Source organism: Prionailurus viverrinus, chromosome E2 (assembly GCF_022837055.1).
Source record: "Prionailurus viverrinus isolate Anna chromosome E2, UM_Priviv_1.0, whole genome shotgun sequence".
In the NCBI taxonomy this organism is placed as follows: domain Eukaryota; kingdom Metazoa; phylum Chordata; class Mammalia; order Carnivora; family Felidae; genus Prionailurus; species Prionailurus viverrinus.
Genome location: NC_062575.1, coordinates 50,171,481 through 50,287,944, shown reverse-complemented (window position 1 = coordinate 50,287,944; position 116,464 = coordinate 50,171,481). Strand labels below are relative to the sequence as shown.

Genomic DNA, 116,464 nt, shown 5'->3' with positions numbered 1-116,464 from the left:
ACCAGGTGGGATTTATTCCAGGGATGCAAGAATGGTTTAATATCCACAAATCAATTGATACGATACACCACGTTAACAAAATGAAAGAAAAAAATCATATGAACATCTCCATAGATACAGAAAAACCATGTGACAAAATTCAACATCCATTTATACTAAAAATTCTCAAAAAAAAGTGGGTTTAGAATAAACATACCTCACCATAATAAAGGCCATAGATGACAAACCCACAGCTAACATTATACTCAGTGGTGAAGAGCTGAAAGTTTTTTCTCTAAGAAAAACAAGATAAGGAAGACCCTCTCACCACTTTAATTCAACACAGTATTGGAAGTCCTAGCCACAATTAGGCAAGAAAAAGACATAAAAGGCATCCGGATTGGAAAGGAAGTAAAATTATCACTATTTGCAGATGACATGATACTATATATAGAAAACCCAAAAGACTCCACAAAATAAAACCCTATTACAAATAATAAATGAAGGGGTGTCTGAGTGGCTTAACCATCCAACTCTTGATTTCAGCTCAGGTCGTGATCTCATTGTTCATGAGATCAAACCCACTTCAGGCTCTGCATTGTCAGCTTGAGTTTCTCTCTCTCTCTCTCTCTCTCTCTCTCTCTCTCTGCCCCTCCTTCTCTCATGCTCTCTCTCCCTCTCTCTCTCAAAATAAATAACTAAACTTTAAAAAAAAGAAAAATCACAAATGAATTCAGTAAAGTTGCAGGATAAAAAATTAATATACAGAAATATGCTTCATTTCTGTATACTAATAATGAACTATCAAAATGGCATATATACAATGCCATTTACAATTGTATCAAAAAAAATACCTAGGAATAAATTTAACCAAGGAGGTGGAAGACCTGTACCTTGAAAATATAAGACATTGATGAAAGAAATTGAAAACAACACAAATAAATGAGAAGATATACCATGTTCATAGATGAGAAGAATTGATATTGTTAAAATGTCCATACTATTGAAAGCAACCTACAGATTCAATGCAATTTCTATCAAAATACCAATGGCATTTTTCACAGAACTAGAACAAATAATCCTAAAATCTGTATGGAACCACAAAAGACTCTGAACGGCCAAAGTGATCTTGAGAAAGAACAAAGATGGAGATATCCCATGCCCTGATTTCAAACTATACTACAAAGCTATAGTAATTCAAACAGTGTGGTGCTGGCACAAAAACAGACACATAGATCAATGGATCAGAATAGAGAGCCCAGAAATAAATCCACACTTATCTGGCCAATTAATCTATGACAAATTGAGCAAGAACATACAATGTGGGGGGTACAGGGGAATGGTCTCTTCAATAAATGGTGTTGGGGAAACCTGGACCACTACATCCAAAAAGAATGAAACCAGACCGCTGTCTAATACTATATACCAAAATAAATTGAAAATGGATTAAACACTTAAATTTAAGACCTGAAACCATAAAACTCGTAGAAGAAAACATACACAGTAAGCTCTTTAACATCAGTCTAAGCAATATTTTTTTGGATATGTTTCCTCATGGAAGCACAACAAAAGCAAAAATAAACAAATGGGACTGCATCAAACCAAAACGCTTTTGCATATGAAGGAAACCATCGACAAAATGAAAAAGCAACCTACGAAACGGGAGAAGATACTGGCAAATGACATACCCAATAAGGAGCTGATACTCAAAATATACAAATAACTTATATAACTCAATAACAAAAACCAAACAACCTGGTTAAAAATGGGTGAAGGACCTGAATAGACATTGTTCCAGAGAAGACATACAGATGGCCAACAGATACATCCAAAGATGCTCAACATCACTCACCATCAGGGAAATGCAAATCAAAACCACAATAAGATACGACCTCACCCCTGTCAGGATGGCTATTATCAAAAAGACAAGAAGTAGCAAGTGGTGGCAAGGATGTGGAAAAAAGGGAACCCTCGTGCACTATTGGTAGGGATAGCAAATTAATGTAAATGGGTGCAGCCACTATGGAAAACAGTATGAAGCTTCCTCAAAAAATTAAAAATAGAATTACCATACATACAATAAAAAAAAAAAAAAGAATTGCCACATAATCCAGCGATTCCATTTCTGGGTATTTTTAAAAAAAAATTTTTTTTTTCAACGTTTATTTATTTTTGGGACAGAGAGAGACAGAGCATGAACGGGGAAGGGGCAGAGAGAGAGGGAGACACAGAATCGGAAACAGGCTCCAGGCTCTGAGCCATCAGCCCAGAGCCTGACGCGGGGCTCGAACTCACGGACCGCGAGATCGTGACCTGGCTGAAGTCGGACGCTTAACCGACTGCGCCACCCAGGCACCCCCATTTCTGGGTATTTATCTGAAGAAAACAAAGACACTAAATTGCAACCCTAAGTTAACTGCAGCACTATTTACAGTAGTGAAGATATGGAAGCATTTAAGTGGCCATTTATAGATGAACAGATAAAGAAGATGTGGTGTGTATATACAATAGAATATTACTCAACTGTAAAAAAAAGTGAATGAAATCTTGCCATTTGCGACAACATGGATGGAACTAAAGGGTAGTAGGGTAAGTGAAATAAGTAAGACAGAGAAAGACAAATACCGTATGATTTCACTTACATGTGGAATCTAAAAACAAAACAGGGGCGCCTGGGTGGCGCAGTCGGTTAAGCGTCCGACTTCAGCCAGGTCACGATCTCACGGTCCGTCACGATCTCACGGTCCGTGAGTTCGAGCCCCGCGTCGGGCTCTAGGTTGATGGCTCGGAGCCTGGAGCCTGTTTCCGATTCTGTGTCTCCCTCTCTCTCTGCCCCTCCCCCGTTCATGCTCTGTCTCTCTCTGTCCCAAAAATAAATGAACGTTGAAAAAAAAATTTTTAAAAACAAAACAAACAAAACAGAAACAGATTCATAGATACAGAGAACAAATTGGGGGTTGCCAGAGGGCGGGGGAACAAGGGAAATACATAAAAGAGATGAAGAGGTAAAAACTCCCAGTTATAGGGACACCTGGGTGGCTCAATCAGTGGAGCATCTGACTTTGGCTCAGGTCTGTGAGTTCGAGCCCCATAGTGGGCTCTGTGCTGGCAGCTCAGAGCCTGGAGCCTGCTTCAGATTCTGTGTCTCCTTCCCTCTCTCTCTCTCTCTCTCTCTTCCCCTCCCCTGCTCATGCTCTGTCTCTCTCTCTCTCTCTCTCAAAAACAAACATTAAAAAAATTTTTTTTAAACTTCCAGTTACAAAATAAATAAGGGGAATGTAATATATGGCACAGAAAATACAGTTGATAATAATAAATTTGGTGACAGAGGGTAAGTTGAAATATCGCTGACTTGCACACCTGAAACTAATATAATATTGTATGTCAATTATAATCCAATTGAAAAACATTAAAACTAAATTATCTAGAAATAAATATAAAGGGAGATAGGCAAGGCCTACAGTAAATGCTATAAAATGCTGGCTTTGAAAAATTGAAGACAAATACATAGAGAGATATATCATACTCATGGACTGGAGACTCTGCACTGTTAGCCCATCAACTCTCTCCAAAGGAATCTATAGATTCAACACAATTCCAATAAAAATCCCAGCTAGCTTTTAAAAATAAAAGTTGATAATTCTAAAATATATATGGAAAGTCTCAGAATAACTCTGACAGTCTTTGTTGTTGGTTTTTTTTTTAGTGTTTATTTATTTTTGAGAGAGAGAGAGAGAGGCACAGAGTGTGAGCAGGGGCGGGGGAGAGAGAGAGGGAGACACAGACTCCAAAGCAGGCTCCAGGCTCTGAGTTGTCAGCACAGAGACTGACGAGGGGCTCAGACACATGAACCGTGAGATCGTGACCTGGGCTGAAGTGGAACTCTCAACCAACTGTTGAGGCACCCCAGCCCTGACAGTCTTGAAGAAAAAGGAGAACTTATACCGCTTTATTTCAAGACTTATTCTAAAGCTACGCTAATTAAGTCAGTATGGTAAAGACCTAACGATAAACAAACGTATCAGTGGAATAAACCACATAACAATGAATATGCCCTAGTACAACCAAACAGAACCAATACCGGCCACAGAGCTGTGCAATGTCCTGCAGGTCCCCTGCATTGTCTGGTGATAACCCTTTCGTTGCTGGGTTGTGAGGACGCCCAGAGTGGCTGGTGAGGAGCTAATAAGCTGGATGGAGTTGGGGGCTTTGGGGAGGAGCACTGGACTGCCTGCCTGAGAGCTGCAGGGTCTTCAAGGAGACCAGTCTGGGTGGCGTGAACATGGCCACGGAAGTTGGGGACAGAGAGACAAGAGTAGATTTGTGAGATAGAGCAAATAAAAATACAGGACACCTAATAAAATTTGAGTTTCAGATAAATGGTATAAGTATGCACCGTAAAATATTTGGGACATACTTATACTATAAATTATCTGCTGTTTACCAGAAACTCAGATTTAAATTAGCATCCTGTATTTCATCTGGCAACCTCAGGTAGGGGCAGTGGAATGGACCCAGGAAAGAAGGGCCAGGAAATGACAGGCAGGGGAAGAGGGGGGCTGGAAGGTCAGCTTGGAGAGAGTGGGAAGTTTGGGAAAAGCAAAAAGAAAGAGGTGGAAAAAAAGGGGTGGGAGTGGAAGCAAGGCTGGGGCAATAGTTCTAGAACTGAGACAGACACGATCTCACGGTCCGTGAGTTCGAGCCCCGCGTCAGGCTCTGGGCGGATGGCTCGGCGCCTGGAGCCTGTTTCCGATTCTGTGTCTCCCTCTCTCTCTGCCCCTCCCCCGTTCATGCTCTGTCTCTCTCTGTCCCAAAAATAAATAAACGTTGAAAAAAAATTTAAAAAAAAAGAACTGAGACAGAGGTAGGGGGAAGAAAGCTGTGGTAGGGGGAAGGGGCACAAGGGGAGTAAGGGAATCTCTGATGGGGGAGAGGTGGAAGGGCCGAGAAAGGGTAAGCAATGGAGATCCTTGGAAAAGGCAGAGAAGTTTGGAATATAGAGGGAGCTTGGCATATCCAGAAGGTTGTGGATACAAACGGAGGAATCCAGGGGTAAAGGAGACTCTTCTGAGGGTTCCTCCTAGCATTCACCTGAGATCCTCTGGTCCCTCCACACACCAGTGCAGACTGGGGGTGGGTGTATACACTGGTGTGGCCAGAACATGGCCAAGTCCCCCCTAAAGTTCAGCCATCTCTGCTCCTGCAAGGAGAACCTGTGACTCCACCCCTCATCCTGACCCATTCCTGGAGATCCTGGAGGGTCAAAGAGGGCAGGGCTCCTAGAATGCAGCAACTCCTGCCCTCTCCCACATCCAAAGGGAGAAAAAGAACTCAGGGAAGAGGAAGGATTCTCTTAAGGACACAATAAATGCAGAGTAGAGCCTGCATCTCTTGTCACACACCTGATCACCTTCCAATAATTCCTTCCACTTTGATTGCCTACCCCTAACCCCAAACACACCTTTAGATGGTCCTAAAATTCACTCTTATCTAATTTCCAAGTCCTGCTACTCCTGGCTATGGATCTCTTCCTAGAAGCCTTCTGACTGTCTTCCACTTTGTTATCAGTCGATTCTCCCCCAACACCTGTCCCACTTGTGTGTGGCTTTCCACAGTCACCATGTACAGTTGTTCATGTTGGACACTGTACAAGAGCCTTATACTTCAAGAAGTGCCATTCACATCACAGACATCTTAATTATTTTGAAACCATTTTTTGGTAAATATTTGTGTATTTTGTTATTCGTTTGCTGACTGCAAAGTAAATTATAATTTATTGCAATCATACTCCAGCAGATGGCAGCAAAGTGTCTTGGTCCAACATGGTTGGTAGCTACCACTTAGGAGAAATCAGCTTGAAAATGGAAGGACCTTGGAGCACCTGGGTGGCTCAGGTCATGATCTCAGGGTCATGAAATCAAGCCCTGTGTCAGGCTCCACAATGGGCATGGAGCCTGCTTAAGATTCTCTCTTCCTCTCCCTCCGCCCCTTTCCCCAATTCGTTCTCTCTCTCTGTCTCGCTCTCTCTCAAAAAAAAAAAAAAAAAAAAAAAAAAGGAAAGACCTTGTATGGTGACACATGTAAACTGGATTTCTGGTGATCATTTTGCAATACATACAAATATTTTTTAAGTTTATTTACTTATTTTGAGAGAGACAGCAGGGGCGGGGCAAAGAAAGAGGGAGAGAGAGAATCCCAAGCAGGCTCCAAGTTGTCAGTGCGGAGCCTGATGTGGGGCTTGAACTCAAGAACCATGAGATCATGACCTGAGCCGAAGTCAAGAGTCAGATGCTTAACCATACAACCCACCCAGGTGCCCCGCAATATATAAAAATATTGAATCATTATGTTTTACACCTGCAACTAATATAATGTATGTCAATTACACCTCAAAAAAGAATAAAAATTAATTAATAAAAACAAAATTTTTCTAAATACTCACAAAAAAAGAAAGAAAATGGAAAGACATTGTTGATCTCATATAATCTAAAATAGCCTGTGCTTCTGAACAAGGATTTGCTTTTCACCTGACGTGCAGAGCATTTTTTTTTAATCCCCTTTTTTCCATAGTGGTTTTGCCACCAGAACGCAGGTATGAAAACCACCACTAAACCTAAACCGAAACAGGAAAGGAAAAGGCTCATATCATGTCATTGGACACGTAGATTTGAGCAAGCCTACCACTACTGGGCATCTGATCTACAGATGTGATGGGACTGATAAAAGAACTATTGAAAATTTTGAGAAGGAGGCTGCTGAGATGGGAAAGGTTCCTTGACGTATGCCTGGGTCTTGGATAAACTGAAAGCTGAACACGAACGTGGTTATCACCATTGATAATTCCCTGTGGCAATTTGAGACCAGCAAGTATTATGTGATCATCACTGATGCCCCAGGACACAGAGACCTTATCAAAAACATAATTACAGGCACTTCTAGGGCTGGCTGTGCTGTCCTGATTGCTGCTGCTGGTGGCGAATTTGAAGCAGGCATCTCCAAGAATGGGCAGACCCATCCATGAGCATGCCCTTCCTCTGGCTTACACACTGGGCGTGAAACAACTAATTGTTGGTGTTGACAACATGGGTTCCACTGAGCCAGCCTACAGCCAGAAGAGATACGGGGAAATTGTTGAGGAAGTCAGCACCTATATTAAGAAAATTGGCTACAACCCCAGCACAGTTGCATGTTTGCCAATTTGGGGTTGGAATGGTGACAACGAGCTGGAGCCCAGTTGCTCACAGGCCTTGGTTCAAGAGATGGAAAGTCACCCGCAAAGATGGGAACCACACTGCTTGAGGCTCTGGATTGCATTCTGCCACCTACTCATCCAACTGACAAGCCCTGGCGTCTGCCCCTCAAGGATGTCCACATAACTGGTGGTATCGGTACTGTCCCTGTGGGCCGAGCGGAGACCGGTGCTCTTAAATCCAGCATGGTGGTCACCTTTGCTCCAGTCAAGGTTACAACTGAAGTAAAGTCTGTTGAAATGCACCATGAAGCTTTGAGCGAGGCTCTTCCTGAGGACAGCGTGGGCTTCAGGGTCAAGAACAAATCTGTTAAAGATGTTCGTCACGGCAGTGTGGCTGGTGACAGCAGACATGACCTATCGACGGCAGCAGCTGGCTTCACAGTTCAGGTGATTATCCTGAACCATCCGGACCACATCAGTGCCGGATATGCACCTGTGCTGAACGGTCACACGGCCCACGTTGCTCACAAGTTTGCTGAGCTGAAAGAGAAGATTGATCGTCATTCTGGAAAAAAGTTGGAAGATGGCCCCAAGTTCTTGAAATCTGGTGATGCTGCCTTCGTTGATATGGCTCCTGGCAAGCCTATGTGTGTTGAGAGTGTCTCTGACTATCCTCCCGGCGGGCGGTTTTTGCTGTTAGTGACGTGAGACAGATGGTTGCTGTGGAGGTCATCAAAGCAGTGGACAAGAAGGCAGCTGGGGCTGGCAAGGTCACCGAGCCTGGCCAGAAGGCTCAGAAGGCTAAATGAATGGAATCCCCAATAACTGCCGCTCCAGTCTTAATCAGTGGTGGAAAAATGGTCTCAAAACTGTTTGTGTCAGTTGGTCTTTTAAGCTTGATAGTAAGACGTTGGTTAATGAGGGGCACCTGGGTGGCTCAGGTGGGTAAGCGTCTAACTCTTGGTTTCAGCTCAGGTCATGATCTCAGTTTCTGAGTTCGAGCCCCGAATCAGGCCCTGTGCTGGCAGTGCAGAGCCTGTTTGGGACTCTCTCTCTCTCTCTCTCTCTCTCTCTCTCTCTCTCTCAAAATAAGTAAAGAAACTTAGGGAAAAAAGACTGGTTAATGATAACAATGCATCGTAAAACCTTCAGAAGAAAAGGAGAATGTTTTGTGGGTCATTTATGCGTGCGTGGGTTTGTGTGTGTGTGGCAGTTTTAAGGTATTAGGTTTTTTAAAATTTTTTTAACGTTTATTCATTTTTGAGAGACAGAGAGTGAACGGGGGAGGGGCAGAGAGACAGGGAGACACAGAATCCGAAGGAGGCTCCAGGCTCCAAGCTGTCAGCACAGAGCCCGATGCAGATCTTGAACCCATGAACTGTGAGATCATGACCTGAGCTGAGGTCAGATGCTTAACCCAACTGAGCCACCCAGTCTCCCCAAGTTATTTGTTTTTAAAATCAGTACTTTTTTTTTCAACTTTTTTTTTTTTAATTTATTTTTGGGACAGAGAGAGAGCATGAACGGGGGAGGGGCAGAGAGAGAGGGAGACACAGAATCGGAAACAGGCTCCAGGCTCCGAGCCATCAGCCCAGAGCCTGACGCGGGGCTCGAACTCACGGACTGCCAGATGGTGACCTGGCTGAAGTCGGACGCTTAACTGACTGCGCCACCCAGGCGCCCCTAAAATCAGTACTTTTTAGTGGAAGCAATTGAACCAAAAATCTGTCACAGAATTTTGAGAGCCATTAAAACAAAAGTTTAATGAGAAAAAAAAAATCCCCCTTGGTGGCTGAGCTTTGGCCGCGTTCAGCATTTCATACTGCAGTTCATGTTTTCTAATTATTTGCCATACCAGACTAGAATTATTGAGTTCCAAATTTAAGTCCACACATCCTTTCACTTGGCATGAATCACTATATAATAATTAATACCCAATTTACCCTTAGTAATCCACAAAGAATGTTTGTGGGTGGAAATTGAAGAGTATTGCTCAACAGTCTGTTAATTATATTATTATAGCAGTTGTTTATTATTGCTTTAACAATTTCATCAGTATAGAAATTAACTATTATTAACTTTACCGACTTGTCATCTACATATTATTTTAAGATGTTAAGATTCTATGGTAAAATATCAACCCTATTTGACATCTATCAAGAAGGAAAAAATAATCACGACTGGAAAATGGAAAGCTATCATAAAACTAATTGGATCACAGAACACATTTTTGCAAAAAAAAAAAAAAAATAAGGTGGCAGGGAGAAAAAAATTTTCCACAGCAGCTATTTCAGCAAAATGTAGCTAAATGCAAAGTTATTAATGATTGACATGAATTTATCTCCTACCCTTATACAAACCGTGAAGGAAAAATTTCAAGAAATGAATGGAAGGGGGAAAATGAAAAATCCTTTCATTAGTATGCTTTTTGCCAATCCAACCATCTAATTCAGATATTAGACTCCTAAGTTTAAGTTCTTAAAATGTCAATTTTAATATTGGTCTTAAAATATTAAATAAAATTTAATAATTTTAATATGTTTGAATATTAAACACTTAAGCTCTTAAAAATTATTCACCTTAAGGGGTGCCTGGGTGGCTCAGTCGGTTCAGCATCTGATTCTTGATCTCGGCTCAAGCTATGATCTCACGGTTTTTGAGTTTGAGCCCTGCATGGGGCTCTGCACTGACAGGGCAGAGCCTGCTTGGGACTTCCTCTTTCCCTCTCTCCACCTCTCCCTCTCTCTCTCTCTCTCTCTCTCTCTCTCTCTCTTAAAATAAATAAATAAGCATAAAAAATAAAAAAATTTAAATTATTCACTTTAAGTAAAAAATTTTAACTTTTGAAGGACATAGTGGTAGACAGAAACAGGATTTCTTTTTTTTTTTAATTTTTTTTTCAACGTTTATTTATTTTCGGGACAGAGAGAGACAGAGCATGAACGGGGGAGGGGCAGAAGAGAGGGAGACACAGAATCGGAAGCAGGCTCCAGGCTCCGAGCCATCAGCCCAGAGCCCGACACGGGGCTCGAACTCCCGGACCGCGAGATCGTGACCTGGCTGAAGTCGGACGCTTAACCGACTGCGCCACCCAGGCGCCCCAGAAACAGGATTTCTAAGACCTGTTCAGGAATGAAGGCCTTGCCTCTCTCAGTGGCTGTTCCCACGGGGATTACCTCAGCTACTGAGAGTTCCCCTGGGGTGGACCTAGACTTTGTTGAGAATGAATTACAGCTCAACTTCTCCCTCTGTCCAGTCCTGCTCCTTCACCTCCCTTCCACGATTGTTGGTCCCAAGGTCCTGAGCACTGACCTCTGTCTCGGTGTCTTGTCTCCCAAACAGCCATGCAAAGACTGGCAACATTGATCACATATTTGAAACTACGAAAGTGAGGGCACGATAGTGCGCATTACTCAAAGCCACGATCTGATTTATTATATACCCAACGGCGTTCAAAGCAGGGTCCCCAACAGATGTTTGTACGCCCGTGTTCGCGGCAGCATTATGCACAATGATAGCCAAGAGGCTGAAACAATCTGGGTGGACACGGACAGATGCATGCATGAACAGAACGTGGTATATACATACAATGGAAGGTTATTCGGGGAGCCTGGGTGGCTGAGTCGGTGAAACATCCAACTTCAGCTGAGGTCATGATCTCATGGTTTATGGGTTTGAGCCCCAGGTCGGGCTCTGTGCTGACAGCTCAGAGCCTGGAGCCTGTTTCGGATTCTGTGTCTCCCTCTCTCTCTCTGCCCCTCCCCCACTCACACCTGCATCTCTCTTTCAAAAATAAATCAACACTTAAATAAATAAATAAATAAATAAACAAACAAATAAATAAATAAGCATTAAAAAAGCAATAGAATGTTATTCAACCTTAAAAAGAAAGGAAATTCTGATACGTGCTACAACGTAGAGGAACCCTGAAAACAGGCTAAATGAAATAAGCCAGTCACAAAAAGACAAATATTAATGATTCCACTTAGATGAGGTATTGAATTTCCATTCAAATTAATTCATAGGAACAAAGTAGAATGGCGGTTGCCAGGGGCTGAGGGGAGGGGGCTGAGGGAGATGCTATTCAACAGGTATAGTTTCATCTCATCCCAATGGAAGACGAGTAAGTTCTAGAAATCTGCTGTAGGACATTGTGACAATACTGTATTGTACACTTAATGTGGCAATCCTCAGGCAACCCCTCCCCCCAATCTAGGGACATACTAATATGGCACATACTCATCAGGACCAAAGTGGCTCCAAAGACAAGGTCTAGAGTTTCGGTTTTGCAAGATACAAAAGCCCAGGAGATCGGTTGCACAACCACATGAATAACTATACTTAACACTGCTGAGCTGTAAAAAACAAAAAAATAAATAAATAAGATCGGATATGAGGAAACTATACATTGATGCTGCAGGCAGCATCTCTGTGAAAATAGAAGAAAATATAGGCACACAATGTACATGAGTCCATTTTTGGCAAAGCGGCGATGTGGGCTCCAGGGCAAAGCTCCACAATTCTGACAACTTATGGAAAAAACGTTTATGCAGAACATAAAGATTGGTCACATGTGGTATTGCACATTATCTAGGCGATGACATTTAAAAAAACATTATAATCATAGCATGTTTGACCAATGAAATCATTTTGAATAAGATAAGGAATACTGTTGCTCAATTATTTTGCTGACAAAGCCTGCTTGTAGTTAACAGATCAGTTAGTAATGGTTGCTAGATGAGCAGATTTCCAGACTGCACCAATTCCTAGATGTAGGAAAATTGGGGAATTTTGTCCACTTTGGGGAGATAGTTGATGGCACATTTACTAACCTGCTTAAGGAAACCAACTTTGGTGGAGGTGTGTCAGGGGGATCATTTGAGAGGCCAGATATTTGCATATGTACACAGAAATGGAAAGGTGCATGCAAGCTTACGGAATACAACAGAAGATCCTGGAAAACATTCTAAGACATTCAACAGGAACTGCGGACACGCAAACACCAGGTAGTTGAGGACATCCAGACAGTGCTCTAGTAGGCATCTAGAGGTGGGGCTGAGACTCGGGAACACCTCCTGACTTGCCTCCTTTCTCTCTCCTTAGAGGAATAAATCCAACTGGACAATAAATAATGCAGCAAAAATTTCTTTTTAAAAAACACTTTTTGAACGTTTATTTTTGAGAGAGAAGGAGAGAGCACAAACAGAGGAGGGGGAGAGAGGGAGGGAGGCACAGAATCCAAAGCAGCCTCCAGGCTCCGAAGCAGGCTCCAGGCTCTGAGCTGTCAATACAGACCCCGACTCAGGGCTTGAACTCACCAACCGAGAGATCATGACCTGAGCCGAAGTCAGACACTCAACCGACTGAGCCACCCAGGCACCCCAAAAATGTCTTCTATATTACGGAATTTTTAAAAGATTTTATTTATTTTTTTAAGCTTATTTATTTATTTTTTGAGAGAGAGAATGCGAGCAGAGGAGGAGTGGGGGGGGTGGTGGAGAGAATCCCAAGCAGGCTTGGTGCTGAGCCCACAGAGCCCAACGCGGGGCTCGATCTCGTGAACCGTGAGATCATAACCTGAGTCGAAATCAAAAGTAGACACACTCAACCAACTGAGGCACCTAGGTGCCCCTAAGGTTTCATCTTTTAAGTAATCTCTACACCCAACATGGGGCTCAGAGTTACAACCCCAAGATCAAAATCACGTGCTCTACCAACGAAGCCAGGCAGATGCCCCACTACTACTGAATTTTTAAATATCATTCAAGCACTCTACGACCACTTTTCAGCTTCTAATAAACGTGGGAATATACTGAAAATACGTGTATTGAAAATAAATTTGAAACTGTTCAGCATGCAAAGAGAAAGTTGATTTGGTGGCATCATAGCATTAGGAATTCAATTCTCAGTAGCAAGCAACAGCCTTTTAGAAATTGTTCATAACATTCGTGAAGACTTGCAACCTGGAACATAAGCCAAAGGTACACTTTGAAAATCATCTACTCTTGGGGCACCTGGGTGGCTCAGTAGGCTGGGTGGCCGACTTCAGCTCAGGTCATGATCCTGCAGTTTGCGGGTTCAAGCCCCACTTCGGGCTCTGTGCTGACAGCTTGGAGCCTGGAGCCTGCTTTGGATTCTGTGTCTTCCTCTCTCTCTGTCCCTCCCCTGCTTGTGCGCTCTCTCTCTCTCTCTCTCTCTCTCTCTCTCTCTCTCTCTCTCAAAATTAAATAAACATCTAAAAAACAGAAAATCATCTATTCTTAACTGGTGTTTTAAGTGAAATTAATATTTTGAGCAAAATAATGCAGGAATTCAACTCAATGCCTTAACCAGCACCAAAGGAAGAAAGGGTAACACAAGACCAGTGATATGTTAAAAATTGTTGAGGCTTGGGGGTGAGCATGGTACTCTCTGGAGGGTTGTGTGTGTTTAAAAATTTCTAACAGTAAAAGGTTTTTTTAAATAACACCTTCATGGCTACCACCGAACATCCTCAGTTTTCCCCCAATCTCTTAAATAATTAATTATTTGGTTACTTAAGTTTAATTACTTGGGGGGAAAAAGGATCTCTGAGTTCACAGGGAGCTCAGAGTTCATGATGGATAGCCCCCTGTGGACATAAGAGCCTTGCCCAAATCCCTAGACGTAGGTCACCAGTCTCCACTTGATTACCTCCCACAACGGAGAGGTACTTCCCACCTAATATCTCACAGCCTCCAAAGGTACCTAAATGTTACCAGAATCAAAATCACATATGCACCATCGCACACTCACACAGTCACTTACACACCCTCTCTCTCTCTCAATCTCTCTCTCTCACTCATACACACACACACACACACTCATACACACACACCACATACATATACTCACACACACGACATGGCCTGGTCTGATGATTCTTTAAGCCTCAAATCTCTGAAACTGTGAACCATGGTGAACACTTCCAAAGCCTCTGCCTTCCAAGGGGCTTCAGAAAACCCAGCCTCCGTCCTTGGCCAGCCTCTACACTCCAGGGGCCCTTAGCTCCACCTGTTCCTGTGTGGCCAGCACCCAAGAGAGAGCCTGGGGCAGGAACTGGAGCAGCAGGAAGAACAATTTGGAGGCAAAACAGGTTTGGGGAAGTGATGCCAATGGGAGAGGCAGTGGTTTGGCAAGAGGAGGGCAAGGATGACCAACCTGTGAGAGTCCAGGATCTGGAGAGTGTCCGAGTGCCTGGGTGTCAGCTGACTGTCACAGAAAAATTGCACCAAAGTTAAACAGGCACAGGAGACTTCACTCAAGACTATTGGCCATAGAAGAGAGAGACTGAACTTGACTCCACCAAAACAAAATGTGGGAAGGTTTTTAAGCACTGGGTGGGCTGGTGGGACAGGGCTGGAGGATGATGGGAGAGGGGCCTGTCCATGGGATGTGCCTGGCACACCGAGTGTTTCCGAGTCTACGAGTGTTTTTCTCTGTGTAAGGCCATCTGTATTTGCTAACTGTCGCTTATTCAAGTTTAGCTCCTACCCTCCCTCCCACAGAGCCTGGGAGACGGAGTGGTGTGTGTGTGTGTGTATGTGTGTGTGTGTGTGTGTGTGTGTGTATTTGCATGTGTGTGTGCACTATCTTCCTTGATGATGATGACTTTAAAAAAAATTTTTTTAACGTTTATTTATTTTTGAGACAGAGAGAGACAGAGCATGAACAGGGGAGGGTCAGAGAGAGGGAGACACGGAATCTGAAACAGGCTCCAGGCTCTGAGCTGTCAGCACAGAACCCGATGCGGGGCTGGAACTCACGAGCTGTGAGATCATGACCTGAGTCGAAGTCGGACACTTAACCGACCGAGCCACCCAGGCGCCCCAAAGATGACTTTCAAAAGCGATGGCTCCCCAGTCCCTGAGAAAGACATTCTGGGATCATAAAACTGCTAAGAGGCTGGGGGAAGATTTACCTACATTGCAAGGAGACGGAGGAAGAATTTGCAATGCCAGCTTTTCTCACGTAAGTATCCTAAGAAAAGGGAAGTCAGGGGCCTGTAGTCAGGAAGAAAGCTGTGTAAAATTTAATCAAGCTCAGGAAACTACTAAGGCCATCCTGGTCACTGCCATTATGTCAACTCTGTCCCATACATCTGTGGGTCTATGACTCTTGGTCTCTCTCTGCACCTGCCTGGTGTCCACCCTACATGCAACAGTGAGGGGTGTGATTTCAGAGGCAGCTCCATCAAGGGGGAGAAGCGGGCCAGGCCAGGAGATGCTGACCTGGGGTCACTGCCTCAGCCCCACTGCCTGCAGGGGCATCTGTCTGGATGTCCCCATCTGCCCCATGTCTGACTGTCCACACGGGTCTCTCCGTGTTCTCAAGGGATAATGTGTCCCTCTGATTGTCTGCCTGTGTCTCTATCTCCTGCAATTTTTTTATTTATTCATTTAATAATGTAACACACGTTTATTAAAGTCACGTTCTGTTCATCAGGGTGCCCCTCTTCATGTCTGGGTTTGTCTGCATGTCTACATTTATATCCGTCCGCCCTCGGTGTGACTGTCTTCCTGCATCCCATGTGTAACTGCCTGTCTGTCTGTCTGCCTCTCTGTTTGTACATTCATTGATTCATTCATTCATTCATACAACAATGCAAACATCCCTGAGGCTTCTGAGGAGTTCTCAGCCTGATAGGGGAGGCGACAGCAGTCCAACCCAGGATGATGATGGCTGGGAGACAAGGTGCCTGAGGCTGAGGGTGAGTGGATGAGTGGGGAAGCTCAGGGTCAGAAGAGGCTTCTAGGAGGAGGTGATGTTTGTGTCTCTGCATCTGGAGACACGGGCCCCAGCATTGGAGATTTTGTGTGTGTGTGTGTGTGTGTGTGTGTGTGTGTGTGTGTGTGTGTGAGTTTACAGGTAATGTGTGTTCTGGTAGAGAAAGAGAAGAGAAATCAAGAGACCATCTGTGCCAACCTCAGATTAGAACACAATGTGGGGAACAGGGTAGAAAAAGAGCCTGCAAAACACAAATCCCCCCAAATAAGGGTTATAGGCCCCTGGCTCCCTCTTCCCTCAGACCCAGGAATCCAGACCCCAATCCCTCTCCTTCCTCAGCACCAAGGATTTATGATGGCCTAGTCATGATTACCTAGGTGGAGACCAGCCCAAGCCAGGAAGGGCGGGGGTGGAGGAATCCCAAGCACGAGCAGGGGTTGAAGAGCCGGGATGCCTGGGGCTAAGCAGGGAGAACCAGCCAGACAGAAATCAGAGCAGGAGGAGCTGTCCTCGGTGTCTCAGCTCAGCTCAACTCTGCAAACTGGCAATGGGTGTCCCCAGAACCATCGTGCTCTTCCTCTTTGGGGCTGTGTTCTGCCTGACAGGTACCCAGACTTCTGAGCCCAGTGTTAGGAAGGTGTGGGGGGCTGGGGGCAGGACACCTGGGTCTGAGGGAGGAGGGTCTAGGGGCCTGGACTTGGGTCTGAGGGAGGAGGGGCTGGGGGCCTGGACTTCTGGGTCTGAGGGAGGAGGGGACTGGGGGCCTGAACCCCTGGGTCTGAGGGGGGTTGGGCTGCGGGGACTGGATCCCTGGGTCTGAAAGGGAAGGGGCTGGGGGTTTGGACTCCTGGGTCTGAGGGAGATGTGGCCTGGAGACTGCGTCCTCCTCCTGTGTCTTCCTCTCCTCTGTTCTCCCTCCCATCAGCCATTTTCTCTGGCATCTCTCTCTCTCTCTCCACTGCTGCAGCCTCCCATCCTCTCTGCCCATGTCCCCATTCAAGGGTACTTCTGGGGACCCCTGGAGGCTCTTTCTAGACCTGGCAGAGAACTTTGGCCTCATCCTCAGGCAAACCCTTCCCCCAGTTTGAGTAAGGACAGGGACATACTCCCATCAGGAGTGAAGTGGCTCCTAAGACGGGAGCTGAGCCGGGGAAGGAGGCTAAGCCTGCACCCCGGCCACTGTGTGTGTCTGCTCATCCACGGAACAGAGTGCCGTTTCTGTGTGTGCCCATGTGGGCGTGGCCAGTGGGTCTCCGGGCATGTGTGTGTGTGTCTGTACCAGATCTCACCTGTGAGCAAGTGCTTGAGCAAATGCTCTATGGATCTGTTTCCTCTGAGTTTCACTCTCTTTGCAAAGGAGGGGCGTGCATAATTTTGCACGTCTCTGCCACTCTGTGTTTGTGCGTCCCTAGGATTGGCAGACCCACATTTGTGTCTGTGCGCATATGTGCTCGGGTATCTTCACTCCCGTCTCTCTGTGTATCTACGCCTATGTGTCTCCTGTGTCTTGTACCTGTTTATGGCTTTAAACTGTATGTTTTCGTGGCCCTCTTTTTTGGATCTCTAACTTCGCGTAATTGTGGTCTCTCGTTTTATTTGTGTCTATGACGCTTGAGGCCGTTACTTGTCTCTCCCTCTGGGTATGACTTCCTCTGTCCCTGGGTCTCTCTGCGTGTTGTTCTTGGTTCCGCATCGTACATTTTCTGTCACGTGTCTTGGTTGGGGAAGTTTCCATTGGAGGGTCTGGGCAGTACTTGTCTTACGTGGGAACGTAGAACTCTGCACGGACGCTCAGGAGATTCTGGGTCTGTTTGTGAGCCGTGCATGAGCCTGTGCCAATTTCGTTATGTTGTGTTTATGTCAGTGTTTTAGTTTTGTGAGTGTATCCCCCGGGGCTGGCTGTGTGTGTATATTTGTAGTAAAGATGGCACGTCCCATTGCCTATGCTGAAGTCTATTTTCTATCCATGGCCTTTTAGTGCTAGGACATCCTGAGTTTAGCTGGGAGACGGACAGGCAGAGCAGGAGTGAATCATTTCCTCCTTTATTTAAATCTTAGAGGGCTTCTTGGAGGAGGGTGGAGATCCGGAACACCTGGGGGAGGGAACCAGGCCTGGCAGATGCACAGAGGCCAATACTGTGCCCGGAGGTAGACACAGTCATGACCAACCACAGTGGCAGACCCCGATTCTCTGACCGCAAGGAGGCCTGGCTCCCCTCAGAGCAGAGCAGCCTGGCTGGTGAGACTGTCACTCGCACCGGGAGTTCCTGGAACAGCCCAAACCCAGTCTGCTCCTCTCACCACCCCCCCCCACCCCCCACCCTGCTTCTCTCGGCAGAGTCCCAAGCCCAGCAATGCTACAGCTTTCAACACATCTACTTCGGGCCCTTTGACCTCAGTGCCGTGAAATTCCACAACATCTCCTGTCCCCACGGGTGCTCTGAGGCAGTCTTGTCCCTGGACACTGGTGAGGGATGGAGAAATGGCAGAAAAAGGAGAAGCGCGCGCAGAAGGTTAAGGGGTGGGGCGGGCAGAGACCGAGATCAGAGATTAGGGATGGAGGGGGGCAGAGGGCGAGAGCCAAGGGGTCGGAGGGACTGGGGAGAAGACGAGGGGACGGCTATGGACAGAGAGCGGAGGTGGAGGCAGGGAGGAGGAGGGAGGGGTGGGAGAAAAACTGGGGATGAGGGGCGCGAGTGGGGTAGGAGGAGACAGGACGAGCGAGGAGGAGGGGGGAGAGGGGCAGAAAGGGTTGCGGAAGGGAGGAGGTGTGGGGGAAATAGGAGTTTGAAGGGAGAGGAAGGAAAGGGAGAGGCGAGGTGAGTGCGAGAGAAGAGCGGAGGAGGAGGGAGAGATTGGAGGCTAGAGGGAGAGGTCGAGCCTGGAGAGGTGGGGGAGGAGGAAGAAGGCAGGGACGAGGCAGCGCTCCAGGCCCCGGTCCCCTCCCGCCCCCAGGGTACCGCGCCACGGTGACCGTGGTACAGAAGGGCTGCTGGACAGGCCCGCCTACGGGCCAGATGCTGTCCGACGGCCGCGCGCTGCCGCCCGACTACTCGGTGGTGCGCGGCTGCACGACCGACTTGTGCAACGCCGACCTCATGACCCACGACGCCATCCCCAATCTGAGCCCGGGTGAGCCGGAGGGCGGGGCTGGGAGCGGCTGGGAGGGGCCCCGGCCCCGGGCAGGGAGGGGCGTGGTCCCCACTAGCCCCGCCCCCCCCTCGTGCTAGGATTCAGGCCTTCACGTCTGACTAGGCTAAAGCCACGATGCAGTGCGCAACCCGCACGACCGTATCTCGAAACCATTCCCTGAGTGTGCGTCTACGCTCTCTTGCCAGCGCCCAACCCGCCGACCCTCAGCGGCATGGAGTGCTACGCCTGCCTGGGGATCCACCCGGAGGACTGCACCCCGGAGAAATCCCGACGGGTCCAGTGTCACCAGGACCAAAGCGTCTGCTTCCAGGGCAATGGCCAAATGACCGTCGGTGAGGGGCTGGGAGTGGGGGCAGAGCCTGGTCAAAGGGTGTGGAGGCAGGGCAGGCCTGAGGATAGAGGCACCAGACAGGCCTGACAGGGAGACATGGACCTGGTCTAAGGAAAGAGGCATGGGTCTGGTCTGAGGGAGGAGGCAGAGCTCTGGTCTGGAAGAAGAAGGCATGGCCCAGTCTGTAGGAAGAAGCCATGTCCCTGGTCTGAGGGAGGAGGCAGCGTCCTAGTCTGAGGAGAGATGGGAAGTCTGAGGACCTGTTTGTGGCCCTGGCCTCTGAGGTGAGTTCAGGTGCAGCTGCCTCCCTCAGTTCTCACCCCTCCTCACTACCCCCGTCCAGGCAATTTCTCAGTCCCAGTATACATCAGGACCTGCCACCGGCCGTCCTGCACCATCAAGGGCACCTCCAGTCCCTGGACAAACATTGACCTTCAGGGCTCCTGCTGTGAGGGGCAACTCTGCAACAGGGACTCCGTGACCCAGTCCTTCACCACCGCCTCGGCTGCTGCCACCCCTTCCCAGGCGCCCCACGGCATGGCCCTGCTCCTCATGGTCCCCCTGCTGGCTGGCACTCTTGGAGGCCCCCTCCTGCCCTCCTCCTAGAAGGCCCTCCAGCCTCTTCATGAGCAGGATGCTGGGGGCAGGCACGGACCCACTACTCCCAGCTTCACACAACTTCAGCCTCTGTAATGTGGCTCACTGGGAAATGATGTCAAACAACAGTTGCCCTCTTGTCTGTCTGTCTCTCTCCCTCCCTTCCCTACCCCTACCCTGCAGGCCTGATCTGATTATCAGGTCTGGAAGAAATTGGGAAAGGTCCCCATCATCCCATGGTGGGGAGAAACAGCCACATCCTGGTCCACATGAAGAGCAATCCTAATAATAGCTATTACTGAGCACCAGTCAGGCCCCGGCGCCCCACCACCCGGTTTCCTGTCCTGTCCCTCCAGAGCCAGCTTGGAGCTACGACAATGTCTTTGTTAGTATCGCCGTGAGAGGTTCAAGAGGCAGCATATCCTAGAAGCTAGGAGCCCAAACTCTGGAGCCAGCCTGCATGGGTTTGAGTCCCAGCTCTACCCTTTAGCCTGTGGGTGACCTTGGGCTTGTTACTTGACCTCTCTGCACCTTTCTCACCTATAAGACAGAGGTGAAAATAAAACCTCCAATAATGACAAGATCTACTTTGCAGTGGTTGTGGTCAAAATCTAAGGGGATGCCCATGGAATAATTGGGACATGACAGCCGCCCAACGTGAATGGGCCGTTGTCACAATCCCCATGAGCAAATGAGGGGTGAGGGCACCTGCTCAAGCTTATGTGTCTCGTGAATGGAGAGCCCAGAGCGTGACTCCCAACCCCATCAACCATGAGGCCATTCTACCTCCCAAACACACAGGTGTTGATGAATTTAACAGAAAAAAACACTCAAGGCAAAGCTGAACCAGGAAGAATTCTCCAAGCTGTGGAGATTGGGGAAGACTTCCTAGAAGAAGTGAATCTTAAGCAAACCCCTAAAGGAATAAAGAGGTCTTGGCCAAGAGAAGCAGGAGGAAGGGCATTTTAGGCAGAGAAGACAGGTTGGACACAGATCTAGAGGTAGGAAGGACCACGGGGTGTGCAGGAAACTTATGTCAACATGTGAACTTCACTCATACGGAATCCTACAGCATGTCCTCTTGTGCACGTGCTTTACAATGTCTTTCTTTTTTTTTAATTTTTTTTTAATGTTTATTTATTTTTGAGACAGAGAGAGACAGAGCATGAATGGGGGAGGGTCAGAGAGAGGGAGACACAGAATCTGAAACAGGCTCCAGGCTCTGAGCCGTCAGCACAGAGCCCGTCGCGGGGCTCGAACTCACGGACCGCGAGATCATGACCTGAGCCGAAGTCGGCTGCTTAACCGACTGAGCCACCCAGGTTCCCCTACAATGTCTTTCCACAACCTTTGCACCCAATCCTCCCAATGACCCCGAGAGGCACACAAGAAAGGGAGTTGCATCCCCATTTGGCAGACAAGTTGCCCAAGGGATGGTGAGAGATAGTGATTTTCAGAGTAAGTGTCAGAGCAAGGATGGATGCCCACATCTTCTAACTTCCTTAACAGGCAGCCTTATGAAGAGGAAAGCATCTCAGAGATGCCTCTACCTTCTGAAGAGGTCCAGGGGAGAAGGGTTCTAGATGTCTACACATCCTGACATCAAAGGGGAAGCTGGATGTCAATATCCATTCATTCATCATATTTATTGAGCACCTGCCATGTGCCAGACGCTGTTCAAATTTCTGAGCATACGACAATGAATGAAACAGGCAAGAAAGTCCCTGCCTAAGGCGCCTGGGTGGCTCAGTCAGTTGAGCATCTGATCTTGGCTCATGTCACGATCTCCCGGTTCGTGAGACTGAGCCCCGCGTTGGGCTCTGTGCAGACAACTCAGAGCCTGGAGCCTGCTTCAGATCTTCTGTCCCCCTCTCTCTCTGCTCCTCCCCTGTTCATTCACTCTCTCTCAAAAATGAAAAAAAAATTTTTTTTTAAAGTGTCCCTACCTTCAAGAAACTGACCTTTCTAGTGCAGGAAGTAGACTTTGGGTTTTATTGCAAATGTGGTTCGAAGATGGGATGGTCAGGCTGACGTGTCCACTTGGCTAGGCTGCAGTCTCCATTATTCATTCAAACACTAGTCTCAGTGTCATTGCGAAGGTGTTTTGTAGATGTGATTATAGTCCATGGTCAGTGGACTGTGAGTAAGGGAGATTATGCAAGATCATCTGGGTGGGCTTGATTCAGCCAGTTGAAAACTCCTTGAAAGCAGAGCTGAGGCTTGCCTGAAAAAGAAATCTGCCTGTAGACAGCATCTTCAGCCCATGCCCAAGAGTTCCAGCCTACCTCTCCTGACAGCCTACTTTATGGATTTTGAACTCGCCTGGCCAGCGTGCACAATCACACGAGCCAATTCCTTGCCATAAATCTCTTAATACATATCGCCGGCTGGTTCTGTTTTTCTGGCTGATTCCATACTGACACAGAATCCTTTGGAGAATTTACATCAGGGGGCTTCCCTGTTTTACATAAATATATATTATATAATATTATATGTATAGTATATTATTATATCTTGCATAATGTGTACATAATGTTATGTATTATAATATGCATATATAATTTTAAGCATGTATAATTCAATTTCATTGAAACATGAAATACATAAAGTAAAATGCATAAAGCCATTTTTCCATATGTATACCCCTGAGTGACCTCCACTAGATCAAGATACAGAACACTTCCCGTCCCTGTCCACAAATCCTCCCACATAGCCCTTCACAGACACTTCCTACCCTGGAGGTAGCCATTACTCTGACTTCTAGCACACATCAATTTTGCCTAATATTGAATGTCATATAAATGGAGTCAAAGAGCATGTCCTCTTGTGTACATGCTTTCCATTTAAAAAAGATCCCTGTGGCAAGAATGGAAACCAGGGCCTGTGAGGTGGCTACTGTACCAGTCCAGGCGAGTAATGATTGGGATAGCCACAGAGGTAGTGTAAGGGATTAGATGAGAGATGGGTTTTGTTGGTAGAGCTGACAAGACTTGATACATTGGCTGATGAGTATGAAGGGGGGAAAAAAAGCCTCAAGATGATTCCAAGGTTTTGACCTGAAGAATAGGGGAAATGGTGGTGCCATTTACCAAAGACAGGGACAGATGGATGGGAGTGAGAATCAACAGTTGGATGATTGGACATGTTGAGTTAGATTCTGCTTAAACTAAAAACATTTCTGTTTGCACAGAGCCCTTCCTCGGGACACAGAACATGTGAGTATACCTGGGTATATTTCCCCAACGGACATTAGTTCATATATTTCCTCCAAAAGACATGTCCTAGAATGTTCCTAGCGGAAGAGTTCATAATAACCACAAACTAGAAACAACCAAAATAACTATAAACAGCAGATAAATTGTGCCCTCATCACATAGTGGAGTGCTATACAGCAATGAGAATGAACAGTCTGCTCCTACATGCAACACCATGGATGAGTCTTGCAAATGATGTCAAGCAAAAGGATAAGACACACAAGAGACCATTCTGTACGATTCCATTTATAACAAGTTCCAAACTGGGCAACACTAAGGTATACAATTAGAAGTCAAGATTCTCAGTGGCTGAAAGAAGGGACAAGAGGATTTCTGGGGTCTGGCCCTTGTGTTTCTTGATCCAAGAATTCACTCAGCTATTTGCTGATGATTTGTGTTCTTTCTATATGTATATTATTTTCCATAAAATGTTTTAAATTTTTATAATAGTTTTTAATTTTTTTTTTATTTTAGGGAGAGAGAGAGAGCACGCGAGTGGGGGAGAGGGGCAAAGGGAGAGAGAGAGAGAAAGAGAGAGAGACACTTCCAAGCAGGCTCCACACTCAGTGCAGGGCCTGATGCAGGGCTCAATCCCACAGCTCTGAGATCAAGACCTGAGCAGAAACAAAAGTCGACACTCAACAGACTAAGCCACCCAGGTGCCCCTAAATTTTTTTTAAAAGCACTTTCTTGGTGCAGAAATGACAAAATGGGTGGAGTGGAGAAAACTAACACATACCCTTGTCTTAAAGTTATTTATTTGGTTACAACCAAAGAGCAAAGGGATAAAGAAGACTTCAGTTAACCATCTCAAGACATGAACCCCTTGCATGTTAGGTAACGTGTTAAATGTAAAGGAGTGACTAAGTGAATAGATCCAGGAAACATGGTCTCTATTGTGTTGACTGGCTGTGAATTATCCAAATGATGCTTAGTATCATTACTATCTGCATTCTGACCTAAACAGACTTAAACTTGCGCGTCATTCGTTTTGCCTATCTCTTCACACATGTCTCTTTCTCATCTTGATCTGTGGTCATTAACCCTTTTTTATTACTCACCCAACAACTAACCATTGCTATTTCCTAACTGCAGTGCATGAGAAATATTTGGTCTTGATGACAAGGAAAAGGCAGTGGAGAGGTAGGGTGGGTGCTATCAACAACATGTTCATTTATGAACATCGGAACTACCACCACTATGGATATAAAATAATGAAGGGAAATAAGAGGCAAGATTAAAAGCAGGATTGATAGGTAGATGAAAAGATAAAAAGGAAGAAAAAAGAGGAGAGGGAAAACAAGAGAAGAAGAAAATATGCATACCTGTTATAGTTCACATTTCTGTAATTGGTCACAAAGCCATAGTTGATATGAAATGTATGATTTCCTCCTTCCATTACTCATTGCAAGTTTCCTTTGCCCTCAGCTAGAGAGTGTCCTTTAACAAGTGGGGTGACCCAAACACTCATTCCTAAAAGGTCTAAATCCTTAGTGGTCTGTTTTTTTGTTTTGTTTGTTTGTTTTACCATTGGACATGGAGCCTCTGAGAAGTGCTCCAGGGAGTGTCTTCGGTTTCAGACATGCCTGTTGGCTCAGTGGCATGAGGAACCCCAAATGCCCACGTGGCAGTCTCACCTTCAATTCACTGGAAACACTGCTGTGCCCTCTAGTGGAAGCATTCTTTCCTTGGGAACCAAGACCTCCAAACAAGCAAAGCTCAAGGTGGTGGGAACAGGAAGCAAAAATTTTGCAAGAGGGTTGTAGGTGAGAGGACTCCCTGCCACCCCCTGATACCCAGACCCATGTCTTCAGGCTGTGGGGGAGACAGCACTGTATAATGGTCATCACCTCAAAGCTTATGCTGCGCCCTGTAAAACAGAGCCCCATCCTTTCAGGGTGTTGACTCTCAGTGGGCAACAGTAACTCAGTCCTCCCATTGTTTTATCGGGTGAGCTTCTTTTAGGTGAAGGGGTATGAGGTAAGACCACTGAAATCCATGAGCATGAGCCCTCTGCCCCCACTTCATTCACTGTATAGAGAGGCCCCTGGTCAGAAGGAACACTGTGTGGAACACTCAGTGGAGGAGAAGACATTCTGCAGCCCTGAGAGGGGATTTATGTAAGGTGGGAGAAGAAAGGAGAGCCCTTAATCCTCTAAGTGTCCATTTACACACAGACTACTGCTTCAGACACAGATCTTGGAAATGAAGCTGAAAGATGGTAAGGGAACAGCATTCAATTTACCAAACTTAGATTTATGCACACTGGTATCCATCATTCATTGCGATCCTCTGTTCCTGGCCATGCTCTGGGCACTGGGGCTACAGAGGTGACTCCCTGGCCCAGAGGAGCTCTTAGTCTGATGCAAGGGAGGCAGACCCACACTCAGACAGCCACAAGTTACGATGGAGGGACATGCACATACAAAAGAAGACAGAGTTGGAGAGGGTGTCAGAGGAAGGAGAACCTGGTGACAGGTCTTAAAGCATGCCATATGGACAGAGAAAGGAACAGCATTCCAGGCAGAGGGATTAGCCAATGCAAAGATAGAGGACACAGAAGAAGTAATCTCAGGAAAGGGTCCACAAACATTTGTAATTCGCTCTTCTGTGCTGGGTGACCCTGGTAAATCCTACACTTGAGAAGTTCTTGGTCTGATGGGGGACACAGGCTAGAGCCCAGGTGACCATAATCCCAGACAGATCAGAGTAGTATATAGGGGAGTGGTTGGGCTGGAAGGGCTAGCAGAAAAAGAAGAAACCTCTGATTGAGGGTTGAAGCTATGGAGCATCAGAGCAGCTTTATAAAGGACAGAAGGCGTGCTGGGTCCTGAAGGTGAGTAGAAGGTCATCGTATGGACAGAGTAGGGAACATTCCAGGCAGAGACCAGCCCATGCCAAGCCCTCAGGAAATATTTGTTAAATTGCAAGAAGACAGCAGGACAAACGCAGGAGCAAGTAAGACACAGAGGCAGCTGCAGGGAGGGAGAGTCAGCAAACATTTATAATCTATGCCGTGCTGGGTGATGCCAGGGACCCAGCAATGAGTCAGACCCAACCCTGCCCTCCTGGTCTGGAAGGAGACAGTGAAAAACCTGGAGGCTCACGATTGGTAAAGCATGAGGTGTGAGGGTGTAAGGGAGCTCCAAAGGGGAAGACCAGGGAAGGCCGATAGGAATTAGTCTCCTAGAAGACATCTAAATAACTAGTAGGGATTGTCAAAGCAGCAGGAGGAAAGGCATTCCAGGTAAGGACAGTATTCATAAAGGGTTGGTCCGTGTATACAGTGTGAGGAAGGGAGGTGAGGGTGAAGAGGGTGGCAGGGTCCCTGGAGGGCCTAAAATAGCAGGTGAGGATAAAGTTTCTGAACTTTTCCCTACAACCAGTGGGGATCCGTGGAAGGGCACAGATCAGGGGAATGGCATGGTGGAAGCCAGATGATGGGGAACTCTCCCTGTGACCATGCAGGGGGCAGACCAGGAGGGATGGGAGATGAGGAGGGAGGCTGGTCTCTGGTTCTTGGTCTCTAGGGCCAGGGTCCACTTAGTGTTGAAGGGCTGGAGGGAGAAGGAGAGACTAAGAAAGCACAGTGTGTGAGGGCTGTGGGTTAGGAGGAGCAAAGTTCCTTATAAGTGGGGAGGGTGGTTTCCTCTGGAAGCTGGGAAGAGAATGTTGTCATAAAGGAATGCACAGAAAGATTCTGGGGAGTAGCAATATTCTCCCTGAGAGTCCATGGTGATTTCATGGGGGTTCACAATATAATTATTTGTCCAAAATATACCTCTGAATGTTATGTACTTTCTGCACATATGGTATTTTCATACAAAAAAAAATTAATGCCAACAGCAAAGTTAAGGCTAGAGCCCAGGTGTTTGGACTTCCACATTGTGGCTTTTCGATCTTTGGTGTTGGAGGTCAGAATAGGGCTATCCCTGGTGTATCAGTTGGGACGGAGTACACAAGAACCCAGTGTGGCAATGGAGGTGCCCTATGGCTTGATCAAGGTGGTGGTCACACATGTCTATACACAGGTAGAGCTGCATCAATCTGTATACTTAAGATTTGCAAACCTTACCTGAATGAAAAGAAACAAAATTTAAAATACGACATATAATTAAATGATATCATGTCTGGGATTTGCATTAAAATAATAGAGGAAGTGAGGAAGTGGGCGGAGGCATAAGTGAAATGCAATTAGCCATGAGCTGGTAGTTAAGTGGGTGCACTGCAGTTTACTGTACCCTTCTTTTCACTTCTGTATGTTTGAAGTTTTCTAAAATAAAAAGTATATATATGAATGTATGTATACATGAATAGATAAGCAGATAAATAGTTAGGACAAATACCTAGTGAACTCGCAGTGACCCAGGCACTCCCTCCTTTGGGAACTCAGATGTCTCCCTTCTCTCAGTGATCCAGATGTCCCGGTGCCTAGATCCACCACACACACACATCATTCCTTTCCCAAGATTCCCCTGACCTCTTGCGCTTAATGGAAGGGAGAGCCCTAATCAGCACCAAGGACAGATCCAGAAGATTGGGTCTCAGAACCACAGACAGCAACTCAACTAATGGGGCAGGGGGAGGGACAGGGAAATGAAGAAATGACGTCCTTCCCATCTCCAAGATGGTGTGGCACAGGGTAAGAGGGTACAGTATAAGGAGAATCAATCAGAACATTCCTTTACAAATATCCATTAAGCATCTCCTATTGCCAGACACTGTTCTGAAACTGAGGATGGCAAGATCCCTGTCCTAAACAATTAGACAAATAAGAAAACAGGATTATTTAGATAGTCCTAAGTGCCATGAAGACATAGAAATTAAATAGGATACCGTATTCTTTATGGAGCAGGAGGGGACCATTTTTGAAGAGATGGTCAAGAAAGATGCTATATTTGAGCAAAGAACTGAATGAAGTGAAAGAATGATTCATGAGGAGACTGGAGGGCAAAACATTCAGGCAGAGGGATAAGCAAGTGTCAAGATCCTGAAGCAGGAAAGAGCTTGGCAGGTTTGAGGATCAGCAGGAAGGCCAACGTAGTAGAGCAAAGTAAATGGAGAGAAGGTGACAGGAAGAGCATTGGCAAGATAGTAATAGACATACAGAGAGAAAGAGAGAGGAAAAAAGTATTATAGATAGAGATTGAAAGAGTCAAGGAAGACCCAGAGGTGAAAAGAGAAGCAAAATGATACTATCTGCAATTTATAAAGTGCAATTTCCATTATCTACTCCATTATACACACACACACACACACACACACACACACACACACACAGTTGATCCTTAAATAACATGGGTTTGAACTGTGCAGACTTGCTTATACACAGATATTTTTTCAACAAATACAGTACAGTACTATAAATGTATCTTCTCTTCCTCATGATTTTCTTAACATTTTCTTTTCTCTAGCTTACTTTATTGTAAGAATACAGTACATACAAAATATGCGTTAATCAGCTGCTTATGTTATCAGTAAGGCTTCCAGTCAACAATAGGCTATTAGTAGTTAAGTTTGGGGGGAGTCAAAAGTTACACGTGTTTTTTTGGGGGGCAGCTGGGTGGCTCAGTCCGTTAAGCGTCTGACTCTTGGTTTCAGCTCAGGTCATGATCTCGCAGTTTCTTGAATTCAAGCCCCGTGGTGGGTTCTGCGCTGAAAGTGCAGAGACCGTTTGGGATTCTCTCTCTCTCCCTCTCTCCCTGCCCATCTCTCACTCGAGCTGTATAAATAAATAAACTTAAAAAAAGTTTACATGTGGATTTTTCAGCTGTGTGAGGGGTCCGCACCTCTAACCCCTCATTCTTCAAGGGTCGACTATATACATATTGATATGTATACATATTTTTTTTTATCATGGGAAACTTCAAACCTGAAACTGAACAAAAGAGTATGATATTTATTGTTATTATTGGGTAACAAATCACTACAAAATTTAGTGTTTTGAAACAAAAAGTATATTATTTCTCCCTGCCCTGAGGGTTGACTGCATTTCTGCTTGTCCCTCCAGAGGTCACTCATGCAGCTGCATTCACTTGGGGCTAGTCTGGGGCTTTTGGCCAGGCTGCCTTGATTCTCTCCTGCATGGCCTCTCCAGGGGCTTCCTCACAGCATGTTAGTCTTAGAGTTCGAAGAGAACAAAAGCAGAAGCTTCTTGTTCTCTAAACAACTGGACCTCAAGCTGGCCCACCATCATTTCTGCAACAAACAAGTCACAAGCCAGCCAGCTTGAGGCCACATGGCAGCACAGACGGGAGGAAACACTGACAGCCGGTTTAGAGACAATGTACCCCAGGTGCTTAACATATACCAGGTCCTGTGTTGAGGACTCTGGATATTCACCTAATTCTCAAGCAAGCCTGTGACATGGGTATCATCCCCCACTTTGCAGGACATAACAGCTAAGGATAGCAGAGCTAGACAGACGTGAACGCAGGTCTGTTGCTAACCCAGGCTATATGTGTGTTATATTCCACACAAAAATAGGGGCCATGGCAAGGTTTGAACCAAGGTCTGTGAACTCCCAGATGGTGGGACAGAATTATTTAATTATATAATATTTATAATTTGATATATATACATATAAATATATATAATTTAACATAGTTTTTAATTGGTCTGGAACAGAGATATATAAGGGACAAAATAAACACAAAAAGAGAAAGAAGAAGGAGAAAAGAAGAAGACATGCACTTGGAGACAAAGACCAGGAGATAGAAACTAAAAAGCAAGGCCAGTGAGATACAGAGAGAGAAGCAAAGAGTCAGAGACACAGTGAGGGAGATTAACGCAGCCACAAAACTTCCTTAATCTGGAAGCAACATGAGGGCAGTTGTGTCTGTTTTTCTTAACTGACTGAGCCACCCAGTGGGGGGGGGGGGGGGGGGGGAGGGGCAGAGAGAGAAGAGAGAGAATCCCGAGCAGATTTCCCCAAGTCACCTCAGAGCCCGAGGCAAGGAAGAGGGACTCGAACTCACAAACCGTGAGATCATGACTTGAACCAATATCAAGAGCAGGACGCTTAACCAACTGAACCACCCAGGCACCCCTTGTCTGCTTTGTTTTTACTTCACCCTCAACACTTAGAGGCACTCAGTAGGTGTTCAATATATGTTGACTGGAAACTAGTCTGGACAAGTAGATGCCTGCAGTTCCCAAAGACACCACTAGGTGGCGGTATCTCATGCCCTGAAGCCTGCAAACGCCTAGTTCAAAAAGAACAGCAGGGGAGGATTTGCCTCCGCAAGCCTCTGACTTTCTTGAAGGATGTCTTCCTCCCGGCCCGGCCCCGCCTTTCCCTGCACAAGCCCGGGGCGACGAGTGACCTTTCCGCCTGAGACACCCTCTTCTTCACTCCCCTCCACCACCCTGCCCAGTTAAACAACCCTTTGTCCTTAGCCCCTTCCGGCTAGGCCCCAAGGCACCTGGGTCCTTTCCAGGCCCGGAGATGGGGCTGGGACGAAGGTGGGGCAGCTGGGACAAGGCCAAGGAAAAGTCCCAGGGACTTTGGAATCAGTTCTAGCCTTCCTGGACCAGGAGTATATGATCCAACCCCTTCCTCCCTCACACCCCAGTCTAGGCCCCCAGCCCCTCCCCCCCAGCCCCAGAAGTCCAGCCCCCAGCCCCTCCTCCCTCAGACCCAGGAGTCCAGGCCCCCAGCCCCTCCTCCCTCAGACCCAGCCTCCAGCCCCGCACCCGCTCCTCCCTCAGACCCAGGAGTCCAGACCCCCAGACCCCGCCTCCTTCAGACCCAGACTCCAGGACTAGAGTCCAGGCCTCTAGTCCCCACCTCCCTCAGACCCAGACTCCAGCCCTGCACCCCCTCCTCCCTCAGACCCAGGGTCCCAGGCCCCAGCCCCTCCTCCCTCAGACCCAGGAGTCCAGACCCCCAGTCCCCGCCTCCTTCAGACCCAGGAGTCCAGGCCTCTAGTCCCCGCCTCCCTCAGACCCAGGAGTCCAGGCCCCCAGCCCCTCCTCCCTCAGACCCAGGAGTCCAGGCCCCCAGACCTCTCCTCCCCTCAAAGTCCCAATCAGCAGCCCCACCCCCTCCTCTGAGGTGGGCAACCTAGGCAGGGAGGTCCTCTGGTATTCCTCTTCCCTCTCTTTTACAGAGACCCCTCTCCCTCTCCACTCCCCCCTTCAGGGTTGGGACCAAGGGCTGAGTCACAGGAAGCTCTGGGGCCCTGAGTCACCCCCACCCCCCGGCTCAGCCCCTCCCTGGGCTGGAGGGAGCTGGCTCTGGAGCCGTGTGTCCTACCGACTGACCCCCACATCCCAGAACTTCCGTTCGGAGGCAAGTGCCTTTCCCACTGTGACCTCACTGTTGCCCACCCTGGCCTCTCCCGAGGCCAGCCTTTGCTCCGTTTTTCTGTCTGAGTTGGTCTCTTTGGAGACAAAACTTCTGTCTGCTCTAACTTCCACGTCTTGATCCCAGCTTCTGCTTTCCCCTCACCGCCACATCTCCTCTCTCCATCTCTTTGATTTTTTTTCAAATTCTGCCCTCTCCATCTGTCTCCCTCTCTTGGATTGTTCCCCCTACCCCATTAGTTTTCACTAAGGTCTGCACTGAGGCACGGCTGTGCAGGGGCCGGGGCTGGAGGTCTCGTTTCCATGGCCTCTGACCCGGGCAGCCGCGGCCTCTGCCTCTGGCCTCTTGGCCCTGAGTGGGCCTGGGTGGACCTAGAAAGGGCAAGGCTGTCCCCCAGCTGTGCTGGTGGATAGAGGAGACCAACCGAAGCAGAGACAAGCATGGAGAGGCCCAGAGAGAGAGGCAGGGCCAGAGACAGAGAGACAGAGAGAAAGCCAAAGGGAGGTCTGGAGGCAGGGAGACGGTGAGACAGAGAAACTGAGTCACAGACAGAGACAGAGAGACCTAGGGCCGGCAAGAGACAGGGACATGGAGAGAGAGCACAGACAGAGATGGAGACAGAGAGACAGTGACAGGAGACAGAATGAAAGAAACACCCAAGGGGCACGAAGAGGCCGAGAGACAGAGCCAGAGAGAGAGAAATGGAAACAGACAAATGAACAGAGAGTCAGAGACACTTAGACTTGAGACAGAGCCACAAGACACAGAGGTGAAGGCATAGAGGAGAGAACAACAGAGACAGGGAAAGGCAGAGACCAAGGCAAGGCAGGACCTGGAGGCTCCCAGAGCAGGAGAGGCTGAGGGAGGGGCCCGAGGTGAGGCCTAGGAACCAGAGAGGGAGGACAAGAGGCCAGAGAGACCCGGGCCGGGCCACAAGGGTGGCGGCTAGCGGGGGAGTGGGGGGGCGCCCAGGCTGCAGCCTCAGGAGTGCCCAGGGGCAGTGTTTTTTCCCCGCGGGCATGCGCGTGGTGTGTGGGTGTGCCCGGGGGTGTCCCCATCACTCTCCTGTCGCGTTGCACCCCGAGGGGGGAATCACAAGTGTGCCCTGGAGCAGGCATGGCACCTGCACGAGCTGTGCTGTTGCCACCCGGTGTGTCCGTGTGTGCCGTTTGGCATTGCTGCGTGTGTCGCCGGACGTGTTTGTGCATGAGTGTCTCGATTCCCTGTGGCTGGTGGGGCCGTGTCTCTTCGTGACATATGACATGGGAGGGAGAGGGGTTCCGTCTGCGAGATCCCTGCAGGTGCAGGCTGTGTCCCGGAGGTCAGCGTGTGCAAGGTGTGTGTCTCATGGTAGCGTGCCAGTGTCTCCTCGCGTGTGGCCGGAGGACGGTCCCGTCTGTGTCCAGATGCACACGTCCAGGTCCGTGTGTTATCTCCGTGCTGCTGCGTGTGGTGGCGTTCTGCATTGTGGGTCACGCTAGGAGTCACCGTGCGTCACTCCGCACGCATGGGCCGTTCTGTAACGTCGCTGTGCGTTGCGTCTCATCATGGGGCTTGCGTGTGTCGTGGTGAGCTGTCACTCAGAGATGCGACCCTGTGTGTCATGTCTAGGCGTGTCCATCGCGGGGGCCTCTCCTTTCCCCACCATGAACACAGCCTGGGTGCTCGCACGCAGAGCGTGCTGTTTGTGTGGCTGTGTATTCTGTTGCACTGGAGGGCGTCGCCCCGGTGTTGTGCGTGCTGTCGTTGCCCGCCCGGGTGTCGGCCGGGCCAGTGGATCACATCCGCTGTTTTATTGCGACGCACGGTGTTTTGTGAAAGACGGTGCCGGGAAATACCGTGTCGGTGTGCTTTGTGTCATTCTGTGTCCGTGTAGGACTCTGTGTATGTTGTGTTTGTGTGTTGGTGTGGCCATGCGTGTTGGAGTGCATCATGCACAGGGCCGTGTGGGGGTGTAGTTCGGATGTGGCTTGTCAGTCAGAGGAGATACTGTGTGCCCTACTCTGTGCGTGTTGCATTTAGGCGTCGTGGTCCGGGTAGACTGTGCCCCAGCTGCATGGGGCTCCCTCCCCCGTGGGGCACCGCTCTGGGTTCTGTCCTCCGTGATGCGCCAAAATAGAGCAGGATGTCTTACTCTGGGCACGTGCTGTTTGGGGCTTTTTCTATGTGTCGCTGTAATGCACATAGAGACTGTAGGTCTCTCGGTGGGTCCATTTATGTTGCTCTAACCACGCATCTGGATGGCATTGTGCCCCGGGGTATACTGTGTGGCACAGTCTGTCTGTGCTGCAAGTCATTCTGAGCCTGTGCGCCCGGGTCGCCAGGTGCTATGATGTGGATCGGTGTGCATTTCTCTCTGTGCTGGCGCTGGGGGACGGCCACAGGTGTGTCCCTAAACGTGGTGTGTCTGCACACGTCGGGTGTCATTCCGCGGGTGTAGAATGTTTGGGACACTTACTAGCGCATTGTTTACATAGATGTGTTGAGTGTGGCATCTGGCTGTCACTGAGTCAATACATACTGTGTGTCTGTGGGAAAACTGGTATGTGTTATGCTAATGTAGCTGTGGCCGTGCACCGTGTGCGGGGGTCTGGGTGTGGCTATTTGTGTCAGAGAATGTTGTGTCCGTTTTGATTGTCATGTTTGTGCCTGTGTGTGGACAGTATTTGGGTGGTCACGTGCGACCCGGGGCAGTGCCTGCCTCGCTGAGTGCCGGCGTGGGTCACACCGCATGTGTGGTGTCTGGGTGTGGCTGTGGGTTTCAGAGCTCATCGGGAGTTGTGAGTCACTCGGTGTAGGTTGTGTTGTGTGCCCATGTGTGTTAGGTTCCGTCTCCGGCCATGCCGTGTGTGAAGGTTCACCACCCCTCGTCTTGTGGTGTCTGGGTGTGGCTGAGTGAAGGTGTGCATTACAGGGCGCAGACTGTTGTGTGTGACAAAACCTATTGTGTCCCAGAAGCATGTGTCTTTATCCACGTGGATGCACGCCTCTTCCTTGCTCTGCCCCGAGACACACCCCAGTCCCTTCTTAGACCGAGAAGGGAGGTTGGGGAGCCTCCCCTCTGCCCAAGGGCCACGCCAGCCCCTCCCCGCCCTGCCCAACCGTCACCACCCCCAGAGGGCACAGACTCCCTCCGTGCCTCAAAGCAAGAGCCCCAGAGTGAGGAGCAGAGCAGGCTGAGGACCTGCAAGCCACAGTGGCTGCCCTTTGTGTGCTGCGAGGTGGGGGACCCTGGGCAGGAAGCTGGCTGAGCCCCAAGACCGCAGGGGCCATGGGCGGGGAGCTGGTGCCGGGCCTGGGGGCCCTACAGCGGCGAAAGCGGCTGCTGGAGCAGGAGAAGTGGCTGGCTGGCTGGGCACTGGCACTGGCGGGAACTGGCATCGGACTCATGGTGCTGCACGCGGAGATGCTATGGTTTGGAGGGTGCCCGGTGAGTGGAACTCTTATCCTGGGTCCTGGGAGGCTGGGGGCTGAGGGAGGAGGGGCTGGGGGGAGAGACTCCTGGGCCTGAAGGAGGAGGGGCTAGGAGACCTGGACCCCTGGGTCTGAGAGAGGAGCCGCTGAGGGTCTGGAGCCCGAAGTCTGAGGGAGGAGGGGTGAGGGGGTCTGTGCTTCTGGGTCTGAGGAGGAGGGGGAAGTCCCAGACTCCTGGGTGTGAGGGAGGAGGGGGCTGGGGGGCCGGACTCCTAGGGCCCAGGGGAGGTAAATGCTCAGGGCTCTCTCTGCAAAAGGAAGGAAGAGGGGTCACAGTGTCTCAGTATTTGAAGGTTTGCAATTGGACAGCTGGAGGTCCAGGATCCCTGGAGGCCAGGGGGTGGCTGACCAGATCCTCCAGTCTCCCAAGAGCCCATTAGAGGAGAGATAGCCAGCCTCAGGGTCAGTGAAGGGAGGGTGGGGAGAAAAACGAACTTCTTCCAGTAGGCGGCGGCTCCTTGGTCCTTATCTAAAGTCTAACCTTTACCTAGTGCCTTGGCTGCAAAGGGCTGAGAGCCCAAGAAAGTGGCTGGGGTGGGGGTGGGAAACGGAAAACCACCCCAGCCCCTCCGCATGTCCGTCATTCCCAACCTCCCCACAGTCTACCTGCTGTTTAGTCTGAGACATAGTGGAGAGGTAGGTGTGCAGAAGCCTGGACTCGTAGGTCCCAGGGGAGGAGGCTGGGAGCCCAAGCTTCTGGGTCTGAAGAACGAGGCTTAGAGCGCCTTTGTGGGAAGGGGGCCCGACTGAGGATAGTGTGAGTAGGAAGGAAAAGGACAGGTGGGGCCAGGACAGGTCTGAGCAGGCTCTGGGCGCATTCCAGCCCGGGTCTGGGCAGTGATGGGGCAGATGGAGGACAGGGGTCAGGATCCGTGGATTGAGGACAGAACAGAATTGCTTAACCGGAAAGGAGGGGTTGGAGAACTGTCTGGGGTAAGGGATGTGGAACTGGGCTGGCTTGGGGGGGACTGACTTGAGGACCGGGTTGGGGGATTCCTGGAGGAGGGGGGCTCAGGCTTGGATTTGGGGGCAGGGGAGGAGGGCAGTTCCGAAGGGATCAGGAGCCACATGCAGGGTCAGAGCAGGCTGGCTTCCTCTGGCCGGGCAGCTGAGGCCAGGGCAGCGGGGACAGAGGGGGTGGGGCCACCGAAGCCCATGCCAACAGGAAGCATGGCCAGAGCCTACCCGCCGCTCCCACGCTTCAGCACCCCGCCCAGCAGGGGAGGTGAGGACGTGAGCTCCACAGATGGGAAAGGACAGGGGGGTCTTTCCTACCCCACTCCCTCCCTCCACCTTCTCACCTCTCATTTCTTCCTTCCCTCTGCTGCCTGCCAGGCTGCTGCCTGTGGCAGTTGGACTCTGGAGAAGGTGCTGTGGCTTTCTGAGCCTCAGTCTCCCCATCTGTAAACTGGGGGTGAGGGTTCAGATACGTGGCCCTAAGGGTCCTCCTCAGCCCCCTTTCCACTTGTGCCTTGACAACATCCATCCCTGCTCCCCACCTCCATCTCAATCTTATGGGCTCATTTTGCAGGGCCCCGGACACCTGCGGCGGGGGGGGGGGGGGGGGGGGGCTGGAGGAGAACAGGTGCAGAGAACAAGATGGAGATATGAGCAGGGGGAGGGGCGGTGAGAGGCACAGAGAGGCTGCCACTGAGCGACAGAGACACAGAGAGACTGAGATACACAGAGAGACAAAGGCGGTAGGAGAGACAGAGATGCAGTGAGAGACAGAAGTACAGTCACACAGAGAGACAGCGAGAGCTCCCCAAGTGAGCTACACACAGGGAGATGGAAAGCCTGGCAGAAACAGAGGCCCTCAAACACAAATAGAGATAGAAGCAGAAGCATCCCCAGAGACTGAGTCAGGGATTTGGGGGAAGAGAAACCGGCAAAGTAGAGAGGGCCACCAGAGAAGTGGGGTGCTGTGTGGGCAGGGGGTGTGTCTAGTGGAGTCTGAGACACACTGAAGAAAGAGACAAGGGAATTAGGGAGACTTAGCAGGATGAAGGGGTAGGGGAGGGCTAGGAACAACAGCACCATTGTTCTGGGAGGGGTGGGGGGGCAGGCCCCCTGGGGCAGGAAACTGGCCCTCTTCCCCTGCACAGAAGGTGGGGCCCTGGCCCCAGGGGAGCCAGCAGCCATCTGAGAGGGGAAGTAGGTGCTAAGCTCAGCGTGGGAACCCCGGGTGGTCCCCTCCCCACTAACAACACTCCTCAGGTGGGGACCCCTCCCCACTCCTGCAATGGTATCCAGCAATCCCAGTCCTGCCTAAATCCCTCCTTCAAGAATTCTAGATCTCTCCAAGGTATTGCCACACAAAGAGAGGGGGGGGAAAGAAAATCTCTCCGTGGTTTCTGGAGGCCATGTGCTTCCGGCCAGATCTGCCCTGGGCTTAGAGCCAGGAGAGAGAGCAATGGGAAGGAGACACAGGGGACAGGACTCAGTGGCCTTCCTCAGAGCTGGGGCTGGGGTCTCAGGGACCCAGTGCCCTGGATGGAGGGGGGTGCCATTTACCCCTTGGGTATTGAGAAAGAATCTCTAGGCTCCTTGGGGGAACCGAGAAGACGGTAGAACCTTCTAGGGCAGGTTGCTTTCTAGGGCAGGACCAGCTGTGTGAGAAGGGAAGAGGGGGGGAACTTCCTAAAGGCCAGGTGTGTGTTTCTAGACCCACCCCCCACCCCACACTTGAGGAATAGTGTTTTGATGGGGAAGGGGTTGGGGGAATTTAAAAGGGATTGCAAGGTCCCCCCTCAGGTGTGGGTCCTAGGAGAGTGGTTGAAGAGGACGCTGTCAGGCTGGGAAGGAAAAGGACACTCTCCCTGGGGACCCTATGATGGTTTTGAGAGTTCCCCCAAACTGAGATATCAGGTAGAACCAGGTTTTGGTGGGGGGAGGGGGGGATGGGGTGGGGGAGACAGGCAGGGGGATGGGCAGAGGAGGCCAGGAAATTGGGAACTGAGAAGGGATGGCATTGGGGAGGAAGGTAGAGGGGGCCTGGAATCTTACCCCATTTTCTATCCCTCCCAACAGTGGGCGCTCTACCTGTTCCTGGTTAAATGCATGATCAGCATTTCCACCTTCTTGCTTCTTTGTCTTATCGTGGTATTTCACGCCAAAGAGGTCCAGGTAGGGCGGGCCCCACCCCGGGGGCCCCTTCCTTGCTCCCCCCCAGCCCCCACCACACCCTGTCGGCTCACACTTTCCACACTCCTCCTCCTGGTCTGAGTAATGAGGTTTCTCCACCCTAAGATTTGTCCACAGCCTCACCCACCGAGATGAGAATAACCACAGACAGACAGACAGAGCCTCCTGGAGCAACCCAGTCCCGTGCTCCATTTGCAGCCCTGGGGTGCTGAGAACTCTCACCCCCAGGCACCCCCACTCCAGGCCCAGCCCCCCCAGATCTCTGTCCTCCATCCTTGAGGCCCCACCATTCCAGGCTTTGTGCCTGAAGGTCCCTCCCTACTCCTGAGCTCCCCACCTCTCTGACAATTACCCTCTAGACCTGGTGGGGGGTGGGTGGGGTATCTTTCCACCCTTCGCCCCCCTCCCATCTCATATCTCATCCAGACACTCAACTCTCCACCCCTCTCCCCTCATCCCACCCCCCACATCCCAGGATCCTGTTGCCTCTATTCCTTCCCCCTTTACCCTATAAAATGGGGGTTATTGGCCATATGTAATAATTCCCCCTGTGATGCCCACTCAGTAAAAAGTACGTATTATCATTAACAGCAGTCATTCAAAAGGTGAAATGGCCTCGATTTATAGCTCAGTGTGCTGGGCCTCAGTTTCTGCATCTGTAAAATGGGCCTCATAATGCTTTCAATCTCACTGTGTTGTCAGCATTCCCTGAGTCATAACATGGAAAGGAGAGAGAGTAGTGCCTGGCACGTCCAAAGTACCCTATAAAATGTCACCTATAGCCATTGCTAATGGTGTGCGGTTTACAGTTAGTTACTACCCGTGTCCCCAGAAGCAGGAGGTGGAGAGGGCTCCGTGGATGTGAACTGGAAGCTCCAGGGAGGCAGGGGTTTCTGTTTTCCTCACCTCTATCTTCCATACATAGAACAATGTGGGGCACACAGAAAGTTCTGGAAGTGGCCTGAAACTGGGGGTGGGGGTGGGAAAAGGTGCAGAGACGCCCTCCTCAGATCCTGTCCCACTCCTTCCCCACCGTCCCCAGTCCCACCTGCCCGACCTGTGTTGCCTCCCTCCTCGCCTCCCCCACACCCAGGGCCCCGCCCCCGTGGGCGCGTCCCCCTTATCTTCGGACGCTGGCAGACGCAGACAGGCAGGCGGCCTCTTGACCTTCGTGTGACCCCCTGCCTCCCCACTCTGTCCCCTCCCCGCAGTTGTTCATGACCGACAACGGGCTCCGGGACTGGCGCGTGGCGCTGACCGGGCGGCAGGCGGCGCAGATCGTGCTGGAGCTGGCCGTGTGCGCTCTGCACCCAGCGCCGGTGCGGGGTCCGCGGTGCGCTCAGGGTTTAGGGTCCCGGTCCGCGGCGACGCAGTCCTGGCCGGGCTTCCTGGATGAGGGGGAGGCGCTGCTGTCGCTGGCCATGCTGCTGCGCCTCTACCTGGTGCCCCGCGCCGTCCTCCTGCGCAGCGGCGTCTTGCTCAACGCGTCCTACCGCAGCATCGGCGCCCTCAACCAGGTCCGCTTCCGCCACTGGTTCGTGGCCAAGCTGTACATGAACACGCACCCCGGTCGCCTGCTGCTCTGCCTCACGCTTGGCCTCTGGCTCACCACCGCCTGGGTGCTGTCGGTGGCCGAGAGGTGAGGGTACTGGTGGTGGAGGGTCGGGGTACCTGGAGCATCAGAGGGAGCCGCTTACAGCCACAGCTTCCCTGGATGGCGGTACAGCTTGGGCCCCTTGGGGGCAAAGCGGAGGAGAAAGCTGTTCGTCCACACTCATCCACTGGGGTGAGAGGAACCAACTGACCACCTCCAGTCTCCCCAGACACACACAGGCCCTAGCAAGCCCTTCCCTTCCCACTCCCACACCTGCCCTGTCTCAGGTTTCCAGGCATCTATTGAGTCTCTGGCGCCTGGCCAAGGGTTGCAACTGCCCGGTTGGAGGTCAGTGACACCTTTTCCGAATTAGCACAGAGATGCTCTGTGGGCACTCCCTGTGATCCTGGGACAGGGGGTGACTTGGGGCTGCTCTGGAAGGAAATTCCCTGCCGGGAATGGATACAGGATTCCAGGCTGCCTGCTGGACAGACTGGATGCTGGGCCTGTAGCCTTTCAGAGCCTCAGTTTCTCTCTCTGACAGATAAAGCAAGCGGAAGGTAATCTTAGTCGGTGTTTCTTAAAGTGTGGTTCCCGGACCAGCAGCATCACCTGGGAACTTGCTGCAAATCCAAATTCTCAAGCCCTACCCAGACCTACCAAATTAAAACTCTGGTGGGTGGGGCCAAGCAATCTGTTTTAACAGGTGATTCTGATCCCTGCTCAAGTTTGGGAACCTCTGGTTCAGTACCTCTGGCAAAGGATTCTTGAAAAGAGGCAGGGAATGACAAGCACTGGCTTTAGATCCTTCCTCTCTGACCCTCTGTTCCTTCATCTGTAAAATGGGTGTCAAATCCCACCATCGTTCAAGTCTCCCCAGCAATTCTAATCTTTCATGATTTTCAACTCCTTCATCTTGCAGAATCTGTTTTCCTCCCACCATGTTTCTCATTTGAAAAATGGGAGGGTGGGAGGGGGTCAAATTTCTAAATCCCAAGACAGAGGTCCTCAAACCTGAATGTCCTTCTGGATGAAGGGAGTGGGAATTAACAGTGTAAATTCAGTCCCTGCCTCCAGAGAGTAGTGGCTGTGATGGGTCTAGGGGCATCATGAATGAAGCTTTCCCTGCTGACCCCGATGCAAGTGGTCTGTGGGCTTGAGTTAGACAAATCAGGATCTTCAATCCCTTCCATGGCTGGAACTAAATGTCTCCTTCTGCGAAGTGAGGGGAAGGGAGGACAGGGTCCTGCCTTTTTAGTCTTGATGGGGCACCCATAGGCCATACAACATCTTTGTAGACATGAGAAAAAGGGGCCCCTGGGGTGCCTGGCTGGCTCTATAGGTGGAGCATGAGACACTTGATCTTGGGGTTGTTTGAGCCCCACATCGGTGTAGATTACCATAAATATATAGATAGATAGATATAGGTATGTAATTTTTTTTTTTTTTAATTATTAAGAAAAAGGCTCCCCTTCCTCCGGGTAGATGGGATCACTGTCAGGGTGGACAAGTGGACCTTGGGCTGGGTTTCTGCCCCCTCTCAACCCTCCAACAATACACTCTGAAAGCAGCAGTACTGGTAACCTAGCTAAAACCAAACAGGCTTTGGAATTGGTTGGATCCAGGTTCAAATTCCATAGCCCAGAGTGGCTGAGCCTCTCTTGCCCAGCTCACACAGCAGAGAGGAAGCCGGGCAGGCTCTCCAAAGCCCAGAACTTACTGACTTTTTCTCTGTTTCTGGGGACGGTAGGTGTGTTAGGAAGGAGAGTATCAGACATCATGGAAACCCCTGGGGTGAGGTTTCAGAACTAACTCCTCTTTCCCCACAGGCAGGCTGTTAATGCCACCGGACACCTTTCGGACACACTGTGGCTGATCCCCATCACATTCCTGACCATTGGCTATGGGGACGTGGTGCCAGGCACCATGTGGGGCAAGATTGTCTGCCTCTGCACTGGAGTCATGGTGAGTATAGCCTCCTCAGGGACCCTACCCCTGTCCCAAATTGCTCATCCTCTGGGCCCCAGGAAATCATGGAGCCAACAAAGGCATTCAAGGACACTCCTAAGAAACTTGGGTGTCTGGACACCCACTGCCCCATTTCCTTACAAAATGCAGGAATCCATCCCATAAGTCCTTGCTCTCTTTGGAACCTAGGACCCTAGGCTTCACCGTCCTCAAGAAAACAGGCCCCTGACTTCCCAGCCCTATTTCCTTCCGGAATCCAGGAATCCAGCCCTGAGCCTCATGAAGGCTCAGACACCCTGCCCCTCACACCCCTACCCTCTCAACTAACTGTCTAGGACACAGACACCTGATTTCCCAGTGCTAGGCTCCTCCAGGATTCAGGAACCCAGTCTCCAGCCTCCATTAAGGCTATAGATTCATCAAAAGCATGCCTGTAGGGTCAGGCTGCCTGGATTCAAATCCTGTTTCTGCCACTTCAAAGCAGGGATCAAGCCTTATAATCTCCTGGTTTCTTCATCTATAAAATGAACATGTTGATATTAGCATATTCCTCATGGGGTTCCCGAGATTAAATTAATTAAACCACATAAAGGGTGCCAGACAGCACCGAGCACATAGGAAACGTTCAGTATATGGGTTAGGGGGTGGGGGTGAGAGGGCTGTTATTTGTTAACTAGTCCTAAGCATCCAGCTGTCCCCACCCTAGCTCCTCTGTTCTCAAGGATGAGGCAAAGTGTCCCCAGAGCTAGCCTCCTCCTGAATCCTGACATCTACCAGCTTTCTTTCATAGACCCAGGCATCTAGTTCCCCCCACCTGGTCCCTAGCCCCATCCAGGACCCAACACTCAAGGCCTTGGCCTTCACCTCCTCATGAGATATGGCTCCTCCCACACTCAGGGACTCGGGCTGCCAGCCCCCAGCCCTGATGTTGTCCCAGAAAGGACATGCTGCATCTCCAAGCCCTGGGCCCACTGGTGATGGATGGGGTGATAGTTAAGTGTGATCCCCTCCCCAGGGGTGAGTCTTTGGGACCAGCAAAGAGGGGTAGAGGTTCAACCAAGGGAACACTCCCAAAAGGTCAGGAACCCTCAGGGCTGCCTGGGACCTCCTCCCTCATTCGACACAAGGAGAAACCTTCGTCAAGGAGAGACCTAGAAAGATCAGGCAATTTGCACTAGAGCTCACAGCCCAACTCCTGGCTGAGAGGTTCCCCAGCATAATGGAATAATCATAGCCAACTTTACTGAGCACATACTCTGTGCCAGTCTCTGCTCTGAACACTTCCCAGGTGTTAACTTAAGGAATCCACAGGGTCATACTGTGAGGGCGTGCCTATTTCACAGGAAGAAAGTGAGACACTGAGAGATCAAGGAACATGCTCAGAGCTGGGCTTTGAACACAAGCAGTCGGGGAACCGATGTTTGCAACAAGTAAATTGTTCAGAGGTTTTGTGAGCTGAGATACAGCTTGGGGAAGAGGAAGGCTCCAGAAGAAAATTTATTGTAAGGAAGCGCAGCAGGTGCCACTGAGCAGCTGATGGGTCAGAGGCCTTGGGAGAAGGGAGAAGCTTACGGACCAAAGCGGTCAGGCAGCTGAGGCACAATGAGGCCAGGCTGAGTTGTCTGGAGGCAAAGCCTAGAACTTGGAAGGCTCTGAAAGCCAGGCTAAGAAGTTTGGGGCAGGGGGAGCCTAGATTAGGGTAAGGGGGCAGGGTCATAATTGTTAGATCTCCCTGAGGTCAAGGTCAGGAGAGGGGAGGCTGGAGATGGTCCAGGAGGGAAGGGACGTGGCCAGGAGTGGGCAGGAGCTACAGGGGTGGGAGGAGGTTGAGGGATAACCTCAGTGATCTGATTGCCAACTGGGTGAGAGCAATGGGGAGGCAGTGGTGGGGACTGCCCCTCGCCCAGAATCTCTCCTTCTCCAATCACGCCCTTAACGAAAGAGGATGTTCTGGTGGTATGAATGCTACACATGAGTGGGACTCAGACATGTGACTTGCGATCCTAGCTCTATCCCTCACAGCTGTGGAACTGTGGTTCTCCCTGGGCCTGCTCGTCTGTCAACTAGGGGTGGCCTTGCCTGCCTTCTGTGGCTGTTGTGAGGGTTCAAGGAGAGAGTTTGGTGGCACAGGAGCCCCAGAGGCCTCCTGTCATCACGTCTGCTGTGCCCACAGGGGGTCTGCTGCACAGCCCTGCTGGTGGCCGTGGTGGCCCGGAAGCTGGAGTTTAATAAAGCAGAGAAGCACGTGCACAACTTCATGATGGACATCCAATATGCCAAAGAGGTGAGGATGGGCACATGGCACCCACAGCACACGCCTCCCTCAGACCCAGGAGTCCCCACCCATCCCCTCCTGCCCCAGCCTCCAACCCTCCCTTCCCTCAGACCAGGGAGTCCAGGCCCCAGCCCCTTTCCCAGAGCCCTAGGGGTGTCTCCGCTGACACTGTGCCCACCCTCAGATGAAGGAATCAGCTGCCCGAGTGCTGCAAGAGGCCTGGATGTTCTATAAACACACACGGAGGAAGGAGCGTGGAGCTGCCCGAAGGCACCAGCGCAGGCTGCTGGCTGCCATCAACAGGTGAGGGCCTCTCTGTGCACATCTCCTCCATTCTGCATAGTGTGTGTGAGCGAGCGTGAGTGCGTGCCCGGGTCAGGACACCCATGTGCGGTCTCACCGAACAGATGTCCACCTAGACCTCACAGTGACTCTGATGATTCATCTTGCACGTCTCAGTGTCTGTGGGTCCGTGCCACTCCACGTGTGGGGCAGGATACCTGGGTCTGTACCTGGAAGATGGGCTCACGGGCGCAGCTCTCTGGAAACCCTTCCCCACTGCTCCGTGTCTCTGTGAGTCTCTTCGCCCCTTATCCATCCCTGAGCAAGGGTCACTTCTAACCTCGCACCTCTTCCCACAGGTTCCGCCAGGTGCGGCTGAAACACAGAAAGCTCCGGGAGCAAGTGAACTCCATGGTGGACATCTCCAAGGTACCGGGGCCCGGTGGGAGGGGTCTGGAAGAAAAGGGAGTTCGGGGCCACGGCACTGGTAGGGAAATCTGGTCCCGGCATACAGAACACTGGCAGGGGTCTGGCACACACACGCACTTGACAAAGGTTTGTGGTTGAATGAATGATTCAGTAGTTTCTTAAACTCATGTAGGGGACAGATCCCTTTTAAACTTAAATCGTGTAAGAACTCCAGCATTTAGTTTTAAATCATTTTTATTGTCGTGTTACATGTGGACAGATAACATTCCTTCTAACTCTCTTAGACAACAATAAAACCAAAGCAAACATACGAGCCAAATTCAAACATAAATGGCAAAACCAATAAAATGCAAATTAACACGGACACAGACCGATGCCATCATTCCAAGGAAGTCAGTCTCTGCTGTGATTGTAAAGAGGGGCCCAGGGCCACGGGTGCTTCTGCCCTGGGCACGCTGGCCTGGCCAAGGCAGACTCCACTTGCCATTCTTCTGCTGGGGCCACTTGATTCGGCCAGTGATTGGGGTGGTGATGTCACATCCCTTGGCTTGGCTCACAGCGCCTTTTGCTTATCCGGTGGCCTTTGCTTTTTCTCATTAGCCCGAGACAATTCAAACAGTGACCCTTGGTGCCAATGCCATGGTAAACACAGTCACAGATGCAGGCCCCTAAACTGCATGGCAGGTCTCAGGGAGGAGGTGGTGGCCTAGATCTACCAGAATTGGCAGGTCATAATTTCTGAAGACTATCCGGCCAAAAAACATAGAATTCAAGAATTCTCATAGAAAGTTCACACACCCTCAAGGATGAAGCTGTGAATCCTCATCTGAGAAGGTAATGAAAGGGCTACGTGCATTCTGAAGCCATTCATCAATTCCACAAATGTTTAGTGAGCACCTACCTTCTACGTACTAAGCCTTATTCTAGGTGCTGCCTTGGGCATGTCATTTTAACTGCTCTAGGCCTGTTTACATAGCTGTAAAAATGGGAACAGAATTCACACTCCTCGCGTTTTTTGTTTTTTTTTTAAACGTTTATTTATTTTTGAGAAAGAGAGAGACAGAGCATGAACGGGGGAGGGTCACAGAGAGAGGGAGACACAGAATCTGAAACAGGCTCCAGGCTCTGAGCTGTCAGCACAGAGCCCGATGCGGGGCTCAAACTCACGGACTGCGAGATCATGACCTGAGCTGAAGTCGGATGCTTAACCGACCAAGCCACCCAGGCACCCCTCCTCGAGCTTTTAAGGAGTGTTTTAAACCATGTAGGGAAAGCACTGAGCCAAGCAGCTGGGATAAGGGGAAGTCTACCTCACCCACTGATACCTCTGACCTGCTCTGCCCAGATGCACATGATCCTGTGTGACCTGCAGCTGGGTCTGAGCAGCTCCCATCAGGCCCTGGAGAAGCGGATGGATGCACTGGCCCGGAAGCTGGACACCCTGACCGAGCTGCTTAGCAATGCCCTGGGGCCGCAGCAGCTTCCAGAACCAAGCCAGGAGGCCACGTAGCTGGTGAGAGGGCTGGACTCAGGCAGAACATCCTGGAGAAATGGTGCCTGTGGATAGCGCCCCATGGGGCTAAGGGGCAGGGGATGGTCTTGGGGACAAGGCTACCCTTTCTCTTCTGCTGTTTGGAAGACAGGACTCAAGTTTGGGGCTGGACTAGCAGGAAAGGAAGGAGATAGCCCTTCTCTTTGCTGACCCTCAATATCTTCTCCCTCTTTCTTTGCTTGGTCTGCCTGCCTGTCTCTGGGCATGCTCTCAGTCTCTGTGCAAATGCCCAGTCTCTTGGTGGCAGGTACACCCACCCTCTTCCTTCCTCCTCTGTCCACTGGTGTCTGTCTCCACCTCAGTGTCCCTGCTGTTGCTCTCCCTCTGGCTTCTGGCCTGCCTGTCTAGCCATGTCTCTATTTGTCTCCCCAGGACCCATGGAGGAAGAACCAAGCTACTTTCCCCAGGATTGAGGTCAAGGACATTGTCCCTGCTACTCCTGACCCAGCCCTACGAATAAAGCACCTCAAGTGCAAGGACCGAAGGGGGCTCCACCTTTGGATGGGCTCACTCACAGATGGCTGCTGGAGGAGACACTGGCTCAAGGAGAAGGGCCGTGGCCACACACACACACGCCCACTCCCTGCCCCCGACGGGAAAATGGTCACTACTACCCTACATACCCTCGATAAAACATCCTCACTATGCTGCTACGGGTGACCTCCAGCTTTCAGTTAGAAGGGGAGGTGCCTGGGGGGGTGAGACTTCTGGGTCCCAGAGGAGGAGGGGACCAGGGGTGGGGGGGGGCCCAGAGTCCAGGATCCTGGGATGCCTCAGTTACCGCTGGATAAGGGAGCTGAAGGAACCAGGCCTGAGGCTGAGAAGAAGCAGCGCCCTCTGGCGGGAGAGCAAGGAGAACACAGTTTTCCAGAGCTGCAGAGTATCTGGTGGGGAGAAGGCGGGTGGGGGGCACAACTCACCAGTCTCTGCTCTTAACTTTGTAATAAATGTTAAAGCCAGACGAAGTTGCTGTTTCTTTCTGAACATATGTACATTCCCAACAGGCAGATCATCCAGTGGAAGGCCCGTCTGGCCTGAACCTTAGTTTCCCTGTCTATACAACAGACCCCTCCTCTAAGTGCCCTCCCAGGTCTGTGGGTCCTCAATAACCCCCACCCCCACAGATCTGAGGCTAAGAGCAAAGGCTTCAATTCCAGGATTTGGTTCAGGGTCCAAAGCCTAGCTCTGCCATCCACTACCTGTGTGACTTTGGGCAAGTGGCTTCACCTCTCTGAACATTTTACCTCACTTCTAGAATGGGTCCACCTTCCCACGGAACTGCTGTGAAGATGAAAACAGGGACTGGCACAGACGGGCAGGCATTTAGTAAGAACCAGATACACGAGAGACAGTTCATCATTTTTATTTTCGCTATTGATTTTCAGATGTGGTGCATGGCTGCTCTTTTTCTTTCTCCTGCCGCCCTCCCTCCCCTACTCATCTCGCCAGGACCTAGATGACGACTCACCCGTCAGGAGACTAACAAGAACCCCAAACTATCCCAACATACTCATTTCATTATCTGCTTAAGACTCAGACAGGAAAGGGGGAGGGGCTAGCAGTTCTGGAGGCCCTACTGTGTGCTTCCCTCCTGTAAATCACCTCGACCAAACCCTTCCCACCCCGTTGTAGAGATACAGAAACTGAGGTTGCAGGAAGGGCCACGTCTAGAGGCTGGAGGTCTGGCCGCAGGGCCTAGATTCACACCCAGTTTGCCCTGCCCTGTGGCTGAGCCCTCCCTCTGCCCTGCCTGAGGTGAGTCAGAGGCCGAGTGGCCTTGGACCTCTTGGAGGTTTCACTTCCCATCACTTCCCTCAACGGCTCCATTCCACTTTGAGAGGCTGATTCACCCTCGCTTCCTTCACTCTGCGGGAAAGCCCGGCTGGGAGTCATACTTCTCTGTTGAGCTATCTTCGGATTTCCCTGCAAAGCCACGGTTAGCCTCATCCCTCGGCTCCGGGAGCTAAACTGGGGCTTGCACCACCCACTGCCACGAATTGCCCTTCCTCTGGACGCCAGCCCACTTGGCAGTATAGGAGACAGGAACTGGATGAAGACATCTCCAACACCCTCCCCCTGCAGGAAGCCCTCCTTGCAGTGTTACAGCCAGATCCCCTGCCAAACGACCGCACAAAATCTCTAAAAAGGAGGCAAAGTGGGTATTGTGTGGTCCTGTTTTACATAAAAAGTAACTGAGGCAGAGAGAGATTTAAGAAACCTGCCCAAAGCCACAGTAGAGAAGGGGGAGCTGGGCTCTGACCCAGGGAGCCTGGCTCCAGAGCCCCAGCACTTAGCCAACGGGCCCATTGAGAAGCCCAGGGATGATTAATACCGTATTTTCATTTCTGTTCTCTACTGTGTCTTCAATGTCAAGGGCTGGCACATGCAGGGCCTCAGTGAGTATCACTGAATGAAAACCCTGAATGCCTGGGGGGCCCAAATTCCTCACCTCCAGCTAAGGTGGTTTTCACTGTGACAAGGCAGGAACTGGTTAGAAGTGGCTTTTCACTAAGAAACCAAGAGGACACGTGAGCGATCCCGTTCTCAAGTATCTTGGATTTGCCCCGCTACTTTCACCCATTTCCCAATGTGGGGCATGGGTCCTGAGACCCCCCTTCCGGCAGCTTCTGCACTCCCCCTCACAAAATCTGCACTTCTATCAAGGGCTAGTAGGGCCGCAGGCACGAATCAGATGTCTGTCCCCAGGGAGCTCAGTCTCACATGCTCTGGACTTCTCTCCTGTTTTACCTCCACTCCCATGAGAGGGCTGGTTGGGGAAAAGAGGGCCCAGAGAGGGGTGGCAGTTAGAAAGCCAGTCAGGAGCTGAGGCTGAGGCAGATTCTGGCCTCTCTCCTTCCATGCATCCCGGGACCCTGAGGACTCTCCCAACATTCACACATCCCTGGACCTAGCCCTGGCTCAAACTTCTGTGGCTCCCACCTGCCCTTCTGTCAAAGTCTAGCTTTTTGGCTCGGCTCATTTCTTCTTTTATGGAAATCCATTTTACGTAAATCACACATATTTTATTTTATTTTTTTAAAACACACACATTTTAAATGCAGTCTCATTGAATTTTTACCAATTTATTCACCGGAGCAGCCACCACTCAGATCAAGCTAGAAGTTTCCAGCCCTCTAAAGGTTCTCATATTCCTCCCGGCCAATACCCAACTCCATCCCCAGTAACCACTGTCCTGACCTCTTTTGCCCAACTTTGAAAGCAGCCCTGCTCTACATGCTAGTGTGGACCGATTTCTTAGAGTCTGCACGGTGGCTATGAGATCCATCCATGCCGCTCACTCTTTTTCATTGCAGAATAGTGTTCCACTGTGTTAATACACCCACAGGCCTCACCTTGGGGGCTCTTCAGGCTCCACAACCCCCTTCAGCCTCCTCCCACCCCACCCTGGCTGCTAATGACCCCACACCCAATTCCAGTCTGTGGGTTCCCCCCCACCCCCACCAAGCAATTCTCAGACACCAGCTGGATGTCCTATATTTCAACTCAATTCTGACACTGTCTTCCTGGAGACAGCATCAGATTCCAGAGATTAAGAGCTCAGTCCTACAAGACCGCACCCCCCACCCCCGCACAACCTTCAGAAGCCAGTGGCAAGTCCAGGTTATCATCTGTGCTTCTGGACCAATCAGCTACAGAGCACAGGTTCCAACAAACACCCCCTTGAGTTCAAGTCATCTGCTATAGCAGCTCACAGAACTCCAAAAAAAACATTTTACTTACTGGATTCCCGGTTATTGTAAATCAGTAATTATTATAAACCAGAATAACACTCAGGAACAGGAAGATGGATGAGACACACAGGCAAGGTATGGGGAAGGGTGGGAGCTACCATGCCTTCTCCAGGAGCCCCACTCTCCCCAAATCTTCACATGCCCTAAAACCTGGAAGTTCTCTCAACCCTGTCCTTTTGGGTTTTGGTTTTTGGGGTTTTTTTTTTTTGGTCCTTTTGGGTTTTGATGGAGGCTTCATTACAAAGTCAGTACTGATTAAATCATTGGCCACTGGCGATTGATTCAAGCTCCAACCACCCCTTCTCCCTTTCCAGAAGGCCAAGGGTCAGACCGACTATTTCAACCTCTACAAGGTTGGGGCCCTGGCAACAAGCCCCCAGCTTTAGGTTACCTAGGTGTTTTCCAAAAGCCACCTCGTTAACATAACAAAAGACACCTCTGCTCTCACCGCACAAAATGCCAAGGGTTTTAGGTGCTATGAGCCAGAAAAGGAGCAAAGACCACATAGATTATTATAAATCGCAGTGTCACAGCTGCTCCTGCCAGGGGGCTCCCCATCCTTCCCCAGCATCCCTTGCTGTAACTGCCCACCACCGTCCTCTCCCTCTGGCCCCAGCCACTTAGAACAAACATCACGACCATCTGTCCAGTTCTTCATTATGGTTCGTAAAGGAAGCCCTACCATTTACATCAATGCCAGACTGCAGTCCAAAGACCTTGTTTGAGCTTTTATGCTGTGCACAGCAACTGCCAACACAGAAGGAACAAGAGCGGTTTTCACAATCCAGAGGGAATGTCAGATGGTATGACTTTCTTTTACCAGGAAGAGCTGGCCCCTCTTTGATTCAAGGCCAATCCGTCTCTCCCCTGTACACTGTCAGCACCACCCCCATTACCTGCTTGAGGACAGGTTCCTAAGTCTCCATGTCCATTTTCCCTCTAGCGCTCCTGATGGCAAACAAACCTGCCAGAGTTTCTCCCACCTTAAAAACGCCCGAGGGGCACCTGGGTGACTCAGGCAGTTAAGCGTTTGACTTCCGCTCAGGTCAGATCTCATGGTTCATGAGTTTGAGCCCCACAGAGTCAGGCTCTGTGCTGACAGCTCGGAGCCTCCTCCAGTTTCTGTGTCTCCCTCTCTCTCTGCCCACTCCCCCCACTCACTCTCTCTCTCTCTCTCAAATAATAAAACATTTTAAAAAATTGAAAATAAATAAAATAAAATTTCACAATGAAAAGTCAGGAAAAAATTTTCAGTCTACAACCCTGGCTTCTCTCCTAACTGCCGCCCCTGACTCGATGTCCAGCGAGCATCTCAGAGTCAGCAGGTTCAAAGCTTGTCGATTTCCCACGAAGAGGACTCCTCCACATCTTCGTGAAAAAGCATCACCCTTCATCCAGTTGGTCAAGCCCAAAACCTTTAGGGTAACTTTTTTTTTATAAATTTTTTTTTTTTAACCTTTATTTATTTTTGAGACAGAGAGAGACAGAGCATGAACGGGGGAGGGTCAGAGAGAGGGAGACACAGAATCTGAAACAGGCTCCAGGATCCGAGCTGTAAGCACAGAGCCCGACGCGGGGCTTGAACTCACGGACCGCTAGATCATGGCCTGAGCCGAAGTCGGCCGCTTAACCGACTGAGCCACCCAGGCGCCCCTAGGATAACTTTTAAGTCATCCCTGATTCATGGTTCCTCTCACACAACCCTCTTTCTGAGTCACCATCATCTCCCATCCAGGCAGGGACATGGGCTTCCTCATCACCTGTGTCCACGCCTGCCCAGCTGCAGGCCATTCTCTTCACAGCAACTGGCGCTGCTTTAATACTTTAACTTTTCTGTGCACAGACAACAGTCACATTGCTCAAAAAAGCAGAAGTCTTCAACACTCGTCCTCACAGCTCTGTTCTGTATCTGTCTAGAACCTTCACCCCCACAAGCAACCACAGTCATAAATTCAGGGTGTTCACCATAGAGATGTTTATAAAACACACATCTCAACATGCCGGTCCTTGCTCACAGCTCTCCAACGGCTTCCGGTTACACCCGGCAAGTAACTTCCAAAGCCCTTCCCATGGCCTACAAGACCCTACGTAACCTGGCCCCTCTCGATAGCTTCATTCCTAAATAATGCTTTCTCTCTTCCCCTCGCTCTGCTCCAGCCACTCTGGTCACCTTGACAGTCTTCGAACACCAGCTCCACTCCGGTTCTTCCTCAGGTCTTTCCACGGCTTTTCAGCATCTTCATACAGTTCAGTTCCTTAACTTTGTTCAGGCCTCTGCTCAAATGTCATCTCCTCAGAGAGCCTTCCCTGACCACCTCTGACCTCCGTCACTCAAAATCTCCTTATCTTGACTTATCCTTCCACTCATCTTTTACCTGACATCATCTGCTTCACTGGAATATCTGCTCCTAGAGGGCAAGTGCTCTGGCCTATTTCCCTGTAGGATCTCCAGCCTACAGCCATGCCTGGCAGCTGACTAGAGTTCCAGAATTCAGTCAACGTATGAATGGATACAATGAACCCCAAAGCCAAAGGAGAAATGAATACATCAAGTGGCCATGGCTCTCAACATTCCCAAGCGTGGACCCTTTGACCCTGCAATTCCACTTCAAACAAGATATCACTGATAATCCTATCACACACATGCAATCAGATGTACAAGGTTAGTAACCGCAGCAAATGCTTGTAAGAGCCAAAGTTCAGTAACAGCCTAAATGTTTATCAATACGGAAATGGTTAGGGCATGGCACATCCACACAATCATGCCACTAAGGAGAAAAGGCAGGTTTCTGGGTGCTTGTCTGCACCACTGACTCACCACCAGGCAGGCTGCCCGCCGCCAGAGGAAAAAAATGTGGGCTTGCTCTAGGGTGAGACAGGCTTGCGTTTCAATCCAGGCCCTGCTGCTTCCTGGCTAGGGGACTTCAGTAAGGACGTTCTCTTTCAGACTGTTATTTTCTGCATCTGTTAAATGGAGAAGGGGAAAAGTTATGGTGACATATATAAAACAGCCTGGTACACAGTGGGCCCAGTGTCAGTGCCAGGCCCCTTCTTTCCCCTTTTAAAGTCATTTCCACCTGATGGTTGCTCAGAGTTGTAAAACTGGAGCATGTAAAACATGGAGGGTGACCTGGGATTGAAAATTTTAGTTGAGAAAAATGGGTATGACCGGAGATGAAGCCGCTAAACAGGAACACGGACAGACACAAAGAGGCATGGTCTATCATGCGTGTCTCTGCTTAACACTCACAGCCTTTGGAGAATCCATCAACAGGACTCTCAACTGAGTCTGTGGACCGGTGTTTTCACTGCGCCTGTGGCAGTCTGTTGAAACAGTTCCACCTGGCACGGGTGCTGAGGAAATGGCAGCAGGGATGAGGCTTGCGGGGGGGGGGGGGGGGGGGGTGAGCGCAGCACAAAATAATGACAACACATAGTGCTACTACGCACCAAGCACTATTCTGGGTACGTTCATCCATTTAACTCTGCCAGGAACATTATAAGGTGCCGCCAATCTCCATTTTAGAAACGGGGGGGTAGAGAGGGTTGAGGAACGTGGCCAAGGTCAGCTGACATTTATGTGAACCCAGGCTCAAGCTCTTATCTTCAGTGCTTTGCTTAAACAGTCATTCCAGAAGGAAACTGGGAGCCAGTGCTTCAGGAATAGAATATGAGAACCAGAGTAGACTTTGTGCACCCTAGTGGCTGCCTGAATTTTGTCAGAAAGTACATGTATCCCCTGTTCAGTTATAAATTACAAAGGTTTTTTTTTAGTAATATTGCAAATGAAAAATGGTAAATTCCCCCATTGACCGATATACATATGAATGTACGTTTGTACACACGCCCCTTCTCCCTCCTCCCCGGAGTTATTTCCCTCCCAGTGGTAACCGCGGGCTCTAGCTAAACCGCTGCGCGCATGCGCTCTCCTCGGGCCGGGCATCCCGCCCCCCCCCCCCCCCCCCCCCCCCCCCCGGTGCGCACAAGGCTGCGCCACTGGCTTCTTGAATTTTCGACCCCTATCCCTGGGTTCCTCCCCCACCGCGGCGGGCGAGAGACTGAACAATCCTATCCCACCAGTCTCCGTCTCCCAGGCCTTCAGGATCTGACCAGCCCGTCTCTGCGGCCTCACCTCCCACCCAGAGGGAATTCTGAGTCCAAAACAGTCTGGACCTTTCCCTCCACCTGGAGTACCCTTTCCCGCCCTTCAAGGTCAAACCGGACCTGGGCCCTTTCCTTCAGTGATTTGCTCTAGTTGTCTCCCTCCACAGAGCGTTATGTCTTACAGCGCACACACTAGGTCTAATTCATTCCCGTGTTCTCAGCACTTACTCGGCCCAGGACCCTGAAATTCCTCCCTGCCGCGCCGCCCCACCCCACCCCACCGAATCCCGCCAACGCCACTGAAGAGGCGGGACTCGAACCTGCCATCTCCGGAGCCGCCCTCTCTCCCTCCTCGCTACACTCCCACATGGGCCTCAAAGCAGCGCGCGCACACTAAGGCGGAACCGTAGCGTCCGCCCTCCTCCCCTCCGTCATCCGCATGCGTGCTAAAGCCAACCACCTCCATCAACGCATGCTCAGCCCGGCTCTGACGCTCCGTTCTGGCGCGCCCAGCCCTCGGCGCATGCGCAAGGCCAGCACCCCACGGGTGCTGATCTCCGCTCCGCCCCGTGCTACCTTCTCCTCTTCCTCTTTCGGGCCGGCGTTCTTTGGGTGCCGCTTCCGGGGTGCCTAGACCGGTTCCGGAGTGACCGGTGCCTGCTTTCTCTCTCTCCCTCCCCAACGCTCCTCGTCCCCTAGACGCCATTTACAGGCCCGTGGCTTAGAGTGGAACCTCCCCCCACCAGCCCCGTCACGGAAAGCGCGCGTAGCGCTGCGCCCCAAGAACCAATCAGCAGCCGCCTTAGGTAAGGGGCCCGCAAGCCCGCGCGAGGCTCGTGCACCGGCAGGGGGCGGGGCGCTGGGCGCGTTTCGGGGCCCCGCCCCCTTCTCTACCGTTAAACGTTTGCTCGGACGTCCGGCAGGTGTGCGTAACAGACTAGGCGTTCAAGGGCGACCCTTAAAATACCGGGTTGGCGGGCGCGGGGTGGGGAGGAGATAAATAAGGTGTAGATAGGAACTTCAGTTCTGGGAGGGCCTAATAGGGCCTTTAGAACTGGCCGTCAAGTATTGCAAACGTCCTAACGACAGCGTGTAAAGAGAAGTCTTGGGAACACGCTCGCAGAGGGTCTACAGACAGACCCTGTATACCCGGGAGGTCCTCCGAATCCTATGTAAATAGAAACCTAAATCGTAGGGTTCCCCATAGGAGGCTTGTAAGCAGGTGTCTAATTATTGGGGATGTTACCTGAGTAATAGAGACTCATTGGTTTTAGGGGATGCCCCATATACAAACTTGTAAATGTATATTTACAAGTGTTAGAGAGTCCTTAAAAAAATAGTGTAAATAGACTGAAGTTCTTGGGGGTGGTGGTGTGTAAATACAGAGTTGGGAATTAGAGAAGTCTCCCCTCAGAGTTTGCAAATAGACACTTAGGTTCTGGAAGAGTCCCCAAAGGGGGCATATGAAGAGATGCTTAAGCACTGAGGAAACTCCCCCAAAGAATGACTAGTTAGATTCTTAACATCTGGGAGGTCACTGTAAGAGCCCTGTAAATAAACACAAATAGACTGGCTTTATACATTTTGGGAGACTCCCCAGAGGAGCCTGGAAACATGGGGGGGGGTCCCCAAACTGTATGTAGGTGGACTCATTCTGGGGAGCTCCCCCACAGAGCTGTTCAATAGACCCAAATACTGTGGAAGTTTCCAGAAAAAAAAAAAAAACATGCAAACGGACACTTGCTGCATGAGAAGGGGCTTCTCTTGGTGTGTAAACGGACTGGAGTGCTGGGGCAGAGTCCCTGTGGAGGAATGAAAAGAGACACTGAAGCACTGGGGGGTGGGGCTGTCTCGAGAATAATGTGCAAAGTGACCCTTAACTGCAAGGAAGGGAGGATTCCCAGTTTCTGAGGGGAATCTCTGCCAGAGACTGTAAACAGTCACTTAAGTGCTGAGTGGATCATTTTCCATGAGCATGTGTAAACAGGCCCTGCCCTCCTGTCTCAGAAGGCAGTCTTCAGCTGGGTTTGTGACGGGGTGGGGGTGGGGGGTGGGGGGAGAAGAGGTCACTTGTAGCAATGGGAGAGACGCTGGACAAGCCCCTACTCCTATATCCTGTTAACAGATACTGCTGTTTCTGGAGAGCGAATCTCTCACAGGGATCTGTGACTGTGTACTTGGGTAGGAGGTGGGGGATTCATAGAACCATTTCACAGGTGGGGGCACCTGGCTGTCTCCGTCGGTGGAGAGTGCAACTCTCGATCTTGGGGTTGTGAGTTCGAGCCCCATATTGGGCACAGAGCTTACCTAAAAATTTTTTAAAAATAAAAATGATTTCATAGGCACTTAAGAGCTAAGCAAGGATCAGCAAACTTTTTCTGTAAAGGGACAGAGAGGAATTGTTTGAGATCCTGCAGGTCGTACTGTCTCTGTCTCAACCACTCAACTCTGCCATTGGATCAAGAAGGCAGCCATAGACAACTTTTAAGTTGATGGAGGTGGTTGTATTCCTATAAAACTTCATTTACAAACACAGAAGGCAGCCCTGATTTGGTCCGTAGCCTACAGTTTGCCAACTTGACCTCTGAGCTATAAAGGAAATGGCCTCTCCTGCAAACAGACTGTTAAGTATTCAGAGATTTCTCTGGAATGAAGTGTAAACAGCTGGGGAAAGTCCCTAGAGGGACCTATAAAGCGAGTCAAATGGTAGGGAGTAGACCATATAGGTGGCAGTTCATTTTATAACATCTTAGATTGACCACGGGGGAGACTTGGGAGTGTGAGGGATGGCGGGCCACCAGAAACCTAAGGTAGACAGACTGAGATGTAGAGGGACACCAGATAAGATAGGGCCTTGAGTGCAGGAGCCCCACCCCCACACATGCCAGTATTAGGTAATCAAAGCAGTAGTTGTCGCACTGAGGATCATGTTACTGGTTTGTAAGGAAATGCTTTGCCACAGTTTGGGAAAGAATAGGTCCCATTTTTATGTGACCCCCTCCCCCTATGAGATACAGGTTGAGGCCAAGTGACTAATAGTTGGGAGTAGTTTTGGCTACGAGTAAGAGAAGTGTAGCTGTTTCCCACTGCATCTAGAAGGAAATAACGCCGGGTGAACAGGAGACCGCCGATTTTTTTTCTGCCACACCAGCCTTCCCTCGTTCCTTCCTTCCAGTCCAGGGTGGCTGCTTGAGCTCCAGCCTGCACACCATATTCCTCCCAGCCAGGAGGAGGAAAGGGCAAAAGGCATGTGCCAGCATCTGTGAAGGAAAGTTTCTGAAAGCTGCTAGAACACACTTCTGGTGTCATACCATTGGCCAGAAAGAACTTAGTCCCATGGCCACCTAACTGCAAATGGTGCTGAGAGGTGTGTTCTGGACAGCCATGTGCCCAGCTCAGAACTGAGGGGTTTTTTTGTTTTTGTTTTTGTTTTTAATTTTTTTTTCAACGTTTTTTATTTATTTTTGGGACAGAGAGAGACAGAGCATGAACGGGGGAGGGGCAGAGAGAGAGGGAGACACAGAATCGGAAACAGGCTCCAGGCTCCGAGCCATCAGCCCAGAGCCTGACGCGGGGCTCGAACTCACGGACCGCGAGATCGTGACCTGGCTGAAGTCGGACGCTTAACTGACTGCACCACCCAGGCGCCCCAGAACTGAGGGTTTTATTTTATTTTATTTTTTTTTGGAAGAAGAGAACAGATCTTGAGAGCCAGCTAGCAGTCACTGCCACAGCCACAGAGCTCTCTTGAAAGGAAGTGCCTTCTTACAGTCCAGAGTGAACCAAATAGATTGAAAAGAGTCTGTCCTCACTCTGAAATCCACCTCTCTCTCCCTCTCTCTCTCTATCTCTCTCTCTCTGTCTCTCTCTCTCTCTCTCTCTCTCTCTCTCTCTCTCTCTGTAGGCAACCATGTCTGAGTCTGGCCATAGTCAGCCTGGGCTCTATGGGATAGAGAGGCGGCGACGCTGGAAAGAGCCTGGCCCCGGTGGCCCCCAGAACCTCTCCGGGCCTGGTGGTCGGGAGAGGGACTACATTGCCCCATGGGAGAGAGAGAGACGGGTGAGTGAGCGGGCCCAAGGGCAGAATCCACATATCCACTCGCTCCACAAATGTTTGTAAGCACCTGCCATGTGCCAGGCACTAATCTAGATGCTGGGGATCAATCTGTGAACAAAAGCCTTATGAAGTAAGAGTAGAGAGTGGCAAAGGGGTCTGTCCTAGATGAAGTGGACAGAGAGGGCCTCCCTGAAGGGGTGGGTTTGGAGCAGAGACCTGAAGGAGGTGAGGGAATATGCCATGACAAAATCTGAGTGAAGAGCATTCTAGACAGATCAACAAATGGGAAGGCCCTGAGCCCTATATCTGGTGTATTCAAGGAGTAGCCAGGAGGCCAGTGTGGCTGCAGTGGCCAGAGAAGAAGGGAAGGTAATAGAAGATGATGTCGGAGAGGTAACTCAGGCCAGATCACGTAGGACCTGATAGGCCTGAGAAAGGACTTTGGATTTTGTTGAATGAAATTGGCACTGGAGGGTTTGAGCTGAGAGGCGCCATAAACTCATGTTTCAAAGAGTCCTGTAATAACCGCAGCTGTTCCTAGGTGTTGAGCAGCGTGCACGTGCAAGGTGCTTTAACGTCTTTCGGGTCTTTCTGCACTCTTCTAGCCACCTCATGAAGTAGAACCTAGGACAGATCTGATTTTCACTAATGAAGAGAGTGAGTCTCAGGGGAGAAAGGACTTAACCCAGAGTCACAAAATCAGTGAGCTTTGGGGCCAGAACCCAAACCCAAATCCAGCTGAGCCCAAGCACAGCACTGGTCTGCCGGCCGTAGTGTCCTGGACTGGAAACCAGGAGCCTCGGCGTGGGCCCCGGTCCTGCCTTGTCTTCTCTCCTGTGCTGAGGTGACTCGCTGTCAGAACCTGCCCCCTGCTCGTGTCCTTTCTCTAGGGCCCTGCCCACCTCTGAGAGAGCTCTGGGGGGGAAGAAGAAAGTAACAGCTGGAACTGTTTTCTGAGCCATAAAATGGTAGACATGAATAATAATTGATTTCACAGTGAGCTCGGCTCTTATTCCTTTCCTTGGGTTACAGCATAAGTGAGAACACAGGGTCTCTTTCTTCCTGCCACACGTACCCTGGACAATGTCGCCATCATCGTGCACTTTCAGCTTTAGTCCTGGATCAGCCTCTCCGAAGCCTCTTGTCTTTGCCTCTGACTTTGCCACTGATCCCTGGCAGCCTCCTAAGTGGCCAGTGGACTCCTCACGTCCTCCATGTCCCCTGCCGACTTCGGCATCTTCCTCCCATTTTTCCTAGTATCCATGACAGCCCACTGGGCCTCATCCTGGACACCCCCTTCCCCACGTCAGTCACCCTGTACGTTGTGCCTCCTGAATACATCTCCTGTCCTCTGTCTGTCCTCACAGCCTCGTCCCAGGTATCATCCTCTCCTCCCCCGACCTTCTCCCCGTCTCCCTCCCTGGCCTTCTGAAAGCCCGCAGTCTCTCCTGTGGTTCTGTCACAGCTCTTCTTCCCAAATACTTTCATGCCCTTTGTTTGTTCTTCACCATAGGCCAGTGAAGTGAGCAGAATTGAAGTAAGTATCCCCAGTGTATGGTGAAGAAATAGACCCACTGAAGGGTCATGGCTCTCCTGAGGTTCCTCGGGGAACAAGGCTCAAAAGAACAAGGCTCAAAAGCCGATCTCTCCCCTTTCTCGAGCAGATTGGGGGTGAGTCAAAATAAACATGAAGGCAAGGTGTGGGATCAGCCCCCTGGCTACTGGCAAGCGTGAGTGGAGCTGAGGAGTGATGAGGAACGATCAGGGTAGCAGGGCTCTCGGGATAGCAGCTGTCAGATAGTGAGCGCCTGCCATGCGTCAAAACGCCACATGGACAGTTTTCAAGTTCCAGCTGCGCTCAGCCTGTAGTAGTCCTGTGAAGAAACTCCTATCCCTGCTGGCCAGATGAGGAAACAGGCTGAAGCAAGGCCTTAGCCAAGTTCACACAGCCAACAAAAGGTGGGGCCGAGTTTGAACCCAGGGCTAGCTCCAGAGCCCTAGCTCCTTCCACCTGGGTTTGTCTTCTGGCAGAAGCAGCCGAATGCAGTTGTGGAGCCAGGCTGCCAGGGTTCAAAGCCTGGCTCCATTCTTTGTTGGCCACGTGACCTTGGGCAAGCCAGTTAACCTCAGTATCTTCATTTGTAAAATGGGAATGATAGTGTCTATCTCACGGGGTTGCTGGTGGAATTAATACGTGAAGGCATTTAGAATTGTACCTGGCACCCAAAGGCCCTGGGGAGTGTCTCTGAGAGGCGAGGGAGCCATGCCCGAGTAACTGCCCTCCCTCACCACAGGATGGCAGCGAAGAGACCAGCACGGCGGTCATGCAGAAAACCCCCATCATCCTCTCGAAACCTCCAGCAGAGCGGGTGAGCAGGGAAGAATCTTCTGAAGGGGAGGCTGGGAGCAGTTAGGGCAAAGATCTCTCCTGCTGACCGGAACCTTCTCACTCCCATAGTCTAAGCAGCCACCACCCCCAACAGCCCCGGCTGCCCCACCTGCCCCAGCCCCTCTCGAGAAGCCTATCGTCCTCATGAAACCACGCGAAGAGGGGAAAGGGCCTGCGACTGCGACAACCACCTCCACCCCCGAGGGCGCTGCCCCAGCACCCCCTGCAGCCCCCGCACCGCCCAAGGGAGAGAAGGAGGGACAGAGACCCACGCAGCCTGTGTACCAGATCCAGAACCGAGGCATGGGCACTGCCGCACCCGCAGCCATGGACCGTGAGTTGGGGCCTGGGCGGGAGCCTGTTGAGGACGGTTAGGAGCTGGACCGCCCTCACACAGACCCTCACCACATCCCATCTCCTGCTTTCTCCTGTCTCCAGCTGTCGTGGGCCAGGCCAAACTACTGCCCCCAGAACGCATGAAGCACAGCATCAAGTTGGTAGATGACCAGATGAATTGGTGTGACAGCGCCATTGAGGTACTGAGTGGGGAGCATGGGTCTCCCTGCTTGAGCTTCCCCAGGTCCCACGTCTCACTGCCTCCACCCCACCTCCCCACCGCCACCCTCTCGGCAGGTGATACTGGACTAGACAGCTTTCAGGCAACTGCAGCAATGAGAGAGAAGGAATCTGAAAGTTCTCACCTAGCCAGGGCTGAGTTGCAGTGGCTTGCAGTACGTGGGCTGTGCTGGTTGTTAAAATACTGAATAACCGTGATACCAGTTGGCAAAGAGGGACTCCCACTACCACCCAGATGCCCTGGGACCTCCTTTACCATCTCCTGCCCCCTCAGGTCAGCCTCCTAGACCCTGCTCCAGTTCCCCTTCTGATTGATCGAAACAACCCATGCAGTACCAGTGTTAACTGGTTTGAATGTCACTCCCAGAGGCTCCCTTTTCCATCTCAGTGGCCCCTACTGTAGTTCAGACCTCACATCCCTGGACTGGCATGCCTACCTCCAGATTCTCGGGCTTCATTTCTCCTCTCCTGCTGCTTTTTCCCCCTAGACCCGTCACATCAAGTTGCTGCCCAGATTCTCCCAGATGTGTCCCTTCTCCTTCTCCCACAGCTTGGACTTACTAGGACAGCATGCCGGGTCTGTATTTTACCCGGCCTCCTTCCTTTCTATGTCCGCTGTCCTACTGATATCAACTGGAGGGCCTTAAAACAAAACAAAAGCCAGTGTCCAGGCCTACCCTTCACTGTCAGATTAGAACGCCCTGCAGTGGTGACAATGTTCTGTATTTACACTATCTAGTATGGTAGCCACTATCCTTATAAGTGGCTATTGAGCACTTATCCACATATCCCCATATGTGGCTAATATAACTGAGGAACTGAAGATTTAGTTTTGTTTCATTTTAATGAACTTAAAAAATTTTGCTTTAATGTTTACTTTTGAGAGAGACAAAGCACGAGAATGGGGAAGGGCAGAGAGAGGGAGACACAGAATGTAAAGCAGGCTCCAGGTTCTGAGCTGTCAGCGCAGAGCCCGACATGGGGCTCGAGCTCCACGGACCACAAGATCTTAACCTGAGGCAGAGTTGGACACTTAACCAACTGAGCCACCCAGGCGCCCCTAATTTTAATGAACTTAAATTTAAATGGCCACATGTGGTCAGTGTCCAGCTTATTGAACAGGGCTAGCGCTAGGTGTTCTTTCTGCTTTAATGTGTCTAGGGTTAGAGCCAAGATTGGCTTCCTTTTTTAAAAAAAAAGGATTGATGTTTAAGGAGCCTGTTGAGGACGGCTCTCTTTTTTTTTAAAGCGTGTCTCTCGCACCCCCTAGTGGTGAAAGGCATCAGAGCTCGTGGCCCAGAGGTGAAGGTCTCAGGACTCTTAAATCCCAGACAGGATCCAGGACAGACTGACCCTCCCCTTCCTCACTCTTGTCCCTTTTTCATGCTGCTGCGTGTTTTCCTGACTTGCCAGAAGCCGAAAGTCCTCCAGGAGTCTGCCGCAGTAGCCCTCGGATACCACATCCTGTCCTTCCACCTGTTCTTCGTTCCTGCGCCTTTCTTCTACTCTTCCCCAAAGTCAGGTTTCCCTTTTTGCCCGCTGTGTTCCAGCGGCGCTGACTTTCCATTAGCTTCTTGACCATGCCAGGCTCTTCTCCACTTGGGAGCCCTCACAAATGTTCTTCTCTGTGCCACCGCATACGTACAGGGGCCCTTTGCCCAACTGAGGGGATCGGAGGCGTCAGAGTTTTGCTTCCACATCCGACAAGGCAGGCGGGCCAGTCTCTGCCCCCCCACCCCACCCCAGTCTCACTCCCACTCCAGCAGCTGACAGATTTACGAGGCTCACATTCCTTCATCTTCCCACAGTACCTGTTGGATCAGACCGATGTGTTGGTGGTTGGTGTCCTGGGCCTTCAGGGGACAGGCAAATCCATGGTCATGTCATTGTTGTCAGCGAACACTCCTGAGGAGGACCAGAGGTAAGGGGTGTGGAAGACCAGGAAGGAGGTGGACACCTACCTGGAGGACAGGGAAGGGTGGGCCTGGGTATTGCAAGTGGTATTACCAAAGGACTTTGGGAAAATGTTTCACCTCCCTTGGCCTCAATGTCTTTGTCAGATTAGGGTGATTAGGGCCTGGATTAAATCTTTGTGTGGCTCCAAGATAACCAGTCCTGTTTCTCCCTCCCTTCCTGCCTCGCCCCAGGGAATGGTACAGAGCCCGGCTTTGGATTTAGGTTGACTTCAGTCTCAGCCCTGCCATTCACCAGCTAGCTGACCTTGGGAATGTCACTTCACTTCCCAGTATCTCACCTTGTCACGTGTAAAGTGGGTTTTTGGAGGATAAGATCAGGAAGGCAAAGTTAACAAGAACCTGACACAGAGCAAATGCTCATAGGATACTGGTTGCTAAGACCTGGTAAATAGAACAGGGAAAGAGACTCGAATGTAGGGCATGGGTTCTAGACCAGCCTCGGTCCTGCATTCTTGAGTAAGGATGGGGATGATTGTGAAAATAAAAATATGAAGTCACAGGAGAGGATCTGGGGAAAGAGCGAGCTTAGGAACTAGGGACCAGAACTGAGGGCAGGGAAGGAAATGGAGAAAGGCAGGGACTAGGGAGGAGAGACATAACCGGTCTGATTAAGGAAGACTCAAACTGGAGAATGAGAAAGGGATTGTCTAGAAAATGTAGGGGTTTGGTTTTTGGGTTTTTTTTTTCCATAAAGCAGGTGATACTATCTTGCATTGCGTGGATGGATATCAGGGGGTCCATGAACCTCCTCCTAACAGTATATGAGGGATTTTACATCTATCTGCAGTTAGGCTTTCCTTCTAGGAAATGGGTCTGTAGTTTCCCCCAGATCTTAGAGGGTCCGATGGAGACCCAGAGCAGGTTAAGAACCACTATCGTGAGACTGTACATCCACTAGAACCAGAGCTGTGGGGCTGCCCTTCCTCCCAGGTCCGTCTCCTCTCTTGTCAACTTGTAACTTAAGCTCACCTTGGCTCCACTTGGGAACAGCTCCAGCTCTCTCAGCATTCGTTCCGTCTCAGCTTCCACCCCCAACTAGCAAATTTCTCCTCCCCTACCCCCGGCTTTGAGTTCAGATTCCTGAGCTAGAGAGAATTCTACTGGCCTGGCATATCTTTTGTGTTTTTTTATTGTTTAGTTTATTTTGAGAGATAATGTGAGTGGGGGAGGGGCAGAGAGAGAAGGAGACAGAGAATCCAAAGCAGGCTCCACACTGTTAGCGCAGAGCCAAACATGGGGCTCGAACTCCCAAACCATGAGATCACGACCTAAACTGAAGTCAGACACTTAACTGCCTGAACCACCGAGGTGCCCTCTGCTTATTTTTTTGAGCCACGTCAGCCCGTGGTGTGGCGGACTTTGGTGCCAACTCTTGCCATCAGGCCCCCTTTACGTTAAGAATTCATCTGCTTCTCCCTTCCTTCATTCCTGTCTCCTGGCCCAAGCCTCCGACATCTCCCCTACTGAATGTCAAGAATCTCCTCACTGATCTCCCTGCTTTAGTTCAATTCAGCTAACATCTATTGAGTGCTTACAGCGTGCCGGGCACTGTTCTGGGCACTGGGGATACAACAGTCAACAGAACTGGCAAGAACCTTTGTCCTGGTGAGCCTTCATTCTAATCAGGGTGAAGGCAAACAAACTACGTTATTTGACATGTGAGAAGGTGATACCCAAACGGGAAGGGATTATAGGGAAGCTGTGTTGGTGCTGGATTACAGTCCTAAACAGAGTGGTCAGGGAAGGCCTTGCAAAGAGGGACACTGAGCACAAGCAGACTGGGAGGAGGGAGAGCTTTCTAATCAGATGGAATGACAGGAGCCTATGTCTGAGGCAACAGAGCTTGCCTGGTGTGTGTGCAGAATGGCATGAAGGCCCTGGAGCTGGCGCGGAGTGAGCAAGAAGGGAAGGCCTAGGCGGTCAAAGAGGATCAGAGAGGTCAGAGAGGATAAGGGAGGCTACGGCTCACCACATAGCACAAGGGGAGCCTTTCAAAACCCACCTCCAGTCCTGTCACTTCCCTACTTAAATGTCTTCAGGGCTACTCCAGGCTCGTGGGCCAAAGCCCCAGCTCCTTACCAGGCCCCACAGAGGCCTGTGCTCCCTCTTGTTGCTCCCAGTCCCCCTGTTCTCCGCTTTCCCCTCTCCCCACACTGGTCTTTTGATTCCCCACACACGCCACCTGCCGTCCACCTGGGACAGTCTTTGCTTCCATCCTCTACCCCCTGTGCCTCCCCTTTAACTTAATTAAAGTTGCTCAATAAACTCTTCTCTCTCTCACTCTCAGTGTGGTCATCTGTCTCTTGTACGGCAACCCTTCCCAGCCCTCCCAACTGAGCTATCCCCATCCTGAGCGCCACACACCCCTTCTTCCTACCGCTCACAGTTACTGATCTCTGTTGATCTGTAAGCTAGAGCAGGAACTGCTTGGAAGCAGAGACGGTCCTTGTTCACTGTCGCATCCCGGTACCTGGTACATCAGAGGCCTTTAGTACGGTGTTGTTAAGTGGGTGTCGGACAGCGTAACACGCCTCTCAGGGAGGTGGGGATTACCTTTTGAGACAGAAATACCATTACCCTGATTTTACAGATTGAAAGAGAAAATCACTTTGTCCAGGTCGCAGAATGTGACCCAGTTGAGCTCCATGGTCTAGGGCAAGGCTCAGCTGTGCCTGCTTTGGCGTCATCTCCCGGTCCGACGCAGATAGAACCGAGGGAGACTCTCCTCCCAGGGGAAGAACTGGGAACGGAGTTCTACAACCACCCAGCCTCTCACTGTGAGGGTGGAGAGCATTCAGTGCTATATCTCCGGGGCCCGGCCCGTGGCAAGTGCACTGGGTAATTCACAGCTAACGATTACGTATCGCTGCCTAGCGGGCATTTTCCTAAGGGCTTTACGGCAGTTAGCCTCATAGCAGCCCTAAGAGTTTTGAGACTGCTGTTATCCCCATTTACAGACGAGGAGGCCAAGGAGAAAGAAATTAAGGACTTGCCCAAAGCCACAGAGCCAGGAAGAGGCAGAACTGGGATTTGAATCCCAGCGGTCCAACAAAGTCCTGACTCTTAAACACCTCACTCTACTGACTTCATTAGATGGGTTAATAGATCTCCTTATGGGTAAAGGTGAAGTCATGTGGAATAAAATGTGATTCTCCAGACAACAGGGGCCACAGGTGGAAGGCTTTGTAGGGGGCTTTGAGAGAAGGGAACCACGCTCACTTTACATGGTTACACTCTGGAGGCATCAGAGGCTGAGAAGCGCACCTCTAATGCACCCCACCCGCTTCTCTCCACAGGGCGTACGTTTTCCGGGCCCAGAGTGCCGAGATGAAGGAACGAGGGGGCAACCAGACCAGTGGCATTGACTTCTTTATTACCCAAGAGCGGATTGTTTTCCTGGACACACAGGTGCTGACCTCCACGAGCCCGCCCTCCTGCATGCCACCTTCACATCCATCCCTGAATGTTGTTAAGCCAGAACCCTGCTTGGATTCCATGTGGTCCCAGCCCACCCACGGGCACGCTAGGTGCTTATGGACAAGTTGTGTCTTTTCTTGGCCTTTAGCACGTTTTCAGATTTTGCCTCCCTCCCCTCCCATCCATCGTATACACAGTAGCCTAGAGAATCTTCTAGCGTAGTGGCTAAATGTGTGGGCCCTCGAGGCCGGTCTGTGTATGTCCAGGTTCTGCCTTTAATTCTTACCATTTGGGTGATGTGAAGCAAGTGTTTACCCCCCCCCTCAAACCTCAGTTTCTTCGTCTATAAGTGGGGACGATAATCGTACTCAGCCTCACAGGTTCATTGCAAGGCTTCAGTGGAACGGTCCGGGCAGAGCGGTTGGCACAGGACCTGGCATGTAGTTAGCGTTCAGGCCCATCGCTATCATCAGAACTGACCTGTGTGTTTCTGGCGGCTTTCCTCATCCTCTCTCTTGCCCCCAGGCAGAGTCCCCATTCTTCAGCGTGGTGTTCAGGGCTCGTGGGGCTCACCTCCTTCAGACTCCAGCCTCCCCTCTCTGGTGTAGTCTCTAGCTCCACCAGACGCACCACAGGGCCTCGCCTTGATCCCCCTCCCACCCTGGGCCGTCCACATCCTGTTCCCTTTATCCGAAACTACCCTTTATCTGAAACTGCCTGTTCCTCAGTTTTCCTAAGTGGGAAAAACATCATTGCCTACCTTGTAGGGTTGTTGTGAGGCTTCGGTGAGTTAATACAAGTAGAGCCCTAATGGCAGCGCCTGCCATGAAGTAGGTACTTCATACTTTGCTGTCAGTATCATGAGCATGAGAACACTCTCTCTCCCCTTGCCATTTTGCCTGGCTGATGCCTTCTCCTCCGAGAAGACTCTGCCGGGGCATCGCCTCCTCCCAGAAGCCTTCCCCTGCTCTGAGCCCCCACTGGTGCCGTGTGCGCCTTCCATCGTGGCACTGACGTATCACAGCCTCTTCCCACGGTGTACTGCTCCCACTCCCCACCTGCCTGGAGTGCTTTAGGGAGGAGCTCTGTTGGTCAGGGCCTGGCCCCTACGTGGTTCTCCCTGAATGTTGATGGAGCGGAGTTCTAGTCACCATAGGTGTGGATGGCACGGACAGTGAAAGCCCACAGATGTGATCTGTGAGTCAGGCCCTGTGCAGGGGCCCCTGGGGGACCTGGAGACAAGCTGAACTGCCATGAGCTGGGTCCAAGGCCCATGTGGAGCAGAACGGAAGTTAAAACAGGACAGAATAGAGCATGTAGCTCTATTGGGAGTTTTAGAAAGCCAGCAATTGGGAAACTGTCTTCTTTAAGGAATTCCACTCACTGCAGCAAGAAGGCAGTAAGACCACCAAACTGATTGCGCTCTTGTGGCTTTTAAATGGAATGTTCCTTGAAGAAAAGGTGATGAACTCACCATGGATTCTTTTACACCCACTGATGCAGTTTTTAAATCCTCACCAATTTTCACACTAAACATCGTTTTTTGACCAAAGTAATTATCTTAGCAAAGTTTTGAAAGCATTTGAAACAACTAAGAAAAGGAAAGTGTCTTGAAGGGACATGACTCATGCAAGCCAATATTACATTTATTAGCACTAGGAGAGTTCTCTTTGAGCACGAGGCACTTGAGAGGGGTGATAATTCATAAAGGAGCTGGGGGAAGTGTATCTGCTTTGAAACATTCTTCTTTCACCCCCTCTTGCTGACTAGCTCTTACTCATCAGAAACCGCCTGTGTTTATGACCTTATTTTGCCCCGAGAGAGGCAAGGTATTGGCCTTCAACTTGAGGAACTTGGGTGGCTGTGACACTTAGGGTTCCGGCCTCCAGCCCCCGTTCCCGACTCCCTCTCTTCCTTGCCGCAGCCCATCCTGAGCCCCTCCATCTTGGACCACCTTATCAACAATGACCGCAAGCTGCCTCCAGAGTACAACCTGCCCCACACCTACGTTGAGATGCAGGTGAGGGGACCAAGCCGGACCTAGGGGCGAGGTCTCCCCCTTCCCCCTCGAGATTCGCGATGGGGAGTTGGATATGGGTTGACCTCGTTTCTGCTTCATAAAGAGCCCTGGGTGCCCCAAGAGCTGTAGGAAAGAATAGCATTGAGAGTCCTGTCAGGCTCACCTCCTGGCTGTGCTCCTCAGAAAAGTCATTTCCTGCCCCCTCCCCCTTCAGGCCTCGTTATCTGCCTGTGTGAGATGGGAGTGATCATTCCCATCTTGCCCAATTTAGGGATGGCCTGTGAAGGAAGTGCCAGCGGAGTCTGGGCACACAGTAGGTGCTTAACGGCTCTGAGGCTCTCACCCTACTGCCCCTTCAGCTAGGTCCTGGGAGCAGGGACCCCAGTCTGGGTAGGGGGGGACCTCCAGCTCGGTCACCCCTTCCTGCCCTCTCTCAGTCGCTCCAGATCGCGGCCTTCCTCTTCACGGTCTGCCACGTGGTGATCGTTGTCCAAGACTGGTTCACAGACCTCAGTTTATACAGGTGAGCAGATGGCGGGGAGGGTTGGGGGGGTGGGGGCAGGGAGCGAAGGCAAGAGATGGGGATCAGAGACTCGGCCACTTGCCTGGGTCTCATATGTTCCACACAGTATCCATAGGGACCCCTTTAAAGTCTGAGTTGGGGACGCATGGGTGGCTCAGTCAGTTAAGTGTCCGACTCTTGATATGGGGTCAGGTCACGATCTTGCGGTTGGCGAGATGGAGCCTCGAGTAGGGCTCTGTGCTGACAGCGTGGATCCTGCTTGGGATTTTCTCACTCTTGTTCTTGCTCTCTCTCTTTCTCTCTCTCTGCCTCTCTGCCACTCCCCCAGTCGTGCATGCTCACACGTGCATGCATGTTCTCTCTCTCAAAAATAAACTTAAAATAAAACATGAGTCGGAGTGGGTCACCACCACCTAGCAGACATACACATGCTTACGACTCCCCACTGGCTTTATACATCACTCAGAACAAAATCCAAAGTCCTTCTCATGGCCTACAAGGTCCTCCACGGGACAGTCCTAGTCTCCTCATTGACCTTCTGTCCCACCACTTTCCCTCATTCCCCGATTAAAGCCCTAGTGGCCCCATGGCTACTCCTCGTGCAGCTTAGGACCTCTGTGCTGCATCCCTCAGCCAGAACACTCTTCCTACAGACCTCAGACTCCCTCCCTCACGTCATCCCACCCCAGGCCTTCCCCGATCTTATAACATAGAACCACCCCCCACCACCACCCCACTCTTACGCTACTGTGTTTTCCTTCATTGCATTTATCACTCCCTAACAGGACATTGCAGGTCTCTTTAGGGTCTGTCTCTCCCAGTCTGAGTCCCTGGCGCCTCACACAGTGCCTGGCACAAGGTGGTTAATACACGTTTGTAGAATGAATAGCATAATCAGGAGCGGGCTTGTCCCTCTTGTCCATCTCCAGGCACATGTACCGTACCCAGGCAGGCAGGAAGGGGGAAGGAGTCAGGATCTGGGGAAGGAGTCAGGATCTGGCCGGAGTCCTGCCTGAAGCAGCTGGAGCTTTTAGAAATGCCCCCTGGGCAGAACTGGCTCAGAACCTAAGGCGTAAGGGTTCCTCTTGGCCTCAGGCCCCAGGGGATAGCTGTGCGGAGGCCAGCCGCCTTGGGCACAGAGCCCAGCCAGAAGGAAGGAACAGGAGCTCATGGGGAGGGGAGAGCTGAGCCAAGGGAAGCAGATGTCTCCAAAGTAAGGCAGCCCAGGATTTGAACCCCAGCTCTTAGTAGGTGAGTGGCCTCTTTTTCCTTAGCTCCTCATAGGCAAATTGTTTTATGCGGATTAAATGAGTTTAAAGAACTTACAGCATTCGGTGGTAAATGGGAATGTAATGTTTATGTTAGTAACCCTGGGGGTTGGGGTGAACTGTGGGTCTGGTCTGGCCAGCAGTAAAAATGACTTTCTGGGAAAACCAGCCCTTGTGACCAGATCCAAATGTCTTTTTTTTTTTTTTTTTTTTTTTTTTAATGTATTTTTGAGAGTGAGAGTGAGGGAGGGGCAGAGAGACAGAGGATCTGAAGTGGGCTCTGCGCTGACAGAGAGCCCGATGTGGGGCTCCAGCTCACCAACTCACCAACTCTGATGACCTGAGCCCAACCAGACATTTCATCAGCTGAGCCGCTCAGGCGCCCCTAAGTGTCTTATTTCTGAAACACCCGCGCTGTTACCATCACCATAGTCTATTTGAATTCGTTCACGTGAGAGGAGTGTATTGACCATTTATGGATGCCATTCCCCGTTCGGGGCACTGGAGACACAGGTGTGAATTTACCAGACTGCCCTGTGGAGTTTGCATTCTGATTGGGGTATGGACTCGGCCCGGCACGTGGCAGAACCTTGCTTTTAATCCAGAGCCTGAGGTGGGCTTCTCAGCAGGGAAACCCCACGAAACTGTGGACAACACGTTTGTATGTGTGTTCGTGTGAGGAGAATGTCCGTGCTTTTTATCGGATTCCCATGAGCCCTTCCTTCAGATAGCAAGCAGGTTTATTTTATTTACATGTCTGGAAATTTTATTTTAAAATGGCATAAACTGAAACTTAGGTCCATGCAGAAACTTGCACATGGATGTTTATAACGCAGTTTTATTCGTAATTGCCAAAACGAGGAAGTGATCAAGGTATATTTCAGTAGGTAAATTGATAAACTATGGTACATGCGCACAAGGGAATGTTACTGGAAATGCGTTATCACGCCGTGAAAAGGAGGAAGGTACACACTCTTGAGTGCGTATTACTAAGTGAGAGAAGCCGGTTTGAAACGGCTAGTGTATGATCCCAACTCCATGACGTTCTGGAAAAGGCAAAGCTGCGGGGACAAGTAAAAAGATGGGGGGCGGATAGGTAGAGCATGGAGGGTTGTTAGGGCAGTGACGCCGCTCGCTGTGATGCTGTGTGGCGGGCACATGTCCTTTTTGTCAAAACGCGCAGAGTAGACAACACCGGCAGGGAAGCCTAGTGTGTAGCATAGCCTTTGGGTGATGATAACGTGTCACAGGCTCATCGGAATGTTGACAGTGGGGGAGGCTATGTGTGGGAGTGGGGCGGGACATTCATGGGAATCCCTGTACTTTCCACTCGGTTTTGTGGTGATCTTACCAATGCTTTAAAAAATGAAGTATTTTTTTAATAGCATAGACTCATTTAAAAACGCATGTAGTTGACATGGGTCCATGGATTGGTGTCTGAGAGGGTTTTCTCTGAATTCCCTAAAATCCTCTAAAATCGGTGTAGCTGTAGCTTTTATCAGATCCGCAAAGGGGGCCCCCTCCCCAGGCTGTGGGACAGGGGGTGCCCATGGCAGAGCACCAACCTCTCGCCCTGAACCCCAGGTTCCTCCAGACAGCAGAGATGGTGAAGCCCTCTACCCCATCCCCCAGCCACGAGTCCAGCACTTCCTCAGGCTCTGACGAAGGCACTGAGTACTACCCCCACCTGGGTGAGGGACTTGACTGGGGCGGGGGGGGGGGGGGGGGGGGAGACAGGGGGACGGGGGAGGGGCGAAAACCAGGAGCGCTGGGGAAGTGGGGAGCTGGGAGGAAGCAAGTCAGCAGATTAGCTGCTCCTTCCTCCAAGGTTCCCACCTGGCCACCAAGGGCACGACCCTGAGTCTGGGTCCAGCTCCTTGATCAGAAGGGGAGCCTTTTATATACAGGATCCACATCAGCCCATTTCTCTGTCCCCCGCACCTCCAGCACAGACTGGGGGCGAAGAGAGTGCTGAAGTAACCCGAGTGGCCCCAGGTGCCCTGCTTGCCCTGCGGCCTCACACCATCTGCTCGCTCTGCTCTACTGTCACACTGCCCTTCTGCAAACATCTCGTTCGTTTATGACGCCCCAGGCAGGGTCTTCCCTACTTCCTCTGCCTCACCAAGTCCCTGGTGCCTTTCTGTCTTACTCCTGATTGTGTGGCTATTTTCCTCTTCGGTCTTTTCCATCAGACTGGGGGTTCCTTGGGGACAGAAACCAGATCTCACGTCTGGGTCCCCTGCATCACCCAGCACAGGGTCTGGTGCTAAAGCAAAGTAACGTGTAACATGAATATTTACAAGAGCTCTGAGCCCAGGGGTAACGGCAGATCTTTGGCACGAGTGGGGAAGGCCACACAGCCCAGCCCCAGCTGCCTCACGCGACTACATCTCTCTTCCCACCCCTCCAGTCTTCCTGCAGAACAAAGCTCGCCGAGAGGACTTCTGTCCTCGAAAGCTGCGCCAGATGCACCTGATGATTGACCAGCTCATGGCTCACTCCCACTTGCGTTACAAGGGTGAGGGTCCCTGAGTCACCCCCCAGGCTGACCAGTGGCTCTTGACTCCTGCTCTGGCCCGTGGCCCAGACGTCCAGACTGGCCTCCTGATTCTAGCTTGACCATCATATGTGTACCTCCCCTGCCCCTCACCATAGTATCTGTAGGCTGATAGGTTCTCTCCTGCAGGTACTCTGTCCATGTTACAGTGCAACGTCTTCCCTGGGCTCCCACCTGACTTCCTGGACTCTGAGGTCAATTTGTTCCTGGTGCCCTTCATGGACAGCGAAGCAGAGAGTGAAAACCCACCTCGGGCGGGTATGGTTGAGTCTGGTCCACAGGGATACCAGTTCTTCCCTGGTCTGGTGGGAGATACAGGTTGCCCTGGCCTGGGGTGATAGGGACCCACACTGGTCTGAGGGGAGACTCGTGGCTTGTCCTTAAGGTGCTTGGACCCTTTCTTAGGAGTGTGTTTCCAAGATGTTGGAGTACGGGAAGAGCTGGGCCGGGTCTGGACGTGGAGGTACTCCTGGTATTCCAGCCCAGGATACTGGGTGCCTGGGAAAAAGGAAAGGCCCTCTGACAGGCTGTCCCCCCCCCACCCCCTTATCCTCCCCACCTCAACTCTCCAGGACCCGGTTCCAGCCCGCTCTTCTCCCTGCTCCCTGGGTACCGTGGCCACCCCAGTTTCCAGTCCCTGGTGAGCAAGCTCCGGAGCCAAGTGATGTCCATGGCCCGGCCACAGCTGTCACACACCATCCTCACGGAGAAGAACTGGTAAGAGCTCCGGGCAGGGTGGTCAGTGTGGGGGCCCCCACCCTGGTGCAGACTAGAGGAAGTTCTCAGTGATCTCTCCACATCTCGGTTCCCTTTTCTGGGATGCTGATGACTGCTTCCACGCTGGACAGCATGCTGTCTCTTAAGTCCTCCTGAGTAGCCAGTAGGGTGTAGGTCTTGTCACCAGTTTTACTAGTGGGGAAATTGAGGCTCAGAGAAAGGAATTGTCACATAGTGATGTTACATACCAGTAGCTAGGTGCCATTTGATGGCGAGGAGTAGGACCAGTGAGCCCAGTCAAGCTCAAGCGTTTATTCTGAGGCCCTGAGTGCGGAAAGCGTGGCCTCACAGGAGGGGACGCTGAAATGTCCCCACAGGAGCTGCATTCTCCAGCTCTCACTGGATGGCACTGTCTCCCTGCGCCCCCCCACCTTCCCTCCTCCTGTGCCACCTGGCTCTCCCCACTCTGCTTTCACAGAGCCCCGACCTCCCCCAGCCCCAGCCCCAGCCCCAGCCCCAGCCCCAGCCCCAGCCCCACATGACCCTCTGTGTCTCGAGCCCGCAGCAGGTCTGCAACATCGAATTTCCAGGAGACACAGAAGTTGGAGAGAAAGAGCTTGGCTGGGTGCAGCCTCTAGCACGGCTCCCCCGGGGTCTGTGGCTGGCCGTGGCCGGAAGGGGCAGGGAGCGCACACAGCAGCAAAGCCAGTGAGCCGTGCGGGCGAGGGGGCTCGGGGCTCTACCCTCCCACGGTCTGTAGCAGGGCCCAGCCGGGTAGAGGGTCATGCAGCTGTCAGACGTTTCTGATCGCCACAAGACTCTGGAGGGAGATAGAGGTAGAATCCTGACCCTCAAGTTGGGGCTTGAGGCCTTCATTCCAGACCAGGCGCCTTCTGCTTGCTCACCCCAGGGGAGGCGTCAGAACCCGGGCCACTCCCATCAGCACTGTCATCTTCCCCACATCCCGGTCCAGGAGCCTCCGGGGTCAGGTCATACAGGTCGTACGCAGGACCTGTTTTTGCACCTGGCCCGGGTCAGCGCAAGGCTGGCGGGCCACAGCCAGGGCTGCTGACCACTCACCTCCTCCCCCAGGTTCCACTACGCTGCCCGGATCTGGGATGGCGTAAAGAAGTCCTCTGCCCTGGCGGAGTACAGCCGCCTGCTGGCCTGAGGCCGAGGGAGGAACGTCATGCAGAGAACCCCCCTCTGGGTCCTCACGGATGGTGAGGGAGCACACGCGTCCTACCCCCCTGGTGGGGTGGAAAGTGGCGGCAGGTCTGATGGACGAGGGACCACGACATCCTCGCCCAGAGACGTGAGGCGTCCAGGGCCAGGCCTCCCATCCTCAATGGAGTGTTGTTCAGGGGCAACTCTGAGATCCCACCCCCAACCTGGGCCAGGGCGGCCCATCTCAGTCCCCTGCAGGGACAGGCAGTGGGAGTAGTCTGGTCACGGAGAATCCCAGGTTCCATCTTGACCTCCCTCGGCAGGGACAGGAGCAACAGGGTCCCTCCTCCCTGACTCTGAGCCCTTTCCCATAAGGTGCGGCAGGGTCTGGGGAGCTCTTCGTTGGGGCAGGTCTGGTGGTTCGAATAAAGAGTCATGCAAGCCTGTTCTGGTGCTTCTCTTCTTCCCGTCTCCCCAGCATGCTGTCCTGGGGAGCAGGGCAGATTTGGGTCCTGGCCTTTAGGGGGCAGATTACCTGCAGCCACCATTGGAGCCTGAGTGAACTTGCCATGGGGACACTTTCACTGCAGGTCATAGAATTGTCAGGAGCTGAGGAAGACCAGTCTGCTAAGGAGGAAGCCCCTAGAAAAAGGGGTATTCTGTTTCCTGCGGTGACATCAAGTCCCATCTCTGTGCCATGGATAGGAAAAGACAGTGCCCTCCTTTGGCTAAATGCAGTGACTACCTCCGTGTCGTCTGCTCTCAGTTGAAGACAGTGCCTGCCTTTGGTGAAATGCCTCGTTAAATGCAATGCCTGATTCAGTATATGGTTAAAAAATAGTGTGTGTCATAGTTAAATACAGTGAAATACAGGGCTTACCCTGAGCTGAAACAAGTTCTACCCTTATCCAAATGCTCGTACGTTACCCTTAACACACAGCGCCCACAGTTGGTGAAGTATGGTGGCTTCCTTTGCCTACAGAGCTCGTCTACTCTTGCTTGAAAGTAGTCTCTGCCTTGTAAGTCCAGAACCTACCCTCAGTTAAGTATGCCATTCACTTCAATATGGTACCTACCTCACCTACCCGGTTTAAATTCACTACCTCCTAGCTTAGTGTTTCCCCAAGTGCGTCTCCAAGTAGGTCTGGCCACCGCACCCATCCCAAATTAGTCCCGACATTCGAATCACGCCACCTCACCCTTCCCCAACGCGGTTGGTTCCGTCACCAGCCAAGTCTGGCTGCCCACTACCCCATGCCCCTTTGGCCTCCTTGCCTTCCTCCTGCCCTTGGACGTACCCATACAGTCCTGGCGTCCTTGTTGTGGGAATCCTGGGGGCGGGGCGGGGGGTGGTGAAGAAAACACCCAAGAGGCCAGGAGTGGGGTCCCTGTAGATCTCTAAAGACCGAGGGGCTGAGGTCTGGGACGCATGACACCCAGGTCTTGCTGACCGAGAAGACCTCAGGCAAGAAACTCCCTTAACGATCTTCAAGGCCGTTCAGAGCGGAGACATTCACTTGCCCTCTCTGAACCCCTCGCCCCACTCCCCTGACTACACAAACACCTTCCTAAGTGCCCTCTCAGCTAGGCAACTGAGATCCTCCCCACCTTGTCAGACTTTATGTGTCCCATGTCCCGCCCCCTCCCTCTGCTTCCCAGGGGGACTGCTGGTTGATTTGAGCGTCCAGGGCAGGGAAGGTGGGGGCAACGGCCAGAGAGGGCATAAGATCCGGGGCTCAAAAGTACAAGACCGCACACAGTGCAGGAGGGTTGGAGCTTGAGTTTCTTTCCATTCCTCAACACCATCCAGCCTGGGGACAGATGGAACCTGTGTCCTCCCACTCTTACACTGCCACCTCCAGCTGGCCTAAGCTCAGGGCTGGGATTATTGATTGCATTTATCTGGGAGCTCATGGTCAGAGTCGTCGAGGAAGGCCTGGGTCAGCACTCTCTGGGCATCCTTGACCACCTCGTCTAGAGCTGTGCGGAGCATCTGGTAGATGGTGGCGAAGCTGATGCCGCAGGTGGCCAGGGCGCCTAGGATGGGCACACCGAGGAGCTCCTGGGTGAAAGCAGAGGCGTCCCTGGAGGCCTGGCCCAGTAGTTCCACCACCAGTGCCTCAGTGACCTTGGTCTTCCAGCCCTGTACCGCCTCCAGGATCTTGTGCAGGGGCTGGCCTGTCTGCTCAGCCAGCCTGACGAGGGAGTCCTCGTCGAGGCTGAGGCTGCGGCGGTAGCCCTCCAGGGAGCTGATGAGCACATACAGGTCACATGCCACATCCCGTACGCCTGGCACGGGGCTCGGGTTGACGCCACAGGCCACCGTGGCCACCAGCCAGATATGCTGCCGCAGTGAGGCTGCCTTCTTCTCTAGGATGGGCTTCGAGACGTTGGGCACGGCCAGCAGAAACGCGTGCTGCTTGTGGCTCTCCAGTTCCTTCACCATCAGCTCCTCCAGCAGGTGGAAGTCGTACTTGCCCAACTCAAACATGGAGAGCAGGAAGACCTTGGGGTCCTTCAGGCCCTCCGCTGCAGAAGACAAGAGCACCGCTCTGTTCCTGCGCTGGAGCAGGCCATGGCGTGCTGACCGCCGCGGAGGCACAAGCACTTGCTGTGAGTGCACAGCACGTGGCTCGCGAGAGTTGGCCCTGGAGCCAGGCTGCCTGAGTTCGGACCCCAGCCTTGCTACCCACCACCCGTGTGGCCTTGGGCAAGTTACCAAACCAAACAAGGGGATAACTGTACCTGCCTCATAGGGATGTTGTGAAGGGAGCGCATGAAAACGGTGCCTGGCCTGCGATAAGCCCTTAACAAATGTCAGCTGCCCTCGGCCACAGGTGCCAGCATCCCGTGGGCGCAGAGCTTTTGCACCGCTCTAACTTGGCAAACACACACGCCAGAACGTGCCCTGTTTCCTTAATGCAGGTGATTGGTCTCTGTCACCTGTGACCGGGAAGAGCCAACTCTCAGGAAGTGAATGGCAGCTGTAAGCATTATTTCACCGCGGGGCCCGGATCAGTCACGCAGCGCGACATTGGATGACCCCTTCTCCCACTGTGGGCCTCAGCTGGGAGAGGAAGGGGAGGGGGCCGGCAAACCCTCCAGAATCCACCCACCTCCAGAGCCTGAACCTCACCCCTCAGCCGCCGCCCACAGTCTTCCCGGATCTGGCGGAGCACTCTCTCCTCGGAGAAGGTGCTGGGGCGCCGGCTCCGCGAGGCGGCAATGTCCACGTCCACCTTGGAGCGGACGAGGTAGAAGCGTTTGCCCCGCTGCAGGATCTCGCAGGCCAGCTGGGCATGGTGGGCGGTGAAGCTGTCTGAGGTGATGATGACGAAGAAGTCGTAACGTTCCAGCAGCACCCGCTGGAGGTATCTACCGGTCCGGAAGCGGGACGTGCCTATGCCCGGCAGGTCCCAGATGACGATGTTGGGGTACTTAGGGTGTGGGTATGGCGTGGGGTCCACCGTCATTTCCACCACGCCCGTGCAGGCTGAGTTGGGGTCCTCGTCTCCCAACCCCCTGATGGCATTGACAAAGGTCGACTTGCCGGAGCCTGTGCCCCCAGTGATGCCAATGTCCAGCCTGGCATCCTCCAGCGAATGAAGCGTGGCCTGCAGCCTGGCGGCCACTGCGGGCAGACCCCCCGCCTCAAAGGCTCCCATCAGAGCACTGGTGTCCCTCCATAGCTCCAGTATCTTGGACTGGCTGAGGCTTGACTGGAAGACTCTGCCCGCCATGGGCTACCTGACGTCCAGGCCTTCAGGATCGATGACCTTTGGCAGGGCAGGGAAGGGAATATTTTCACCCGGGGCCGCCCTCTCTTCTCTACACCCCCCAGCACGCCCAGAGTATCTGAGGCCTTGCCAGCAATCGTACTGCGAGTGCAACCATATGTCAGGCCCCGTGCTAAGTGCTTTATTTCAGTTAACACGTATTCATCACTGCCAGGTTCTCCTCCTGGAGCATCTCATAAAATCCTCATAACAGCCGGAAGAGGAGATTCCCTTACTATCCACATTTGGCACCCAGTGGAGAAATCGTTTGCCCAAGGCCTCCGGCTAGTGCATGGAGTGTTGGGACTAGGAATCGGTCCCTCTGATCCTAGAATTTAAATTCTTTTTTTTCTTCAAGGTCATTATTTTGTTAAGATTTTAGTTTCGAGTAATCTCTACACCCAACGTGGGGCTCGAACTCACAACCCTAAGATCAAGAGCCGCACGCTCCACCGACCTAGCCAGCCAGGTGCTCCTAGAATTCAAATTCTTAAATGACTTTTTGTGGCATTTACCATGCACCGGGCACTACAACCAACCATATAGGGCGGTAATTAAGCGCTGGAACCCTCATCGTCGCTGGTAGCAGTTAGTGTTCATTTAGCGTTCGCCCGGGGCCAGCCACTGTCCTAACCACATGCGTAATTTCACTAAGTCCCCATTTTACAGAGAGGGAAACCGAGGCTCAGGGAGGTAAAAGTCACTAGATTGTCCAGCCTGCACCAGAGCCAGGACATGGACCGGCTCCCTCTGATCCTTCTGCCATACAGCCTCCCCACCCTATGCTCACACCGCCAGGGAGTCCCGTGTTCAGGGTGGTGTGTGAGGGTGCCCAGGTACCGGGATGTGGGCTGTGTTTTTGAGAATAGGTTTGGAATGGACCGTCTATCCTTGTATCTGAGAGTCTGGGATTTCCCTACCATAACCACTCACACCCTCTTTGGCGCAGAAAAGTCCAGGTGAACCCAAAAGTAGTCCCTGCACAGCCAGTGGGAAGGCGTCCCAGGAAGAGAAGAATCCTTTGGTTAACCCTCCGGGGGAAAGCTGCCCGTCTTAGTCCGGAATGGTTTTCTAGGTTTAAGGTAATTTGAGGCCCCAAATGAGGCTAGAATCATCACCACCAGATCTGGGAATACCCACAGGCAGTATTTGTGAGCACCTAGGGGTGAGGCCACCTCCCCGCAGGACAGTCCCCGCTTCGCCGCCGGCCTTATACACAGCCTCCGGGGTCTTCTTGTGAATTCCTGGAAACTCGCCTTTCTCTGCACCTAAATCCGACCCCATCCGTGACCCTTGTTCAAGCCCACAGAAAGCCTAGGGGCAGCCCTTGTCCTGTCCAAAGCCCCTAACCAGGTAGCGTGCGAATCTTTTAAACACATGTGACCCTTGACTCGGCATGTGAGGTTAGGCTTGTGCGAGGGTGTCAGATTCACTTTTGCATTCCTACCGAAGAGCCAACAGGGAGTAAGGGAGTGCCCGGGGGTTTGGTTTCACAGGGTCCCCTGGGCAGATACAGATGCCCTCACCCCATCCACGTGTTGCACATGCCCTGTGTCACCCGCAGCCCATGCAGCTCTCAGGAATCCTACCGCCATCGCCCCCTCATCAGTTCCATGGCCTTTCAGGACAACCCCAGCATCCGTGCACCCACACACCCACGCGGAGACAGCAGGTAACCCCAGTCAGCAGGCTGTTCACAACCTCGGACCCACAGTGTCACACCCCCGGAGACTTACCAAGGCCCCTCCCAATCACACACACACACACACACACACACACCAGAAAGCTCGTCACCACACATGTTCCCACAAGCCTCCGAAACGACTCGTTCGCGGTGGCGGGATTCGCCCTCTGCCCCCCTCCTTGCTTTGGCGGGCAGAGAAAGAGCCCACCAGCCTTACCACCCCAGGCTCCACGCGGAGGCCAGCCGGAGGCCGTGGGACCTCCCTCCCCCCCGCCACCGACACCCACCCATCACTCACTGGCAGCAGGGCTGGCTGGGGATGCTCTGAGCCCCCCACCCTGTTTAGCTGGGTTGCTAGGCACCATTGTACCCAACCTGGGCACTGATTGGCTGCCCCACCCCCCCCAGAGGCGGCCTTTGGGACACTGGGCTTCTCTGAAAGGGACAGGAATGGCAACAAAAATAAGTACCATAGCCAGTCCCAGTCCCCACTAAGTCACCCGCACAGGCTGACAGTTGACACCGGTCTTGGGTCCAGGCCGGGACATCCGGTTGCCCCACAGATCTCCCTTGGCTACCAGGGGACCAGGGAGAGAGATCCCAGCAAGGGGCCCTTGGCCCGCCATCCGGATCTTGAAGCTCTCCCCACCCAGCTCCATTCCCCCCCTTCCAGGTCAGCGTATCCCTCTTGGCCTTGGGCGCCCAGGCCTCCTCGGGCCCCTCCAAACCGCCCCTCCCCCGCCCTCCCAAGATGGCAAGCTCTGTCCCCCTCCACGCCCGCCCCTCAGCGACCACAGCGCTCAATTTCACTACAGCAGCTTCGGTTGGTTGGTTGGTTTTTGTCAAGGCTTGGTTTGTGGGTGAGGCGAGGGGACAGGGGCTGCGCGGTCACTTGTCTTCCAACAAGTCGCGCCTCTTCCAGCTGTCGAGGATATACTTGAGGAGCAGGCCGAGCTTCCGGCGGGTGGAGAGCGGGGCCTCCTCGCAGGTTCCCTCCCCGGACACCCGCTTTTCCACGCCGTTGTCACCCGCCGCCTCTAGGCTGACCGAAGGCCGGGGCTCGTCCTCCTCCAGGGCCTTGATGCGGACCCGCTGGGCGTCCTCGGCCATCTCATTGAGGCAGCCCTGGAGCATGGTGTAGACGGCGCCGAAGCTGATGCCCCCGGCCACCAGCGTCCCGAACACGGGGATGCCCCTCTCGAAGGCACGGGCCACCCGCATGGCGCCGTCGGATGACTGCGTGTAGAGCCGCAGGACAGTTTCCTGCGAGACCTCGTTGGCCAGCGGGGACCGGATGACGGAGCGGAGGTCGCCCGCCTGCTTGCCCACCTGCTCGGCCAGCTTGGCCAGAGAGTCGTCATCCAGGCCGAAGCTGCGGTGGTAGCCGCGCAGCGAGCGGAGAAGCAGAGCGTCGTCGTAGGCGGCCGCCAGCCCCGGCACAGGCAGGGCCTGGATGACGCCCGACACCAGGGCCGTCTTGAGCACCTGCTCCTGGAGCATGTCTTTCTTCTTCTGCAGCGCCTCCAGCGAGATGTCCGGCAGCGACAGCAGGCCGGCGTGGCGCCGGTGGGCCGGCAAGTCGTGCTCCCAGGTGGACACGAGCAGCGGGAAGTCGTAGCGGGCCGGCGAGAGGTTGGACACGAGGAAGATGCGGGGGTCGGCGACGCCGGCCGCCCGCAGCCGCTCGGCACAGTGGTCGCGGATCTCCTGCAGGACGGTCGCCTCGCTGAAGCCCGAGGGTCGCTGGGTGCGCGTGGCCGCCAGGTCCTCGTCCACCTTGGTGCGCACGAAATAGAACTTCTTGCCCTGGCGCAGGATCTCGGAGGCCAGGCGGGTCTCCACGGCCCCGCAGCGGCGGGCGGAGACCAGCAGGAAGAAGTCATAGTGGCAGAAGTCCACCTGCTTCAGGTACCTGTCAGCCGGGCAGCCCGGAGAGCCGGCCCCCGGCAGGTCCCACAGGGTCACGTCGGGCAACTGTGGGTGCGGGTAGGGCGAAGGCTGCACGGTGGTCTCCACGACGCCGGTGAGGGCCGCGCCGGGGTCCTCGGCCCCCAGGCCACGGAGGGCGTTGATGAGGGACGACTTGCCGGCGCCCGACTCGCCCGTGACGCCCACCTCCAGGCGAGTGCTATCGGAGGAGGCCAGCAGCTCCCGGAGGCGAGAGGCCGCCTGGGGGATGTCGCCCGACTCGAAGGCGGTGCGCAGGGCCTCCAGCTCTTCCTTGGCCATGAGGATGGTGGTCTCCTCCTCCCCGGGCACCGCGGGCAACCTCGAAGTCGCCATGGTGACCAGCGGCTCAGAGGGCGCGGGGATGGGGGGAGAGTCACGGGGGCGCGTGTGGTCCTCGGTGTCTGCGGGGGTACAAGGGAGCACTTGGCTTCTCCTGGGCCTTGGCACAGGGCAGGGAGAGAGAGAGAGAGACACGAAGGTATAAGGGAAGTCCCTCTGGCACCTCATAGCCCTCCCCTTCTCAAAAACCTGGGGCACGTTTTTGACACGAGGCAGGGCGGTCTGGAGTCTCACGGGCCCAGGCTCACATCCCATCCCTGCCACTAACTTGCTGTGTGACCTGAGGCAGGATAAGGTGGCTCTCTGAGCCTGCTTCTCCGCGTAAAGGGCACAGTGACTGACCTACCTCCTGAGGTGCTTAGGACCCTTCAAGGATAACCTAAGAGCAGCAACAGTGTGACAGCAGCTCGGAACCCACGCGGCCACATGGGGCCCCAGGCTTAGAAGGCCCAGCCAGCTCTTGGCTTAATACTCTGCTGACACTGACCGAGATTAATGATATTTGAACCAGGGGCCCTGTGTTTTCATTTTGCACCAGGCCCCGCAAATTTTGCGGGGCTGAAACCCAGCACCCGGGCCCGGGCAGGGAGCGCTGTTGGGAGCAGCCGGAAGGGGTGGTGAAGGGGACCCAGACCCTGGAGCCAGACCCGGAGTCAAATCCTGGCTCCCCACATACGCGCTGAGTGACGCGGGGCAGGTGACTTGAAACTGCCTGCCTTACTCCCCTCATCCATAAGAGGAGGCTGTAACTATGATAATAGCAAACCACCTCCTTGGGTTGTTGAGAATTAAGCGAGTTGATACATATAAAGCCCTTGAAATACAGTCTGGCACAGAGCAGACAGTCTGTTATCAGCAGCAACTCCATGATTATCGTGATTAATATTCCTAGCTGTGTGACGTTGAGCAATACCCTGCCCTCTCTGAGCCTCAGGGGGCAGCAACCACACCATGGAAGATAACGTTGCCACCTCACGGGGCTGCTGTGACGATCGATCGATCGTGAGCCCATGTATCTAGCCCTGGGCCAGCGTTCTTGGGTTCAGCTGGTGGGAGAAGCCTGCCGTGGGCGAATGCCCAGACGCTGGGAGTCCTTTTCGTCGAACACCCCGCCCCGCCCTGGTTGCTAAGCTAAGTTCACGCTAGGGATCGCCGTCCCCATCAGACAGAGAGGGACCGAGGCTCGGACTACACAAGTGATGTCCCCAGCCGGGACTCAAACCCAGGTCCCTGGGCTCCCTCATGCCTCCAAAGGGCCCCTCTGTCTTCAGCCACACGTCTTTGTCTCCCTGCCTGTCTTCTGGGCTGTCCCTGTCCACCCCCCACACTGTTCCCACCAGATCCTACCCACCCCCCTGCCACCCGGTGTAGGCATTTCCCCCACACTATGCCCGCTGCCCCTGCACCCTGTCCCCCTCGGTAAGGGACAGGAGAGCAAATGCTGGGGCAGGTCCCAGTGGCCAGGACCAGACAGGAGGGTGGCCCCTGGGGTGGGACTAGTGCTGACAGAGCTGGTGTTGGGCCTGGAAACCCCTTCCTCCCTTCCCCCACAGAGTCCAGCCAGAGAGCCCTGCCCTCAGGGGACTCACCTGCCCTGCAGGCTCTCCCTGTCCCCTCACACTCTCCCCACTGGTGGGGTCTCCTCCCCTGTTAGCCCAAGGTCAGACCTGTTGCTAGGACCCATTATAATAGCAAGCAGCAGCTCATTGGCCAGCCAGCCCTAGTGCAATAATGCGGCGACAGTGATGTCAGAGGGCGGGGTCCCCATCCCCTGGCTGCTGCTGGGGCCCCCTTCTCGGTCACACTGGGCCCTCAGTCCCCCACAAGGGACCCAGAGAGCTCTCTCTAACACCATCAGGTTCACAGCCCATCCGCTGTCTCCATCACCCTCAGCACAAGGTCCCAGCTCCGCAGCCTGAGCCCGTTCACCGCCCGCCCTCTGTTTCTTCTCCTTCCAGGGGGCTGTTTCCCAAACGTGTCATCATTCGTGTGCCCTTCTCGGCACCATCTAGTCACCTGCCACCCTGAGATGTGTCGCACACGCTCTGAGGGTGCTGGTTTAGCTTCGCCAGCGCTGGCTGCGGGGAGAGGCCAGGTCTGAAACCACCCACATGGTCACGGCCACGGCCACGGCCACGGTCACAGCACGCCTCTGCCTGGCCCTGGCCAGGTCTGGTGCCCACAAGCTGCGGTGCAGTGCCACACCCCCATTCGGTATCTGGTATTCAGGCCCCTGGGCTCGGCCTCTACCTCCCCAGAGCTTTACTGTCCTCTCCTGTGCCCAGCACAGCCCATCCTTCAAATCCCAGCTCAGTGCCAACTCCGTGTGACGCCGTGGTCCTCTCTGCCCTCTCCCTCCCCTGCTTCCTCACGACCACCCACCGCCCAAGATGGCAGCAGTGTGACAAACCAGGAGGCCAAAGTGGGGAGTGATGTGAATGAGAAGAGAGGCTGAGGCAAAGGCCCCCGAGACGGGGAGAGTTGGGGTGTGGAAGGAGACCCCCCCAGGAAAAAATCGGAGGGAAAGTCGGGCAAGAAGACAGAAGGGAGGAGACACCACGTCAGAGAGAACCAAGGAAAGACAGGTTACAGAGAGGAGGAAACACACAGACACAGGGAAGGGGCTGAAGGTCTAGAGACCAAGACGCCCTGAACCCCAGCCACCGGGGGACACCCCGCTCCCCCAAACTCCAGCCTCCATCCCCACAGCATCCAAGTGTGCGCGCGCGCACACACACACACACACACACACACACACACCCAGCTCTCAAGTCCTTGTAGGACCATGTCCACCCCATCCACCCCCCAAGCCTCTTCTCTGCCCAGGCCTAGTTCCACGGACCCTCCCTTCCCCCATTTCCTGGGGTGTCCCCAGAGGCCCCTCCTACCCAAGGATGGATCTGAAGGTCGGTTCTGGAAAGGAACCTGGGGGAACAACTTCAGGAGGAGACGGATGTCCGGTAAGGGACTAGACCAGCTCAAGGCCACACCAAGAGTCAAGGAAAGAATGGTCTGGAGCACCTGGGGGGCTCAGTCAGTTAAGCTTCCAACTTTAGCTCAGGTCATGATCTCACGGTTCATGAATTCGAGCCCCGCATTGGGCCCTCTGCTGACAGCTTAGCGCCTGGAGCCTGCTTCGGATTCTGTGTTTCCCTCTCTCTCTGCTCCTCACCCGCTCACTCTCTCTCTCTCAAGAATAAATAAACATTGGGGTGCCAGGGTGGCTCAGATGGTTAAATGTCCGACTTCGGCTCAGGTCATGATACCACAGTTTGTGGGTTCAAGCCCCACGTTGGGCTCTGGGCTGACAGCTCGGAGCCTGGAGCCTGCTTCGGATTCTGTGTCTCCCTCTCTCTCTGCCCCTCCCCCACCCATGCTCTGTCTCTCTCTCTCTCTCTCTCTCTCTCTCTCTCAAAAATAAGTAAACATTTAAAAAATTATTTAGAAAAAAGGAAAGAATGGTTTGCCAACCACACAGTCCAGAATTCTTCAGCCACAGAGAGAAAGAGAAACGCAAACCACTGGCTGATGGACTCACTCACACACTCGGTGACTGACAGAAGTACCCAGAGACCCGGAGATTAAAAAGTATTTTCAGACAAGGGAGCCTGGTGGCTCAGTCAGTTAAGCTTGACCTCGGCTCAGGTCATGATCTCATAGTTCGTGAGTTCGAGCCCTGCGTCCGGCTCTGTGTTGACAGTGCGGATCCTGCTTGGGATTCTCTCTCTCCTTCTCTCTGCCCACTCCCCCCCCTCCAGATAAATGAGCAAACTTCAAAAAATATATCTTTTCAGACATTCCCAGACACCAGACACACAGACCTGGACCCCTCCCCTAGAGTCACAGACCTGCACCCCCGGCCTAAGAAGGAAAGCAGAGACACAGACTCTCAAATTACAGAAAAGCTAAACTCCGGCAAATGCAAGGTTCAGCCGACTCACGTTCAGGCACACACAGACCCGCAGACCGGGAGAGACTCAACTGCACGCAGACCACGCACATAGGTCGTGTCCCCGAAGCCCGCCTCACTATCCATGACCCTCATTCATGCGGCCCCTGCTCCTGATCTGGGGAGCCCAGCCAGAAGTGTGGCAGACCCAGGCTCTACCCTCAGGGGCTCACAGGCCCATGCGGGAGTCACATCCACCCACAGACAGTGAGGACCCAGACCCAGGATGGGGGACCCTGGAGGGCCATGGGAACACAAAGGGGATACCTGACCCAGCCTGGGAGTCAGGGAGGGCTTCCTGGAAGAGAGGGCACCTGAGCTGAGAGGTGGGAGCCTGATAGCCTGCTAGGAAGTTGCATCCCAGGCCACAGGACCGGCCCTGTGCAAGGACCCTGAATTGACAGAGGGCTCTCATTCACCCAGGAATTCACGCAGTCTGTTACTTGGTCATTCCACGACCATTTGCTTAGACCTGACCCTCAGCCAGTCCCGGGACTGGTCCACAGGTGTGAAGGACACTTCACAGGCTGTTGGAGGAGGCTGACATGATCACACACAAGGCAGAGGGTTCCCTTAGTGGTTACAAAGTGCCAGGCGCTGTGTGAAACCCGTCGGATGAAGCAGCTCATTTAACTGGGACCAGTATTCTGTTCTCCCACCCCCCCCCCCACCCCCCGGCCACATCCTCTGACAGACATAAACCCCAGGAGCTGAGGTTGGAGGAGAGAGGAAGACACACACAAACGAGATGAACACATTCATGCATTCACTCTTTCCACGGGTCCCCTAGATGATCAGACCTAAGGTGCCCCGGTTGTCACAGGCACCATTTTCTGTCCCACCGACGAGGGGAAAATTTGCTGCCGATACAAGCATCACATGGCATTTCCGTAGGTCTTAAAATTTTTATTCCACGCTTACTCTTTGTAGGCATACTTAGAAAATACAGATTTTTGTACCGTGTGTCCCTCGCGTGCATCGCTCGTGCGTGAGAAACAGAGTGGCTAAGCTGTCCTCCTAACCGCAGAGTCTGACCCCGGGATGGCTGACAGTGACGGTAAGGTGCCATCCGCGACTCTCCCGGGTGTCAACATTGCTAAAACATGGGGGCGGGGGGAGTACCTCTGAGAATCAGTGAAGGGGGTTCCTGAGTGTCCATTCTGTGCCTGCCAGGCTGGGAACACAGCAATGACAGACACAGTCCTTTCCTACGGGGAGGCATATGCCTACTGTGTGCCAAGGACCCAGTAGGTTCGATGTTCAGAACCCAGCAGTGACCAAAGACAGCTCCGGCCTTGTCCCCATGGGACTCAGAATCCATGAGGGACACAGACCCCTCTCCTGACGGTGTAGAGTAGGGATGGAGTTGCCCAGACAAGTGTGAGAGCCAAGGGGGTGACTGACCCAGCTCGAGGTGGGGAGGTGTCAGGGAAGGCTTCCTGGGGAAAGTTCACTCACTATGCACACACACTTCCTGAACACCTGAAGCACTTCCCGAGGGATGTCTGCACATGTGGCCTTCACCTTCTCTCCATTCGCCACGAACCCGAGGAAACCTGAAGTTAGTCCCTAGGGATTCATTCATTCATTCAAATACACACTGGCTAGATACAGCGGTAGGAACTGACACACAGATGGCCCTTGCCCTCATGGAGCTTATATTTTGTGAGAAATGAAAGATAATAAACGAAAATAAGATCGTGTCAAATAGTATGAAGGAAAAAAAAAATAAAAACAAGAAGCGAGTTGTAAGGTTGGTGGATTGCCTGTCGCGGTGGCCACCAACAATTTCTCCCGTCCCTGGAGGCACATGCCCCTCTTCCCACCAAAAGCGGGAGTCTCTGTCCTCTCCCCTTGAACTTGGGCTGGCCTCATGACTTGCTCTGATCAATGGTATGTAGCACAAGGGACATTCTAGAACTTCCAAGCTCAGGCCTTAAGAGGGGGCAACTTCTGCTTTCTCCTTCTCAGAGCCCGAGCTACCATGGTGAGGTCCTGCTGGAGAGACCCCCGTGGAGATGAGCCTGAAGCCACCTTAGGACCTTCAAGCCCTAACTGACCTCCAGCTGACTGCAGCCACGACAGCGACCCCAGCTACATGGGAGCGGAAGAAACAGCTGAGCTCAGCCAGCGCACGGACCTGTGGGAAATAATAAAGCATTGTGGTTTTTTTTTAATATTTTTTAATATTTTGAGAGACAGATGGACAGAGAGCAAGCAGGGGAGGGGCAGAGAGAAGGGGGGAGACACAGAATCCGAAGCTGAGCAGTCAGCACAGAGCCCGGGGCAGGGCTCGAACTCACAAGCCATGAGAGCCTGACCTGAGCCGAAGTCGGAGGCTTAACCAACTGAGCCACCCAGGCGCCCCGATTAAAGCTTATTTAACATCATCATTTGGTCAAGAGAAACTGTCAAGCATGAAAATTCTCTCAGTTGAAAAGGCGATAGGCCGAGACGCAGGTTTTGAAAATATTGTTGATGGGTTCCTTTCCGTCAAAGCCAGGGGGGCCTGTTTTCCCTTTTGCTTCAGGCACCAACATGGCTCAGCACAGGTGCTGGTCTTTATTTAAAATGTTGGTATCTTGTTCATCGAAATAGCATGGATTTTTTGCTATGTTTTGAAAAAAGTATTACATTACAGTATCATTTATCTCGCTAATTGAGTTTTTTGACACTCCCTTAAATTTTGCACCCAAGGCCAGTGTCTCACTTGTTGGCTGTAGTCCTGGCCCTAGTTCTGACCAAACTGTGTCACTGAGTGCAGAAGGATGCCTGCCTCATCCCTGGCCTCCTCTCATGACCCTCCCCAGAAGGCCTTTGACGCCCTCCCGGGTAATGGGTGTGTACATCCTCACTGTGGTCTATCATGAGATCTGGGGCCTGACTGACTCACAGACCTCATCTCCTAGAACTCTCTCCTTGCTCACTCTGCTCCAGCCACACCAGCCACCGTGATTCTCCCTCAGACACATTAGACTCAGTTCTGCCTCAGGACCTTTGCACTTCCATGCCCTCTTCCCCGTGATGTCTCCATGGTTTGTTTCCTTACTTCACTCAGACCTCTGCTCAAATACAATGTCACTTTCTCAGACAGGCCTTACCAGACCACTCTATCAAAAATAGCACACTCCCTCCCCCAAATCACTTGGCCATTTAGTGGCCTAAAACATGGCTTTATGGGGCACCTGGGTGACTCAGTCGGTTAAGCGTCCGACTTCGGCTCAGGTCAGGATCTTGCCGTCTGTGAGTTCAAGCCCTGCATCAGGCTCTGGGCTGACAGCTCAGAGCCTGGAGCCTGCTCCGGATTCTGAGTCTCTCTCTCTCTCTCTCTCTCTCTCTTTCCCTCCCCCACTGGCGCTCTGTCTCTCTGTGTCTCACAAAAATAAATAAATGTTAAAAAAAATTTTTTTAATAAATAAGTTTTAATTGACTTGCAGTGAAATAAAATTATGTTAAATTCTGTCTTGGTAGAAATACATTAACTAAAAATATCATGAGTTTTAATATACTCCGTTTATATTTTTTCAATATTTTTTTCAACTACTTTAGTGTTCTGGAAAAATAATGACCATTAAAAAAGAACCCAAAGCAAGTATACAGGGCCTTTTTCATCAGGCTCTGCTACGGCTCAGCACAGCATTGGTCGGAAGCCGAGAGATAGGGAAGGGCTGTTTCTTGAAGGTGGTAGGCAAAGGGGGAGGGCTGGGAAGTCAAGGTCTGGTTGCAGGAGAGAATCAGGTGGCCCTCATGAGGTCAGGCTAAAGAAGAAACACTTGAGGCCAGGCTGGCAACACCCATTAATGAATTAAATACATTCGTTCCCTCCGGCCCACATCCCTTCTCCTGAAAATCTATCTCCTAGACGTTTGAGGGCTGAAGTGATTTAACTGACTGCTTCCTGGAGTCTGTCGGGGGGAAGGGGTGTCCAGGAGACTTCACCTGGGTAAATGTGACACCAAGAAAGGCAGGGGAAGATGCTCCTTGAATTCCCACCCCTCCCCTATTCACTGTGTCTTTTCATTTTTAACTTTCTATTCCATTTCATTATATATTTTAGAATTGTCTTTCAATGCATTGAAGGGATAAATCATGCAAACTTTTAAAATGCATCTGACATTTTTTAGGGGCACCTGGGTGGCTCAATCTGTTAAGTGTCCACCTCTTGGTTTCAGCTGAGGTCATGATCTCATGGTTCATGAGTTCCAGCCCCACATCAGGCTCTCTGCTGTCAGCACAGAACCCGCTTCAGATCCTCTGTCCTCCTCTCTCTCTCTGCCTGCCCCCCCCCCCCCGCCACTCTCTTTCTTTTGTGGAGAGGAAGGGCAGAGACAGAAAATCCCAAGCGAACTCTACACTGCCTGCCAGAGCAGAGCCCAACCCAGGGCTCGAACCCACAAACCATGAGATCATGACCTGAGCCAAAACCAAGAGTCAGACTCAACCAACTGAGCTACCCAGGCGCCCCAAATAATAGCCTTTAACTATTATCACTGGGGAGGGGGAGCGGCCTTTGGGTCACACAGCGCGGATGTGTGTTTGGCCCCAGAAGCTCCTTTCTTCCTGCTACCCAGTACGGTCTCCTGTCTAGAGGATGTCTGCTCTAAGGTGCAGATGCAGAGAAACGTGGGGTGGAGGCGGAGGGGGGGAGGCGAGGAAGGAAGACGATGTTTCTGTGAGATTGGAGGCCCAGGGGATGGGGCCAGGATATGACCCACCTCAGCTGAACTGGGAGCCTGCAGAGGTGCTCAGGAAATGCTTATCTGATGACCATGAGCCTGGAGTCGGTGGGGAGGGTGGGTGGGGGTGGGGGAGGGGTGGCTAGCCAGGCCGAGAGTTTAATTCCATTGTACATTCCTGATTTCCTCTAAATCCTGAGTATATTATTCAAGTTTTTTTTTTAATGTGTTACAAATTACTTAGAACATACAAAAACAAATAGAGTATAAGTAACATCTCAGTGCTCAGTGGACAAAAAGCATCAAAACAGCTACAATCCCCAGCGGCCCCTTCCCTGACCACACGCCTTTCACTCCTCTTTCCTCTCCTGAGACAAGCGCTACCTTGAACGTGGTACTTGCTTTTTCCTTTAAAAAAAAAAAATTTTTTTTTTAATGTTTATTTATTTTTGAGAGAGACAGAGCATGAGTGGTGGAGGGCAGAGAGAGAGGGAGACACAGACTCCGAAGCGGGCTCCAGGCTCTGTGCCGACAGCTCAGCCCCCGACACAGGGCTCGAACTCACAAACCGTGAGATCATGACCTGAGCCGAAGTTAGACACTTACCCGACTGAGCCACCCCGGCGTCCCAGAACATGATACCTGTAATTTTCCTAGAAATGTCCATGCTTTGAATTTTTTCCCTTTTCCTTTTCTCTGTTCTCCCCCTTTCTTCCCCGTAGACTCTCCCCACAGACCTCCCCCTTCCCTGGGATTTCATGGTAAGAGCCTCACGGAGCTCCTTCTGTTATTCCCCAAAGTCAAATATTCCCATATAGACATTCTATACATAAATACATATAAATACATACATATGCACACGTTGATATCAGATATCAGTGTATGTGTAGATACATACACACACGTACATGCGTATTGTGGTATACAAGCGGGTTTTTTGACATGGGAGGGAGGGGTGGCTGGATGGCTCAGTCGGTTAAGCACCTGACTCTTGGTTTTGGCTTCGGTCATGATCTCACAGTTTCTCGAGTTCAAGCCCCAGGCCGGGCTCTGTGCTGACCCTGCAAGCCTGCTTGGGATTCTTTCTCTCTCTCTCTCTCTCTCTCTCTGCCCCTCCCGCCCCCTCTCAAAATAAATACACATTTTTTTTAAAGGCTATTATTTACTTGTATTGAACTCTGACTTCTGTGCACGTATGGTCATCACCCAAGGTCACAAAACTAGTAGCCGGCAAAGCCGGTGTTTGAACCCGGACAGACTGGTACCAGAGTCCACACTCTTGACCGCCGTCCCTCTCTTTGCTGTGACTCTCGTCTGCACATGGAAGGAGGCACTTCTGATATGATTTTTCTGTGAGGACTTGAGAAGAATACCACAGCCCCGCGGGGGCGAGGGGGGATCTCCCCTGGAGGCCGAGGACATTCCGGGGTCCTTTGCTAATGGATGGAGGCAGGTCAGGGAAGCTCTCGGCTGCTCTATTCTAGTCCATTCTCTCTCCCAGGAAGGACACGTAATGCAGAGGTTATGCGTGCAGGCTCTGAGGCCCGCTGAAGTATTTCTGGGTGAAATGTGATGTCTGGGATTTGTTTTAGAACTAGTCAGCACAAAGCAGAAGGAAGGGAGGAGGGGGGAGGAGGAAGGAAGGGGGGGAGGAAGAGAAGACAGATGGAGGGAAGAGGAGGAAAGGAAGATATGGAGGAGAGGAGGGAGGGAGGGAGGGAGGAAGAGGAAGGGAAAGAAGAGATAATTGGCAGAATGTGGATAATTTTTTTTTTTAATTTTTTTTTTTCAACGTTTATTTATTTTTGGGACAGAGAGAGACAGAGCATGAACGGGGGAGGGGCAGAGAGAGAGGGAGACACAGAATCGGGAACAGGCTCCAGGTTCTGAGCCATCAGCCCAGAGCCCGACGCGGGGCTTGAACTCACGGACCGCGAGATCGTGACCTGGCTGAAGGCGGACGCTTAACCGACTGCGCCACCCAGGCGCCCCAAAATGTGGATAATTTTTGACACAGGGGCTGTGGAGGCAGGGTTGAAGGTTCATTGCACTATTTCCTCTACTTTTGCATGTGTGTTGACATTTCCTCAGTGTTTAACGGGGGAAAAGTTCATCCTCTAGAGTCAGGCAGATGTGGGTTCAAATCCCACAGCTGCCACTTACTAGCCGTCCTTCCTTTCTCCTGCGAGCCTCAGTTTCCTCTTTTACACAATATGGGCAAATAACAGGACAGCTGTCACGATGATTAACACCCTGGGAGACGACTGCTTCCAGCTTTTGAAAGTTTAGGACATGCCAAGCCTTATGCTTTGCACACCTTATGACAATGGGAGGTCAAACTATTTCTTTTCAGTTTATTTATGCATTTTGATTTTTTGTGTGTTTATCTATTTTTGAGAGAGAGAGAGAGAGAGAGAGAGAGGGCACGAGTGGGGGAGGGGCAGAGAGAGAGAAAGACATAGAATCTGAAGCAGGCTCCAGGCTCTGAGCTGTTGGCACAGAGACCGATGTGGGGCTTGAACCCACAAACTGTGAGATCATGACCTGAGCCGAAGTGGGAAGCTTAACCAACTGAGTCACCCAGTTGCACCTATTTATTCATTTAGAGAGAGAGAGAGAGAGAGAGAGAGAGAGAGAATGAATGGGGGAGAGGCAGAGAGAGAGAGAGAGAGAATCCCAAGCAGGCTGGGAGCCCCACGTGGGGCTCGAACCCACGATTCATGAGATCATGACCTAAGCCGAAACCAAGAGTCAGAAGCTTAAGTGACTTAGCCATCCAGGCACCCCGGAAGGTCAACCTACTAATATCTCCCTATGCCAAATGGGAACATGAAGCTCAGAGACGTTACGAGACTTTTCCAAGGTCGCACCACAGAGAACTTGCAAAGTCACCCTACGAACCCGGGTCTGAGTCCAGAGATCTTAACCACTGCCCCCTCTAGGGCAGCGGTTTGGGTTCCCTAGACGTGGGAACTCTGGCCCCACGTGGGGCCTTCAGTTCCCTTTGTGATCTCTATACTAATCAGAATGGGCCAGATGATGCCACAGCAACAAACAGCCCGACCTCTTGGTGGCTTGCGACAGCAACACAGTTTACTTCCCGTTCTCGCGGCATGTCACCTGCGCGTAGGGCTGATGGATTCTGTCTGGCACCTTGCAGACATCATGGCGGACAGAACAGGCTTCCGCCCAGAACCGACTCATGATGCTGCTTCTGCCCTCACCTTCAGAGTCCCTACAAGGACGTCCCCATCCTGCAACACTGGGCCTGGTGACACTTCAGTCCACGGGAATCATGAGTCAGTAGCCACAGATGAGTCCAGCTTCTTGATGCGGGACCTGGAGGTTGGAGACTCAGAGGTCTCTGTCCCTCATCTGCAGAAGGACCGTCTATAATGCCTACATCATAGGGTATTAAATAAGATAAATGATATGAAACACCCAACATGGTCTCACTACAAACAGTACTTCCTTTTTCCTCCCAACACTGTTAGCCACTGAATGTTTGTGTCCCCGCCCCTCCGCCACCCGAATTCATATGGTGACGCCCTAGCCCCACAACGTGATGGTATTTGGAAGTGGAGCCTCGGAGATAATTAGCGTCCTTGCAGGAAAGGAGGAAAGACCAGAACGGGCTCCCTGTCTCTGCCATGCGAGGACAAAGTGAGAAAAGGGTGGGTCTGGAAACCAGGAGGAGGGGGCCTCACCGAAGCCCAACCACACTGACCCCCAGCTCTCCAGAATTGTGAGCAGATGTGTGTTGTGTAAGCCGCCGAGTCTGTGGTGTTTGGTTACGGCAGCCTAAGCTAAGCTAAGCAGCATTTTAACAACTCCCATTCGCCGAACGCTTATTATCTGCTGAGTACTATCTGTAGACATTCCCTTTTCCAGGAGCATTGACTACTCCCATTTTACAGATGAAGAAACTGGGGCTGAGACAGAGGAAGGGACCTGCTCAACGTCACTGTTATTTGCCTGGGGCCCCTTAGCGTCCCTCAGTGTCCACCCCTCTCTGCCCTGTAATGCTGAGGCTAGGAGTTTGAAAACTACATTTCCCAGGCTCCTTTGCCACCTGACTTCTGCAAACGGGAAGCACTCCAGGTCAGGGGGTAAAACGGGCCTTCCCCCACCCCTGCTTCTGGCAGCATCCATGGATCTGGCTGTGATGCCTCCTGTGTGGCCCCAGCCCTGGCCACACAGCAACGCCCCCCCCCCCCCCCATCCGTGGTTCCGGGACAAGCCGCCCGCAGTACAGCAGCAAGGGGGCTCCTCACTTGTGCTAAGACCACCTGCTCCCTTTGGCTTCCCCAGCCCTGGACGTGGGAGCTGCTTCCTGCATTTGCTAGTCCCTGGGGCGCTTCCTATGGAAATTGCAATTCTCAAAAAAAAAAAAAGACCACGCCAGTATCTATATGCTCTTTCAGAACCTTGTGACTGTCACTTGCCGTGGAACCTTGTGACCGTCACTCGCCATCAAGAGTGGATGCTGTCTCCTCTTCCCTTGAACCTGGACGAATACAGCATAGCAGAAGGGGTGCTTTTCGACCTCCGAGCCCAGGTCGTAGTGGGCAGCACGGTTTCTCTCTCTTGGGATGCTCACCCAGGGGCATCTATGGCTGAGTAAGAAATCACCCCAGATTGATCCACTTAAAATAGTGCCTGTTAAGAATCTCACAGTTCTAGGGGCGCCTGGGTGGCGCAGTCGGTTAAGCGTCCGACTTCAGCCAGGTCACGATCTCGCGGTCCGTGAGTTCGAGCCCCGCGTCGGGCTCTGTGCTGACAGCTCAGAGCCTGGAGCCTGTTTCTGATTCTGTGTCTCCCTCTCTCTCTGCCCCTCCCCCGTTCATGCTCTGTCTCTCTCTGTCCCAAAAATAAATAAACGTTGAAAAAAAAAATTTTTTAAAAATAAAAAATAAAAAAAAAGAATCTCACAGTTCTGGAGGTCAAAAGTAGGGGTGGGCTCAGCTGGGTTCTCTGCTTAGGACCTCGCGAGGCTGAAAGCAAGGTCTTGGCTGGGCTGGGCTCTTATCTGGGGCTTGGGATCCTCTTTCGGGCTCACTCGGTTCTTGGCAGAATCCAGTTCCTTGTGTTCGTAGGACCGAGGTCCCCATGTTCTTGCTGGCTCTCGGCTGGGGGTCACTCTTGGCTCCTGGGGGCTGCTCCTGGGTCCTTTCCACATAACCCCCTCCAACTTTAAACCAGCAATGCCACATCATCCTTTTCGTGCTTCAAATCTGACTTCTGCTACCAGCCAGCGAAAACTCTCTGCTTTTCAAGGGCTTATGTGAGTAGATGAAGCACCACCCCCCCATCACCTCTTTGATGATCTCAAAATCAACTCATCTGCAAATCTAATTACATCTGCAAATCCCTTTTGGCATATCACATATTGTCACACGTGTTGAATCTCATCACCTTCACGGTCCCAGGGATTAGGGTGGAAATTGGTGGGGGCGGGGGGGGGGGGGCTTAGAATTCTACCTCCCACAAGCCAAGACCGCATGTTCTGAGCAAGTCCAAGCCATGCAGTGAAGCCCCCTGGAGGTGTCCAGCTATATATAGCCCCCCAAAGGTCTCAGCCAGCAGCCCGCATCAACCGTCAAAGTTGTGAGTGGATGCGCCTCCAGACGGCCTCAAACCACCCCAGCTAATGCACATCATGCAGCAGACACAGGCCATCCCCAAACTCCTACTCCTGAGTTGTTTTATGCCGGTTGGTGTTGGAGTGATTTGTGCCTGGAATACCTTCCTTTCTTCCTCACTGCTCTCCAGCTCCCCTTCCTTCCCTCTTTTGCTCTCCTGGTCCTTCCAGCATTATGTACTCAACCCCCCTTATTGAACCCCTGTTGAAACACCTAGGTTGCTTTTCTTTTCCTGGCTGACCCCTGTTCGTCTATCCCCCGATTCTTCTTTGCTAACAGAACCCTAGTTTGTGCAGAATCTGGGGGCAGCCATGTACCTAATGAGGGGGCTGGGGGCTCTGTCAACCTCAGAGACTGACTCTTGATTAGACAAAGGCAACTGGGATTGCCATCACCTTGACAGGGATTGGCTGGCTCCGTTCTGGACAACGGACACGGGGAAAGTCTGCCAGGGGACGGGGTTTCTGGGAAGACAAGAACGGAGGCCACCTCTTCCAGCTTTGGATATGGTTGCATGAGGGCATGATGCTGCAGCTACAGCCATCATCGTGCAGACACCCACATACTGAGGGCGGCAGGGCAGCAAGATGGGTCTTCAGTGGCTCCTCTGACCTGTGGAATGAATGACCCCTGGGTACCCCTACCTCCATTCTCTCTGTTCAGTTGTGTATTAGGTATTCCTTAGTGCTCCTTCCTCGGGGCCTCCGCCCCTACAGCTCCCTCTGCCTGGGGTGCCCCCATCCACACCCCACACATCCGCATGGCCCTCTGCTCAGATGTCGCCTTCCTGAGACCTCTCAAAAAACAAACAAACAAAACCACACCCCTTCTACAGCCCTCCCATTTCTCTTCCCTGCACTGTGTTTATTATCTGTCTCTGCCACTGAAACATAAACCCTCCTGAGAGCAGAGAGCTTTCTTTACTATGCACCCTCAGTGTCTAGAACTGGGCTTGATGTGTATCGCCTGTGATCGGTAAATATTTGTCCAATTCGTGCCATGCGAATGCTTTGAGTTCTTTTTGTTGGACTTTGTATTACGTTCAGCCAAAAGCAAATGGTTCCTGCCCTCCCCCCCACCCCCATCTTCACCTCACAGCTAAATCCTTTGGGTCCAATGCTTGCTCTAAAATGACACTCACGGGGCACCTGGGGGGGCTCAGTCAGTTAAGCCTCCCACTTCTGCTCAGGTCATGACCTTGCAGTTCACAAGTTCAAGCCCCGAGTTGGACTCCGGGCTGACAGCCCAGAGCCTGGAGCCTGCTTCGGATTCTGTGTCTGCTTCTCTCTCTGCTCCTCCTCTACTCACACTCTCTCTCTCAAAAAGAAATAAACATTAAAAAAGAAAGAAATGCAGATTCTCAGGTCCTACTCCAGATTACATTTAGATAAATGTAAAATAAAAAATAAAATAAAATAAAATAAAATAAAATAAAAACACTCACTCCAGACTGAGCATTTGCTCTCACGCCCACCTTGGCTGCTAGACACGGTCAACTGCAGGAACCCTCAGGTCCCAGAATCCCCAGAGGAGAGAGAGTAGACCACATCAAGGCCCTGTTTGAGGCTTCGGAAGTCAGAAGAAGGAAACCCAAGCCACTTGGTATTGTGGGATGTGGTTCATTCAGATTTGGTTACAGAGGGGTGGCTGAACCCAGATAGAAGAGGGCCCCTGGTGGGAATAGAATGGGCTGCTCTACAAGCCTGGGAAGGGGGTGTATTTGGTCCTTAAGCCCCATCCTGGCTGCCCAGGACTTTGCTAAACCCTAAAGAGGAAGACAGAAGGGGCTGTTTCCCAATGTTCAGGAAAACAGACACAGCCCTAGTCTAAGGGAATGGCCAGGTGTCGGAGACCCCCTAGTTTGAGGAAAGAGGCTTAGTCCTTGCACCCCCCCCCCCCCCCCCCCCCCCCCCCCCCGCATATGAAGATTGTGTGTCCGCAGAGGCCTCTCTAGTCTGAGGTCTGAGAAGTACAGCCTAGTAGGAGGGAGGAGCTACATCCTTCGGGACCCTGGTGTTAAGAAAGAGGACTTGCCTTGGGGAAGCCCTTAGTCTGAGGGAGGAGGCTCAGTCCTGACTTTTCTCACCAGAAGCTTCCAGGCCTAGAAACGTGGAAGGGGGCGGGGAGCCAGGGCGCCCTCTAGCGAGGTGGGAAGCAAGCGGGGTTGAGTGGCTGCGGGGCGAGGGTGGTGGAGGGTTAGGGTGGAGGCGGGACTGCTCAGGAGAGGGCCAGGAAGCCCAGGGCCACCAGCAGCACGGACCGGGCGAGGCGGAGGCCAGGCGGCGCGCCAGAGGGGCACTCGGATTCCAGGATGGCACGCCGGGTGGTGCTGCAGTGGGGCTGGTGGGCCAGCCGGTGGCCGGGGAACGTCAGCAGCGCCTTGGCGGTGGCGGCGGAGACCCCGCACAGGTTTTGGGAGCCGCAGCCGCGCAGGGTCACGTTCTGGCTGCCTGCGGGGACGCGGGTGAGGACGCAGGTGAGGATGAGCGGGCAGGTGTCCTTCGTGCCCACGTGCTCCTGCCACCGCGAGCCACCCCGGCCACCCCCCTCCCGTCCCCGCGCCCGGCCTTCCGGGCTCCCAGAATAAGCCCACTTCCCGGCAACTCCCTCCAGCCCCGTGGGATCTGCCTGCGTCGCCAGGGTTTCCTAAAAGACCAGACTGTCACATCCGACAGGACACATGGCAGCGGGCCAGTCCTGAGGGATGACAGACCCTCGGATCCATGTCTTTGGGGAAAACTCACCGGAAATGTTGGGATCCTCAACCTGGGGTCTGGTCACGGCTGTGCCTTTCATTGTTTTTTGTTTTTTCATTTTTAAAAATTATTTTAAGTTCATTTATTTATTTCGAGAGAGAAAGAGAGAGAGAGAGCGAGTGGGCATGCAGGCAGAGAGAGAGAGAGGAAGAGAGAGAGTCCCAAGCAGGCTCTGCACTGTCAGCACAGAGCCAGATGCCGGGCTGGAACCCACAAACTGTGAGATCATGACCTGAGCGGAAATCAAGGGTCCGCCGCTCAACTGACTGAGCCCCCCAGGGGCCCCATTAAGTCTTTCTCTTTTATTATTTTTTTTTAATTTTTTTTCAACGTTTTTTATTTATTTTTGGGACAGAGAGAGACAGAGCATGAACGGGGGAGGGGCAGAGAGCGAGGGAGACACAGAATCGGAAACAGGCTCCAGGCTCCGAGCCATCAGCCCAGAGCCCGACGCGGGGCTCGAACTCCCGGACCGCGAGATCGTGACCTGGCTGAAGTCGGACGCTTAACCGACTGCGCCACCCAGGCGCCCCAAGTCTTTCTCTTTTAAAGAAATGTCTGGAGGGGCGCCCGGGTGGCTCGGTGGGTTGAGCATGGGACTTCGGCTCAGGTCATGAGCTCACGGTTCAGTGCGTGAGTGACACGTTAGCCTCCCAGCACAGTCTGTATTTTGTCTCAGGGTGCCCTGAACTGGAGTATATTTCCTCACAGAGAGCCATGATGGTCTTAGATTCACTGAAATGCCGTATATAGCGCTTACTATCTCGAATTTTCAATCCAGTAGCCACTAGCCCCATATGGCTGTTGGGCGCTAGACATGTGGCCGGTTTGAACCGAAACGTGCTGTGAATATAAAATCCACACCAGATTCCAAAGGCTTAGTAGCCAAAAAAAAAAAGAATGTAACCTGTCTCATTTATAATTTCTTACATCGATCGCATCGCGTGTTGCAATGACAGCTGTTGCATACGGTGGGGTGCACAAAAAATATTACCAAATTAATGTCATCTCCGACTCGTTACTTTTTAATGTGGCTACTCGGAAAATTTAAGTGCTACACATGGCTTACCCTGTATTCCTTTTGGACAGCACTCATCCAGAAGTCTCATGGATTATCTTATTTAATTCCCACAACAGTCTTCTTTAAAAGTTTATTTATTTTTGAGAGAGAGAGCTCATACGTGCGGCCCGGAGGATCCCAAGCAGGCTCCCGCTGACAGCAGCGAGCCCGAGGGGGGGCTCCCACCCACGAGCTGAGCCGTGAGAGCATGAGCCGAGCCACCCAGGCGCCCCTAATTCCCACAGCCGTCCTATAAGTTAGAGACCCCAAACCCAAGCCATGCCCGAATCCAAAACCTGTGCGCTCAGGCTTACTCACGGGCACACGCATGCACGTACACACGTGTATATTACCTTCTATAGACAGCAGGTCCAGCTGGACACATTCAGTCTCCCCAACGGGACACTGCACGTAGAAGGAGGAATTGCAGGGCCCCGGGTGGCCGTTAGGACATGTAGGACACAGGAACCCGCTCAGGGGGTGTGAGGCTGGCACCCCTTCTGTAAAGGGGAGGCTGACAGTCAGGACCTCTCAGGACCTCCAGGACCCTCTGTGCACTTAGGCTCTCCCGCAGGGGAATGACCTTATTGACATTTGCCCAACTAGCTGGGGTCAGGGTGACTTCAGGCAGCCCGGCTGCGGAACTGGGCAGGTGGCGGGGGGGGGGGGGGGGGGGGGGGCTCCCGCCTGCCTGCCTTCCTCGACTCAGGACAAACTCTCCTCCAGAGCACCCCACCACTTCCGTGGCCACCCCCTGACTGCTTTCCGGTGGCGGCGGCATACCGGGAGGAGTGAGTGCTTGGCAGTTGCCTTGGCAACAGGTGGAGTTGATCTGGAAGCCGAAGTCCACGCTGGAGGTGAAGGCAGAGACAGAGCTGCCAAATAGGCAGTCCCTGAGGGCCACACAGGAGCCGCTTCTCCAGACGACAGAGTCACCTTTCCCTAAAGCTGAGAGATGTGGGGGGCAGGCTTACGGGAAAGGCAACCATAAGCCACCCCCTCACTGGAAGCTCCCAAATCCCTCTGGGTGCCATTGTTGGCATTCACTTCGCCTGACGGTCCGCCCTAATACACTCAAAGCCTGTCACCGGTCATCAAGACACACGGCTCAAAAGCCTTCCTTCCTCCGCCTTGTCCAGTTAGGGCTCCAATGAATAGGACATCTCTGTACCTGTGATGTCTCCCAACCTGTCTATGAGAACCTCGCAGGCTTAGCCAGAAAGTTCTCAAGGATCCTAGAACTGTTCACATGGTACTCTACCCTTACCAACCCCACTTACGTAGTTAAAAGACAGAGAAAAGCAGGTTTCCAGTTCAACGCCCCTTCCCAATGACCGAAGGGTCTAGTTTTTCCCTTTATGGGGCAGACGGACAGGGGCCTTAGCAGGCTCCTTGCCCAGAATGTTGACGTAGAAACCAAGATGGCTGCAACGGTCTCTCCCACCCCACATGCATCTCTGTATCTTCACTTACCACTCCCACATCAAGAGGTGGAATCCATTTCCTCACCCCCTTAACCCGGAGCTGGCCTTGTGACTCGCTCTGATCAATAGACCCGTGGCAGGAGCGACGCTGTGTCAGTTCTGGGCTCCTCTCTTACGAAGCCCGTGGCTTCTACCTCTTCCTTCTCGGAAGCCAGCCACCATATTGGAAAGAGGCTCAGCAAGGCTACTGACTGATTGATGATAGACCACACGGACAGAGGCCCCGGAAAGCAGGAGGCCGTACTGAACATTCCAGCCCCAGCCGGGTTCCCAGCGGAATGCAGCCACAGGGGGAACCTCACCCCTTGGAGGAGGAGACCTGCCCAGCTGGGCCGTGTCAACCCACAGAATAGTGAGAAGTAATAAATCATGGGGTTTTTTAGCCACAACGCGGTTTTTTTTTTCATTGCACCCTCCCCACACCCCCCAAAAAAACCCACATAATAAAAAATGTACCCTCCTAGGCCTTATGAGTGGTATTAACTATATTTACATTGTTAGGTAACAGGTCTCTGGAACGCTTTCATTTTGCAATCCTAAATTACTTAAAAATTTTTATTAATGTGTATGTATTTTTGAGACAGAGAGACAGGGACAGAGCATGAGCAGGGAAGAGACAGAGAGAGACAGAGACACAGAATCCAAAGCAGTCTCCAGGTTCTGAGCTGGAAGCACAGAGCCTGACGCAGGGCTCGAACTCACGGAGCGTGAGATCATGACCTGAGCTGAAGTCGGACGCTTGACCCACTGAGCCACCCAGGCCCCCCCCCGTGTGACATCACATCTTAAATTCACATACTCTGCTGCAACTAGCCTCTGTCCTCCACCGCCGGGAAAAGGCCGCCATGGCCGGAGTCAGGGCGGCGAACACGGAGGGCAAGGAGAGATCTTGGTGAGCCGCGTTTCTGCCACCCCCACCCAATCCTGTCTCCGGGGACACTCACCTAGGATGCCTGCTGTCTGAAGGCAGTAGTTCCGATCTGCTGGGCAGAGGACAGTGTCACAACTATTGAGTCCTGAGCAGGTGACACAGACAGTGACCCTATCCGTGGTCAGAGACGTGTTTGCAGGGGGACCTAGGGAGAAAGGAAGATGAGCAGGCTGGAGAGCAACCTGTGCGTGTGTGTGCGCGCGCGCGTGTGTGTATTTCTGGGCACATCAGCGTATGTGCACCTCTACAATGATGTAGTTTGTGTGCCCAAGCCTGTTTCCCTGTGTACACACGGGGCTGTGTGTGCCTGTGTTGAACTCTGTTTTGGAACCGTCGGCAGAGGGTGGGGGCGTTTGTGTGTGGCCTCCCTGTGTGAGAAGGTGTCTACATCTCTGCGTGAACAGAGCACATGTTTATGTGTATATATAAAAGGCTGATTTTGTGGGTCTGGGTATGTCTGTGTTCCCAGCAAGGTTTAGGGTGCTTGGATATATATCTGGAGTACAGATGTGAATGTCTGTGAATGTTAGAGTGTTTCGGCACGTCTGTGTATATTTTGTACTTTCGTATATTTGTGTGTTGGTGCCTGTCCACACACACGGATCTGACAACTGACGAGCCCCCCTGCATGGATCTGTTACACGTCCAGAGGGACTGTATATGCAAAAATTCCATGTCTTGTGTTCCAGTTGTTGGCTAGCCTACTTAGTCCTTTCTCCTTCCATATTGTTTTAAAGTTTATTTATTTTTGAGAGAGAGAGAGAGAGAGAGATAGAAACAGAGCACAAGCAAGGGAGGGGCAGAGATAGAGGGGGACACAGAATCTGAAGCAGGCTCCAGGCTCTGAGCTGTCAGCACAGAGCCCAACGATGCGGGGCTCGAACTCAGGAACCGTGAGATCATGACCTGAGCTGAAGTCGGATGCTCAACCGACTGAGCCACCCAGGCACCCCTCTCCTTCCATATTGTAAATTTTGAGCTCCTGGGTCTTTTTCTTTTCTCTATTGTGATCATTCATTGAACCCACTGTTTAATTTTTTAAAGTAAAACTCCCCCAGGGGCGCCTGGGTGGCTCAGTCAGTTCAGTGCCCGACTCTCGTTTCGGCTCAGGTCATGATCTCACGGTTGGTGCGAATGAGCCCTTCGTCGAGCTCCACACTGAGCGTGCAACCTGCTTAAGATTGAGGCTTCCACATCCCTGGAGCCGAGGGAAGGCCGCTCTACCCACATTTGAAAATTGCCTCTCTCCCCTCTGAAACGTCTGTGATTCTGTTCTGTTGTCTCGCTTAAAAAAAGCTGTTGCCCTGGTCAGTGCTATCTCAATTAGCATCTCTCTTTTCTGGAAGACAAAACTTATTGTCCTTGTTCTTTGTTAGGCCAGAAGAAGAGTTTGGGCAAACCTGTCTTCTTACACAAGCAAGGAAGTGAAGGAAAGAAAGAAAGAGACTTCTTATTTCAACAGAGTTTGTATCTCTAATCTCATTTACATGACAGGATGCTTGTGTTTAGAAATGTGTGCTCCTCTGTACGTGTGTTTGGGGTGCTGGGATACAGATGGGGATGGTTGTGGATGTGTGGGTGTGTGCCAGTTGGATTTTCTGCTTCTAGGAGTGTTAACTGATGTGTGGGTGTGCACGCGCGCATGTGCACACACGCGCGTCTGTGAGCTTATAAGGGTAACTGCATTCCCTGAGAGCATATTGGGAGGGGGAGGGGATACCCTGGAAACACATAGGATTGGGAAGGGCATGTGGGATCTAGGAAGGGCAGAGAAAGTAGAATCTCAGGAAGTCAGAGTTCAAAGTACCTGGCAGGGTGGGTGTAACCACATAGTTGCATTCAGGCTGGCTGACGAGACGAAATCCAGACGCTTCTGGGCCCAGGGTGGTGTTCACTTGCAGGTGGCAGACATTTGGGGTAGCACAGCCCTTCAGGATTTGGGGACCCCCTGCAGAAACAGGGGGAAGCGGCAGGGGGAGACTCAAAGCCAGAGGCTTCCCACCTTTCTGACTCTGTCTAGGTCTGAAAGTTCCCTTCTCTGTTGACAGTTCTATATGATTCATTGTCAAATCTGCTTGGTCATTTCGTACAACCTTTTGATGCCTGCTCATTTTTGTGATTCTAATTTTATTCTTTCAGATATACCACATATGGTTACGTTCTGTAGCTGATCATTACAATAGCTCCTCGTGAGTCTAATCTCGTGTTTGTTGCTTTTGCTCTCACTTATGGTAGCTTGTTCCCTTGTGCATTTTGTGAGCTCTGATTGTGAGCTCATATTTGGTTGATGTTGATCTTGGGGGGGCGGGGTATCCTGAGGGCTTTTCGGGTGGAAAGGATTTGCCTTTGCTTGTACTGAAAACTAGGAGGTACTGCCAACCTGGGATCATTTCAGTCTCCTTCCGAGGTTTCCCGCTTATGTGGAGCTCTAAGAGTCAGCTCCCCAGCCGTGCCACGGACCCAAGACCTAGTCACCCAAAGCAGGGTGTCATCAGCATTTGCTCTCAGGGCCACTCTGCCTTTTATGTTTGCTTACTGCTCTTGTTCTGAATTCCGCTCACATTTTTATTTTGTCTGGGGATCCTTGGAAATTTCCCTAACTTCCTATAAGCCCCCCAAAGCATGGAGAAATAATTTTGTACACCTAGTTCGTCTGTAAATAATGGCATACCAAGAGGGATGATAACGGGAACAGGCTATAAAGGGTGTATTGTCCATAGATTATTTATTTATTTATTTATTTATTTATTTATAATTATTGATTTTTGAGAAGGAGAGAGAGAGTGCAAGCAGGAGACGGACAGAGAGAGAGAGGGAGACACAGAATCCAAAGCAGGCTCCAGGCTCTGAGCTGTCAGCACAGAGCCCGACGCCGGGCTCGAACCCACGAACCGCGAGATCATGACCTGAGCTGAAGTTGGATGCTGGGTTGGATGCAGGAGCCCCTCTGTAGAGCACTTAAAAACAATAATAAAACTGACTAGGGGAGCCTGGCCAGCTCAGTCTGTAGAGCATGGGACTCTTGATATTGGGGAGCTGAATTTAACCTCCACGGTAGGCGTAGAGCTTACTTAAAAAAAATGGGGCACCTGGGTGGCTCAGTTGGTTAAGCATCCGACTCGTGATTTCAACTCAGGTCCTGATCTCACAGTTTGTGCGATCAAGCCTTGTGTTGGGCTCTGCACTGACAGTGCGGAGCCTGCTTGGAATTCTCTCTCCCTCTCTTTCTGCCCCTCCCTCGCTCAAGCTCTCTCTCTCTCAAAATAAATAAATAAGCATTTAAAATAATAATAATAATAATTATTATTATTATTATAAAAAAACTGACTAAACATCAATCTGTTTCTTTTTATCACCCTATTCCAACATTTCCAAACAATGGCAGTGATAAAGTACCCCTCCCCCCAGGGCGGACCACTCCCACCACTCACGTCCCCCCTCCCTTACCTCACACCTTCCCAGTATGCCACTGTTAGTAGCAGGAAGACCTTTCAGAGGTCCAGTCTACCAGGAGCAGAAGCCCGGACCGTTCCTTCCTGTCGCTTTGTTTGCCTAATAGTTAGACTATGTTCTATTCTAAGCCTTTTGCTCAAAAAGCCTCTGCTCCAACCGTTTGCAAACGCATAGGGGTGATTTTAAAATACACCTGCAAATTCTTTGACACATCAAGAAGTGAGGGTACTAGGCTTCCTCCTCTTGAAACTGATGAGGGAAACAAAGGCAAGAGAAATGTAGCTTAAATTAAATCTCCTCACAGCTTGTAGCCCACTGATAGACACCTGAAACATGCCATGTGACTTTCCTCAAGGAACTCATGGCTGCCTTAGTGCCTTCATGTTTATATTTTATTAAAAGTAACCTTATCTTGGGGCGCCTGGGTTGCTCAGTCGGTTGAGCACTGACTTTGGCTCAGGTCATGATCTCACAGTTCATGAGTTCAAGCCTGGCATCGGGCTGTGTGCTGACAGCTCGGAGCCTGGAGCCTGCCTCAGATTCTGTATCTCCCTCTCTCTCTGCTCCTCCCCTGCTCGTGCTCTGTCTCTCTGTCTCTCTCTGTCTCAAAAATAAATAAACATAAACATAAAAAAAAAAAGTAACCTTAACTTAATAGCAGCTAGCCCCTCAAGGTCCTGGAAGCCATGCTTCCAAATTCCTTAGAGACTTACTTTTCTTCTATACCCCTCCCTTCACAAACATAAAAATATAAAATCAGTCACCCCAGTGCAGCTCTTCCTGCCCACGGGTCCTGTCCCCGTGCTTTAATAAAATCACCTTTTTGCACCAAAGACGTCTTAAGGATTCTTTCTTAGCCGTTTGCTCAAGAACCACATCAAAACCAGATGGACTTTTGTGATCGTTTGAACCAACAAAGCATGGTAAAATGACATCATGTGACCTCCAAGGCTAGCTCATGTAAAAGTGGGCAGCTGCCATTTTGTTTGCTGGAATACTCGCCCTTAAAGTCTTCAGTCACCATGCAAAGGTGGTGGCAGCCATGATGTGGGGAAGCCCAATCTGACCAACGTGAAGCAACAACATAGACAGGCCCTAAGATTACGTGAAGAGAGAGAGAGAGAGATGCCTAACTAGCCCCGGCCCCTGCCCTGTTTGCTGAGCTAGTCAGTACTGAGATCTTCAGCCAGCATATAATGAGCCCTAAGGCGGCCATGCTGTGAGGAAGCCGAGTCTAACCAATGTGGAAAACCCACCCTGGAGAGGCCCAGAGTCTACGTGTGTGAGATGCTCAGCAAACCCCCAGTTGCCCGGTTCCAGCTCCGGCCACACTCTGACTGTGATCCCGTGAGAGACTCAGAACCATCCGGGTGGGCCTTCCACAATTCCCAACCCACAGAAACTGTAAGAGTTAACAAAATGGGGCACCTGGGTGGCTCAGTGGGTTAAGCATCTGGCTTTGGCTCAGGTCATGATGATCTCATGGCTCGTGAGTTCAAGCCCCATGTCGGGCTCTATGCTGTCACAGTTGAGCCTGCTTCAAATTCTCTGTCCCCAACCACCCCCCCGCCCCTCCCCTGCTCTCTCTCTCTCAAAAATAAACATTAAAAAAAAGAGTTAATAAAATGATGGCTATTATTTTAAGCTGCTACATTTGTGAGCGATTTGCTAATAGCAACCGGTGACCAGAACACCATGCAAATGAACCTCAACACTTGTTTGTGCGTGTCGGAGGCAGGCCCACCACACAAGCGCCTCCAGAAGGGAAGGAACCCTTACCTCCATTCCACGTCCCGCTGAGGGTGAGACACATAGTCTGGTCCCCTGTGCAGTTCATGACCGAAAGGGAGTCACAGGAGGCCGACTTGTCCCCAGAACAGTAAGGACATTGCACTCCGTTGAGCTGGGCTTCAGACCCTGCCTCTGGGAGGAGTGGGTGTGGTTGGTGTGGGGTGAAGGCTGAGAAACACGCCCCCCCCCTTCCCCCACCAGCCCTCTGCATTTCCTCCAAAGTGGGACCAGCCTGGTCTCAGCCACCTCCTTCCAAACCGTGAAGATATACTCTGAAGAGCAGCAGACAGAGCCGAAGGTGGGGCCACCCCACACCGGTGCTTCGTCCTAAAACCTTCGGGCTAGATCCTGTGGGTTCCTTTACCCATTCCACAAACATTTCTTGAGCACCCACTGTGCCAGGCCCCGTTCTGGAGACCCAGTCCTGACCGCACGGAGAAAAGCCCTCCCTTGAACCCATTTAATTCCAAAAGTGATTAAAAAGTAACCCTGAGGGGCGCCTGGGTGGCTCAGTCGGTCAGCTGTCTGACTCTGGCCCAGGTCATGATCTCACAGTTTGTGAGTTCAAGCCCCGCATGGGGTCCTGTGCTGACAGCCCAGAGCCGGGAGCCTGTTTCAGATCCCGTGTCTCCCTCTCTCTCTCTCTTCTTCTCCCCCACTCATTCTCTCTCCCCCTCTCTCTCTCTCTCAAAATTAAAATAAACTTTAAAAAAAACTAATCCTGAAAAAAAGATTAATCCTGTTATTTTAGGTTTTAAGATACTGTGTTCTAGCCTCCGGGCTCTTTACCATTTGATCAATTTCAGAGCTTTCTTAGAGGTCTGAAACATTTAAGAGGAAGCTGCTTAAGCAGATTTTTTTCCCTGAGTCAAAGCTAAGCCATGACTCGTTCTAAATGTGATTTATGATGCACTATTGGCAAATACTGAAAAGTAGACCAAAGAAAACATGACCACAGAACTGTGTTGGCTAATACGTGGCCCCTGTGCACCTATAGCTGTTGAGCTCTTGAAATGTGGCCAGTTCCCCTCGTCCGCTGTTGGTGGGAACATAAACTGGGGCAGCCACTGTGGAAAACAGTATAGAGGTTCCTCAAAAAAATTAAAAGTAGAAATACCATGTGATCCAGCAATTTGACTACTGGGTATTTACCCAAAGAAAGCAAAAACGCTAATTTGAAAAGATAGTGGTACCCCTATGTTTATTGCAGCATTATTTACAAAGGTCAAGATACGGAGACAAGCCAAGTATCCATCCATAGATGAATGGATAAAGAGGGTGTGGCATATATATATGGTTAACAAAGGGGAAATGGGGGTGCCTGGGTGGCTCAGTCAGTTGGGCAACCGACTCTTGATCTTGGCTCAGGTCATGATCACAGGGTCACGGGATCAAGGCCCACATTGGGCTGTGTGCTAAGCCCGGAGCCTGCTTGGGATTCTCTCTCTCTCTCTCTCTCTCTCTCTCTCTCTCTCTCTCCATCTTCCCCTCTCCCCAGCTTGTGCTCTCTCTCTCCCTCTCTAAAACAAAAAATATATAAATAAATAATAAATAAATTTTTAAAAGGGGGGGTGGGTGGAGGGTGGGCAAAATGGGTGAAGGGGAGTGGGAGATTAAAAAAAAAAGAAACGGGGGCTCCTGGTGGCTCAGTCGGTTGAGCGTCTGGCTTCGGCTCAGGTCATGATCTCTTGGTTTGTGGGTTCATGCCCCGTGTCAGACTCTGTACTGACAGCTCAGAGCCTGCAGCTTGCTTCAGATTCTGTCTCCCTCTCTCGGCCCCTCCCCTATTCGCACTCTGTCTCTCTCTCTCAAAAATAAATAAACGTTAAAAAAAAATGTGGTAGGTTCCCTTTGAGATGTGCTGTGAGTATAAAATAACCCTAGATTTCAGAAGCTTAGTTTGAAAAAATAAAATACCTCATCAATAATTTTATATTGATTATGTAAAATCAATATGCTTTTTAAATTTTTATTTATTTTTGAGAGAGAGAGCAAGCCGGGAAGAGAGAGAGAGAGAGAGAGACAGAATCCGAAGCCAGCTCCAGGCTCCGAGCTGTCCGCACAGAGCCCGACGCGGGGCTCGAACTCATGAACCATGAGATCATGACCTGAGCCAAAGTCAGATGCTTAACTGACTGAGCCACCCAGGCCCCCCATGATTTTTAAAATTCAAAAATCGTTACATGTCGAAATAATATTTTAGACATGTTACCTTAAATGAGATACATGATTAGAATTAATTTCGCCTGGTTTCTTGCACTTTTTCACGTGGCTACTAGCAAAGCTTTCATTCCATCTGTGGTTCCCATTACATTTCTCCTGGGGCTGCTATAGATTGCCCACCAGCAGACAATTACTCCAAGTATTTCAAGACAGTCCCTTTGATCTTTCTCTACACACAGGAATGTTTGTTTAACACAGTTATAATCATAATTGGCATTTACAGGCTGAATGGCGTGCCCACCTCTCAGCTTGGGACGGGCTGTTTTATTTGGGGAGAAGTAACAATTTTTAGGAGGAGTCAAACCCCAGTTGTTTGAAAGTCTGGCTCGTAGCCCCCGAGGTGGAGCTGTCCGGGGTCTCCCCGTGGCTACACCTGCCAAATACAAATTCCTTCTTTGGAAAAATAACCAAGCAACAAAGTGATCTTTATCACTGCTCAGAGCCAGGTCTGGAGGAAGGCCAGCGAGGAGGCGCTCACTCTCAAGGGCGCACAAGTGCAGAGTCAGCGCCCGGAAGTAAATGCCTCCTTAAAATTCGCACCCTGGGGCCTCGCTGGCCTCACCCTAGAACCGGGCCCATCGCTACCTGTACATTTCTTGCTCTGCTTGGCTAACCCTCAAGGGGAGCTTCTCTCCTAAGGAGAAATAAAATTCTGGGGCTCCTCTCCAGCCGCCCGATAACTCAGTGAATACAACTACAATTTCCGTAGTGCCTGCTATCTGCCAGCCTTGTGCTCCAAAGCACCCCCTGCAAAGCCTCTTTCACACCCATTTTTCCGGAGGAGAATACTGAGGTCAGCCAGGCAGAGCTGGCAAGCAAGGCCAAGTCCCCACAACACCCCACCTGGCGGCCCGACCCCCAAGTGCTGCCAACAAACCTTGTCGGGCGGCCCTGCCGCAGCCGTTTACACAGCAGTCTGTGCTGACCCAGAGGCTCGAGTGGGGGCCGTAGGTCAGGGTGTAGACACCTTCTCGGCATTCCGAGACTACACACGACCCGTTCCTGATGAGGGTCCCATTTTCTAGGGATAGACGTTGAGGAGGGGGAGATTAGGGACTCTCACCGCCCTCCCAGGACCTCTGTCCCCTCTGTAGCAATCCCCAGAGGTCAGGCTGGGACCTCAGCTGGGATTGAAGCCACCCCACCCCTCTTCCCCAGCAGCACCGAGCTGAGCGAGTCAAAACTTTGCGACCTTCAGTCCCAGGGTGGTTCGTCCACGCCCCTCTCCCCCCACCCCGTGCCCACCCGCTTTGTTGGGCCTCCGCCCAGCCCCCGTCTGGTCCCCCACCCAGCTGCATCTGGCCAAACACGCAGGCTTCCTTGGTGGGAGGACAGGTCATCTCGGTGCAGTTTCCCAGCAAAGAGCAGACTGGACACGTCTTGGAGGTCCCTGCGGGGAGAGAGGAGTGATCAGACCCTGTAATTTGAGGAGAGAACACAGGCGTGTGCACACACACAGGGTTCACGAATAGAATTAAGGGGGGGGGGGCGCCTGGGTGGTTCAGCCGGCTAAGCGTCCGACTCTGGATTTCAGCTCAGGTCGTGACCTCGCGGCTCATGGGTTCGAGCCCCATGCCGGGCTCCGTGCTGACCGTGCAAAGCCTGCTTGCGATTCTCTCTCCCCTCTCTCTCTGCCGCTTGCTCACTCTCTCTCTCTCTCTCTCTTAAAACTAAATAAACTTTCGGGGCGCCTGGGTGGCACAGTCGATTAAGCGTCCGACTTCAGCCAGGTCACGATCTCGCGGTCCGTGAGTTCAAGCCCCGCGTCGGGCTCTGTGCTGACAGCTCAGAGCCTGGAGCCTGTTCCAGATTCTGTGTCTCCCTCTCTCTCTGCCCCTCCCCTGTTCATGCTCTGTCTCTCTCTGTCTCAAAAATAAATAAACGTTAAAAAAAATTATTAAAAAAAAAAAACAACTAAATAAACTTTCAAAAAATTGGATTAAGGGCTGGGGGGCGGGGCGCAGGGCACGGCTGTTGGGAGATCAAGGAACATTTTCCCGGAGGGTGTGTAACTGGCGTTCAGGGGGGCAAAACGCAAAAAGTTTGGAGGCAGAAATCAGCATCTCCAAGCTGAAGATGCTATTGATCCCCATCTGATCTACCAGTTCTCGCCAGGCAACTCTCTCCAAACACCTCCATCGGGAGCCCACAGTTGAGCGTATAAAAGTAGAATGTCCCATAGGGCGCCTGGGTGGCTCCGTCGGTTAAACATCCAACTGGTTTCGGCTCAGGTCGTGATCTCACGGTTCGTGGGTTCAAGCCTCGCATCAGGCTCCACACTGATAGTGTTGACTTGGGATTCTCTCTCTCCCTCTCTCTCTCTCTCTGCCCTTCCCCACTCACTTTCTCTCTCTCTCTCACTCTCCAAATAAATAAATAAACTTTAAAGAAAAAAAATTTTTTTTAATGGAATGTCCCTTCTTAGTGTAGGCTGGGGAGAATTGTATCCGTCCAGGAAGCTGTCATCTTCTTCTTCTTCTTCTTCTTCTTCTTCTTTTTTAATGTTTATTTATTCTTGAAAGAGAGAGAGACAGAGCACGAGCAGGGGAGGGGCACAGAGAAGGAGACACAGAATCCGAAGCAGGTTCCAGACTCCGAGCTGTCAGCACACAGCCCGACTCGGGGCTCAGACTCAGGAACTTCAAGATCATGACCTGAGCCGAAGTCGTACACTTAACCGACTGAGTCACCCAGGTGCCCCATGGCAGCCTTCTTCTTCACCTGCAGAGGGGCACCTGGGGCTCTTCCGAGAATCCACAGGCTCGAAGTAGCCCGGTCTGAAGACTGCAAACCGTGCCTCATACCTGCTTCTTATACATGAATAGGAGAGGAGACAGAACACAGATGGGTTTAGAGTCTCACTCGAGGTCACACAGTGCGATCCTGGCTAAGTGCTGGGCCACTTAATCCCCAACCTGAGCCCAAGGCGCAGGTTTAGAACCAAAGAGGAGACAGGCAGGCAAGATAAAGGAATAATAATAACTGCTCCTGGGGCGCCTGGGCGGCTCAGGAGGTTGAGTATCTGACTCTTGGTTTCCACCCAGGTCATGATCTCACAGTTTGTGGTTTCGAGTCCCACGTCAGGCTCTGCGCTGACAGTGTGGAGCCTGCTTGGGATTCTCTCCCTCTCTCTCTGCCCCTCCCCATTCTCAAAATAAATAAAAAAAAAAAAAGAAAAGAAAAAAGAGAATTAAGGTCACAAAGCTAAGAACGGGCAGAGCCAAGATGTGAACCCTGGCAGGCTGGCTCCAGAACTATGTTCTCAAACACAGTTCAGCTGCCTCTGCTAGACAAAAAGCTGAGGGAGAGAGGGAGCCGGACCCCAGATTCTGAAGCTGGATTCCCACCCCGCATGTGAACACGGACTGTCTCTCTCGCTCTTTCTTTCGTTCCTGCTCTCAGGGACCACACGTAAAGTGCCTACCTGCTGGGGTGGCCAGCGCTCCCAAGAGCGCCAGACTGGTGAGGAGCTGGAGCATGATCCAGGCTGGAGGGGAGGAAGCAGGACACAGGTGACCTGGCCTTTTATGCAAGGGCTAGACTGGCAGACCTAGAAGAGAGAGAGCAAACAGGTGAGGGAGATAGTGGCCCCACCCTCCATCCTGGCCACTGGGACACCTGGCAGTGGGGGGGGGGGGCGCAGGCAGGGGCATTAGGGAGGAGCATGGAGATGGGGAAACTGAGTCCTGAGAGGCAAGAGGGAGAAAGAGTCATGAGGCCAAAGAAAGAAGGGCATGCTGGCATTACCATTGCTATTATGAACGCGTTCCTGATCATTCCATAGAGACTGAATCCCTACCATAGTCTACAAGCCATTACCCTTAATCCTAGAAGGGATACAGTATTCCGATATTTGACCGTCTATCGGTACAGGTCAGCCTCTGTGACAGTAACCACGAGGCCTGCTGGCCTCCACAGACCTGGTGTTGCTAGAACATGGGGGTGCCCGGGAGGACCCGGGCATGCCACAGGGGCGCTCGGGGTCTCAGGACAGCTAGCAGATTTCTACCAACCAAATCTGGAAGTATTTCCATAGTTTGACGGCTGGTACAGTTTAAATGAGCCCCGAATTTCCCGCATTTTATAGGGAAAGCAACTAAGTCTCAGAGCCATTAAGGCCCTTCTCCAGAGCCACCAAGCGAGGACATTGGCATAACCAGGATCTGAACACAGGCCTCTCTGACCTGACTGCTGAGCCTCACGGAGAGGGAAGAGGGAAGACAGCCCCCCACCCTCACCTAGAAAATGGCCTGCCTCAGCCGGATGAGGCCTGCATTTCTCTTCTGCTCCTGCCTCTGACTGGGCAGCCTTGATTTGCACATCTGTTTAATGGGAATAAGGTCGATCTCAAGGACCCCACAAGAGGCCCGCAGCCCCAGTGCTTGGTCTCCGTCAGAGTCACCTCCTCATTGCTTCGCCTCCCCACCTGCCTCTCCTTTGACTTATATCTCTGGGGATATCCCGTCCTTGGTTTCAGTCCTCAGTGCGTCCGTCCACTAAATTGGCACACTCCACCCTCTCCTGCTGACGCTGGGCACATGGTGGCCGTGTTCCCATTGGGAGGATTCTGCTAGCGATGTTCCGGCTCTAAGGAAAGCACACACGCTTCCAGAAGAGCATGAGCACTTTGGATCCAGATGGCCTGGGTTCAAGTTCCCGTCCTGCCGCTTCAAGCTCAGTGGCCCCGGGCAAGTCACGTCACCTGCCAGGGCCTCAGTTCCCCTTTTGTCAGATGAGGACAGGAGAGGGGCACTTGGGTGGCTCTGTCCGTTGGGCACCTGACTCTTGATCTCGGCTCAGGTCATGATCTCATTGTTTGTGGGATCGAGCCCCAGGTAAAGCTCTGCGCTGACAGCTCGGAGCCTGTTTGGGATTCTCTCTCTCTCCCTCTCTCTCTGCTCCTCCCCTGCTCACACTCTCTCTCTCTTTCAAAATAAATAAATAAATATTTAAAAAAAAAAAAAGGAGAGGAGGGGGACCTATGTCAAGGCCTGCCATGAGGGATTAAATGAGTCAATGTACGTAGAACACTGAGGACAGTAAGCACTGTGTATTGTCATCATCATTTAGCAGTGTGCCCTACAAGGCTGGGGCTGGCCTCTCCCCTTGGCTCAGAGGAGAGATCCCAAACAAGAAAAAGAGCCAGTCCAAGGTCAGCCGCAGGCCTGTTGGGCTCCCCAGAGTCCAGGCGGGGCCCTCAATCAGCGGGTATAATCAAGGAGCTTGAGGGGCACCTGGGTGGCTCAGTCGGTTCAGCGTCCGACTTTGACTCAGGTCATGAAGTCACGGTTCGTGAGTTTGAGCCCCAAGTCGGGCTGTGTGCCGACAGCTCGGAGCCTGGAGCCTGCTTCGGATTCTGTGACTCCCTCTCTCTCTCTGCCCCTCTCCCACTCGCACTCTGTCTCTCCCTCAAAGATAAATAAACATTAAAAAATTAAAAAAAAAAAAAAAAAGCAGCTTGGGCCTAAGGGAGGAGGGAGCCTGACGGGGTGCTGTGGCAGGGAGAAGCTTCTGGAGGAGGTCTACGCTTTCTCAGTGGACCGAGAACCCTTTGGTCCAGGAGAAGTGGGAAGAAGGGAGAACAGGTGCCCCAGTCTGGAGTCTGGAGTCTGGAGTCTGGAGTCTGGAGTCCGGGGGGGAGGGACTTTTGTCCCTCTGGTGCTTTGTGACTACAAACCTATCTCCTATCTCCTCAAAGGTTAGCTGATAACTCAGGCTCCGCAAACGGGCCTGGAGTTGCACAAACACGAGGTAAAGTGTATGAAGGACAGGCAGGCAGGCAAAGGACATGTTCTTGCCCTCACTTTGAAACCTGGAGGTGAGAGGCACCTGGGGGGCTCAGTCAGTTGAGCACCCGACTCTTGATTTCGGCTCAGGCCATGATCTCACGGTTCGTGGGGTGGACCCCCACATCGGGCTCTGCGTTGGCAATGCGGAGCCTGCTTAGGAT

General features: G+C 51.9%; 6 protein-coding genes and 1 pseudogene across 15 annotated transcripts; 4 read left to right on the top strand and 3 right to left on the bottom strand.

Moving 5' to 3' along the window:
- Positions 1–5,141: 5,141 nt before the first annotated feature.
- On the top strand, positions 5,142–7,980 carry LOC125152577 (elongation factor 1-alpha 1-like; annotated as a pseudogene).
- An 8,445-nt stretch (positions 7,981–16,425) lies between these two features.
- Positions 16,426–20,124, top strand: LYPD5 (LY6/PLAUR domain containing 5). Its single transcript, XM_047834814.1, has 5 exons — positions 16,426–16,521; positions 18,255–18,383; positions 18,872–19,048; positions 19,255–19,401; positions 19,744–20,124. Exons 1-5 carry the CDS (start codon positions 16,464–16,466, stop codon positions 20,004–20,006), a joined length of 774 nt encoding a protein of 257 aa, XP_047690770.1. The 5' UTR covers positions 16,426–16,463; the 3' UTR covers positions 20,007–20,124.
- An 11,964-nt stretch (positions 20,125–32,088) lies between these two features.
- On the top strand, positions 32,089–47,238 carry KCNN4 (potassium calcium-activated channel subfamily N member 4). 2 transcript variants are annotated; one of them, XM_047834812.1, is made up of 9 exons: positions 32,089–34,989; positions 38,064–38,159; positions 39,389–39,816; positions 41,601–41,736; positions 43,913–44,023; positions 44,199–44,317; positions 44,656–44,725; positions 46,071–46,238; positions 46,650–47,238. In XM_047834812.1, exons 1-8 carry the CDS (start codon positions 34,831–34,833, stop codon positions 46,233–46,235), a joined length of 1,284 nt encoding a protein of 427 aa, XP_047690768.1. In that variant the 5' UTR covers positions 32,089–34,830; the 3' UTR covers positions 46,236–46,238; positions 46,650–47,238. The 2 variants fall into 2 exon arrangements, with proteins under 2 accessions (XP_047690768.1, XP_047690769.1); XM_047834813.1 differs by lacking the exon at positions 32,089–34,989 and adding an exon at positions 35,252–35,966.
- A 7,405-nt stretch (positions 47,239–54,643) lies between these two features.
- On the top strand, positions 54,644–75,246 carry SMG9 (SMG9 nonsense mediated mRNA decay factor). Of its 8 annotated transcripts, XM_047834805.1 has the most exons (15): positions 55,097–55,305; positions 56,476–56,756; positions 58,038–58,193; positions 60,485–60,559; positions 60,649–60,913; positions 61,018–61,115; positions 62,964–63,076; positions 66,428–66,539; positions 68,473–68,568; positions 69,006–69,091; positions 71,944–72,050; positions 72,770–72,877; positions 73,046–73,174; positions 73,489–73,633; positions 74,726–75,246. In XM_047834805.1, the coding sequence occupies exons 3-15, from the start codon at positions 58,044–58,046 to the stop codon at positions 74,802–74,804; spliced, it is 1,563 nt and encodes a 520-aa protein (XP_047690761.1). In that variant the 5' UTR covers positions 55,097–55,305; positions 56,476–56,756; positions 58,038–58,043; the 3' UTR covers positions 74,805–75,246. The 8 variants fall into 8 exon arrangements, with proteins under 8 accessions (XP_047690766.1, XP_047690765.1, XP_047690759.1 ...); XM_047834803.1 differs by lacking the exons at positions 55,097–55,305; positions 56,476–56,756 and adding an exon at positions 54,647–54,939; XM_047834808.1 differs by lacking the exons at positions 55,097–55,305; positions 56,476–56,756 and adding an exon at positions 55,038–55,056.
- A 1,336-nt stretch (positions 75,247–76,582) lies between these two features.
- Positions 76,583–80,594, bottom strand: LOC125153214 (interferon-inducible GTPase 5-like). Of its 2 annotated transcripts, none has more exons than XM_047836128.1 (3): positions 80,548–80,594; positions 77,937–78,575; positions 76,583–77,329 (listed from the first exon to the last, which is right to left on the bottom strand). In XM_047836128.1, the coding sequence occupies exons 2-3, from the start codon at positions 78,538–78,540 to the stop codon at positions 76,686–76,688; spliced, it is 1,248 nt and encodes a 415-aa protein (XP_047692084.1). In that variant the 5' UTR covers positions 78,541–78,575; positions 80,548–80,594; the 3' UTR covers positions 76,583–76,685. The 2 variants fall into 2 exon arrangements, with proteins under 2 accessions (XP_047692084.1, XP_047692085.1); XM_047836129.1 differs by having other exon boundaries at positions 77,937–78,576; positions 80,559–80,593.
- Positions 80,595–81,079: 485 nt separating this feature from the next.
- IRGC (immunity related GTPase cinema) lies at positions 81,080–84,225 on the bottom strand. Its single transcript, XM_047836031.1, has 2 exons — positions 84,139–84,225; positions 81,080–82,649 (listed from the first exon to the last, which is right to left on the bottom strand). Exon 2 carries the CDS (start codon positions 82,541–82,543, stop codon positions 81,149–81,151), a length of 1,395 nt encoding a protein of 464 aa, XP_047691987.1. The 5' UTR covers positions 82,544–82,649; positions 84,139–84,225; the 3' UTR covers positions 81,080–81,148.
- A 14,225-nt stretch (positions 84,226–98,450) lies between these two features.
- On the bottom strand, positions 98,451–108,390 carry LOC125153363 (uncharacterized). The gene is made up of 6 exons (XM_047836441.1): positions 108,280–108,390; positions 104,855–104,995; positions 103,061–103,192; positions 101,416–101,580; positions 100,986–101,132; positions 98,451–99,266 (listed from the first exon to the last, which is right to left on the bottom strand). Exons 1-6 carry the CDS (start codon positions 108,335–108,337, stop codon positions 99,034–99,036), a joined length of 876 nt encoding a protein of 291 aa, XP_047692397.1. The 5' UTR covers positions 108,338–108,390; the 3' UTR covers positions 98,451–99,033.
- Between the last annotated feature and the right edge of the window lie 8,074 nt (positions 108,391–116,464).

Excerpts from the sequence above, each read along its gene's own strand:
- SMG9 (XM_047834803.1), top strand. The coding sequence starts at position 58,044 with ATGTCTGAGTCTGGCCATAGTCAGCCTGGGCTCTATGGGATAGAGAGG. Across the intron at positions 60,914-61,017 it reads CGCACCCGCAGCCATGGACC|CTGTCGTGGGCCAGGCCAAA; the intron begins GTGAGTTGGGGC and ends TCCTGTCTCCAG. Across the intron at positions 72,051-72,769 it reads TGAGTACTACCCCCACCTGG|TCTTCCTGCAGAACAAAGCT; the intron begins GTGAGGGACTTG and ends CCACCCCTCCAG.
- KCNN4 (XM_047834812.1), top strand. The coding sequence starts at position 34,831 with ATGGGCGGGGAGCTGGTGCCGGGCCTGGGGGCCCTACAGCGGCGAAAG. Across the intron at positions 34,990-38,063 it reads TATGGTTTGGAGGGTGCCCG|TGGGCGCTCTACCTGTTCCT; the intron begins GTGAGTGGAACT and ends CCCTCCCAACAG. Across the intron at positions 38,160-39,388 it reads TTCACGCCAAAGAGGTCCAG|TTGTTCATGACCGACAACGG; the intron begins GTAGGGCGGGCC and ends CCCTCCCCGCAG.
- LOC125153363 (XM_047836441.1), bottom strand. The coding sequence starts at position 108,337 with ATGAACTGCACAGGGGACCAGACTATGTGTCTCACCCTCAGCGGGACG. Across the intron at positions 101,581-103,060 it reads TCAGACAGCAGGCATCCTAG|CTTTAGGGAAAGGTGACTCT; the intron begins GTGAGTGTCCCC and ends CACATCTCTCAG. Across the intron at positions 99,267-100,985 it reads GGACCTGCTGTCTATAGAAG|GCAGCCAGAACGTGACCCTG; the intron begins GTAATATACACG and ends GCGTCCCCGCAG.
- IRGC (XM_047836031.1), bottom strand. The coding sequence starts at position 82,543 with ATGGCGACTTCGAGGTTGCCCGCGGTGCCCGGGGAGGAGGAGACCACC.
- LYPD5 (XM_047834814.1), top strand. The coding sequence starts at position 16,464 with ATGGGTGTCCCCAGAACCATCGTGCTCTTCCTCTTTGGGGCTGTGTTC. Across the intron at positions 18,384-18,871 it reads AGTCTTGTCCCTGGACACTG|GGTACCGCGCCACGGTGACC; the intron begins GTGAGGGATGGA and ends TCCCGCCCCCAG. Across the intron at positions 19,402-19,743 it reads CAATGGCCAAATGACCGTCG|GCAATTTCTCAGTCCCAGTA; the intron begins GTGAGGGGCTGG and ends ACCCCCGTCCAG.
- LOC125153214 (XM_047836128.1), bottom strand. The coding sequence starts at position 78,540 with ATGGCGGGCAGAGTCTTCCAGTCAAGCCTCAGCCAGTCCAAGATACTG. Across the intron at positions 77,330-77,936 it reads CTGTGGGCGGCGGCTGAGGG|CGGAGGGCCTGAAGGACCCC; the intron begins GTGAGGTTCAGG and ends TGTCTTCTGCAG.